Below are 144,179 nucleotides of genomic sequence, written 5' to 3' on the forward strand. Positions count from 1 at the left end.
CAGTTGGATCTCATGGAGGCATTTCCTCAACTGAAGCTCCTTTCTCTGTGATAACTCCAGCTGTGTCAAGTTGACACAAAACCAGCCAGTACAGTATTCTACCTATTTCTTGATTTTGATTCCAAGATCAAAAGCATGTTGTTATAAATAGGTTTGGTTCTGATGTGAGTCAACTTCTCAGAATCTAAAAATATTCTTGAACATCGACTTTGAGTGGAAATAAAAGGTAAACACAAAGAATGGAAATGGTTTATCTTCTTGGTTCTTATGAAGGGACTGAAGAACTTGCCCACGCGTGTGTGCTTTTGTGTGTGTGTTATACATTTGCATGTGGATGCATATGTGTACATGTATGTGGATGTGTCCACCAGGAGATGACATGTGCATTTGCCTCAGTTACTCTCCATCTTTTTTTTGAGACTCTGTCTCTCCATGGAGTTTACCAACGCAGCTGAGGTTGGCTAGGGAGTAGGCTCTCGGGAGCTGCTCTCCTCTCTTCCTCCCGGTGCCCAGAGCACAGGCATTCGGGTCTTACAGGTTCTAGGATCTGAATTCAAGTCCTTATGCTTGATCAGTACTTCCCCAACTAAACCATCTCCTTGAGAGCTTAATATATACATATATTTCACAAGATCTCTCTGTAGTCCAAGCTTGCTTCAAACTCATGGCAGTCCTCCTGTCTCAGCCTCTGGAGAGCTGAGGTTGAAAAGAACTATTTCTTCATTTGGAAATTTGATTGCTGTTTAGATAAAATGTCAGTGACTTGTTATAACTTCCTTCATTTCTCCCAAAATTATGTCAGGGTACAAAAACTCAAGTTAAAGATCTCTTAAATTTTATTTTTTAAACAAACTTTATTATTATTAAAAAAAAAAGTCTTGCAAGTAAATACATCACACACCGAAATAAACCAGACCCAAAGTCTGGACAACTAAATGGACTTAGACAGTTTGAGTTGGCAGTCAGAAGGGACGCTGTGAAGCTTCGAATTGAACTTTATGCTTTTGGTATTAAGTGTATTGTATACACTCACCTACCACCTAAACCAAAAAAATCCATGACAAATTAGAACTGGAAAGACGTGTCCGTCGCCTGCATTCAGTCCTTCCTCTTCTGTGTTCTTCTTTTTCTCTTTTCTTCCCTGAAAAAAAAAGTTTATCTTCATTTTTCTAAGCACTTCTAAGAGCTAAGAAGTGTAAAACAAAACAAAACAACCAAGGTAGACAGACTGTGTCTCAGCTGAGACTGCTTTGCTGGAACAAAGCAGTTGAGAGGCCCTAGCCTTTCTATAGGATGAAAGCTGAGCACATTTAGAGAGGCTGGGGCACGCACACACACACACACATCGACATCGACATACACTCATATACAAACACACAGATGTGCACGCACATGCACACACAGCAGGAAGTTACACCTAATTTGGGGGTGGTTTGACTAGGAGCAGGGTGGGTTCTATTTAATACCCAGGCATATTGCTTCTGCAGATGGAGTGGAATGGTCAAGACTGCAGCCATTCTCTCTGGCTAGGGGCTATTGCCCAGTACAGCCTGGCTCAGTCCCTCATGACCTGAGACCGTCATCCAACAAGTTAGTAGTCCACTTCTTATGTATACCAAAGTTTCATTACTTATTCATCTGTCAATAGACAACTGGATTGATTCCAATTCTTTGCTACAATGATTAAAGCATAAATAAGTATGGGATGCAAACGTGTCTATGGTAAGATATAGCATGCCCTGGGTATATGCTCAGGAGGGAAATTGGTGGGTCATACAGTAATTCTATTTTTAATTTTTTTGAGAAATCTCCAAGCTGACTTCTATAATGGCTGCCTTAATATGCATCTCCACCAACAGTGAACAAAGGTTCCTTTCTCTCTTCATCTTCTCCAACATTCGTTGTCAGATTGGTTGATGGTGGCCATTCTGACTGGGATGAGGCACCATCTCAAAGTAGTTTTAATTTGCATTTCCCTGATGGCTAGGTCAATGGAACACTCTTAAAAATAGCTACTGGCCGAGTGTGTTTCTTTTTATTTTTAACTTGCCTATTTGTTGACTAGCAGTTTTATTTCCTTGGTATTTAATTTCTGCTGTTCTCCGTTACTTCTGGATGAGGCGTAGCTGGTACAGATGATGTCCCGGGCCGTGGGCCACCTGTGCTCTGCTGACCGTTTCCTTTGCTAAGCAGAAACTTGACTTTCCTGTAGACCATGTGCTGGTGCTTGGGGCTAGTTCCTGTGCAGTTGGTCCTCCATTTAAAAGGTTCTCTATTCCCTGGTATCTTGAAGGGTATCCTCTGTGTTTTCTTCTAGAAGTTTCAGTGTTCCCTGTTTTAAACTAGGCCTTTGATCCATTTTGGATTGGTTTGTGTGCAGGTGAAAGATAACATGTAGGGAGAAGCCCAGCTTTGGCAGCCCCATTTGTTGAACAGGCTATCTTCTAGTCAGTGCACATTGCCTCCTTTGTCAAAATGTAAGTGAACTCGGCTTTTCAGTTTTATTTCTGGGTCCTCTATTCTTTCCCATTGTTCTGTCTGTCTGATCTCACATCAGTACCAGTCTCTCTCTCTCTCTGTCACTATAGTTCTACAGTATAATTTGAGGCTGGGTATTGTGACACCTCTAGTATTGTTCTTAAGCCTCAGTATTGCTTTGGATATTTGTGATTCCATATGAACTCTTGTATTAACCTTTCTAAACCTGTAAAAAAAATGATATGGCCATTAAAGAGCTTTTACAATCTAGTCTATTTTTCCTATTATTCCTTTTACTGCTCTCGAAACCTGTAATCCACAAACACTTTAACTAAACTTTAAAAACATTTTAAAATCATTTTATCCATATAGCTATTTGTCTGAATGTATGTCTGTACACCAAATGAACGCTTGGTGCCCCTGGAGTTAGCAGAGGGTAGTGGTCCATGTAGGACTGGTGCTACAGCTAGTTGTGAGCTGCCGTGTAGGTGCTGGGAATTGAACTAGAGTCCTCTGGAAGAGCAGCCAGTGCTCTTAACCTCTGAGCCATCTCCCCAGCCCGTTACTTAACATCACTTTTTGTTTTGTAGTCAGCTTTACAGAAGACAACTTGTTCGAAAGGGTGTCAGGGATGTAGCAATTTCCCACACAGATGGAGGAATGAGTTGCATGTTCAAGGCCCTCCTTGTCAATGGGTAAAACAGGAGTGGTGGCACACACTTGGAATCCTAACACTTGTGAGGTAGAGGCAGGGAGTAAAACAGGAGTGGTGGCACACACCTGAATCCTAACACTTGTGAAGTAGAGGCAGGGAGTAAAACAGGAGTGGTGGCACACACCTGGCATCCTAACACTTGTGAGGTAGAGGCAGGGAGTAAAACAGGAGTGGTGGCACACACCTGGATCCTAACACTTGTGAGGTAGAGGCAGGGAGATCAGAGGTTCAACTTCACCTTCAGCTACATTGGTTTGAAGCCAGCCTGGACTTATTTTCCTTTAAGTCTTTTTGTTTTTTTTCAAATCACATGTGCCAGTTTGTGCTAGCTCTGTGTCTAACTTTCCTCTGCCCCACCCACTCCTATCTGAAAGTGGAGGCACCCTGGGGCTGTTCTGGCTGGGACAGACAAGGTTACAGAGCATAGAGGATACAGTCTATCTTCCCGACCAGCTTTTACTCTCCTGAGATGAGGTTTGCATTCTTTGTACACAGGCCCTCCTCGAGCTTGCTGGCCAGCAGCTGTCCACCCCCTCCACTGACCACACTGTACACACACCAGCTCCTTACCTGCACAGGTTGAGCCCTTCATCTCCACTCTTCTGCCTGGACTGCAGCAGAAAGTCTCACTAGCTACAGTCTTGTGCTGGAGTTCCAGGCTCTCTCTCTCTCTCTCTCTCTCTCTCTCTCTCTCTCTATATATATATATATATATATATATATATATATATATTCTCTAAAGTGGAAATGGCTTGTAACAGCATCTTTTCTTGGCCAGAAGATGCAATTGTTATCTCTGAGGCATCCTTATCACTTGGGTCTGCTAACCTAAACTTAGTCCTGGAATCTTCTAGCCTCCCTACAATCTAATCTAGGCCTAGAATGTTTTCAGCCTCTGAGACTTACTGCTGAATTAAACTCACCTTCTCTAGTTCTTTCTGAGTTCTGGTTGGTTCAACTCAGCTGTTCTGATTCAAAACTCCTCTCCAAGCTGACTGATTCAATCTCAGTTCTTTTTTTAAAAATTTTTATGTATTTATGTATTTGTATATTTATTTATGTATTTATTCATTTATTTATTATATGTAAGTACACTGTAGCTGTCCTCAGATACTCCAGAAGAGGGCATCGGATTTCATTAAGGATGGTTGTGAGCCACCATGTGGTTGCTGGGATTTGAACTCAGGACCTTCAGAAAGCAGTTGGCACTCTTAACGACCGAGCCATCTCGCCAGCCCTCAATCTCATTTCTCTTGGCTTCTCCTGATTGCTCTGCTTGGCCTCATAACTAACTTTGGCGACATGTTCTAATCTTCTGCTCCTTCTCATTCTCTGGCTTTCTGTCTTCACCTGTGGCTAGCATGTTCTCTCTCTGCAACTTGTCTCTGTACCCTCTCCAAGTAAAGCTGCCTCTTCTCTCTCTCTGCACTGGCCCTTGAGGAGTTCCCCTTTCCTCTCCTTGTGAGCGTTGGGTACATCCTGTTCTATCAAATCTTTCTCTGATCTGCCACTATGTCTGCTATTCAACTAAACATCACTTTCAAACATGGGTGCTTCCTTCTACAAACTAACTTTACCTTCATCATTTGAGATTAAAGTGTGTGCTAAGGGTGTGTCTGTATTCCAATCAGAGTAGCCATGTTGCTGGATAAAAATCCTTCTACAATGGCCCAGGACTATTTGTAACTATTGATAGTCTCATGGAGTGACAGAAGTCTAGTCTCTTGAGGACAAGGGACAGCAGTGGCTCTGTGGTGTAGATTACCTTCATCTGGCTTCTGTGGCAAGATTCTCTGGGATGCTAACTGTTCTTGTTAACTGAAGTGTATCCGTCCAGAACATGGGTTTTGTGCTTAAAAGCTCACTCTGAGAAAGGCTCGTTGCTACACTGGGATCCCAAACTAATAAAGACTTTCTATTGCCTTAAGTTCATGTCTGAGCTGTCCTCTCTAGTGGCTATCCCCACAACACCATCAAATTTTTCTTGCAAACAATAATCACGAGGCAGTAAAATGTGTCCAAGTGCAGCTCATCTGGAATAAGGCTGATCTGTGGAGGAATATCCACTTGCATGCTCCTGACCCCTAGGGCAAGGTGATTTCCACTGTTGGACGATCAGTTGCTCACCACAAACCTCAGCTTAGTGCAAATTGGTCATTCACATTACAGCAGATTTGCAGTGTGAGAGGTTGTGGCCAACAGTGAGAGATGTCTTCTACCCGCCAAACATGAAACTGATGCTAGATTTTCTTCTCCAGTGTCATCCAGCACGAAGTGGCTGGTGGAAACGCTGCCAATCTCTTTTTGACAGTATACACCCTGGGCAGCAGCAGGAAGGCCATTTCTCTCTCTGACTGTCTCTTGCAATGGCAGTGAGGAAGGCCCCCCTCAGCACAGCACCAAGGGCACTGGACATCTCTTGCATGGCAAAATTGCCCCAGGGAGACCTGGATGAATCTGGTCAAGAAACAGAATCTGCCTGGTGGAGCACACCTTTTATCCCAGCGCTTTAATCTCAAACCCCAGACCCTTAACTCTTGTGTTTCAGCAAGTACATCTCCAGCAACTGGTGAGAGTTTCAAAGAGAAAAGCTTTTTTTGGTCGTTTTTGTTAAGTGTGTATTTTGCTCAGTATATATTTAGCAGTCCCAAAACGAAGAGAGGGAGAAAGAAAAAAAAAAAAGACAAGATGAGCAGCACGGAGAGCCACCATTTAAATGAGGAGCCTGAAGTGTTTTCCAGACCAGCCTTATTTTATGGGCGAGGAATTGGGTTTAAATAATTCGTAATTTTCATTTGGCCTCTTAGAAGCCCAGATTGTGAGTCTGGGATTCGCATTCTTTCCCCAAGGGTGGGTTGTTATGGTTTAGGAACTATCCAGGCCAGAGCACCCTGAGGCGGGAGGACGGATGTTGGGAGGACTCAGATGCCCAAGGGCCCGACTGGGAGGACTACACAGCAGTAGGACAGCACTGCGGTGGGACCGGACGACGGGAGGCTCAGCAGCGCAGGGGGCGAGAGCGCTTCCGGAGCGTGGGGACAGTGTCCGCTGCGGACGACTTCCGGCGGCGGCATAAACAAGGCCCCGGCGGCCGGAGGCGGGGCGGGCTGCGAGTGCGAGCCCCGTCGGCCGCTCTCCCGCTCTGAGCCAGGACCCGGCCGCGGCGCGGTCCCCGCGAGACCCGCAGCCGCTGTCGGCGCGCGCCCCAGCGCTCGTCCCGGAGGCGGAGGCGTAGCGCAGGACAGGCGGGTCGTCAGCGCTGGCTGCGCGCCGCGGTCCACCGCTCCGCTTTCCTTTGTCTCCCGTCTGCGGGGCCGGAGCGGTCTCGGTGGCCAGCGGTGCAGCCTCAAGATGGCTGATGGCAACGAGGATGCTCGAGCGGAGGATCTGCCGGGCCCGGCCTTCGAGAACTACGAGGCCATGGAGCTGGCCTGCCCGGCTGAACGCAGCGGCCACGTCGCTGTCAGCGATGGGCGCCACATGTTCGTCTGGGGCGGCTACAAGGTCAGTAGGGCGGAGTGGGCACGATCGCCGCCGCGGCTCTTGCTCATTCAGGAGAGCATCTTCCCGCCCTGCCCTGGTGGATTCGGGGATCCTGGGCTATTGTCACCGCTCTCTTGAACTTATGAGTCAGCCTATCCCACGCACCCCCTACGCATTGTCTTTGGAGTGAGCGGAGCGAGGTTCTGTTATTGTGGGTCGCGTAGCGGGTGACTGTGGCCCGAGGTACGGAAAAGGGTGGGGGCGAGGGTGTGTGAGAATCACTCATATACCTTTGGGCCCGGTCGCCCGGAGCTGGGGCCATTTAGCCGACAGACACTATATTCAACAATATTGTCACTGTGTGAACCAAGGCCACAGGAATCGCTTGCTCAACCTCCCCGAAGGTGTAACGGTGTCATCAACACCTGTGCAGATGCCCCCACCTATCTATTGTTTGAACGCAGGGCCATTTTTCTTAACTGGTCTCAGCTGAGAAAGGATTGCTCCTCAGTAGGCCTTACTGCGGATTTTAAAGGAAAAAATAGCCAGTGAATCCCCAGCAGCGTATGTAATTGGAGTGCAGGCCTTTGGACTTTGTGACCAAGTATCTTTTTAGTCATTTGCATTGTTTTATACCGCGAGCTGGGGAATACTGCTCAGTTACCTCCTTAAACCGCTGCTCACTGGTTCTTCTGTACTGGTTTTAGAATTCCATGATACACTCACTCTAGTTCTTGGATTTCATGTGGTGCACACTCATTTGAGCCATTTGACCTAAAACTATTTTAGTGTTAAAATGACGCCCCCCCACCCCCCTTGGGAAGTCCAGTTCTCTGCGCCTGTGGTTTGCTTAAGGACTCTAATAGCTTATAGTACTGACGACCTGATCATAGGTGGCCATTTTGAGACAACTGTCCCATACCTTGTCGGTTTAACCATTAGTTATTTTGCCAGCGTGAATTAATGCATTCTGTTGTCCCTGGCTTCCAGGAATCAGGTATTTAGAGGTCGATGTCGAGAATTCTAGAGATTAGAGAGCAGGTGTGTAGTGACTATAGTAGAGAGCAGGTGTGTAGTGACTATTATTTATTTATTTATTTATTTATTTATTTATTTTTGGTTTTTTGAGACAGGGTTTCTCTGTGTAGCCCTGGCTGTCCTGGAACTCACTCTGTAGACCAGGCTGGCCTTGAACTCAGAAATCTGCCTGCCTCTGCCTCCCCAGTGCTGGGACTAAAGGCGTGCGCCCCCATGCCAGCTGTGTAGTGACTATTATTAAAACATAAATTCCAGGGGTGGAGAGGTGACTCAGTGGTTACCAGCATTGGCCACATTTCTGGGTTGGACTCTTAACACCCCCATGGCCACTCACAACTGTAATTCCAGTCCCAGGGGATCTCATGTCCCTCCTTTGGCCTTTCTGGGCACTGCACCCCAGGGATGCACAGACAGGCATGCCGGCAAAACTAATCAACTTCAATAAACCTTTTCAAAATATAAATGTCCTTTGAGGAAGGTAGACCTGTTGGTCAATCACACTTTGGTCTAACGTATGTTACTCATAATTCTGTTTGTGAACACTAGCATTGAGCCACTGTCATGGAGTTTGGCCTTGGACTCTTTCCAGATCTGGCTGTTCCCACCACCCAAGTGTTGACATGGGCATGAGACCCTTCTGAAGGGCATGGAGAAATGGTCAGAGTGGAAAGTTCCTCTCTTTCTTTCTTAAGATTTATTTATGTATATGAGCACACTGTAGCTGTCTTCAGACACAGAAGAGGGGGCACCAGATCTCATTACAGATGGTTGTGAGCCACCATGTGGTTGCTGGGATTTGAACTCAGGACCTCTGGAAGAGCAGTCAGTGCTCATAACCACTGAGCCATCTCTGCAGCCTGTGGGCATTTTCTGATGGTTAGTTTATAAGGTCCTTCCAGCAGGGAGAGGAGGAGAGCTTCATGGCTAGCTGCTCCATTACCGAACCATTAGTAGTCACTCATTTTCAGTGAAGGCCAGTTTTTATCCCTGTGAGATAGTGGCCAGGGAGGAGGCAGGGATGAAATAAGGCAGTGTGCACAGGAAAGGGGGACTCCTGGGCTCGCCACTGCTTGCTGAGTAGCCTGAGGCAAATCTTGTAATAACTCGTTGTTAGGATTAAATAAGGGAATTTGAGGCCCTATGGTAAACCTGGTCTTTGTTAGAGTTAACATCTGAAGGGTTGAAGACCGGAACAAGGACACAGCTGACCGAAGACTCAGGATTTGCACAAGCAGTTTTGCCCTCAGAATGAGTGGATGAACCGGAAGCTTGGCTCGAGCAGCCTGTTAGCGTGGGTGGGGCTGCGAGTCCTCCAAAGTCAGGTGACTGAGAGCAGGGCCACGGTCTGTTCAGGAGCCGGCTGGACAGCAGCTCGCAACAGTGCGGGTGACTCCTGTGGGGGAGGAGTGGGGTTAAATGACCCTTGCTCGGGGCTGCCTAAGACCATTGGAAAACAGTTATTTACATTACACAACAGTAATAAACATACTGTTCTCATAACAGTAGCAAAATACAGTTACAAAGTAGCAACAAAAATAATTTTATGGTTGAGGGTCACCACAACTTGCGGAACTGTATTAAAAGGCGTGGCATTAGGAAGGCTGAGTGCCACTAACTCCCCAGGGGGCCCTTGTACTATTTGCAAGGATTGTAACAAAAGTTGGACTGCAGATGTGTCTGCATTAAGATTTTTTTGTATGTGCCTGAGTCCTGGAGACTGCATTTAATATTTATCTGTATACAAAAATTACTTTTATATGATCAGTATCATGAATAGTATCTCAATAAGGTAGGAAAGGATCCCAGAAAATGCCTCTTTAGCAACATCAGTTACTGGGCCAGGGAGCTGTTCAGTGCGTAGCCCACTCGATGCACAGCCCTGGTGAGCTGAGTGTGACCCCCAGACCCCTGTAAAGATGGGAGGTTAGAAGTGACTCCAGAACACCGTGGCACATGTGTGTTCCATGTTACATACATACTCCAACACATTAGTGCAAATTAAAAAGAAAATGTCAGTTGTTTATCTTTGTAATCTTTCTTATTCTTCATAGAGTAATCAAGTGAGAGGATTATATGACTTTTATCTGCCCAGAGAAGAACTGTGGATCTACAACATGGAGACTGGAAGATGGTAACTGGAGATTAACCCTCCAATAAGCTTGCAAAGGAAGTGGCGGGGGTGGGGTGTGTGGAGAGGTGGGGGTGTCTTTCTTTTCCGCATAGGTTTGACTGTCCTAAAACTTACTATGTAGTCCAGACTGGCCTCAAACTCACAGAGATCTCCCATGTCTCTGTGTCTTCCTCCAGAGCACGGAGACTAAAGGCATGTGTCACAATGCCTGTTGTAATTAAGGATACTAAGCTTTCTTTTCTGGAAACAGTGGTCTGGCTTAGATTAGCTGCTGAGGTCAGTACACACCAGAGTCTGTCATGATCTTAGAGGCCTCTAGTCAAGACCTGGTCAAAGCACCACAAGGAAGGCGATACAGAGCCTGGGTTGGGGAGGTGCTACAAGTCTGCTTGGTGTTTTGAAGAAAGAGGTTTTTAGTTTCCTTCTTAGGTTTTGCATGGTTTATTTTATCTGCTTAAAAGAAGTTTTGAGAAAGTCTCTAATTTTAAAGTAGTATTTTCTGGATTGCATTAATAGGTGAGTGGCAACAAGCTTGCCTGCCTGATAGGAGGCCCTGGGTTTGATTTTTCAACTGGGAAAAAAAAAGAAAAAAGATCTGTTTAAAAATAAAAATGAGGGAATGAAGAGATGGCTTAGTTGTTAAGAGCACTGATTGCTCTTCTAGAGGACCTAGGTTCAGTCCCCAGCACATACATGGTGGCTCACAACCATCTGTAACTCCAGTCACAGAGATCTGATGCCCTCTTCTAGTCTCCGAGAGCAGCAAGTATGCACCTGCAGCAGTGCACAGACATATATATCTGGACAAAATACTCATAAAGTAAATAATTAAAAAAATGAGCCTGGTGTGGTGCCTTTAATCCCAGCACTCGGGAGGCAGAGACAGGGACTCTGTGATTTCCAAGCCAGCCTGGACTACATAGTAAGTTCCAGGACAGTCAGGGCTACACAGAGTGACCCTGTCTTGAAAAATAACAAAACAAAACAAAAATGAACTGGTAGTATCTAAGAGGGTCTTCTGCCTGTCTAGCAGTACAAGTCGAGCATATGTTAGGAGACTCTGGGTTTCTCAAAATGTGAGTTAGCCATTTGGGGGTGTATAAATGTGTTTCCCCGTTCATGAAAACTTTCCACTGTAAAAGACTATTGTCTTTACTGTCTTACTGTTGATATTAAAGCCAGGATGGTTTATGGAAGGTCACAACAATTTTTATAATTATTAAATCAGTTAATATGGACTATTTGCTAATCTTTTTTTTTTTTAAAGAAAAATTCACCAAAGAATTTAACACATTTCTTAAGATTAAGAATTTACAAATCAGCCTACCTCAAGCTAAACAAAGATGAAAGTGGTATTAGCTGATGATGTAGTCAGGACACCTTAGTGAACTCTCAGTCCTGTAACTCTCTAAAGCTGAGCACGATGGCGTATTTGTTTAATTCTGGCACTTAAGGGAGGAAGAATTGGACAGATTTCTGTGAGTTCTGGGTGACTTAATAGGAAATGTCTGTTGAATTAATGAGCACTAGGCATGGGAAGGTTTCCATTTGAGTCCGTGGCCTACTTAAAAACAGACAGGGTCACGAGCCGGCTCAGCAGGTAGAGGTGCGGTCCACCAAGGCCAGGTTTGCCTTCCCTGAGTCCACGTGGTAGAGGAAGAGACTTTTGCACCTGCACATGCATGCACCTGCACGTGCTGTGACATACCTGTGCCCAAGCACACAGAAATACGTAAAACAAAGACCTTCCAGTCAGATAAGATCATATAAATAAAAAGCAAATAGTTTGAGAAATGGCTCATGGAACCTGAGGGGCTTGCAGAGCTTTTCATTCTGCCTGGGGCAAGGCCATCTTCCACTGTCTAGACAGGTTACTAAGGAAGAAACTGATTCCTCGGGCTATCTTAAAGCTAGGAGAGTCCCTGGATAGCACCGGCCGCCTTTCCTCTCATTGCGGGGATATAAGTTAATAAGTCTTGTATTTCTTACCCTCTGGGAAACGTTATCATCTAACCCTCCTCCTCGTAGGAAGAAAATCAACACTGAAGGTGACGTTCCCCCGTCTATGTCTGGGAGCTGCGCTGTGTGCGTGGACCGGGTGCTGTACTTGTTTGGTGGGCACCATTCCAGAGGCAATACAAACAAGGTCAGTGCTGCTGAGGTTAGGGTTCCAGGCAGTTTCTTCCTCACGTTCAATGTCAGATTTATAAAGCTGGCTGCTGCTGTGTCCTCTAGTGAAGAATGTACTTGATGGTGGTATAAATGTGTGTTGTAGTAGTTTCTCTACTACTCTGTTTACTAGGCCTTTGTAGAAGTCAATGCCAGCCGCCTTTGTGTAGTAACTTCCTAGGTGTATTTACTTGGTGCTCTCAATTACTTGATCTCCTAACCACCCTGGGTGGTAGGTGAGTGTTAACTAGAAAGCAGTTTCAAGGATGATTACAGACAAAGGATTTGGAGTGAAGGGTAAAGGCAAACTCAAAGCTGTAGGGTTACATTACCATTGAAAAAGGAAGGTAAGTAGTAGTTCTTGGGCTGGTGAGATGGCTCAGTGGGTAAGAGCACCCGACTGCTCTTCCGAAGGTCCGGAGTTCAAATCCCAGCAACCACATGGTGGCTCACAACCATCCGTAACGAGGTCTGACTCCCTCTTCTGGAGTGTCTGAAGATAGCTACAGTGTACCTACATATAAATAAATAAATCTTTAAAAAAAAAAAAAAAAAAAGTAGTAGTTCTCCTCTAGGGCTGCCCTGCGGCACATGCTTTGGTTTGTCCTCGTGGTTTTTTCCAAATAGGAAAAAAGATGTCAGATCTTTTCCGGCCAGTAAAAGACAGCTGAAGCTTCCGAAGGTCCATAGTCTATAGGTAGACTTCTATCTAACTCACTGATTTTGCAACTTAGTGAGCACTGTGTGTGCAGAGGACAGAGTTGGAAAGGGACAGTCAGGATGCGCACTGTGTGTGCAGAGGACAGAGTTGGAAAGGGACAGTCAGGATGCGTGGTGCAGGGCTCACATTCGGGTAGCAGAGTGATTAATAGTTCGTAACTCGGCTTGTAACTGAAATGAGGCATTCTGTTGTAAATTCATAATCCTACCCAGACCAGTGTGGCAGCCGGTCTGCAGGCAGCCTCAGCACTGAATCAGATGGCACCTTTATGACAAAATACAGTCAAATCAAAGGCTAATACTGATCTTTCTGTGTAACAAAACTATCTGAAATCCTTGCTTCTGACAGTTCTACATGCTGGATTCGAGGTCTGCAGACAGAGGGTTACAGTGGGAAAGGATCGACTGCCAAGGAATCCCTCCATCATCAAAGGACAAACTTGGCGTCTGGGTGTATAAAAACAAGTACGTTAGAAGCTATCGGTTTGGGCTTTTGTGCAGAATGTAGCTGCCCCATAAGTGCCCCCCCCCGTCAGCATTATAAGAGCATGGAATATGTCACATAGTAAAGTTCATTAACTTAGTAACTGAAGGCGAATTGTCATGTTAACTCATTCCATAGGTCAAGACTCAAAGCAATCCTGGGTCTAGTTTATGGATACTTAAATCTTTCATGTTTGGCTTTATATAAAACAGGTTAATATTTTTTGGAGGCTATGGATATTTACCTGAAGATAAAGTATTGGGAACTTTTGAATTTGATGAAACATCTTTTTGGGTAAGTGAAGTTTCAGAATTCCACATGGTGAATTGATATGGTGAGAAATGTGTTCTATTTTGTTTTTATTTGCTTTCTGAAATTTTTATTACATTTTGAAATTTTAAGTTTGTATGTGTGAGTGCATTCCTACCTTTGTGCAGGTGAAACAGTGTGCATGTCACAGTCAGAGGACCACTTGGGGGAATTAGTTCTCTCTTTCCATGATGTGGGGACTGGGGATTCAACTTAGGCCATGAGGCTTGGCAGCCAGTCCCTTACCCGGGATGAGTCATCTTACCAGCCCAGAGATAAGTTTACAGTCACTGGTAGTTGTGTTCATTTTCTTTGTTGATAAACTAGGCAAGTAAGAGTTGCATAATTTAGCCAGGCAGTGGTGGTGCACGCCTTTGATCCCAGCACTTGGGAGGCAGAGGCAGGCAGATTTCTGAGTTCAAGGCCAGCTTGGTCTACAAAGTGAGTTCCAGGACAGCCAGGGCTACACAGAGAAACCCTGTCTCAAAAAAACAAAACAAAACAAAAGAGTTGCATAATTTGTAAAATACAGTATTTGTACAATAACATAGATTCTTTTTTTGTAGAATTCAAGTCATCCAAGAGGATGGAATGATCATGTCCATATTTTAGACACTGAAACATTTGCCTGGAGCCAGCCCATCACCACTGTGAGTCACTGAAGAGTGAAGTGTGCTTACACAAGGGGGTTCACCAGAGTAGGGAGGGGTCTGAAGCTGACAGTTCATTCTTGTTTTCTGAAATGAGGCTGCCTGTAGCGGTATTGCTTTCCAAGGAGTACAAACCTTAGAAATTTAACGAATACACAGTTAGTTGTGGTACTTTCATTTGCTAGTAATTAAACTGAGCTTTAAATGAAAAGTTAAAGATTAGATTTTTTTTCTTTTAAAGATACTATACAATGTGCCAGTCATTTTAAAACAACTTTTCTTACATACTAATTAGCTTATTCAGTAACAGTCTCAGAAATACTAAAATAATCCGCTGTAGTATCTATAAAGTAATTGAATTATTTCTATTCCAATTAGCTTCCAAATGAATGAGACTCAAACCATGATGTATTTCTTTAGCTTTGGCACAGTTACTGGGGGAGTAGCCCAGTCTCTTTTCTCGCACTAGGCTGTTAGCTGCCCAGCTCAGCTCGCCAGGTTCTTGCAGTTTGAGTCCCTGGGTTAGTTCTGTCCACAGCGCAGCCCCAGGGTTCATCTCGCATCAGCCATGCGCTCCTGGCCCATCACATGTGTTGGAGACCGTCTCTGTCTTCCTTTCTTCTCCTCCTCTCTCCTTCCCTTTCTTTCTTCATGGTCCCTACCTACGAGACCCCCAGCCCAGTGACTGAAACTGCCTCTCTGCTCTTCTCCCAGTAATTGGCTACACTCACTCTATTTTAACCACTAGTTTTAAATCAGGAGCTAGGGTTACAGAGCAGCACTCAGTGCATGTAAGGATCCGCTGATCAGGGGCAACCAGAACTTCAGGGCCAGTCTTGAGCATTCGAATACATAGCAGCATCAGACCAAGTCCCAACAGGACACTGTTGCTATCTAGTGCCCAAGTTTCTGACACATTCTTATTCTATGATATTCAGAAAACACTGCTATTTCTCTCTGTATAAAGTTCACATTTATGAAGCTGTTTCTCTTTTTACAGGGTAAGGCACCTTCACCTCGGGCTGCCCATGCCTGTGCAACTGTTGGAAACAAGGGCTTTGTGTTTGGTGGCAGATACCGGGTGAGTATAGAGACAGGGTTTAATGGCTTGCTTTGAGGCAGGTCACATGGTAACTCTTACTTACTCTCTTTTAGGATGCTAGAATGAATGATCTTCACTATCTTAATCTGGATACGTGGGAGTGGAATGAACTGTAGGTATTACCTTAGATATCTTTTTTGTTTTGTTTTGTTTTAAAGATTTATTTACTATTACAAGTACACTGTAGCTGTCTTCAGACACAACAGAAGAGGGAGTCAGATCTCCTTACTGGTTGTGAGCCACCATGTGGTTGCTGGGATTTGAACTCAGGACCTTCAGAAGAGCAGTCAGTGCTCTTAACCGCTGCGTCATCTCTCCAGCCCCTACCTTAGATATCTTAAGATACATTTCAGATCCCAACCCCATTCCTTATTAGTATGTAATGAATGTGCTTCAAGTTTCTGTAACTTTGGACTTAAGTAAACATGAATACTGGGGTCCTTAAGGAATTTTATTTTTATTTCTAGTTTCCCTAACTATGTGCCTGATACAGCATGTGTTCAATGTTTGCTGAAAGAAAATGTCTAAAGTTGATTCTGCCCTCAAAGAACATAGTTGAGTAGAAAGTATAGTTAATACTGAGAGAGGCTTCTCTTTTTAACATGTGTCTGGCTGTAAGATGTGTGGGGGGCATGTTGTGTGTGTAGGTGTGTGTAGGTCCAAAGCTAACATTAGGAGGGTCTTCAGACCCATCTACTGTATCATTGAGGAAGGGATCTCTCAACTGAACCCAGGGCTCCCCAATATGGCTGCCAGCCAGCTTGCTTGGAGAGCTCATCGTGGCCTTCTGAGAGCCGGTGAGAGCCGCTGTATGCAGTGACAGGCGTGCGCCCTCCCGGTTCCTCTTGGTACTTAAGTAGGCGCTGAGGAGCTGAATGGCTGCTGCTTTATGGCAGGCACTTTCCCTGCTGAGCCACCTTGGAGACCCCAGGAATCCTTGTCAAGCCAGGTTTCTTTGTCTGATAATATATATTTTATGTATGTATGTATGTATGTATGTATGTATGTATGTATGTATGTATGTATTTAAAGAAGTCCTCAGCATTTCTCTCTGGTATCCACTTTAACATAGATCTCCTGTATAAGGTTGATTATGTGTGCATGTGGAGGCTAAGTATAGTCTCAGTGCTGTCCACCTTTTTTATTTTAGCTGTTTTTGTTCTTGTTACAGGATCTTACAACACAGTACAAGTTAGCACGGAACTTAGTATCTAGTGCTCTCCTCAGACTTATGAAAATCTACCTCAGGAACCTCCCAAGTGCTGGGATGCTGAGTGTAGATCTCTTTCTCCTTTTCCTTTTGAGTCATGGTCTCCTGAACTGGCATTTGCCTAGTGGGAGAGGGCAGCAGACTCTAGGGACTCACTTCCTAGCAGTGAGATTGCAAGCATGCATTTGTTGACTAAGTTATCCCCCAGACTCTAAACAGATATTATAACTCAGCTATCTGTTATTTTTAGAATTCCACAAGGTGTGTGCCCTGTTGGCAGATCCTGGCACTCACTGACACCAGTCTCTTCAGACCATCTTTTTCTCTTTGGAGGATTTACCACTGAAAAACAGCCACTAAGTGAGTCCTTTAGTCACACATCATAAGCATTAGCAGTATACTGTGTATGCTACTCACTCAAAGTCAATCCTAGCTGGAGCCTTTCAGGCTAATTTATTAATTTTGATCTGTAACACCTTATAATTGCACATATTATGACCTAAATACATTTTACCCGAAAAATGGAGCACTTAAAATCCCTGCTGAAACCTTGCATGTGCAGTGGCCTAACTTCCTTAACCACAGGAACTGGGAATAGGATTTGACTTACTGCTCTGCTTGCTGAAGCTGTGTCCTTAAGATGAACATACTTCATGGCCTTTGCTTTGGTTTAATCAGGTGATGCCTGGACTTACTGCATCAGTAAAAATGAATGGATTCAGTTTAATCATCCTTATGTTGAAAAACCAAGGTAGGAGCTCCATGAAAGGTAACTTCTTGGGCTGGTAGGAACTGAGGATGCTCTGGCTGGATTTTATCCAGCATTCTTAGGAAAGTCTTGGTATTTATTCAGGTTTAACGTCATACTTCCAAGCATTAACCAAGTGTCCGGAGCTTGCTTTCCCATTATTTATATGCTTTAAAATTTTAAGAATGTACATGGGGGGAGGGGTGTCAAACCAAGAATCTCTCTTTATATTGTATTAGCATTATTCAGGGAAGAGTAAGTAAACTTCTCCAAGGCATGTGGGAGGAGCGGGACGGGTAAGGAGGCGCCTACCTGTGATCCCAGCCCTTAGAAGCCAGCAGCAGGAGGATCAGATCTAGGCCAGCTCTGGGCTACACAAGACACAAAAAATTGATTTTTTTTTCCCCTCTTTTTTAAGCAGATAAGAGTCACCTTAATCTCAAAAGAAATTGCTACAGGCAGGTACATACTTGGCATTGGTATTTAAGGTGAATTTAAATGTTCCAACCTCACTTTTTCATCCAAGCCTCTAGCCCAAGCACAGTCTTGCTGCTAAGACGTTGGCAGAGATGACTTTGCACACAGCCATCTAGCTTAGAGAGCTGTTGTCAGACACTGTGAGGCCAGCTCACCTTGCCATTCTTTAGCCCCCATAAGATTTTTTTTTCTTTTTAAAGATTTATTTATTATATGAAAGTACACTGTAGCTATCTTCAGACACCCTGGAAGAGGGCATCAGATCCCATTACAGATGGTTGTGAGCCACCATGTGGTTGCTGGGATTTGAACTCAGGACCTTCAAAAGAACAGTCTGTGCTCTTAACCAATGAGCCATCTTGCCAGCCCAAGAATTTAAAAAAATTTTTAACAACGACCTAAATTGTTTGGTTAAAAGTACCTAATTATAGGTGCTTACAACTATCTGTAATGGAATCCAATTCCTTCTTCTGGTGTGTCTGAAGACAGAGCACTCATATACATAAAATAAATAAATCTTTAAAAGAGGGAGAAAGAAAAAAAAAAAAACCAGAAAAACCCTCATTATGTAGCCCTGAGTGACCTGGAACATATGCAGACCAGATTGGCCTGGGATTCCCGAGAGCCACCTGCCTCCTCCTCCATAGTACTGGGATTGAAGGTGTACACCACACCAAGGCCGGCCTCAAAAGCTGCTTTTCCATGGAAGATTTGGTTTGAACTGCCTCGGAATCTCTAAGTGTGGTTTAAAGCGATCAGTCACACTGAACTCAAGCGTTTGTTTTACATGCAGATTATGGCACACAGCTTGTGCGAGTGATGAAGGAGAAGTCATTGTTTTTGGTGGTTGTGCTAACAATCTGCTGGTTCATCACAGAGCTGTAAGTACACCGTCACTGCTACTCAACATCTATTTTGAAAATAACATTCTGTGTATGTAGGCGTACATACATGTGTGCCTTGGGATGAAGACAATAGTTAGTTAATTCTGTCCATCATGTGGGTCTTGGGGGAATCTAATCCTTGGTGACAAGACTTTTATACATAGAGGTCAAAGTTGCTGACGTATTTTTGCTTTTCTTTTTCGGCCTTTTGAGAGAGGGAGTTTTCTGTATAACCCTTGCTGTCCTGGAACTCACTCTGTAGACCAGGCTGGCCTTGAACTCAGAGATCTGCCTGCCTCTGCCTCCTTTAGGCATGCATTACCACCACATTTAAAAAAAAAAAAACTTTATTAACTTAATGTATATGAGTATACTGTGGTTTTCTTCAGACACACTAAAAGAGGGCATCAGATCCCATTATAGATGGTTGTGGGCTACCACGGGGTTATTGAGAATTGGAACTCAGGACCTCTGGGAGAGCAGTCAGTGCTCTTTAACCTCTGAGCCATCTCTCCAGCGCTGCCTGTTTTAAAATTAAAAACAAAGAAAAAACCAAACCCCTTCATGTGATAGGTCTTTGGCTTTCATGTATGTCTGTGTACCATATGCATGCAGCTGTCATGGAGACCAAAACAAAGGGTATCAAATCACCCAAGAGTGAGGTTTGAGGTGATTGGAAACAGCCCCAACTGTCCTTTGGAAGAGCAGCGCTCTTAACAGCTGAATCAATCCTCTCTCCAGACCCTCTTTCTGCATAGCTCCGTCCTCAGGCCCGTGCATGCTAGGTAGCACTTCACTACTGACTGTAGGCCCAGCTCTGGTCCAGCTCTTGCCCAGTGCTCCTGCCTTTGCTACCTAGAGCTGAGGATACAGGAGTGAGTGTAGCACACCAGCCTGCTTTCAGCACTTGCATTTTACCTGTTCCTTCTTTTTTTCAGGCACACAGTAATGAAGTACTTATATTTTCAGTTCAACCAAAATCTCTTGTACGGTAAGTATTTGGCACCAGGTATATGACTATTTAAAGGCATTAGTCTTCATTCAAGTTATCTAGTAAAATTATCTATCTAGTAAAATTATTTTCACTTTCCTTGTCTACTTTAGGCTAAGCTTAGAAGCAGTCATCTGCTTTAAAGAGATGCTAGCCAACTCGTGGAGCTGCCTTCCAAAACACTTACTTCACAGCGTTAATCAGAGGTTTGGTAGTAACAACACTTCTGGATCATAAAGCTTTGTAGATAATACTTCTTCTGGTCCACTTGCATGGAGAACAGCCCCGTACTTGTCACACAGTGTCATCCTTTGTATAATTATATGCATCGTTGTAGTTTGCAGCTTCCTGGGTTTTATGTGCATGTGAATGGCCTAGAGAACCTATTTTTGTGTCTAAAGTTTACAATAAATGTATTTAACACCAGTACCTGTCTATTGTTAAAGTTAAAAAAAATTACTGTGTTGGCTTTTTTTTTTTTTAACGATTTATTTATGTATACTGAATGGTGTTTTCCTGCATGCCTGAGGGTGTTGGATTCCCTGGAACAGGAGTTACAAGCTGCAATGTGGGTGCTGGCAACTGTACGTGGGCCCTGTGGAAGAACAGCCAGTGCTCTTAACCCCTGAGCCATCTCTCCAACCCCTGCATTGACTTTTTATCCCACGTCTGGGTATAACAATTTTAACATTTATCTTTTGATAATGTGGATGTAATGTAACTGTAGAAATGTGAAGATGCTCCATCTGTATGTAGCCTTTAACCTTATGTAGCTAAGGCTGGTCTTGAATCAGTAACCCTCTATCTTCCGCCCCCTCAAGCACTGCAACTCAAAGTGTGCTGCCACCCTGGGTGTGTATGCTGGGGCGGCAGTGAGCCTTAGACAGCCCAAGCTGCAATTAATGCACTGCTCCAACCTTCAAGTGTTGGTGTAGTCCTGGGACATGTGATGGTCATGGCTACTACCCAGTTAACTAAAAAGTGGCAGCTTATACCTCATGAACAGAGAAATCATGTATGGCTTCATTCTCTATTCTGATAGGAGCCAGAAGAATACTGGTCCAGGAATCTTTAGTGATAAGCCTAAAAGCCAAAAAGCATCTTTGACCTTTCCCAGACTCCAGACAGTTTCTCTCTGTAGCTTTGGCTGTCCTGAGCTCAAACTCACAGAGATCTACCTGCCTCTGCCTCCCCAATGCTGCCAGCACCACCCAGCAAGAAAATGCACTTCTGTTATTACAGGTCAAGATACTTGAGCCCAGTGGTGGTGATGCACGCCTTTAATTCCAACACTCGGGAGGCAGAGGCAGGCGGATCTCTTGAGTTCAAGGCCAGTCTGGTCTACAGAGAAACCCTGACTTGGAAAAACCAAAATCACTTAAGACAGTTTTAACTCTTTGACAGCTGCTGGGGGTTGGGAGAGAAAATGGCAAACAACTGAGAGATATTACAAGGAAGAAGTTAGGGAGGAAAGTGATAGATATGAATACACGGAAACAACTGTCATTTTCTTGTGTTATTTTTTTTTGCATTTGATGTAAAATTTGGCAAAGTGTTCAAGACACAAATCTTAAATGTTTAATTGTTCCATTAACCAAACGAAACCTCTCGTGACTGGCTGTACTATGTATTAGATGTTATATACAGTAGACCACTACGTCAGTAGTTTATGCACTTGAGCTATTTCAGGGTCGTTACATCATGAAATGAAACCTCAAGAAGTTCAATAAAATGTAGAACAATACAATTACAGATGTGTATCATTAAGTTTTCACAAATATTTTAGGAAATACTATCATAGTTTATATAGATATATATAAAACTTGGGAAAAAATCTTAAGTCCTTTTGGTGATAGCAAGGCAGTATGTTCATTTGTAAAGTGGAAGTCCTGTTAACACGTCTGCATCGTTGACCTTCCAAAGGCTACAAACTGGCTGTTCAGTGCTGAGGCTCTCATCCCAGCTATTTCCTCTTCACATGCAGAAGATTAGGTGCGGACACTTTTACTTTTCCAGGAATGTTTCTTGATAAATCTGTGTCCTAAAACAAACAAACAAAAAGTACGTAATATTGTCATATCCTATTTAGGGTAATTACGTGTACTCTACTGTCAGGAGAAAGGCACTTACAGCTTTTGCCAAGTAAACCTACTTAGGGTCCTGGGGAGACAGCATTGTGTCAAGACAACAGACAAGAGCTGAAGGGAAACCTTACCTTCACACTTCGGAATAAGTCTTTTTCTCTTGCTGTGGCTTCTTTGGAGTGCATGAAACTGTTCAAGGCTGTCTTCGCAGCTGTAAGGAGAGCACACAAGAATGTACTTCTGGTTTAGTCACTAAACTATTTAAAAATCACACACACACAAAAAAAAACACCTAAATTACCTTTCCCCTTTTTCTGAACTCCAGGTGTAAGTTTCACTTTGTATCTTAAAAAAAAAAAAAAATTGTACCAGTTACTACATGGAGATCAAAGATTCCTAAAGCTACTTGGCAATGAGTATGAGCGAGACAACAGTGACTTACTTATAGTTTGTCATGATGGTGTAAGGGGCACATATTGGAATAGCAAACATCAGTACATCCTCAGGATGTGGCTGCCCTGTCAAAGAGTCAAATAGATTTTCCTAAAGGAGAAAGAAAATTATAAAAGGAATTTATGCCAAACTTGAAAAGAACAGTAGATGCTGGGGAGGGGTGCTGTTGAGTAGTAGAACCCTTGCCTAACATGCAATCTGTTCAGATCACACCATCATAAAGCCAAGATCTAAAACAACAAATCAGTTTCTGAATACTCTTAGCCTTTTCTGACATACAATCTGACAACAGTACCCAAATTCTGCTTACAGTTCCAAAGAACTAAAGAGTTATGTTTCAATATATATTCTTCACAACGTATAACAATGGGAATAGTTCTCAACATACCATTTAATGTGTTTTAGAGTGGGAGGAAGTCAAGTTGGACTAGCAGCTAAGCTGCACAGGGAGCTCCTGTGGATTAAAATGATACACAGTGCTAATAACTACGAGGAGTTTAAGTCTGTTACAAGGAAACAACTTACACTTGGACCAGACCATGAGTTTTCCTTTTGGTGTGTGGAAGCCTCTACTAACCTCTAACTATCTAACAGTCTTTCACTAAGCCTAGAGCTCCAGAGCGCCTCTCTCCCACTTCCTTCCTGCCAGGACTCCAGGTATATGCTGCCTTGCTCGGTTTTTCATGTGGGTGCCGGGGATTGAGTTCAGGTCCTTATGTGTCCATGGAAAGCACTTTATAGACTGAGCTATCTCGTAAGACAAAACAATCTCATTGTGTAGCCCTTGATGTCCTGGAATGAACTTTGTATACCAGGCAGGCATTAACTCGCAGAGATCCATCTGCCTCTGCCTCCCATGTATGGCAATTAAAAGCATGTACTACTAAACTTGGCTAGACCAGGGACCGATCTATCTATCTATCTATCTATCTATCTATAAAATAAAGTTTTGGCTTTCAGAAAGAAAGGAGTGACATCTAGTGGGTTAGGCAACAGGTATCATTAGTCAGTTCATAATATGTTAAGACAGGCCTTGCAACAAAAGATCATACTTTCTAAAATGTTAACAGTGCCAAAGTTGAGAAAGACTCCTTTTACTTGTGGGGATGTTGTGTGTACACAAGCACATGCATACCAGAAGAGGATATCAAGTCTAAATCTACAGCTACTACTGGTTTTGAGTGGCCTGACAGAGGGCAGGAGGTACTCTGTTCTTTTTTTTTTTTTCTTAGATTTATTTATTATATGTAATATGCTGCCGCTGTCTTCAGATACCCCAGAAGAGGGCATCAGATCTCATTTATGGATGGTTGTGAGCCACCATGTGGTTGCTGGGATTTGAACTCAGGACCTTTGGAAGAGCAGTCAGTGCTCTTAACCACTGAGCCATCCTCCAGCCCGGTGCTGCGTTCTTAAGGAAAAATTTCAGAACTCCTTAGACTAGTTCGCAATTGTAGGCTATCTACAGGGGCAAAATGCTTTGATGTTGGGCTTTTAAGTAAATTATCCCCATAATAAGAAGAATATTGAAGCACAAAGGAGGGGGAGGAATAGAGAGTTATTTTCAGGCAAGGTATGGTGGGCACACCTTTAAACCCAGCTCTCAGGAGACAAATGGAGGCAAGTTCCAGGTTGGCCAAGGCTACATACTGAGACCCTATCAACCAAAACAACAAAACCCCAAGAACAGTTTGAGACTTGCAGAGTTACATACAGCACATATGATACCTCAACCCAGACAGTGCTGCAGAGCTGCAGTTGCCTCCAGTTTTGAGTAGCATTAGATATTCTGGGGAAAGATTGCAGTGAAACAGAATAGAAACCTTACTCAGATCCTACCTCATTCCCCTGCTGATCCAGATCGTGTTCCTCCTAGTGTCAAACACAAAACTTAAAGTCAGCTATAAAATTCTGCACCGATAAGCCACAAGCAGGAAAAAAATATATATATGATAAGGCTGTTGTATAACATAAAAATTGAAGACTACAACTTAGGTCCCCTAAGACTCATATTTAATATTTTAAAAAGCATTGCTACTGAAAGAGGAAAATATAGTGTTTTTAACCAGTGACAAAACCTTTTACTTAGGGTATATGCTGAAAGAGTGTAAGTTGTAGAGACAACCGGAAATGACAACTAAGCTAAATGTTTGCAAATTAAAAAGTAATTCTTACAAAAAGGACTTCAAAAAGAGTTTGGCCAACAACTTTAAGATACCCTTCAAATATTGAGATAGACTTAATTCTGTGGATTTGTTACACACAATACCTACTTGGAGACAGACTAGTCTCAGTTTAGTCTTTGGGCTGTTTAGGACTTTAGAGTTCACAATTTTTAAAATAATAAATTTATATCTAATAGTTACTTAGGATAAAAAGTCCAAGATCGGGACAGCAGTAGGTTTTATGAAGATGTGCCTCCAAATGGTATCATAGTAGAATGTGGGAGTCACTGTAATCCTGAGAGGTAGAGGCAAAAGCAAGTTGTAATCCAAGTCTGTGCTGCACGAAACTCAAAAAACAAAAGCTAAACTGTAATAGTAGAAACTAGCATTTGATGCCAGGTCTTCACCTGAGAGACTCCTTTAATCTCTTATAAGAGCATTACTTCCCTTCTGAAAGCTCCAGTTCTCAACATCATCACACTGGGCTAGACCATTATCTATACCCACAAAAGATGAATAATTCCTCTTAGGAATCTTTCCTTCTGCTCCTTCTGCTTTGGCCTTCCAAGTGCTGGAATTCTGGCTATAAACAACCATATCTGGTATGGACATTTTTGAGCCTAAGGTTTATAGATAAAACCACAGATATGGCAATAGTATATATAAAAACTTGAGAACCAAAACGAAGTTTAGAACCATAAACAACACTGTTGAGTAGAGGGGGAAATAGTGACAAGAAATCCCTGTAAACATCTCACTAAACTGAAGTAAACTAAACTAAAAGCGAAGTAACATAGCTGATTGTGCTGGGACTCCAGTGATCACCACACCTGCCAGCCGCATACACATCTCTTTGTAAAAGCTCAGCACTTCAAGAATACATTATCTGTTTATGAACGAAGATATACTTAACTGGCTTTTAAATGATTTGATAAAGCAATCAAATAAAACTACCTAGCTGGAGAAAGTTAACTTCTATAACTGAGACCTAACCCCTAATAAGTTATTTTTTTAATACTATGTAACACAATAAAGTTTATAATCCTATAGAAAAGATTACAGAAGTAAAATTTATTTCTACTCAAAATAAACCCAATTCTTTCTCTTCTTAAACTGAGTTCCACGGGAATAATGTAAAATCTCTTCCATAAAACTTTTGTGAGTACATACACTCCTGCCTGTGTCCCTGTGGATGTCATCTTCAGGAACACCGTCCACTTTAAGATAAGATCTTTCATTGGCCTGGAGCTTGCTGAGTGGGGTCTACTCCACGTGCTCCCCAGGTGCTGGATCATAAGCATATAAAGTCCACCAGTTCTAGGGCAAGGACTCAGGCTCTCTGGAGCACTTTACAGAAAGCCCTCTCTTTAGAAGTTTCTCACTCCCCATTTTTATGAAATGGATTTTAGTCTTTGAGACTGTTTCTATGATAAGGACAGTGGCATGCCGTGGGCTAGCCTTGTCAGTTCCAGGCCCTGGTCACCTGAGCTGAGGACACTCACCTTGTCATCATGTGGATCATCGACAGCTAAGTCTTGTAAGTCATGAGCTAAAACCTGCAGGGACGGAGGTTCTTTAACAACATCTAAAACCCGCTGTCCACCTCTTGGTTTCTGTGGGGGTTTTTTCACAGGTTCATCTTTTGGTTTTCCTTTCTTTCCTTTCTTCCCCTTTTCTTCTTTGTTCGAACCTGCAGACTTTCAATTCATCAGGGGGAAAAGTCAATGTAATTATGATTAGTACTACTAATAATGGACCTTTATGTTGTGAATCTCAGCCAGCTTTTATTTTCCTTACGTTTGGGTGTATGTTTCTGAGTGTAGGGCCACACGTGGAGTTGACGCGCAGGAGTTAGTTTTCTCCTTTGAACATGTGGGTTAGGAAGTGAGCTGCGGCTTGGCGAAAGCGCCTTTGCTCACAGAGGCGTCTCAGCCCAAACACTGCTAAGGTTTTGAATGTCCCTCACAGCCTAGAAGAGAAATGATTCTAGATGATACTCACTGCCAGCAACTTCATAATAAGTTCACGATCTTCATCATCCTGGTCTTTGTATTTTTCCTTCATTTTTTTCATTTTACTCTGAAATCAGAAGATTTGAAAAAAAAATCAGCAGTAAAGCCTATTTTTAAAATGCCTCTTTCATTCTATCAAATACGCTTTTGAACAAGGTGCCAAGCATTATAAAGAACAATATGGAACACAGGAAGATGGATATGCCATAGCCCTCATCCTTAAGGAATTTGCCACAATGGGACAGAAGGCATACATACAAGTAACGGTAAATCAACACAACGTTTTTTTTTAAGTGTCTTTAAATAAGTCTGGCTCACTGCCCACCCACTGTCTGTGAGCCCTCTCCCTTCTTGGGCCCCTGTGCAAGAATAGTAACAGGTATAGTAAATTCTTGAGAGGGTGGAGGGTTGGGACTGAACAGGCTTGTCTAGGTGGCTTCACTTGGTGACCCAGGTTGTTGATGACACACTGGCAGCCCTCCTGCCAGGACATGGATTTTCTGTTTCCTGCTTCCCACCATCTCAAGCAAATAATGCCCCGCCATCGGTCCTGCCGCAGTGAGAACATGAAATCTACTTCACAATGACTGCCTTGTCTAACCTTCAAATCCCAGTCTAGCAACAATGAAGGAGGCATTCTCTACCATCTCAGTGCTAGTTGGTACTTAGGATCTCAGCTATGTTCAGCATCAGGAAGTCTGTATGTGTAGGTGGAAGCCCTTCCCAGATGAACACCTTCATCTGGAACACTCTTACTTTTCCAGCTAATTTTCAGTCACAGAATTGGAAAAAAAAATCCTTGTACATACTCTATTTTACTTAAAAATGATTTTGCCAGGCAGTGGTGGCACATGCCTTTAACCCGAGCACTTGGGAGGCAGAGACGGGCAGATTTCTTAGTTCGAGGTCAGCCTGGTCTACAAAGTGAGTTCCAGGACAGCCAGGGCTATACAGAGAAACCCTGTCTCGAAAAACAAACAAACAAACACACAAACAAATTATTTTATGTCTATGGGTGTTTTGTCTGCACGTGTATCTATGTACCACTTACATGCCTGGTACCACACGGAGACCAGAAAGCATGCTGGATCTCCTGAACTAAAGGTAAGAGTTGCCGGCTGTGGTGTAAGTGCTGGGACTGAAGCCGCGTCCTCTGGAAGAGCAGCCAGCCCGTTCTATTGCACTTTTACACTTTACAAAACCAAGAGGAGCCCCTCAGCTTCGCTTGTGAGCCATACTGAACTAAAAGATCATTTACAAGTTGATTTCTTACCTTCTGTCCTCTTTTCATTGGCTGTCCAGCTGCCACATTTTTGCTTGTGTTTTGGTAAGCTTCAGTGTGCACAGCACTTTCTCTCTCTTTGTCCTTTTCTTCTATCACTTCTAAATCCCCTGACTCACATGGGAGCTTTTTCTTTTTCATTTCTCTACATACAAATCAAGCAGAAATATCAAATTTTAAGAATGTCAAATGTGTCCTAAAAACTGTAAAAGGAAAAGGGAAGATGTAAAGTGTGTGGTAGCCTCTCCTTAGCTTGATAATCACACCAAAGCACTATATATAACGAGGCTTAAATAACCCCAGACTTAAAAATATTATTGGCTTATCCTTCCTCAACTCCACATTCACTTATTCAGCTAACCACCCTGATGTGCAGACACTGGGGTTTGCAGTGTTCTATGAGCAAGGCTCTGCCACATCCTAGGCACTGGTGAATGGGATAAACAAGTGTTTCCAAATACAAACCTGTTAAAGAAGAAGGGTGTACTCTGCTGCCTTGGCATCTGATCTCAGTGCTGCTGTCTCAGCCCAGGCCCTCACTGCCTGCCAGATTTCCTCTGTATCCTTATAACCTCCCTTCCCAGACTTCCCTTAACCTTCTGTTTCCTTATCTAGGTTGAGTTATGCAGCCTGGCAGACAGCTCTGTACAAGGTCACTCTGAGACAAGGCCACTGACCTGAGTCTCTGGACAAAGAGGCAGAGATGGGAAGCCCCACTGAGAAAGGGAGCCCCTCACTGTGTGCAGAGCTCAGACAACCAACCTGCCATGGAGGACTATGACCTAAATTGCAAGGTTCTCCAACACTTAGTCATTCCATGTTCTCTTATTTTTAATTTCCTTCTAACCTAAACAGCTATGATTTTTATAACATATACATAAACTTTCCTTTTCTTTCATCTCAAGTCTATTTATTATTTCACCAAAGCATTTTTTTTAAGATTTATTTATTATATGTAAGTACACTGTAGCTGTCTTCAGACACTCCAGATCTCGTTACGGATGGTTGAGAGCCACCATGTGGTTGCTGGGATTTGAACTCCGGACCTTCAGAAGAGCAGTCGGGTGCTCTTACCCACTGAGCCATCTCACCAGCCCCAAAGCATTTTTTTTTACATCCAAACTTTTTTGTCCTCGTTGTAATGCTAATTCTCCTTGGAGTCTTTTACCCTCATGTACCTAACTGCTAAAATATCTAAGGTATATTTCTTATGTGTGTACATGAAGAGCCCAGAGGAAGATGTTGTGTGTTTTGTTCTATTAAACTCTATCTTATCCTGAGATAGGATCACCCACTGAACAAAGTTTGCCAAGTCTTTTTGGTTTCTGACTGGGCTGGCTGGCCAGCAAAAACAAAGAATCCTGTTTTTCCTCCCAGTGCTGAGACAACAGCTAGCTCACTGCGTGCTCAGCTTTGTGTGGGTACCGGGGCTCTGCACTCAGGGTCCCGTGCTCACATAACAAATACTGTACCTAGCCGTTGGTCCCCAGGCTTAGGTTTTATACAAAAATGTCCTGATTAATTTCAATTTATTTATTCTTATTAATATCTTAGAATTAAAGGGGGAGAAAAGAAAACGGCAAGAGCATGTAAAAGGGAAAGGGGAAATAAGACCAAGGAGGCTGGAGAGATGGCTCAGCAGTTAAGAGCATCAACTGCTCTTCCAGAAGACGCAGGTTCAATTCCCAGCACCCATCTGATGTTTCCCAACTGTCTGTCTATAACTCCAACCCAGGGGATGTGACACCTCACACAGACAAATGTGCAGGTGACACACCAATGCACAGAAAATAAAATTCATTCATTTTCACAACCACTATAAATGAATAATTGAATTTTTTTTTTTTTACAAAATCAGTGTTATGGCCAGGCGGTGGTGGCACATGCCTTTGATCCCAGCACTTGGGAGGCAGAGACAGGTGGATTTCTGAGTTCTAGGCCAGCCTGGTCTACAGAGTGAGTTCCAGGACAGCCAAGGCTATACAGAGAAACCCTGTCTCGAAAAACCAAAAAAAAAAAAAAAAAAAAAAAAAAAAAAAGATTAAGTTATTTTATATATATGAGTACACTGTAGATGTCTTCAAACATACCAGAAGAGGGCATCAGATATCATTACATTTATTATTTATTATTCTGTGTTTATGATGTGTGAACACATGCTATTTGGTACACACGTGGAGGTCAGAGGACAACCTTCAGGAGTCCGTTCTCTAATGCTATAGGAGCTGGGAGTGAACCTGGGCTAGCGGGCTGGTACAGCAAGCATTTTTACCACGGAGTCATCCCACCACCCAGCTGTGGGTTTTAAGCCAGGACTAGGTGATGTAACACATTTACCTTCTCTCCTTGGCTGACAAATGTCTTCGGCCCTGTGATTTACTGTCATTCTATTAAAACAAAAGCAAGGAACCATGAGAATACTATTACATTTCAAAAGAAAATATTCAGAAGAACATTAAAAAAAAAAAGCATAACTTCAAGTATAGCTTACTGAGTTCAAAGACTCTTCTCTTGGAGCCAGTTTCTGTAGAGGCCTATGAAAACAAAAGATTTACTAACCTATTAAAGCCATTCAGTTGCAAAGTCATAATGTAATCCTCTATCTTACTTATAATCCTACAAATCTTCAAATTTGGCAAAATACAACCGAAGCACCTTCCCGTACTTGTATATACACTCTTCAGAAGAGTGCTAAGTCTTTTCTTTTGGAGACCAGCTGTCCTTAAACCCCCTATATAACTGGGATGACCCTGAACGCCTGCTCTTCATATCAGCACCACACACACTTGCAGAGCTGAAATCTCTGTGCCAGATACTGCTAGATGCTATGCACTGATATCTCCACCAAATTCCTGTGAAGGGAAATCCATTTTCTAAGATAGAAATCAATGCTTAAACACAGAGGAGCTTGGCTAAGGAGATACCCTCAGACTTTCTACATATCCAGTTCCAGGCTAGCCAGAGCTAGACAGTGAAATCTTGTCTCAAATAACAACAAAAACCAAACAAGAACAACGTTCTATTCACTTGGTGGTAAGACAATGAAGACTAAAACATCAACTTTTTTTGTTGTTTAAAATGAGACTGTTGTTAAAACTATTTTCTTTTTGTTGAATTCTGATTTTTTGGGTTTTTTTTTGTTTTGTTTTGTTTTGTTTTGTTTTTTCCTCTTGTTTGACTGTCCTGGAACTCTGTAGACTAGACTGGCCTCAAGCTCAGAGATCCACCTTCCTCTACTGGAATTGAAGGTATGAGCCACTACACCCAGCTTTGAAACTGGTATTTATGTATATATGTGTCATGTGGGTATGTGCACTTGAGTGAAGGTAGGCCAGAAGACAGCACTGATTTCCTGGGGATGCACTTACATGTGGTTGTACATGGCACAATATGGGTGCTGGGAACCAAACTCAGGTTCCCTATGAAAGCAATATGCTTTCTTTTGAGCCTCTTCCCTAGCCCCATTGCAGTATTTTCAAATAAGTATATTTCAGTGGGTTCTTCTTTCCCATTATCTCCTGAGTTCCCCTGGTAACCTCACTGTAGTCTCCTTCCCTCTTTCATGCTGTGTGTCCATCTGCACCATCTATTTTACCCTATCTTGGTCGGTCTTCCTTTCTAGAGTTTTAGGCTTTTTGCTACACACCCATTTCTATACACATTAGAAGTTAGGTTTTTGTTTTTCTGAGTTTGGATCACTTTCCTTAATTTTTTATTTTCCTGAAAACTTTATTAATTTGTTTCTGCAAGGCTGAGGTTTAAACACGGCTTTTAAGCACGCAAAGCAAACTCTCTACCACCGAGCCACATGCGCAGAGCCTGCTGTTTCCAGTCTGACCTAGTTGGGCTAGTACGTAATTCTCTCCTTTGGTCCTAGGAAGTTCTAGCAGGATACCAATCAAATGCTGAAAAAGCAAGACCTCAAAGGAGGGTGCAAGTCCCAGACTAGCCCCGAGGAACACAGGAAGTGTGAGTGAATGTCAATCTCGGTGCACTGTTTTATATGGATTGCCTCAATGTCATCTTCAGTCTACAAGTAAAACTAAAAATTCTTTTGAAGTTTACCGTTGGGACTGAAGATGGGACAAGTCAATGGTAGTATCAGGATATTCAAAGGTGTCTTCCTCTTCTTCCTTCATTTCACCAATGGGCTCCTGATCTTTTGTAACTGCTTTGGCTTCTCCATCTTCAGAGCTTAGTTCATCTCTCCCACTGTGCACAGCAATGTCCTCTTGATCAACCTGAGTCATGAGTTCTACGTCTCCAGGCATTCCATGTAATTCCTCAGTCTCTTCTTCACTGCTATCACCCCCTTCTGTAGAATTCCCATAAGGAAAGTCAGTGTGCCACTCCCAATGGGGCTGCGTGATTCCAGTCATTCCCAGGTTCCCCAAAGGGGCATCAAAAGATCCTGAGCATCTCCACAATGCACTGAATCCATTCTGAAAAAGACTTACCCTTACATGGCCTCCAAGATCAATTTACCACAAGATTTTTGGACATGGCTACTATTTCTGTAACAAACCTAAGCTGTCTGTCACTGCTACTTCCAAAAGGCAAGACAATAAAAGTAGTTGTATAAACTCTGCAACTTTATTAATTTGTAAATGTAAACCAATATATATTATACAACTAGCTTTACACTTAGGCAAAAGAAATGCTAATATTAATAACTAGGTCCAATTGCCATTTTTAAGAACTGTCATGAAATTAAAAAATATATATAACTTTATGACAGGGACATGGCATGCATCAATCAATAGAATCTAATACCACAGCAGTTTTCAATTACAAAACACAACATAACCACAAAAGGCTACAGAAGTCTAGGTTCCTTAGTTAGGTAGGCAATCATAGCACCTCTGTAGCACTTCCTATCACTGCTAACCCTAAATTCAAATGGAAATGTTAACTTATAAGTACCCAAATTTACTTGTTATATATATTTATAAGCTATCCAGTAAATGCTCAAGTTTTACCAAAAGTACTTTGATTATAAATTTAACCATTTTTAACTCGTTAAAATATTTTTTTCAGGGCTAGTGAGATGGCTCAGCAGGTAAGAGCACTGACTGCTCTTATGAAGGTCCTGAGTTCAATTCCCAGCAACCACATGGTGGTTCACAACTACCCGTAATGAGATCTGACGCCCTCTTCTGGTGTATCTGAAGACAGCTATAGTGTACTTATGTATAATTATAAATAAATCTTTGGGCCGGAGCAAGCAGGGAGTGAGTGAGCAGAGTTGACCAGAGCAAGTGGGCAGTCTGGAGCAAGCAGAGATCCTAAAATTCAATTTCCAACAACCACATGAAGGCTCCGTACAGCTATAGTGTACTCACATACATAAAATAAATGAATTAAAAAAAATTTTTTTTTCAATCCTTAGTATAAAACAAGAGCGTATTTCATCTATCCAGAAATTGGTAGTACTTTGGACTATTTTTAAAATTCTGGATATCATAGAAGAGACTTAAGATTTAGAAATAAAATTAGAGAGTAAAAATCATGAGCCATGAGCTGGAGAGATGGCTCAGTGGTTGAGAGCACTGACTGATCTTCCAGTGGTCCTGAGTTCAATTCCGAACACCCACATGGTGGTTCATAACCCTCTGTAATGGGATCCAGTGCCCTCTTCAGTTACTCACATATATAAAATAAATAAACTTTAAAAAAAACCACAAGCCATGGCTAGATATGATGGTGAATTTCTATGACACTAGCTAGCCCTTGGGAGACAAACACAGAAGAACTGATGCAAGTTCAATGGCAGCCTGATCCATATGACAAGTCCCAGGCAGGCCGGAGTTATACAGTGGTATCTTGCTTGCCTCAAGAGAAGACCAAAGTCTCAAGCCTGGCTGAGAAGATAAATATTTAGTTGGTCAAGTGCTTGCCTTTCAGGCACAGGATGTAAGCTGAATCCACAGAAAGCCTGTGGCCAGACAGTATGTGAGCGCCTGTAATCCTAATACAGGTGGGGAGGAGACAGGCTCCTGTGCCCACTCAGCCTGGCCTAATCAGCAAACTCCAGACCAGGAATATAAAACCCAGTCTCCAGAGAGAAGCTGACAGTGCCCGAGAAACACCTGTTATTACCCTCTGGCTTCCATACACAAGAGCACAGGAACACACACACACACACACACACACACACACACACACACACACACACACAAACACACACACACACTACCTAGTTGTTCCATTTCTTCTGCCATGAGTTCACTTGTGCAGCTTGTCAGTGTTTCCATGTCTTCATCCTGCACTCTGACTTTTCGTTCACCTCGATGTCTCCAGACACAAGACTCATCTACCTAGAGAAAAAGTCCTTCCTCACTGCGGGAACTTTAGGAAGAGTGTAAAAGTGTAAAAGCCTAGAGAAAGTAAAGAGTACCTTAAAAAGGAAGCTAAACCCCATCATTAGGTATGAAGGAGGAAGGAAATTCTTTTTTCCTAAAAAGATAATACACATTAATGGTTATAAAAATCTGTTTTCTCCAGTTTTTGGTCTGAAATATGCTATACCTATAATTATATACATTTGACCTTGTACTATAACATGAACACTTACACAATTTAATATTATATATAGGAATAATTATTAAGAAAAAGTGTGAATGCTTGCTACCATCTTTGGATTTGTCAGAACCATAATAATCTTATTTTTTACTTTAAAAAGGTCAGGCTATAATTATTATTATAACTAAACTATATGAAATAGATTCTCATTAATAAATGCTGAATTCGCCATGGCAAATTTATTTCATAACAAAATTTATATGTGCAATTACAACAAACCACTTCTACTTTATGAATATCTTTAAAATGGCTCTTGCCCCCATAATCCAACTTAGGGATATTTATTATGTTAAGCTGTTACCTCTTATCATGAAGCTTCCTGTTGTTAAATATTCTCCTGTTGGTGCTGTTTTAGACACCTGAGGAACACAATAATGCATTATATTCTTATCTAAAGAAAAAGAAACTAAAATAAGACAGGCTCTCGGGTGTTACAGGTTGGCTTTGAACTTGCTATAGAACGGAGGGTGACCTTGAACTGCTAACCTGACCATCTCTTGAGTACCAGGATTACAACAGTGCCCTACCATGCATGTCAGGAATATACTCTATCCAAATTAGCTACAACTTCAGTCTCGAAGACACTTTCAAAAAGATTTTTTTCTACCCCAGAGAAGGAAATAATAACATTCAAGCAAGCAACTCTAAGCCCTGAAAACTTTATAACTTAGTAAATATTCTCAATACTGAAGACACAGATATATACTTCCAATGACAGATATACTTGACAACAATAAATGAAGAAATAATAAAAGATCTACTATTCCAATAAAATGCCACAGGCTGCATTGGAACTAGCTTTTTCTTCTAGCATAGTAATATTTTTTTTTAGAAAAATAAGTTTAATAAGCTTACTACAAAATCTTGCTGGAAGATAAAATTATAGTCATTAAAATCCCTTTCTGGGATTCTTTTTGACAGTAAAACAGCTTTTCTTTTCCTTAAAAATATTTTGAAAGATTTTTCTCTTCCAAGATAGGTTTCTCTGTGTAGCCCTAGCTGTCCTTCAATTTAGAGATCAGTTTGCCTCTGCCTCCCAAGTATAGGGACTGAAGGTTCTCTGCTACCACCTCCCAGCTTTGAAGATTGTAAATCATGTCTATCTCTGTGTGGCTGGGTGTGATTATGTGCATGTGAGTGTAGGTGCCTGCTGAGTTTAGAAGAGGGTGCTGGAGCCCCTGGAGCTGGAGTTACAGGTAGTTGTAATCAAGGTGCTAGGAATAAAACTGGGTTCTCTAAAAAAGCAGTACACATGCTTCAACAGCTAAGCCATCTCTCCAGCCTCCAAAGTTTAATAATTTAATGTGTGTGTGTGTGTGTGTGTGTGTGTGTGTGTGTGTGTGTGTGTGTGTGTGTGTGTGTGTGTACTATGTACGCTGTGAAGCTCAGAGGACAGCTCGCAAGGAGTTGATTCCTCTCCCACCATCTGGATCTCAGGGACTGGGTTCGGGTCATTAGGCTTGATGAAAGGGCTTTTATGAGCCACCTCCCAGCCACTAAAACACTTTTTCCTAGGAAATAAGGATAACAGAACTTTAAAAAATATAGTTGTTAAAACAAAATAAAGAGCCTATTCCAAAGATTTTACACATTTGTGATTACTCTAAATTTGAGAGTATCTTTTTAGTTCTAAACAGAAAACCACTTTAATAGTGGAGTTATAAACATTATTAATTTCCTAAAACCACATCACAGAACAGCAAATAACATAAAATGAAACAAATCTCAAGGATGATAATGAAATTGATTTTTTCTTGTAGAATTAATACATCATTATCAGCTATAATTCTTGAAAATGTGGATCTCCTTTAAGTGGGAAGTCAAATCCAAAATGGATTAATATCAAAGAGCACTAACAGCTGGACTTGGTGGCACAAGCCTGTGGTCCAGGGACCTGGATGACTGAGGTAACAGGACTGAGAATTCAAGTCCTGTGTGGGATATAAAGTGAGTTCAGGGCTGGTGAGATGGCTCAGTGGTTAAGAGCGCCGACTGCTCTCCCGAAGGTCCTGAGTTCAAATCCCAGCAACTACATACATGGTGGCTCACAACCATCCGTAATGAAATCTGATGCCCTCTTCTGGAGTATCTGAGGACAGCTACAGTGTACTTACATATAATAAATAAATAAATCTTAAAAAAAAAAAAAAGTGAGTTCAATACCAGCTAGAAAAACTTAGATCTCACAACAACGGGCCAAGGACACTTGCTCAGAACGCAGGTCTCTAAGTGCAATCTCCAGTACGGCAAAACAGAACAGCATTAAACAGAAAGAAGGGCAATTACTAAAACCAAGTGAAAACATAAAACACAAGTTATGCTTGCTTTCTGGAAAGGCAAAAGAGAATTCAGAAACTTCTAACCAAGATGAATAGGAAAAGGTATTTTTAGTTCAACATTTCAGTCACTAGTAGATCATTCTCTACCCAGCAGAACTCCATAGGTTACCCTCGTCATTTGGCTCTTTATTCAAATCTTACCAATACCTGTTATTTTATTCAACATGGTAGCTTTAAAATTTTTGGTGTTGGTGCATACCTTTAATCCCAGCCCTCAGGAAGCAGAGGCAGGCGGATCTGAGTTTGAGGCCAACCTGGTCTACAAAGTGAATTCAAAAACAGCCAAGGATACAAAGAAAAACTTTGTCTTGAAAAACCAAATAAATAAATAAACAAGCCTCTCCCCCCCCCCCCCCCCCAGCAGCAGGAATGTGGCACACACACCTTTAATCTAAGCACTCATAAAAGAGAGACAAGCAAATCTCTGTGACCAGCCTGGTCTACACAGCAAGTTCCAAGCCAGTCAAAGTTACATAGTGAGACCTTGCTAAAAACAACAACAAAAATTGTTTCGTTTTCTTCTTCACAGCACTTCCTACTAGTATGCATACATTTTTCTCTACTGCTTAAACATAAGCTTTAACAAGGTAGGTACTTTGCCTACCTTCTATAGCTTAGCATTTATAATGAGGTTTAGCTCTTAAGAGATCAGGAAAGTGGACCACAGCCCTTATTACCTGATGATGGTACACCCACCAAGCACTAGTGATAACACGTGCATCCCAAGCAGCACTGTAGCAAAGTGCCATTGTGCCTGCTTCAGTCAAAGTCCGTGGAGGGATGGGTTCGCCTACAATAGCAATGCCACGTTTCAATACCAAAGTATAGGGTTTCTACAGAGCAAGATGTCAAAATTATACTTAGTATAACATTGAATAACAAAGACAGGGTAACAAAGATACCACATTCATTTCAAGAGTCTATTTAGCTATCTACCTACCTGTTGTTGTAGTGTTAGGGACCAAAACCAAATATTTTAAATGTTATTTATTTATTTATTTATTTATTTAGGGTTTTTTTTGAGGCAGGGTTTCTCTGTGTTAGGGACCAAAACCAAATATTTTAAATGTTACTTATTTATTTATTTAGGGTTTTTTTTTTTTTTTTTTTTTTTTGAGACAGGGTTTCTCTGTGTAGCCCTGGCTGTCCAATCCTAGCACTTGGGAGGCAGAGGCAGGTGGATTTCTGAGTTCAAGGCCAGCCTGGTCTACAGAGTGAGTTCCAGGACAGCCAGGACTATACAGAGAAACCCTGTCTCAAACCTCCCCCCCCCAAAAAAAACCCCACTCCACCCCCCCAAAAAAAAGAAAAAAAAAAGGGGGGTACTGTACCAACGAGTCCTAACTCCTGTTTCTCTTTCTTTGTGAAGAGAAGATCTTCAGCCCAGGCAGCTATATGAACTGCTGTATAGCTGACGACCAAGTTGAACTTCTGATCCTTTTGTCTCTACTTCTTGAATGCTAGAATTACAGGCTTGTTCCATCATGTCTGGTCCATTTGGCACTGGAGATCAATGCACCCTTCTGAGCTATATCCCACACCCCTTATTTTTATTCTTTTAATGTTGCTATGTCTGCTTATCAATTTATTCATTGCTAGTTATGGTAGTTTCGATGAGAAGCTGCCTATAAATTTCAGGCAGTTGAATACTTGGTTCCCATGGGTGACTATTAGGAGGAATTTGGGGATAGTGTAACCTTGCTGTAGGAGGTGTGTTACTGGGAGTGGCATAAGGTTTCAAAGCCTCCTGCCATCCCCAGTATAATCTCTTTGACCTGTTTGTACACCTGGATGTAAGCTCTCAGCTCCTGCTCCAGCAACCTGCCACCACTGTTGGCAGCCTGTCTCTTCATCAGAAACTCTTAGTTCTCTGAAACATAGACCTAGCTAAACTCTCTAATAAATTACTTTGGCTACAGTGTTTTATCACAATAATAGAGAGGTAACTAAGATACAAGCATATAACCTGGAACATGAGTCTACTGCCTCTACTTCACAACTGTGCCATCACACTTAGTTACAACCTGGTTTGTATCCATCTTAGGCTGTGTGGATATTGTTACTTGTTTATTGTGATTATAAAAGTTTGGTAATTTCCTTAGGTTTTTTTTTTTTAAAAATGTAAGAACAAGGGTGGGCCTGGTGGCAAACACCTTTAATATCAGCACTCAGGAGGCAGAGGCAAGTGGATCTCTGAGAATTGGAGGCTAGCCTAGTCTACATATTGAGTTCCAGGCCAGCTAAAGCTATACAGAGACCCTGTCTCCAAAAACAAAACACACACACACACACACACACACACACACACACACACACTCATATTCCCACACCAAACAACACCCGCACACACCCCCCCCCCGTGTGTGTCTGTGTCTGTGTGTGTGTGTCTACGATCATATTCTTTAGCTGTCAATTCAAGCATCTTGAATTTCATTTTATTACCATCTTAGTTTGGGTTTCTATTTCTATTACTGTGATGAAATGCTACAACACAAAAAAGCAACTTTGAGGAGGATCTGTGTGTTGCGAGAAGCCAAGAAAGAAACTCAAACCAGGCAGAAACCTGAAGGCAAAGCTAATGCAGAGGCAATGGAGTGTTGCTTACTGGCTTGCTCATCCTGGTTTACTCAGCCTGCTTTCTTATAGCATCAAGGGCCACCAGTCCAGGGCTATCCTGTCCCTACCCGAAACAGGTGGGACCCTCCCACATCGAACAACTTATTTTAAGACCAAAGATCTCATTACATAGTGTAAACTGGCCTGAAATGTGGTTATCCTCTGCCTCAGGCTCCAGAGTGCTAAGATAATAGATGTGCAGTTTCTGAGTCTAGGATTTTCTTTTCTTTCCTTTCTTTTTTGTTTTGTTTTTTTTTGTTGTTGTTGTTTGTTTTCCATACAGGGTCTCTCTGTGTAGCCTTAGCTCTCCTGAAACTTCCTCTGTAGACCAGGCTAGGCTTGAACTCACAGATACACAACTGTCTCCCGAGTACTGGATTAAACTTGTGTACCATTACTACCCAGCTGGGGTTTTCTTTATGAAGTATTTTTGAATATTTACTACCTAACTCAGTCTCTTTACTTGTTATGGATTTATTTCAATTTTCTATTTCTTCTATCATATAATCTATACTGAGAATGTTCTCTGTATACTTGTTAGGTGGTGTTCTAAAGATATTGCTAGGTTTAGATATCAATGTGTTCAAGTCTTCTATTTCCTTGTTAATTTACTGTTTTAATTATTCTATTCATGTTCAGTGTTAACATCTCAAAATATTATTGCATATACTTGTATCTACCCAACCCCCAACCCCATTACTGTCTGGTTTCCCCTCATATATTATAAATGCTGGACAAGTATGTTATGACTCTTACATTCATGCAATGTTCTTGTACCATTACATCTTTTTTCATCTTTTTTTGTTGTTTGCAGTACTGGAGACTGACTACTAATTCTTGATTATTGGTTACATTATATTTTCAGGGCCAAAAAAGAAAGCCCTGGGCGTGGTGGCGTATGCCTTTAATCCCAGCACTCAGGAGGCAGAGGCAGGCGGATTTCTGAGTTCGAGGCCAGCCTGGTCTACAAAGTGAGTTCCAGGACAGCCAGGGCTATACAGAGAAACCTTGTCTCAAAAAACAAAACAAAACAAAACAAAACAAAACAAAACAAAACAGCATATTTTCAGGGGCTAGAGAGATGGCTCAGCAGTTAAGAACTGACTGCTTATCCAGAGGTCCTGAGTTCAATTCCCAGCAACCACATAGTGGCTCACAACCATCTGTAATGGGATTCAATGCCCTCTTATGGTGTGTCTGAAAACAGCTGTAGTGTATTCATGTACATAAAATAAATAATTCTTAAAAAAAAAAAAAAAAAGAATGCTATAAAGAGGCCAGAGAAATGGCTCAGCAGTGAAGAATGCACACTGCTCTGGCAGAGGACCTAAGCTCAGTCCCAGAGCCCAACCCCTCCCTGACTCTGCTTCCGGGGAATCAACACTTTCTTCTTTTCTTCAGGATTCAACGGGCACTGCATGGATTACTTGTGTACATCCCCATAGACACACACATGCAAAAATAAAATATATTAAAAAAAAAAAAAGAAAATTCCAGACAATAGAAATATATTACCTGTCGGATTCTTAATTACACAGCTGGTAGCTCCATGAAGATCAGCATGCACATAAATGTCTCCTTAAATAAAAACAAAGTGAAATAATGATACTTTAAGTCCTTTTTCTTTTGTTTTGCTTTCTTACAAATGTTTTACTTTATTTTAAAATTTTATGTGCATAAATGTTCTGGCTGCAAATATGTGAGTGAAGCACCCGTATGCAATGCCTACAGAAGGAAGAAAAAGGAACTCGATCCTCTAGAACTGTGGTTACAGGGGGTTGTGAACCATTGTGCAAGTGCTAGGAACTAAACTCAGATCTGTTGCAAGAGACGTAAGTACTCTTCACTGCTGAGAAATCTCTCCAGCTTGCTTCCTTTCTTTTTTGAAATGGTCTCTTTATGCTACTTAAAGTGGTCCTCTAGACTTAGCCTCTTTAATGGCTCCAACTATAGGTATGCACTACACACCCAGCTTGAAGTCCTATTTGTAAACTGGAAAAATAGTCACAAATTATAGCACCAAAACATTAACCTTTAAAAAATGTGATCCACCATGACTGGAAACTATTTTGTAAATATAGCAGAAGATCAAAAGTCCAAAAAAACAGATTAGCATGGCAATACTACTTTTGATATACCCACTTAACAAAAAGTGGCAAAGACTTCAACAAAATGTAAGCCAAAAAGTGTTAAATCTCTAGTTAATTGTCAAGCAAGAGTAAAGGATAAAAACCAGTGCCTACTAGCAAAGCAACTGATACGCCGTTCAAGAGAAAATCTCATACGATTTTAATCTCACCTGGTGTCAAGTATCTTTTCACAATAATCTCATTCTGCTGCTGATCCCGACCACCTATGATTAAATAGTTCTCTGAACTAATGAACCACAGAAATTTCTCAAACCTATAGAAAGAAAACAAAGTTAACAATTTTTTTATATATATATAAAAAAAGGCCTGAATTCATACCATTTTCAAAACAAAATATAACAAAACAGGAAGTTGCCATGCCTGTATAGAACAAGATATCAGCAATTCTATGGCACAGCTACCATTCAAGCACAGGCAAATCTTACTAAAAACATGTAATACAGTTTTTACAATAGTCTTCCAAGAAATTAGATTCTGTCAGGACATAGTGGCACTTGCCAGTACTGGGGAGGCAGAGGTAAGAGAATCTCTGTGAGTTCTAGGTCACCCAGTGATACAATGAGACTCTGTCTCTGTCAGGGGGAGGGGCAGAAGAGGCAAAGATGGGGAAGAAGAGAAGCAGGAACTAAATTCTATAAAAAAAAAAGTTATCTCACTAGGAATTGTGGGTAAGACATACCGATGTTCCCAGCACTCAGAAGCTGAGGTTCAAGGGCAGCCAGCACAGCTATATATGAACTTAAGGCTAATCTAGGATATCAAACCAAGTCTCTCTCTCTGTCTCTGTCTCTGTCTCTCTCTCTCTCTGACACAGGGTTTCTCTGTGGTGTCACAGCTGTCCTGGAACTCATCCTGTAGACCCAGCTGTCCTCAAATTCAGAGATCTACCTTGCCTCTGCCTTCTAAGCGCCATGTACCACAAACTGCCCAGATATCCGTCTCTGTCTGTCTGTCTGTCTGTCTGTCTGTCTGTCTTTTGGGGGGGGGGACAGGGTTCCTCTGTGTAGTTTTGGCTGTCCTAGAACTCACTCTGTAGACAAGGCTAGCCTTGAACTCAGAAATCCCCCGGCCTTTGCCTCCCAAGTGTTGGTATCAAAGGCATGTGCCACCACTGCCTGGCCTATTTATTTCTTTAAAAAAATTTTTTAATTAGATGTGTATGTGACTATTTGCATATGAATATGTACACATAAAAGCAGGTGGAGCTGGAGTTAGAGAAGATTGTAAACTGCCTACTGTAAGGGCTTGAGAACTTCACTTCACTCTGGAAGAGTAGTACATAGTTCTGAACCACTAAGGCATGTATCTCTCCAGCCCCAAAATTATTTTACTTTATATAGGTAGCATTCTTAAACATAAGGATGGCAAAGCAATGAATTAACTATACAAATCAAAGGTACAAAATATCAAATGCCCAAAGATTCCGCTTTCTTTCATCAGGATACCAAATAGGTTCTGGACCACTGGTAAAGCAAGAAATTATTCCAGGTGGGATGGTACATACCTATAATCCCAGCACCTGGGAGGATGAGCCAAGAGAATCAGAGTTCAAGGCCTGCTTGAGCTATCTAGGGAGATACTGTCTCCCTATGACAACCCTCTCCCCTCCAAAAGAGTACTATTATGGCTTTTCTCAAAAGACAAAGTAACTGGGGTTTTCATTAATTAGTTTATTATCCAGATAGAACGAATAACAGGATGGAGGAATTGCTCAGTGGTTAAGAGTATTTGCTGCTCTTCCAGAGGACCTGGGTTTGATTCTCAGAATCAACATGGCAGCTCACTAGCCGGGCAGTGGTGTGCGCGCCTTTAATCCCAGCACTTGGGAAGCAGAGGTAGGCAGATTTCTGAGTTCGAGGCCAGCCTGGTCTACAAAGTGAGTTCCAGGACAGCCAGGGCTACACAGAGAAACCCTGTCTGGAAAAAACCAAAACCAAAACCAAGACCAAAAAACAACAAAAACAAAAAAACATGTCAGCTCACAATGAGTGAGCTGTAACAACTCCAGTCCCAGGGAATCTGACACCCTCTACTGGCCACAAGTAGATCGCAGCCATTCATAGACATTAAACAACCATACTTATAAAATTCAAATGAAATAAAAGAGCTATAACAGTGTGTGCTTATTTGACATTTAGAAAATGACAGACAATATAGATAAAAAATAAAGATCTGGTATATTATATGTAACAGAAATATCTTTGTATGGTTACATCTATACCATTTAAAACTTTAAAATATGACATATAGGCATTAAGGAATACTCTATCGTATCCCTCAAAATATAATAGGAAAGGATTTTATTTTCTGATTATTTATTTACTTATTTGGTGCTGGAGCCAGAACTCAAGTTAATTTTGACTTATTTGTTAAAAAATTTCTAGGAACTTGGATGTGTTAGTCAAATACTCTTATCACTGAACAACATCACTTTTTTGTTTTGGAGACAATTAAGTAGCTCAAGCTAGCCTTGAATTTATGATCATCCTGCCTGAACTTCATGAATGTCAGGATTATAGAAATATGACACCATGCCTGGTTTCTAATATTTTTTTGTTTGTACGTTTTTAACACTGCCAAAGATACAACCCACAGACTCAACTGTATTTACCTAATGAGTTACATCTATGCCCCAATGTGATTTTGTTGTTGTTGTTGGCGGTGGTGTTTTGAGACTGAGTTTCCTATGTATCTTTGGCTGTCCTAGAACTCACTATGTTAAACAGGCAGGCTTCAAACTCACAATTCCAGGACAGCCAGAGCTACACAGAGAAACCCTGTCTGGAAAAAAAACCAAAAAACAAAAAACAAACAAACAAATAAGGAAGGCACACAGGACAGATGGGGCAAATAAAAGCAGATGTCCAGATGGGTCTGTGTAAGCTCCAAATAACAAGAGGTTACATGTGGTATGAATGCACTAACTGCCTCTGTATACAGAAAATTATCAGACCAGAAAGCAAAAGCAGTAAGTGTGTGTGTGTGTGTGTGTGTGTGTGTGTGTGTGTGTGTGTGTGTAAAACACAGGTTACGGAAAGACTGAAATAAGGAGTGGAAAAGATGTAGCATGCACACTAATGAAAAGAAGCCCAATTAGATGACAGCTCCACGTTTCTATTGATTGTAGCCTCAAAGAAAGCAAAAGTGGCAGAAAAAAGAAAATGGACAAATCAACAATTTATAAACTTTCTGAGAATAAAGCCACTGCTAGAGAATCTAAATAATCAAACTCTACAAAGAAAACTAGGCATAGTGGGTGATGCAGGTCTGCAATCTGAGTATTTGGGAGGCTATGTCAGAAAACTGCAACTAGGCACATCCTGGCCTACACAGTGAATTCAAGATCAGCCAAAAATAGATAGATAGATAGATAGATAGATAGATAGATGGATGGATGGATAGATAGATAGATAGATAGATAGATAGACAGATAGACAGACAGACTAGCAGACTGACTTTGTGTTCAAACAAACAAACAAACAAAATCATAAAAACAAAATAACAAAATTCAAATTTGTAATAAACACTTAACTCCCCACCCCTCACCCCAATACACAGGGTTTCTCTGTGTGTCCCAGAATTCACTCTGTAGATCAGGCTGACTTCAAACTCATAGATTTTCACTTGCCTCTCCCTAAGTGCTGGAATTAAAAATGTGTGCCACCATGGCCAGCTTTTGAAACACTTTCCCATAAGGAACTATTTGGGGCCATCCTACTTTATAAATAAATTCTATCCACATTTAATGACAACTAAAAAAAAAAAAAAAACCCACATTTCTAGCTTGTTTCATGAAGCAATGGGACCTTGATATGTGTACCTGATAAGAACGCTACAAGAAATAAAAATTATAGATCAATCTGACCAAGAGATGTCAAATATAATCAAACTAAATACAAAGAGAAGGAAAGCGAAAAACACGTAAGAACCCTGAAAAATGAAAAGCAGACAAGTGATCATATCCAACTTAGGAAGCTGAGTCCTAAGATGACACTTGAGCCCAGAAAAACAAATCCTTTTACAATCCAAAACTCAAAAATGGGACATAAATGAGATGTGATAGTACAGACTTTTGAAAACTGAGTCAAAAGGCTCCAAAGTTCAAGGCTAGTGTGGCTACACAGGGAACCCTGCCTCAAAACAAACAAACAAACAAACAAACAAACAAACGGCAAAAGATGGCTAGTTAAAGAAACAGAGTTTTAAGATGGGGTTTAAGACAGGAGGACTGGCTAAGAGTCTGCTCACACAGTTCTCCATCTTCTTTCCAGCTCTAAACTATGTTTGCGGTTTCACCCTCCCAGAAGGCGGGGTACCATATAGCATACATGAGCCATCAATGAAACAGGAACAATAAAGGCCTAATACCATGTATTGCTCCCACTAGGTCCTTTAGATTGTGACAGCCTAATAAAACATAAACTATAGAAAGAAAAGAGTCCATCAATTTGAAAGGGAGTGAAGGGGAGAATGGGAGAGGTTGGGAGGAGGAAAGGCAAAGTGGGAAGTGATATAATTACATTTTAATAACAAAATGAAATTTTGGAAAAAAGAAAAAGAAGATGAACAAACAGATGCTTAAATGGCAACAAATATATATAAGCCAGTCATGGTGGCACAAGTCTTTAATCCCAGCATTTAGGAAGCAAAGGCAGGATAGGATGATCTCTGAGTTCAAGGACACCCTGGTTTACATTACAAGTTCTAGGACCACCAGGGATATACAGAGAAATCCAGTCTCAAAAACAAAAAACAAAACAAAAACCAAATATATTCTAGTTAGAAAATCTCCAAGAGTAAGCATGTGGCCTAATCTGTGAAGGCTCGGGATTAAGTCTAGCACCAAAATATAAATAAAACTAAATAAAAAGAGATCTCTGACATACCCAAAAAGGTAATACCAATGGCATTCTAATGTATTTATATATACTTGAAAGTTTGACACTGAGTATGTGATTTTTAAAAAAAGGCAAGTTTAACATTTTTAAAGGTATGTTTATAAGATAGAGCCTTGTGTAGCAAGACTACTGTTAAAGTCAACTCCTTTGCCTCAGCCTCTCAAGTGCTGGGACTGCAGGGGTGTGTTTGAGTGCTGGGGACTGATGCAGGACACTGCACATGCTAGGCAAGCACTCTCTCATGTAGGGTACACTACCCCCTGTGGACTGGGTTTGTCGTTTTAAGGTAAGATCTCACATTGCCCAGGTTGATCCCAAACACCTAGGCTCAAGCAGTCTTCCAGCCTCAGCCTCCCAAGTAGTTAGCATGCAGTTGTATGCCTCTGCACTAGCAAGCACCCAACTACCCCCCACCCCATAGCTGAGTTACATGGCTGGAGTTACAGTGCTGTAAACTGCCCAACACAGGTGCTGGAAACTGAATTCAAGTCCTTTGCCAGAGTAATACATGCTCTTCTCCTAACCACTGAGCCATTTCTCCAGCCCTAGATAATTTTTTTTAACTCAAAGGAAGACAGAACAACAACAGAAAAGCAGCAAGAAAGAAAGACAGAACACTACATGGCTCAGCTGTAACTACAACAGAGAATCAGTCTATAAAAATATTAAAGTTGATCATCAACCTTGACAAAATTATATCTGTATGTAACGCAACACAAGTGGAAAGAAACTGAAATTCTCATCTCCTATAATAAGAGGTCAATGAAAGATTCTAGAATAATAAAATCCACCAAGTACAGTATGAGCTAGTACAGAGAGAACCAGGAGAATCTAAGTATCAGGCCTCCAAGAGGTAAAAGCAGACGCTAGAGAGATAGCTCAGTGGTAAAGGCACTTGCCACATACTTAGTTCAATGCCTAGAACCCAGTGATGGAGAGAGAGAAACAACTACTGAATGCTGTCCTATAAGCTCCACGGCTGAGTCCCCATTCACACACCCACACACCACACAATAAATGACTAAGTAACAAGTAGAAAGACCTAGAGCTAAAGAGTAGTTTCATTGGGATAAGGATGATGAATTACAGGACTACAGGTTTCACAGCTTACTCTGTATGTGTGCTTGACATTCTAAATGATATACATAATTCCAATAAAAAGAAAAACTAAACATAAAAAAAAGAGCAGAACACTTACCAATACACTTTTCTTGCTTTTTGGATAGAAGTAACTGTTTGTACTTCTTTTAAGGTTTGCTTTGTTTTCTTTTCTGCTGATTTGAATGCCTATTTATATAAAAAAATTTAAATAATTTTAAGATACATTTACATAACACCAAAGTACACAATAGCATAACAAATTGCTTCAGACAGCTTTCACTATCTCCATTGATCAGGCTGGCTCTATCTAACTCACAGAGATCATTCTGTCTTAGCCTCATAGATTGTACACACCACCACTGCCCAGCCTAATAAATACTACTAAGGGCACATGAAATGGTTCAGTGAATAAAGGCACTTGCTGCCAAACCTGATGACCTGAGTTTGGTCCCCAGCACCCACAAGTTGCCCTCTAATCTCCATATATGTCCTATGTGGAGAAATCTTAATGGAAGAAATATTTTATGCCATAAAGTGATTTGGTTTATTCACACAAATATATGCATAATGAAAAATAAAAGGTATCTGCCTTAAGAAGTAAAATAAATTAAATATTGTATTTTTTATTTATTGTATGCAAAATTTTAAGACCTACAAATTAAGAACTTCCTTAATGCTGGAAATGGTAATGTACCCCTATAATCTCAGCACCTGAGAGGCAGAGGCAAGAAGATTTTGAGTTTGAGGCTAACTATAAATCAATTATGAGGCCAGCCTGGATCCTAGAGCCTAGATCAAAGAGGTTACTTAGTTAATAGATATACAGTATCTACTTTGTTCCAGATAATACTCTAGAGCATTGGTTCTCAACTTGTGGGTCGCAACCCCTTTAAGAACTGAACACTTTCACAGGGGTTGCATATCAAATATCCTGCACAGCACATATTTATAATACGATCATATTATAATAGCAAAATTATAGTTATGAAGTGGCATGGGGGGGTGGTGTCACCACAACATGGTATTAAAGGGTTGCAGCATTAGGAAGGTTGAGAACCACTGCTCTAGAGACTAGAACACAACAATGAACAGACCAACATGACACATTTTGTTATTGTTATACTATATATAGCCTGGCTGGCCTGGAACTCACCATATAGACCAGTCTGACCTCAAACACAGATATCCACCTGCCTCTGTCTCTGCCTCCCTAGTGCTGGGATTGAAGACATGCGCGTGTGCACATGCTTTTGTCTCTTGTGTCAAAGGTTGGTCTTAAACCCACTGTACAGCTTAGGATGACCTTGAACTCATGATCATTCTGCCTCCACTTCCCAAATCCTAGAACTATGGTCAAGTGACACAGTCAGTACTCAGTAGGTTTTGCTTAGGCATTAAGTTGAGAACCAGAAGTAAATGGGGCTGGCAAGATGGCCAAAGGGGTAAAAAGCCCTTGCTGCAAAGCCTGACACCATGAGTTTAAACCCTGGAGCCTCGGAAAGGAAGGAGAGAAGTAACTTTACAAGATTGCCCTCTGAGCCGGGCGGTGGTGGCGCACGCCTTTGATCCTAGCACTTGGGAGGCAGAGGCAGGTGGATTTCTGAGTTCGAGGCCAGCCTGGTCTACAGAGTGAGTTCCAGGACAACCAGGGCTACACAGAGAAACCCTGTCTTGGAAAAACAAACAAACAAACAAAAAAAGACTGCCCTCTGGCTGACATGTTCCCTCTGGTACAATGAGCATACGCATGCACACACATATGGGTTAAGAGGAAAGAGCTCTGGATATTCCTAACATTTGAGTGGTAAGAATGAAAGTGCTATTTGCTGAGATGGGGAAAGAAGGAAGTGCAGGACAGTGGAAGAAAGTAAATACAAGAAATATGCACATTTAAAGCAAAATTAAAACTAAGACATTTCTAAATTAGGAAACCCCACTTAAAAAGAAAAAGCCATTAATGCTGCCCAAAACAATGATCGTTACTCTTATCACCTTACCTTCTCAGCAGCTTCAACAGTCCTCTGGGTTTTTTTAGCAGCATACCTCTTATGATCATAATATCTAGAAAAATAAATCTATCTTAAATATTCAGTGAAATCTATTTTTAGTTTTTAATTTACAGTCTTAAATCATATAGAACCAAGTTGTATAGAGCACAAAATTACTTTTTAACAAAAGAAGTATACACCTAAGTTCCGAAGCAGTTTCCCCCACATTGAACCCCCACCTTTGAGGGTATTGCTAAGAGACCCAGGAAGTGAACATACTTCACATGTCTGAGAAAGCTGTAGCCTGCAAGATTCAGGGTCTCCCTCCTCTTAGAGAACCAGTAAACAGCTGCTTAAGAAGGAGACTGCCAGGGCTGGTGAGATGGCTCAGTGGGTAAGAGCACCTGACTGCTCTTCCAAAGGTCCAGAGTTCAAATCCCAGCAACCACATGGTGGCTCACAACCATCCATAACAAGATCTGACTCCCTCTTCTGGTGTGTCTGAAGACAGCTACAGTGTACTTACATAAAATAATAAATAAATCTTTAAAAATAAATAAATAAATAAAAAGAAGGAGACTGCCAACTGAATTGCAAGAGATCTCTTGGACTTGTTGATGTGCCTCCAACAGCACAGGCCTCCAGATAGATAGACAGCTTTCCTGAAGCCCCCATGCTGAGGTAGGCTTTCAGAGATGTGGTTGCTTCTGCATTATCCCTGCTGCAGTAAGTCAGCCCTTGCTCATACACCAGTTAGTAACACCAATAAAAATCCACTGGTTCATCAGGTTAGACTTTAGTGCAATCCTTCCTTTAGTTTGTTATGGATTTCTTTCTAGGGGTGCGTGCATGCGTGTGTTTCATTTCCCCAGAAAAAGTCACTCATACAACAGGCACAATGACTATTGTTACTATCCTACTGACTTACTAAAATACTCTAGCAAGAGTTTACAATAGGGCTGGAGCTATGACACAAACATTAAGAGCACGGGGTGCTCTTCCAGAGGACCCAAGCTTTGTTCCTGTCATGACATGACACTGATGCTCACAACCACCTGTAACTCCAGTTCCAAGGGATCTGATGCACTTCTCTGACTTCCTCAGGCACCAGGCACATACTGGTGTACATAATACATGCAGACAAAAATATTCATAAATAGACTCACTGGGTAAATGCTTACTTTTTGGCATTGGCATAGGCTGACAGGCTGAGATCCACATCTACAAGCAGCGGCTTGTTCTTCTGCGGCTTCTGCAGCTGCTTGTTCTTTTGCTTTTTTTTTTTCCCTTTTGGTGCTTCAGCATCACTGTTCTCAATGCTGGCATCACCATCACCATCTTCCTCCTCTGATAACAAGTATGGATTTCTATTAAAAATATTCAATAGTATTTCACTAATGTCGATGATATCACTTTTCATTTCAAAATTTCCTCATAAAATTAGAAATGATTTCATTGTGTTTTCTATTTCTGAGAATTCCCAAAGAAAAAATTAAGAAGAACACAATGAACAGTTAGTTAACAAGATAAACACAAGCACTAACTGGCAAGCCCCACACTTACCGTAGCAGCATCGTAACGTGGTTGGTTTGCAGTTTTAGCTCTTTGATTGCACATGCAACCGGGTCTCCTTGAGCTTGAGCTTCTTTCACAATCACTCCGATTTCTGTCCAGTCTATCTGGTTGGCCAACGCACTTCGGACTACCTGAATGGCTCTGTCCACTATCTGCAGGTTCATCTCTATGAGCTCCCCTTTCAGTTTATCAATTTCCTTAAGAAACAAAACAAAAAAATGAACGCAGTGTAATGCCAGCTGAGATTGTCATATTCTGGAAAGCATTGTAAAAGCTAAACATTAATACCTGAGCCTGCTGAAGAGCTTCTAATCTGTTTTCATGATCCTTTCGGACATTATCTAATTTCTTCAGTGCTTGTTTTTCCTTAGGGTACAAAACAGATTTTTCAAAAGTTAGATTTCTTTCAATGCACAGCACGTCCACACCTCAATTCCTAAAGCTTACTGTGTTAGTGGTTCTACTCTGTCAATGTTGTCACATAGGCAACTTAAAAAGTTTCCCCAAAGTTCGCTCCCTCAAGTCTTACCCTCTTAGAAATGTCATGCTGATATATTACCTCTGCCTACCTTCCATTCTCTATATAGAATGTGTGCTTTAGTTACAAGTAAATTATATATAAGTATGACCCCAATTCACTTGGCATTATTCAAACAGGCAGAATTCAAGATTTCCTATGACATACTAGATATATTTTTCTTTTTAAAGTGGTATTAGGGATCAAATCCAGGGCCTCATGCACACAAAGAAAGCATTCTACCCGAGGTATATCAGTAGCCACAAATAAAAAATTTTAATTTGCCGGGCATGGCGGCGCACTCGGGAGGCAGAGGCAGGTGGATTTCTGAGTTCGAGGCCAGCCTGGTCTACAAAGTGAGTTCCAGGGCATCCAGGGCTATACAGAGAAACCCTGTCTCGAAAAACCAAAACCAAAACAAAACAAAAAAAATTTTAATTTGATTCCATGTGTGTGAATGTGTAATGGACTGAAGATGCCCATGGAGGCCAGAGAGGACACTGGATCCCTTGGAGGCGATTCTGACCAGCTCATTGCTGGTACAAAAAACTAAACTTTGATTCTCTGCAAAAGCAGTATGTGCTCTTAACACCTTAGCTCTCTCCACACTGCCATACATTCTTTTGTAAAATAAGTATTTAGAAATTTTACTCTTGGGCTGGAGAGTTGGCTCAGTGGTTAAGAGCACTTGTTCTTGCAAAGGTTCCGGGTTCAACTCCCAGCACCCACATGGAGGTGCACCACTTCCTTAGATACATAGACATACATGCAGGCAAAAGCACTAATACACACAAAATAAAATAAATCTGGTATTTTATTCTCATTCATGTGTGCATGTGTGTGGATTTCTGTATGTGAGTGCAATGCCTGCAAAGTCCAGAGGGAGTTAAAATTCCCTAAAACTGGAGTCACAGGCAGTTGCGAGCCTCCAAGTGTGGGTGCCATGAACCAAACTGGGGTCCTCTGGAAGAGCACTATGCATTCTTACCCACTGAGCTATCTCTCTAGCATCCCAATAAATTCTTTATAAGTACAAACAAGGGGCTGGAAAGATGACTCCGTGATTAAGAGCACCCGCTGTTCTTACAGAGGACCCAGTGACTCAGTCATCTTTAACTTCAGTTCCAGGGAATCTGACATCCTCTTCTGACCCCATGGGCGCCAGGCACACATACAGTATACATACATACATACAGGCAAAATACATAAATACAGCTAAAAACAATGTTTTTGAAAGCACAGATAGTTGTTTTATTGACATTCTGTTCTCTCAGCATGATATTCCACAGTTCTTTCACTCACACAATCTTTGTCTAGGGTTGAAGGCCCCTGATTAGTATTTTTTAAAAATCCAATCTCTTCCAAAAGTGACTTTGATCAGTTTATAAAACGGATCTACAGCACATGCTCTAAAAACATGGTCAAATGTGCTCCAAAAATAGTGAATGTGAAATCCTCATTGGGGGATCATGAAACAGATTAGACAAGGACCAATTTTTAAAGCAGCATAACAAAAACAATATAAAGTTTATAATAACGAAACTGGCTCATGTGACTACCTTATTTCTCAAAGCTCACAATGGCCAAATTTGAGGAGCTCTGGGATGCTTTAATACACTGAGTCATGCTAGGGTGTAACACTGACTAATGTGCCCACTAGAGTTCATTGCCTTTAAAGGATCTGAAGTTAGACGAATAGGGCTGAGAGTGGGGATGGAATGAGGGCATACTTTTCAATGTGACTCCCGAGCTTTTATCATAAACTAAGAGAAGGGCTAGTTGTGGTAGCATGCCTTTAATTCCAGATCTCCAAGTTTGAGGCTAACTTGGCCTAAATATTTAGTGTCAGACTAGCCAAAACTGCAGTGAGTCCTTGTCTCAAAAACAAAATGGAGAGATGCTAGTGGTTAAAAGTATTTACTGTTCTTTCAGGGGACTAGAGTCCAGTTCTCAGCATCCACATGATGGTTCACAACACTCTGTAACTCCAGTTCCAGAAGATCTGATCTGAAAGCTTGCACACAACATCCCATACTTCTGGAAGGCAACTGAATCTTTTTTTTTTTTTTAAAAAAAGATTTATTTATTATATGTAAGTACATTCTAGTTGTCTTCAGACTCTCAGAAGAGGGCGTTACAGATGGTTGTGGGCCACCATGTGGTTGCTGGAATTTGAACTCAGGACCTTCGGAAGAGCAGTTGGGGCTCTTAACTACGGAGCCATCTCTCCAGCCCCAAGGCAACTGATTCTTAAATAAAAACAATATCTACCTTCCAAACCACTCTGACTAGCTAGTTTAATATAAAAGTTTTAAGTGATACTATACCTGTTGTAAAGCTTTTAAGTCAATTTTCTGCCCTTCTATCTTGGAATAAAATTCATCCACGGCCTTATTTTAAAAAAGAGAGAGAGAGAGACAAACAATTGGCTGTAAGGAAAAAAACAGTCTGGTCTCTACTTTCCTTGCGCACACAGCGTTAGTCTGTTTTCTACCACAGTGCCCTTACTACCTGACCACCTTTCCAGTGACCTATTCTACAACTAACAATCTCAAGAATAAAACTAAGATGGAGTATTGGTCTTATCTTTTAATAAAAATGGCAGTAATTGTTTCTAATAGTTGTACCTATGAGTATGTTGACTTTTAATCAATCCCCAAATTCACAGTGACTGCAAGGCAAGAATATTTTCTGAGTTTCTTTCCTTTCTTCCTTTTCTTTCCTTTGCAGTGTTAAGGATTAAATCCAGGACTTTATGTATACACTCACACTGGGCTACATCCCCAACCCCAAGACAGCATAAACAATTCTTACAACTTATGTCATGCTAACTAGTAAAAACAAACAAACAAACAAAAAATAAAACTAGAAAACTCACCTTGTCAAATGATTCAAATTCTATATATGGACATTGTAAATGCTGAGAAAACAAGAAAGGATGAAACTCCTCATACCTGTAAAGCATTCAAAATATCACAATTAAGAATATTAATCATCCTATAGAGAAACCCTGTCTCAAAAAAACCAACCAACCAACCAACCAACAAACAAACAAATAGAATATTAGTTTTCCTATGAAGCAAACTGGCTCGTGGCCCCACACTTACGTGAGTATGTCTTCAGCTGGTTTATCTGCATCCAGGCTTGGTTTTGCCTCTCTTTTCTGAATTATATAGCCCTAAAAAACAAAAACACTAGGATTACACTCAACTATATTCACAATTAACAAAAGGCTGACTATCTGAATGATATTTTTTCTAGCTAAACTTTTTTTTTTTTTTTTTTGGTTTTCGAGACAGGTTTTCTCTGTGTAGCCCTGGCTGTCCTAGAACTCACTCTGTAGACCAGGCTGGCCTTGAACTCAGAAATCCACCTGCGTCTGCATCCCGAGTGCTGGGATTAAAGGCGTGCGCCACCACGCCCAGCTTCTAGCTAAACATTTGGAATACAGAAGACTAATATTAAAGTACGAGGTAATGTTATGATTGTTTAGCTATGAGGCAATTATAACCCACACATTTTGTTTTCAAGTAATACCAAATTAAAGAATGCTTCTCTAAAATCAATTCAAGACAGACTGTTCTCCTCAGGTCAGTACAGTCTTGCCTATAAATCCAGTACTAGGGAGGCTGCTGTGGAAAATATTGAGTCCTGAGGCCATCCTGGGCTCCACAGCAAGACCTTGAGTCAAAGAAAAACCAAGTGGCTAAGACTGCTTATTGCTCTTCCAGAAGACCCAGGTTCAGGTCCCAGTACCCACAGAACGAGGCTTGCAACCATCTGTTGCAAGGGCTCAACACCCTCTTTTGTCCTCCAAGGGCAACCACACATTGTGCACACACTCATATAAACACATATACATACACATAATTAAAAAGACAAACTTTTTTTTTAACACGAATTCCTCAACTATTGCTTCTTGCTTTTGTAAAAGGTGGGGTTGTGTGTATCCCTGGCTGGCTTTGAACTTGTTCTTCAGATCAAGGCTTCTGACCCTACTTCCTCCCTCCCCTCTCAATGCTAAGATTACAGATATGCACTCAAATGCCTGATTTAGACAGTACTAGGGATCAAACCCAGGGCCTAGTGCACTAAATGCAGGCTAGTTTTATATTGAGCACCAATGTAGTATTTTCTATATAAAATAAAGAATAGAAAAATTTTTACAAGAAGCAATACAAAATGAAAGAGACTATCCTGGAATTAGGTGTACAGTCCAACTGTACAGTATGAGTGCATATGTGGAAGACCTTGGATTCAAGCTCATACAAGAAAACAAAACTCTTAAATTATAAATATTTTATTTCTGAAAATCCAAAATAATACATGAAAGCTGTGAGATGGATCAATGAGTAAAAGTATTTGTCACTAAGTCTGACAAGCCTGAGTTTGATCACTAGGACCTACACAGTAAATGGAACTGGCCAAATACTGCAGGCTGTCTAACCTCTCGAATGTTATCACTCCCCTCTACCCATGCGAAACAACACACAGTATTTACACAGTGCTGCTACCTTTCCATTGAAGTTGGATGTTTTCCTCAAATAGTCTTCTGCCCTCTGTACACAAACCAGTATCTTTTCAATATCTAATGGAAGAAATAAAAATAAGGGGAAAAAGAATGCCAATTAAGTTGAATAATACAATTAAACTATCATTTTAATATATAATACTTTATATCATTTATTAACAATATCAACATATCAATATACCAAGATATTAATGTTTATATATAATGTCAATGCTGATACTATACTAACTAATTATAAATATTAATGCAATAAATATATTAACGTTGTAATATAATTAATTATGTTAATTATAATTATTACAATTTTTCCCTCTGGCCCATGTAACTAACATGTTTCTCAGAGAAGTTGTCTCATAATGGCCAAGTCTGAGAGGCTCTGATTTGCTTCTCTAAACACATAATTATAATTAATTAAAAGTATATTATAGAGCCAGGCATGGTGGCACACGCCTTTAATCCCAGCACTTGGGAGGCAGAGGCAGGCGGATTTCTGAATTCGAGGCCAGCCTGGTCTACAGAGTGAGTTCCAGGACAGCCAGGGCTATACAGAGAAACCCTGTCTCAAAAAAACAAACAAAAAAAAAAACCCCAAAAAACTAAAAAAAGTATATTATAATTCATTATATTTTTACAATATAAAAATAAGTATGTTAGAAATAATCAACATAATCAACATAACATGGTCAACGTAAGAGTATGAATTTATTTCTATGTTATTAATATATTAATAATTAAACATATTGATATGATATTTATTTATTGTTGAGGCAGGGTCAAACTATGCAGTCTTGGCTGGCTTGGAACTCACTATGTAAAACAAGGCTAGCCTTGAATTCATAGAGAACAACTTTCCTCTGCCTCCCAAGTGCCATAATAAAGGCATGTGCCACCATGCCTGGCTCAATATATTTATTTAAAATCAACAATAGAAAGGTAGCTGAATATGATGGTATAGGCCTGTAATCCCAGCACTAAGGAGACTCAGGCAGGACAATCATGAGTTCAAAACTAGCTTGGGCTATACAATAAGACCCCATCTAAACAAAAAGAAAAAAAAAACAAACACAAACAACCATAAAACTGGGAATGTTCTCAGGTCTCCAGGAAGTAGAAGACGACTCAACTCATTACAAGCTGTCCTCTGAACACACACACACAAGCACACTAAATAAAATGTAATAATAATAAAAACAAAAAACAGATCAGTGAGATGGCTCAGTATGTAAAGGTGCTTGCTACACATGAATTCAACCCCCAGAATACATCATAAAAGTGGAAAAAATAAGACTCCACACACATACTATGCATGGGTCCTGCTTCCCCAGCATATATCAGGCAGGTGTGTGTCCACACACACATATTAATTTTTAAAAGTTAAAACAACCAGGAAAGCATTTATGAAATAATATAAGTGCTTAAGAAAATGAGATACTGGGCTGGGGAGATGGCTCAGTGGTTAAGAGCACTGACTGCTCTTCCAGAGGTCCTGAGTTCAATTCCCAGGAACCACATGGCGGCTCACAACCATCTGTAATGAGATCTGATGCTCTCAGCTGAAGACAACTACAATGTACTTATAAATAAATCTTTAAAAAAAAAAAAGAAAGAAAATGATTTTATTACTTTAGCCTCATGATAGATTGTAATCTATGAAAAGATTATATGGTTATATAGCTAATATTAAGCAACCAGTTTTATAATATAATTTTATAATAACAAAAACACCACCACCATCTGTTGTCACTGGAGATAAAGAGGATACATGGCACCTTGCCAATCCCAGATCAAAGTTTGTTTGTTTGGTTTTTTTTTTTTTTCTTTTTTTCAAGACAGGGTTTCTCTGTATAGCCCTGGCTGTCCTGAAACTCACTTTGTAGACCAGGCTGGCCTTGAACTCAGAAATCCGCCTGCCTCTGCCTCCCAGGTGGTGGGATTAAAGGAGTGCGCCCCCACCGTTCGGGGCTCAGATCAAAGTTTTGTTCCCTTAACTTCTACCTTTAAAAAACTAAAATTATTTCTAGAAAAGAAACGACGTGCAAGAGGCTAGAGAGATGGCTTAGCAGTATGGGCTGCTCTTTCAGAGGATACAAATTCAGTTCCCAGCATCCACATGGTGGCTCACATGGGTTGGACTCCAGTCCCAGGGAATGTCTGACCTCTCAGGGCACCAGGCAAGCATTTACTGAACAGACAGACGAACAAGGAAGCAAACCATTGATGCATTTAGAAAAGAAGAGAAGGAAGAGCTAGGCATGCCAGTACACATTTATAAGATTCAGGGAAGTTGAGACGGGAAAATTCAGAGCTCAATGACACTGCACTACAATGTAGGGAAAATCTTTTTTAAAAAAATTCAAAACAAAACAATAAATGAAGTGTTTGTCAGTAGAACATTGTTTAGCACCTGTAGGGCCTTAGGTCTAATCAATTTCCAGTACCGTAAAACTTCAAAGAAAGAAAAAAGGATCAAAGGAAAGGGAAACATGAAAATGTACAAATACCGACCATGCAGACCTACCTTTGCTCTCAAGTTTTTCATCCACTTTAGCATTGCCAGAGAATCCACTTTCTATAAGACAGTGCTCAATAAGAGCTGGTCCATAGGCTGTATAAAAGTAAGCAGGATTGTTGTTATTATTTTCCTATAAAGCTTCACATTTAAAACACTGTATACATTTTTTTAAAGATGTATTTATTTATTATATGTAAGCACACTGTAGCTGTCTTCAGACACACCAGAAGAGGGCATCAGATCTCATTACAGATGGTTGTGAGCCACCATGTGGTTTCTGGGATTTGAACTCAGGACCTTCGGAAGAGCAGTTAGTGCTCTTAACCGCTGAGCCAGCTCTCCAGCCCCAACACAGTATAAATTTATAGCTCAATATGAACAATCTACTTAACACAAGTACCCACTGAAAGTAATTTTACTTCTTTTCAAATGGTATTAGAATTAAGACCTGATGTAACGAGAGGAGTTTGAAATCACAATAAGCAGAGAACTGGTACATGTTACAGGCATTTAACAACACATACATAAGGTTAACTAGAAATGCAGAGGTCATGAGTTCAATTCCCAGAACCTACATGGTAGTTCATAACCATCTATAATGGAATCTGATCCCCTCTTTTGGTGTGTAGACATAGCACCTGTATACATAAACTATATAAATAAATCCTAGCAAACAAATGTAGATAAAACAGCTATACACACAAAATTGTATAAAAAAAAAAGTAAAAAAAAAAATTACTGAAAAGTATTCAGACTGAAACAGAAAAAGCAGCTTTATTCTCAAAGAAGGTATGACCCTGTATGCTAAAAATTCTTAAAGAACACACACAGTCTTCTAGACTAAATATCTTTATCAGCTCTGAAAGATTAATATATATATATATCAAGTTTATATAAACAGCAAAATATATAAATATCAATTGGGGGAATGGAGAGATGGTTCAGTAATTAAGAGAACTTGCTAATCTTAGACAGGATATTGGTTTGATTTCAGCAACCACACAGCAGCTCACAACCAGTGTGACACCAGTTCCAGGGGACCTGACTCCCTCTTTTGACCTCTGTGGACACCAGACACACATGTGGTATACATATATACATGCAGGTGCTCACATATATACACAAAATAAATCTTTTTCAAGTAAAACAATTATATTCTTACCAAAAAAAATAAAATAAAATTAAGAAAACAATTCTATGGGCTAGTGAGATGGTTCAACAAGCACAGGTCGTCACTGCCCAGCCTAATGACCTGAGTTTAATCCTGAGGGCCCACACTGACTCCTGCTACTTGGCCTTTTGATTGATATCCACTTGTGGCAAAAATGTGTTCACGCCCTATAAAACAAATTAAAATGTAACTTTTGTTTTATTTTTGGAAACAGGGTAGTCATGGTTGACATGGAACCAAGTTAGCCTTCAACTCTGAGACCTGCCTGCCTGTCCTCCCAAGTGCTGGTATTAAAAGCATGAGTCTAGTAATGCTTAAGACCTAACGACAGCACAAGAAGAAAATATGGGCATTTAAGAATAAAATTTATCTATAAAAACTATAAAATTTTAAAATAAAAATCATTTAAATAAATAGTGAGACGGTCTATATTCACAGAAGACTCAGTATAATTAAGACTGCTATTCTTGGGGCTGGAGAGATGGCACAGCAGTTAAGAGCACTGACTGCTCTTCCAAAGGTCCTGAGTTCAATTCCCAGCAACCACATGGTGGCTCACAACCATCCATAATGAGTGAGATCTGACACCCTCTTCTGGAGTGTCTAAAGACAGCTATAGTATACTCACATATAATAAATAAATAAATCTTAAAAAAAAAAAAAAGAAAGAAAAAAGAAAAGTAAGACTGCTGTTCTCCCTACAGAATCACTGAAATCCTCATCAAGACCCTGGCAAGTTTTTATTATAGAAAGCAATACCCCAACCCTAAACTGTACAACGAAATACAAAAGAATAGTCAGAGGCTTGGGAGACAGTAAGAAAGAGCTAAGAGTAAACTACCTGATTTCAAAAGCCATAGAAATCTGCCAAGGTAAAATGCAGCAGGGGGATCACCAAGGGTTTAAGGTTGCCTGGGCTACAGGACAAGTTCAAGGCTAGCTGAGCCATGCCTAGGTCAAAACAAAACAAAACAAAACACCATCAAACAGACAAAGGGACTTGGCAAAGCTGACAGGGAGAGGAAGAAGGAGAGAAAAATTACTATTTGGCAGATGCTGTCAGCCGTGAGGCTGGCAAATTTTGCAATAAAATAAATACAAACAACTAAGCCAAGCAATTATTAAACAAAATAGTTATTTGGAAAAAAAAGCAACTGCTCTGAAGTTTACACCACTTTTATTTTTAAAAACCTATTTTATATATGTGTGATCATTAGTTTATTTGCATCATATGCATATAAGAGTCCATGGAGGCCAAAACAGTATCAGATACTCTAGAGCTGGAGTTAGAGCATATTTGAGAGCCACCATGTGGGTGCTGAGACGGAACTAGATCCTTTGTGTGAGCAGTTAGCACTCTTCATCCCTAAGCCATCTCTCCAGCCACTGCTTTTATTTTGTGAGAAAAGGTTTTCTCTATCCCAAGCTGGCCTCGAGCTTACTTGGAAGCCAAGGGAAGACCTTAAACTTCTGACCCCTACCTCCCAGGAGTAATGGGATTGTAGGTGTGTGTCACCAGGCCTACTTTTATATAATGGTGGGGTTAAAGCTGGGGCTTTGTGAATGCTGCGCAAGCACTCTACTAAGCTATACCTCCAGTCCCATTTGCACTGTTTTTAAATAAAATCTAACCAACATAAAAATGTTCAGCTTTTGGGACAATGAGGCTTTGTGACAGATCCTGCTCATGATCACAAAACCCTGGATTCAATCGCCAGCACTACAAAACAAACAAAACTTATCTCTTTTAGGATAAAACCTGGGGGTTGGAGAGGTGGCTCAGAGGTTAAGAGCTCTGGCTACTCTTCCAGAGGTACTGAGTTCAATTTCTAGCAACCACATGGTGGCTCTTAAACATCTATGAGATCTAGTGCCCTCTTCTGGCCTATGACATACACATAGGCAGAATGTTGTATACACAATAAATAAATAAGTCTAAAAAAAACCCTATTTACTCAAAAGATTAAACTTGTTTTTTTCTTTTCTTTTTTTTTTAAATAATGCTTTATTTTTATTCCCATGTATTTGTTTGTGTAAATGTATGCCTCATTTGTGTGGATACTCATGAAGCCAGAAAAGGAGGTCAGACCCCCTGGAGCTGAACTTATAGGTGGTTATGAACCACTGGCCATTATGCTGTGAACTGAGTAGCTATGCAGTTCCTTGTTCAATTTTTTTGAAAAGAAAGAGAGAGAGAGAGAGAGAGAGAGAGAGAGAGAGAGAGCAATTTAAATCTATTCATGGAAGTGCTGTCTCACAAACATCTCAGTGCACTGTGCAAGAGTACTCACGAAGTAATGGGTTAAGAACTCTCTTCAGCACTTCACCTTTAGGAGCAGCAGCTATTACTTCAGTCAACCTGTGAACAAGATTGGCATATTTTTTATATTTAATAAGCCTTATATCAACCATTTATCTCAGCTTTACAAGAGTCTGAAACATAGCAGAAATTATTCTCGTAGTATGAAAAACAAGTCTTAAAAGCAATTTATCCATGGAGCTAGAGATAGCCCTGAGGTTAAGAGCACTTGTTCTTACAGAGAACCAGAGTTCAGTTCCCAGCAGCCGCAACAGGTAGATCACAGCCATCTCATCTGTCACTCCAGTTTCAGGGACCTGAAGCCCTCTTATAGCCTCTGTGGCACTTACACAGATACAGGATAAATTTTCTTATCTAGAGCTGAGTGTGTTAAAATATGTGTATACTAGTGAGGCTGAGGGACATTGAGCACTTGAATTCAAGGCCAGCCTGGGCTACACAGCAAGATTCTATCTCAACACACATATGCACAAACCCATCATTTATCCATAATCAAAAGGTTCTTGAAACCCAAGTCTTAAATCCAAGTTTTCTAAAAGAAAGCAGTATTTTTCAACAAAGTCATGAATTATCATCAATGTGACATGAAAGATAAATTTCTATATACATGTACATTTCTAAGTTACATGTTGTTTGTAAATTTACATGCCATATCTGAACACCTGCAACAGTTGTACCTAATTAAATATCTACTAAAAACTCAATGTGGCTCAGTGCCACCATAGGATCAACAATATCTGAGAACCTGTAAAAAAATGTACCCCCTGGATCTCCAGAATTAGCAAAGATACAACAGTTCACAGTTCAAACCGTCTCACTGATTGAGGACTACCAAGTGGACCACTAGGTAGCAAAGCCTTCCAGGCCGAAGCTATAATTAATCTTCACCTTCTTCTTTCCCTTCTTCCTAAAGTAGACTATCTACCCCCGCTACATTCTATCTGTCTGTCTATCTTCTCACAGAACAGCCAAGTCAGGACCTTACTTTGCTAAGGAATCCAAAGTATTTTATGTAACCCAAATCATAGCATAAAAAGACATATACTTGAAGGCTGGGTGAGGCAGTGTATACCTTTAAGCCTAGCAACCTAGAGGCAAAAGCAGATGTATCTTTTTTTAGTTCAAGGGTAGCCTAGTCTACATATAGAATTCTAGGCCAGTCAGAGCTGCATAGTGAGACATTGCTAGAGAGAGAGAGAGAGAGAGAGAGAGAGAGAGAGAGAGAGAGAGAGAGGAAGAAGAAGAAGAGGAGGAGGAGGAGGAGGAGAAGGAGAGGGACAGAGAGAGGGAGAGAGAGAAGGAGAGGGGAGAGATTTGCTGACCACAAATAAAATTGCTATTTTCACATTTATATACTTCAGTTTATTATACAAGTAACCACTTTAATTGAGTGTTTTCTAATGTGAAACATAACCTAGTTTATCTTAAGTGTGACATTAATTGTACAAATACTGTTACCTTTCCAAAGTCAGCAAAGGTTCAGCAGCTCTGGCATGATCTATGGGATAGCGTTCACGAACAGCAAACTTAACATCATCTGCTTCATCAGTTCGAAACCTTAGGATATTTAAAATTAGGTACTCATAATCTGTAAGAACAATGTTCCCCTGCAATAGAGTAAATAATTTAATTTAAATTAGATTAGTAATCCTTTCCAAATAAGCCTTGAAACATCTTAAAAACTGAAAAAGAATTCTCATAAGACCTAAGCAAGGCATGGTGGCGCACACCTTTAATCCCACCACTTGGGAGGCAGAGACAGGCAGATTTCTGAGTTTGAAGCCAGCCTGGTCTACAAAGTGAGTTGCAGGACAGCCAGGGCTACACAGAGAAACCCTGTCTCGAAAAAGCACACACACACACACACACACACAAAAAGACATAAAGTAAATTTTACTGAAAAAAATAAAAAGGCTTTTTAAAAACTTTATTAAGAGAGGGAGAGGAAGGGGAGGGGGAGGGGGGAGGGGGGAGGGAGCGAGCAGGTGGATGGTAGCAACGCCTTTGATCCCAGCACTAGGGAGGCAGAGGCAGAGGTAGGTGAATCTCTGAGTTTGAGGCTAGCCTGGTCTACAAAGTGAGTTCTAGGGCAGCCAGGGCTACAGAGACAAACAAGCAAACAGCAGCAGCAGCAGCAAAACGATAGACAAGGAATAGGGAAGAAGCATGATGATTCTAAGGCCTCTCAACATCATAGCTAAAATGACACTGTGTTACAGAACACGATGAACTAAAGTCAACACTCAATGAAGGGAGTGAAACACAAACAGGGCCACAATCCTCTTCTTTTACATCGCTCGATGTCACTCACCCTGTCATAGAGCTCAATGATTAAGTGATAAGCAGCTTCGTCACTTCCAAACTGGAAATCCACAATTCTGTCCACACCAAGCTGTTTTGCACTGACTAATCTCCGACTCTTCAAATGTTTTCGACACTAGCAAGAAACAGAAAAGGCATTTGTACAATAAAAGTAAATTCCTAAGCAACTGGTATTAATTTATGAAATTATCTTTACAACATCAAGAATATTTAAATGGTAAACAAAACACTATGATCACAAAACAAAAGCTTATGATAATCAGAGACAATCTTTTATTCCTTGTTTACATTTTTGTTTATTTGGTGTGTGTGTGGTAATGCATGCATGCCACAGCATAGAGGTAGAGGTCAGTAAATAGTTTCATGAATTGGTTCTCTCCATTCACCATGTGAACTCCAGGGATCACACTCAGGTAACTTTTGTCCACTGAGTCATCGTGCCAGGTCCCAGTGGGTCCTTAAGCCTTTATTCTAATAACTTATAACTGAAATAGTTATTTTTGTATTCTATTTTTTAGATAATAGCAAATACAAGAACCAGAGCAGCTATTGACTTATCATACTGCAAAAAAACCTTACCATTTAAGTAAACAAATACACTTAACTCATAAAAGTGCCAAGAGTTTGCTGTTATTGGTTACTATTTTTTAAGGCAAAATGTCACTCAGTAGCCCAGGCTAACTAACCTTACCTCAGTCCCCTGAATGCTGGTGTCATAGGTGTGAACTACCATACCCAGCTCAACATTCTTTGAGAAGAGATGATGGCAAAGTACTACAAGTCTAGCACAAGAAGAAAGATCATCCTAAATATGAGATCAGTCTGCTCTGTATCAAGTTCCAAGCCACACTCCTTTAGTTCTGGTACTTGGGAGGCAGAGGTAGGCCCATCTCTTGAGTTTGAGGCCAACATGGTCTACAGAGAGATTTCTAGGACAGCCAAGGCTACACAGGCAAACTCTGTTTCAAACAACAACAACAATGAAACAACAACAACAACAACGAAACAACAACAACAACAACAAACAACAACAACAACAACAACAACAATGAAGCAAGTTCCAGGTCAGCAGATTAAGGCACATGGATCAACAACAACAACAACAACAACAATGAAGCAAGTTCCAGGTCAGCAGATTAAGGCACATGGATCAAGTCTGGGGATTTAAGTTGGATCTTACCCCTGACCCCTCATCTCACAGCAAAACTGACTCCCCCCCAGGTTGTCTTCTGACATTCACTTGAGAGCCCCAAGTTGTACCTGTTTGTTGTTTCCACCTACACAGACACACACACACACACACATACATACATACATGATAAATAGATAGATAAATGGAGTTTTAAAAATTAGCTCCAAACTTAAAATTTACCTTCATGGCAAAACTCGACGGCATCATGTTCTTAGGCCACTCAAATTCTGTTGTATGAATACGTATACCAGACTCAAGTAACAGTGTAGCTTTAAAATCAGGTCTGTTCAAGAGAAAGCCAAATTTTTCTTTAGGGAATTTGCCAAAACTTATTCTCTGAATTTAAAAAAACAAAACCTAAAATGCAGGATATATATATATATATATATATCATAATTTACCAAAAACAATCTTATAAAATATTCTTACTTTTGAAGCCGAATAAGATATGTCTTGTTATCCACATCATAAACGTTGTTTACTCTCATTCCTAGCAAGCTGAAAAAAAAAGAAACATATAACAAATCATTGTTCTTGGTTGAAGCAAAACTTTCCATCATTTATTGGTGTTGTGGAAAAGGAACTCTTCCGCTAAGATACCTCCACCGCCTATAAAGGTATCCTCAAATTAAATGTAGACTTTTAAGCACAAAAGTGGCCTGTTGATCTCAGTAACACCAGACTACTAGTGCTGGGGTGGGGTGGGGGGTGTAAATACAGTAAAATTAAGTCTAAATGACTTATTCGGAGCGGAGGAAGTAGCCGAGTCCCCGAAAATGCGACAAAGCTCACACAGCTGAATAGGCGACAAGTCCAGGACACAGGTCCAAATCTGCCCATTTCAGCTGGAAGGCCCTGCTACTTCTCTTTGGGAAGAAGGACGGGAATTCTGAAGAAGCCAGGCCGCCAGTCTGGAGCAAAGACGATCACTCCCGTTCTACCAAACGCTCGCTGCGGGACTCAGGCCACCCCGGCAAGACCTCTCGGAATCAGCGCCAGGGAGATGCAGCATCAGGCACGGTCCCCGGGGGGGGGGGGGGGGGGGGTGTCTCCCGGGGGCACCGGCCCCGGGCTCGGCCCCCAGGCCTAGAGAATCCCCGAGGCACCGGGACGACCGTGAGGCTCTCCGTCTCGCGACCACCCGGTGCCCGGCCTCCGCTCCCTCTGCTGTGAACGAGCCTGTCCACTCCCACCACCATACCTCGCATTCAGTTCCGCGAGCACTGCGCGGAGGTCAACCGTGCTGAACCGGCTCTTCATGGCTAGGCTGCGTGTCGCTACCGCAGTCCTTTCAGGGACTGAGCCGACGCAGGACCACTATGCTTCTGCGCATGAGCGCTTGGCTTGTGTCTACGGCAACCCAAATGACCCAATATTACTTATAGTGAAAGTGCGCTATTTAACCGAAGTTTGTTGTCAAATCATGATCAATTATTTTTTTCACTGTGTAAAAAAAACTCGACATAGAACTAACTACCTTCTCGAAACTGCGTCCTTTCCTTGAACAATGACCGGGTTAATCCCGTCCCCTTGTTTGGGGATTAAAATGGGTCTCCATTAGGATCCTGTAGGTCATTAACCATTAATCAGTTGCCCCAGGAAGGCGCTATCGCTCAGGATGGAAGAGCAAGGGGTCTTTCTAAACGCGAATTTGAGACTAGACAAAAACCAACGGTTGGTTTTCCCTGACTCTGACAAGCCGTAGAGATGGGTTCCTATTTTGCTGGGTACTACTCTCCGAAATAGGATTCTGCGGCATACTGTAGAATTCTCATTCAAGTTGAATGGGGTGGGGTTCTATATAGCCCGAGTTTCATAAATTCTTGGCACCTCAAATACTCAAAAATTCACTAAGTAAAGATGTCAGATAAAAATAAAGTAAGAGTTCCCATGGGAGAAGGAGAAAAAGTTCTCCTCCCACACCCCAGCGTTCTCTAAACTGCTTCAAGTTCTGCATGCTACCAATTCATACATAAATTATTCAGGGTTCAAATATACGATAGTTAATTCGTCTAAATTTTTCTTTTTAAAAGTTCTAATGTTAGTAATAAACAAATCTAAAACTAAGAACAAAAATCTACTAGTTTTGGACAGTGGAAGGTGTGTGTGTGTGGGGGGGTGGTTGTCATGGTCATTTTTGATACAGGGTCTTTCTATGTAGCCCAGGACACCTTAGAACTCTGAATTTTCTTGTCTCTGCCTTTTTGAGTGCTGAAATTACCAACACATTTAGAAACTGGAGGAATTTTAAAATCAGTGAAACATGTATTTAAAAGTTTAAAGTCATTAGCATTCACATCGCTATAAGTTCTTAGAATGGGTGACCAAAAAAGCAAAAGAAAGCAGGGAAAGTGTCAAATTTGTATATCTAAAAACATAAGGATTTTTGTAATTACTCTGCTTTTGAGACAGGGCATGCTATATAGTCAAGGTTAGTCTAAACTCACCCTATAAGCCAGGCTGTCCTCAGTCTCCCTCTGATTCCAGCCTCATTGGTATTGGAATTGCAGGTACATACTATCATGCCCAGATAGATCATAAACCTTTAATGTTGGCAAATGTGTTAATCTAGTTTCTATTGTTGTAACAAAATACCAACAGTTAAACAATGTACAAAGTTCACAGTTTTAGCAGCTGGAACTCTGAAACTGAGTAGCCACATCTATTTCAATCTAACAAGGGCAGCCCCCCTGCTACATTCCAGCATCTTGAGGGAAGCACATGGAAAGAGAGGGGGCAGTTCCGAGGTGAGACGGAAGCAGCAGGGGTGCACGCGCCAGGCTTCTTCTTATGATAGCTTCTTCATGAGTGAAACTGGTTTCTCTCAAGAACAATAGCATTTCTGATTTTTAAAGGCTTTCACCGCTACACCTGGCACCAAGCTTCCAGCACTCGAAAGGGATCTAAAACACAGCATTTTGTAGTAAGCATCAGTTTTTTATTCTATCCTAAATACAAGTAGAAGGCTAAATGTACAGCCAAAACATATACAGAGTCTTGGACATGGGGAAATTGATAGAAAATTGTAGGATATTTAAAATCAAAGTACAACCATGTTTCAGAAGAGAGCAACAGATCTGAATCTTTTTCAGCTCTTATCAGTCTTCCTCTGAGTCAAGTGTGGAGCTCTGGGGCTCATGGAGCTTCAGTGCTTCTGTAAATGGTTTCTATTACTGTTACACCAGCCATACGTGTAGAGATATAAACAATACAACGCAGTGTCTGTGCATAGCATCCAGGGATGGACCTGACTAGGGCAGTAAGAACACGAAGAAAAAGACAGACATACAGATAAAAAAGCTGGGATCAGATGGGCTGGGCCAGTAGTTCTCAACTTTCCTAATGTTGTAACCCTTTAATAGTTTCTCATGCTGTGGTGACCCCCCCCCAACTATAAAGTTATTTTGGTTGCTACTTTATGACTGTAATTTTGCTACTCTTACGAATTACAAATATCTGTTTTCTGATGGTCTTAGGTGACTGCTGTGAAAGAGTAGTTCCAACCCTCAAAGAGGTCCAGATCCACTAGTCTGGGCTCTCCACTAAAGAAACTACAGGCACTAGGCCAAGCTCAGCATATTTAGTATTTAGAGTTGAACAGAAAGGTGGGGTCATTGCATATAGTTGAACAAGCAGGCAGGTTTACAGTATACAGCTGGATAAGGAGACAGGTTTAGCTCATTTTAGTAGTAGTCTCTGTAGGTCTTCAGGTAGTAACGTTCAGAGGGAGAAAGATACAGTGGACACTTTCTGCCACACTGTCAACATCCAGGACTGAATTAGAGGAAGACTTTGCCTTGCTTCTGAACCTCACCCTAGGTGGAAGATTTTTGCCATTCTTTCATGGATCTTAATGGGGTCTTTGGAGCCCTTGCCATGGCTTTGTCAATGTCAACAATAAATATTCACTCAGGGATTTCTCCACTCCCTATAATACAAATTTATTTTCTTAGTGTTCTGAAGGTTAGATGTCCCAAAGGGGTCTGCAGAGCTGCATCTATGTGGAGGCATGGGTGGGAATAGGGCAGGGGCGGGGCGAGGTGATGTCAGTGGTGTCTTGGGAAAATTCCTTGCATTGTCTCTCATAGCTTCCAAAGTTGCTATATTCTTTGACTGGTGATCCCAAATGGCTTCAACATGTGCTTCCAGGCCATATCTCTTTCCATAACCCCAATTCTTGTCTTTTTATAAGAACCCTTAGATTGTATTTAACCTCTCTAACTCACAACCCCAAAGTTAGAGGAATCTGTGAAGTCCTTTTGTCCCCTATGATGTCCCTTTGACTGTTTCCAGACTTTTGTTTTGTTTTGTTTTTGTTTTTGAGGAGGGAGAAATTATGCCACCACTCATGCTTGGGTTCCACAAGCTGAGAAGTTCTTCTAAAGTCTTAGAGAGGACTAAGGGGGTAGGAACGCCACGGCTAAGAAGCAAGCCAGATACTCTGATGTAGGAATTGCAGGTACAGCTAAGCCATTGTGAACCAAATTCAGGGATCTGTTTAGAAGAGAGGAAAACAAAACAATAAAATGAGATATATCAAAAATTGTTTGGTCTCTCTCTTTTTTTTTTAGTAGGGAGAGAGTAAACTTCTTGTTATTATTGTTTTGTTTTTAAAATACTCAGCATTCTTGTTGTGTCCACTTGATAAATATGTATGACTTTTAAAGTCCTTCTGTTCTTTTGCAGTCATGTGAACAGAGTCCACACATTTTGAATTTTAGTTAAAATTACTACGGTTCCTTTAGGTTTCCAGGGTTTTAAAGGTTGTTATATATTCATTTCAATAGTACTTAACATAAGTGTATATAAAAATGCTAAAAAGACATTAAAGAAAAATTTCCATAACTCAGGAACATAGACATAGGTAAATTTATAATTTACCACTAAGCGTACACTGTTAGTACTCTGTTAGAGAAAATGCTTTTTTGTCAGGCGGCTGTTCTTTACCAACCACTTTTAAATGAACTAGCAGCCCCTGCTGGTTCTTTTGACAATAACATCTTTTTATAAACACATTCTGACTATACTCCGATAGGAGTCAGTAGTGAGGCGGCCACCAGTCCATGAATATCTTGAACAAATTTGTTGTTTTAACAACGAAGGAAAGATAAAACTGGGGGGGGGGGGGGGTTTGGGGTGTGTGTGAGAGAGAAAGAGGGAATGAAAAAGATTTAAATAAAAATACGGAGATTAAGATAATTAGATAGGTATATTTTTATTGTATGACTAAATCTTTTAAACCCTAAAAATATACTTTACCTTTTTTAATGTTTAAGAGGAAAAAACACTATAATAATGGTAGTAATTTAAAGAGTGAGGGATAGAGAGCCAAAAGAGACGGGGTCTCGCTATGTTGCCCAGGCTGGAGTGCAGTGGCTATTCACAGGCGCGATCCCACTACTGATCAGCACGGGAGTTTTGACCTGCTCCGTTTCCGACCTGGGCCGGTTCACCCCTCCTTAGGCAACCTGGTGGTCCCCCGCTCCCGGGAGGTCACCATATTGATGCCGAACTTAGTGCGGACACCCGATCGGCATAGCGCACTACAGCCCAGAACTCCTGGACTCAAGCGATCCTCCTGTCTCAGCCTCCCGAGTAGCTGGGACTACAGGCGTGCGCCACCGCGCCCGGCGATCGCTGAGAGCTGCGGGGAGATACTAGAGCTTCGGCGGGCCGTGACGTCACCGGAGGCAGGGCAAAGCCTTCGCTGACACGCCCTGACACGCCCAGCTCGGGCGGTCCAGAGACTGTGATGTCACCTGGGTCCGCCTTCTTCCGCTGGAGCCTGGAGCCTTGTGTTTTATTACAAATCGTTCGTATTCTCTCAAAAACTGGTCGCGAAGGGGAAAGGAGAGGGCCTCAAACGGTTCCTCTGCATCGCGTTGCTTTCTAGGCCTGCAGTCTCCGCTATATCTCTGCATTGGAAAAATATGAGCGAACCATCTGTTCTAAATACTGTATACCATACAGTGTATAGCATGACCCCTCGTGGCAGAGGTTAGGGGTCCGAAAAGGTGTTGAAGCTAGCTGGAAGGAACGAAACTTAGAATATCTGTCTGTTCCTGGTGTTGGTCTCCTATTGTGGAGGAAAGCTAGTCCGTGGGTAGGTAGGGGTGGGCGGGGGTTCCTTACAGTTGTGTTGTCTTGCTTTTAGAACAAGCTTCCGTGAAGAAGGCATTTCCAACCATAATCAGCAGACCTTCTTTGAGTTTTCCTATTTCCCCCTCCTCTAAGGGTAATCCCTAGATTTCCGAGAAGGAAAACCAGTGGCCTCTTCTTAGCTCCGTCAAAAACAGTTGTTCCCTTGACGACTCTTTCCAACATAAAACAAAAACGGGCACCTGAAGGGGTCGACGGTGATTTTGATATAGAGCAACAAAAGACTCAGTGTAAACTAAAGAACTTATCTTAAGGAATAAAAACGAAGATGTGGCAGAAGTTTAGTTGTACCCAAAGTCTTTACCCTTATTATTATACATTTCTGTTTGATATTTTGTCCCAATGGACCACATTTCATGCTCTCTTATCATTTTGAGTTTTCACCAGTGGCACCTGAATGAAAGTGGTGTGACTTGCAGTTCTAGTTTAAAAGTAAAATAACTTCTGTCCAGGGCGGCACACCACTCCTGGAATCCCACCATGCAACAGGCGACTTGGACAGTTAAGAGTTCAAAAGCCATCTTCTACCAGAGAGAGAGAGAGAGAGAGAGAGAGAGAGAGAGCCAATGAATAGGCTGCAGCCTTCCACACCCCCACCCCTACCACTCTCCTAGTCTAGCCTAGCATGCAAACTAGGAGGAGACTTGGTGATCAGATCCAGCCCTAGGAAGAAAGAAACCAGAGTCTAAGGATGAGCCATGTTAAGCCGCTCTGTCAGCTCAGGGTTCCTACCTCTGGACAGTCAGTAATACACTTCTGCCTCGTTTAAATGACTATATTTGGGAGCCTCTGCATTGTCATAGTACGCTCTAACTCTGTGGTTCTCAATCTTCCTAATGGTGCCACTCTTTAATACAGTTCCTTGAGTTATGGTCACCCACCAATCATTAAATTATTTTGTTGCTACTTCATAAATGTAATTTTGCTACTGTTATGAATTGTGAATATCTGATTGGCAGAACATCTAATATGCAACCCACAGGTTTCGAACTACCGCACTGATTAGAGGGACATTCACAGGAGAAAAACACCCAGACAACTAGAACTCAGAAAAGTGAAGACCCAAAGGAACTCCGGCATCTACAGGGCACTTGATGTCGTGTCCCTTAAAATGTAAGAAGCGGCTAGGCATGGTGGCGCACGCCTTTAATCCCAGCACTCAGGAGGCAGAGGCAGGCAGATTTCTGAGTTCGAGGCCAGCCTGGTCTACAAAGTGAGTTCCAGGACAGCCAGGGCTATACAGAGAAACCCTGTCTGTCTCAAAAAAAAAAAAAAAAAAAAAAAAAGTAAGTACGTGATTTTCTAGTTTTTCCTACAATTTCTATTTATATACAGTCTCTATATCCATACCAACTTTTTTATTCTTGTGAACGAAACTTATTTTCTGCCTTTCTCATTTGTCACTATCCTTTAGTATCAGTAAATATTTTATTCATCATATGGTTGTGTAAGTTGAATCACTATTGGTCACTCTACCATCGACATTTAGCTTGTATTAAGAATTAGTGATCAACACAATAGTTAGAGCTGTTTAGTGGATTTTGTATAAACCAAGTAGTTTTTTTGAGTTTAAGAAAGTTTTTGAAGTGTTGCCCAAGTTGGTCTAGAATCCCAAATTAGAGCATTCCTGCCTCAGACTCCTCAATAGCTAAGACAGGACGATGCCATCAGAGATATCTGTTTGCTTCTTATTGCAAAACAAACAAGTATCTGGCTGTGTGGGGTTTTCCTTTTGAGTGTGTGAGATGGGGTGTCACTATGCCTCAGGCACTTCCCATGAAGATTAAGCAGGCCTTGAACTCCCAGGTTATCTCTTGAAATGTAACCTGTATTATGTAGAATCTGGGCCCTGAACATTGTTGTAGATTAACACCCTCGTTGCAAATGGAACGTAAACCTGTCTACAAAGTACACCTTAGAACTCATTAAGTTTCTTAATTTGTCTATTAAGACATTAAACCAGGAAGAGCAAGTGGTCAGACAGAAAAACTCTTCAGGGTCTTGGTCTTGAGACACAAGCAGCCACCCGGGGAAGCAACAGAGGACCAGAGGAAGCTGGAAGCGGAGAGGATGCTGGAAGAGGGCCGCTAGGCGGCTGGAGGGGGCGCAGAGTTTATAAATGAGGTTGCCTCAAAGAAGTTCGGGGGAACTGTTCCCAACACCAACTCAAGGGGTTCAAGGAAGAAACTTGCGGGACGGGAGGACTCGCCACGAAGAGAAAGTCCCGCGCTCTCCATGAGGGAGGGCGGAGCGGACAACCGGAGGAAGGGCGGGGCTCGTAACGGAAGGGCGGGCCCGGGAGGGGTGGATAGGGCCCCTGCAGAGTGAAAAGAAAACCGGTTTCGGAGAGTGAGCTCCGTGGGCTTTGGAAGCAGTGGTCCCGGAGCTGTGTCTTCCATACCAAGCCCTCGCTTCCCCATCGTGAACAGACTTTTCTGCGATTCACCATAGTGGGGTCACCTGATACTGCATACAGAATATTTATTAGGATAGCTTTTATGTTCATTTTAGGGACGTGTTCGTTGCAGTCTGACCTTGCTTCTATTACATTTAATAGTTGAGCCATGACGTAACTAGGATTACACTTTGCTATATTACAGGTTTTCTTAATGGCAGCACCTTGATTGAAGGAGGAACCTTTAATGGGATTAATGTTTTCTCAAAACAAAAAATTAGGCTGCTAGCTGGCATAGTGCTTGCCCACCTGTATGGAATCTTCCCCGGCTTCATGGATTAGCTCCCCCACACCTCAGAATCTGATCATTGTGGAGCTTACCTGTAAACCTAGCTAGCACCTGACAGCTGGAGGTAGTAAGATCAAAAGTTCAAGGCCAGCCTGGAGAAAATAAAGAGTTCTGTGTACACTTGAGATGAGAAACCATCTCAAAAACAAACAAACAAAAAATCAAAACGAATTTCTTGTGTCAGGTTAATTCAGAATACATCCAAAGGCTAAAAATTACTAAACAAGTGTCGCATTTGGTAGGCCGATTTTCTTCTGTTTGTATATATTTGACTTGCATCTAACAACCATGTATATAGAATGTAGCAGAATTCCATTACAGCATCGTTATTTATTTCGATTCTGATTGGATTTCCCCACTATCTAACAGAACGTATTGGGAATACCCATGCTGTTTCTTTACAGTGGTGTGACGGAGACACTTTGCTACTTATCTTGAGAATCACTCCAACACTTCTTTTAAGTCAACTAATGTTGGAAGGATTCTTTTGAAGAATCCTTAGGAATGTTCCTAAGCCTGACATTCAGTCACATTCAGTCAAAATACTTAGAATATCAATGTGCCTGAATTTCTATTCTCAAGTCTAATTATTTGCTACAGTTAATGTATTTGAACTGGCTAATTAAAAAAACACACACACACACACACAATCATTTCTAAATCCAAAGGCTAAGTATAGCAGAGTTGCAAACATGGTGTGCCATTTACTCTAATTCACATGAATGCTAACATTTCATCCTTGAAGAGCCTAGGTTTGATAGGAAATCAAACTCTTCAAATTGTATAAGCTTTCACGTACTATGGTGAGAGACTAAGGTAACACTCTTTATTCTAAAACATTCTGTTTACTCATCTAACAAGTGCATACTGAGCCTCTGTAGTCTTCTAAGTGTCCTGAAGTGTTAGTTTGGGGGATAAATGTTAAGTACTGAAATTAAAACTGTAAGCAAGGAGTAATTTACTCAACATGTTACGGGCAGCCTAACCATGTACAAATTAATGCCTGTTCACTTTGAATCCCAGGGAGCGGGCATCATCTCTAGGTAAAGACTGAAAATATGTATAATCTTGTATGATGCTTGGCCTTGACCCCGAGTAACACAAAAATCCAAGGACGTTCCTTCTGTGGAGGTTTTAGGGGAGTTGCACCTTCCTGGAGACTTCCTCCTCTCGAGAACCATTATGGGAAACTGAAATTGTAAATAGCTGTCCAAGGCTCAAATAGCGACCAACTTTCACTTCTTTCATTGTGGAGGGGGAATTTCAAGCTTTTGTGTGTGGGGTTGGTTAGTCAACTTGCCAATTTTCTTGTTTCGATTTTATGATGTGACTACTGAGCACATAGAGTCAAGGCTGATGCTAAGGAGTGCGTCCTAAATATTGTATATTATCACCATTCACATCATCAGTAATCAAGAATGTTGCATTACCCTGTGGCTTTTGTCCCACTTTTTATGACCACAAGGATTCACTCTTTTTTTGAGGTGCATTTAGGGCCACTCCACTCTGCAAGCAACTCTATTTGTTTGTAGAATGCACAGAAGGTGCAGGCTGCAACTGCCCTTCACCCCACTCCACTAAACAATGACAAAGCTCTGATTCATTTTGTGTCACAGTTTACTCTCAAAGATGAGCATATATATATATATATATACATACAGAAGGGTACATATATATAATATATACTTACACTTTTGTGACTTATAGTTGATTATTGAGTACTACTATCAGTGCTTTGTATGTTAATATAAAATAAGTAATTTACCTATTTTGATTAAGAGGCTTATTAATAAGCTAGAAGTGACACATGATTGTAATTCCACTCCCTGGCCAGTGGAGGCAGACTAGCTATCAAGAGTTCAAGGTCAATTGAAAAGTAAATAAAGAAAATAGCCAAAAAGAAAAAAAAAAGAAAAAGAAAAAGGAGAAGAAAAGGAATTCAAGGCCATCCTTAGCTACACATGGAGTTCCAGACTGCCTAAGCTACATGCATCCACAGGTCAAAACACAGACATGCAGATGTTTCATAGAGCAGACATCTGCCACCAGCTGGACAAGCTACCTCTACATAAAAAAAAGTTTTTTCTGAAAACACTAGAAAAACAGTTCTGATTTTTAAAAACCCAAAACACGATAAGGTACAACTCCAGGGCCCTCTGTGATAGCAGTAATAGAAACCTAGGCTTTGGTGAGTGCACGCCATCATGAATGTAGTTGATACTCAAGAATTGCATAATGGCAGGGCGTGGTGGCACACGCCTTTAATCCCAGCACTCGGGAGGCAGAGGCAGGCGGATTTCTGAGTTCGAGGCCAGTCTGGTCTAGAGAGTGAGTTCCAGGACAGCCAGAGCTATACAGAGAAATCCTGTCTTGAAAAAAACCAAAAAAAAAAAAATGTATACTTAAATATTGTATACTTGAATATAATTAAAATGGCCACACTTACATTTTGTGTTGGGAATATTTGTGTGGGTCTTTTTTCCATTGTGTTTCATGGGACTGTTTGTCCAACCCCCAATAACACTATGCAGCCTCAACTATAATAGTTATATAATAATATTGCCATTGGGCATTTTGCCCTTTGTGCTTTAAAAAAAAAAAAAAAGCTGCTAGGTTTAGGATGTGTGCCAATACACCCAGTCATATTTTTTTTTTTTTGAGACAGGGTTTTATGTGTTCAGCTGGCCTTGAAATCACTTTGTAACTAATGGTGACCTTGAAATCCTCATCTTCCTGCCTTCACTTCTCAAATGCCTGGGTCTACAAATATGTACCAGGATGCCCCACCTAGGCAGTATTAGGGGTTGAACTCATGGTTTCATGAATATATCTTCCATATTTTTGCTGAGTTTTTTCTTTTCTTTTGGCCAAAATAGAAACAGACCCATATTGTGCTTAGCTAAGCTGTTGTTTAGTTACAGTGTAACATTTTACAGCCATTTCCACACTCGTAAATCTTGGCCTCTGTGTTCAAAACTGACCTCAGAGTAGAAGCTACAGCAGGTAAACACATACTGATGGTTCAAAGGTTCTGAGAAGCATCAAAGCTGCTCCTGTGTTTGTTCTTGGTACATACACTGTGTGTGCTTACAAAGCAAACCTCAAAAGGATATGGAACAGAGAGTCTCAGGCGTTTGTTTGGGTGGCATTTCCCCTTCTGTCCTGAAGCTGTTTGCACAGTGCCTGCCCTGTGTTTCCAAGCTTGCCAGGTGGTCTTCATTCCCCTTCTTCATCCTTCTTCCTTCTTGCTCACGTTTACTATCTTATTCTCACTTTACTTTAGTCTAAGTTTTAAATTAGAAAATTTGCTATTTTACTGATTCTTTGTTGAGATTTGGAGAGTTAGTGGTTTTTTGTTGTTGTTGGTTTTTTTTTTTTTCCTAGATTGTATAAATGTAATGCTCTTCTAACTTAGGGTTACCACCAAGTTAGGACTCCTTTGAAAAGATGACTTTTAACCTACAAGTTAGGCAGATAAAGTGCAAAATTCTATGCTAGAGGCAAAAGAGCAACAGACAGAGCTAATCTTGTGAGATACTTTAAATTACTGACTGTTAAGTACCATTGTGACATCACTAACTAGAAGTTAGTTTGTGTGTGTATATATATATATATATATATATACACACACACACACACACACATATATATATATATGAAAGTAAGAGCAGAATGAAAGCAGAAAACCTGGATGCTGGGAAATTTGAAGTTGAAACCTCCAGACCATGTCCAACCCGCATTTCTCCCCGGATAGCTATGAAGGTGGACCAACATACTGGAAAATGAAAATATTAGATAGCAGAGTTCTTTGAAGGACAAGAAACCCAGTCCCCAGAGCCTTGGTTTCTCTTGGGTGTCTCCTGAATGCTAGACGCTCTGCACCAAGATGCAGCCACTGGGTCACTGTATCAGATACACAACCAAGGAGCTAATAATACAGACCCCATGAGTGTTGTCACAAATGCTGCATGCAGTATTGCCTTAGTAAACTACTAAATTGGGAATATTCAGTAATTAACTGAATTAAAAGCAATCTGAATGACTGAGCCTTTCTGTTTTCTTTTTTAAATAAATAATAGATGAGTTTTAGTTTAAAATTATTCTTCTGATATTAAAAAGTCAAATTTATTTTTTTCCCCTGAGACAAGGTTTCTCTATGTATCCCTGGCTGACCTAGAACTTACTCCGTAGACCAGGCTGGCCTAGAACTCAGAGATCTGCCTGCCTCTGCCTCCTGAGTACTGGGATTAAAGGCATGCACCACCATTGCTGGACTCAAAAACCAAAACAAACAAAAAAGTCGAATTTCTGGTTAAGACAGGATTTCACTATGTAGCTCTGACTGGTCTGGAACTCACAATGTAGGTAAAGTCAGAGTTTCGTCTGCCTTTGGAGTGCTGAGAGCAAAGGCATACACATCCAGCTAAAACTTTGGAACTTTTTTTTTTTTTCCAAGACAGGGTTTCTCTGTGTAGCCCTGGCTGTCCTGGAACTCACTCTGTAGACCAGGCTGGCCTCGAACTCAGAAATCCGCCCACCTCTGCCCCCCAAGTGCTGAGATTAAAGGCGTGCGCCACCACACCCAGCTAACTTTGGAAGTTTGAATGTCTCATATTTCAAATCCTGGAACACCACACCAATCAGCTTACTCACAGGAATCCTATGGAACACCGAGGTAGGAGAGTGATTTATTTGCTCATTTTCCTCTTTCCTTACTCTTCATTTGGGAATAAGTCCAAATATGAGAGGTTAAAACGGTTGCTGTATATCAACATGAGTTTCAGTCATGGTCTGCCACTTTTTGACCATGGAATACATTTTGTCTCAAGATCCATGTCATGAAAATTAGTCAGTTTTTGCCCTGAACGTCTTCAGTAACTAGCTTAAATTTTCTTTTCTTTTTTTTTTAAAGATTTATTTATTTTTATTTATATGAGTACACTGCAGCTGTCTTCAGACACACATTAGAAGAGTGCACTGGATCCCATTACAGATGGTTGTGAGCCACCATGTGGTTGCTGATTTGAACTCAGGACCTCTAGAAGAGCAGTCAGTGCTCTTAACCGCTGAGCCATCTCTCCAGCCCTAGCTTAAAATTTCTAAATGAAACTTCATCATTCTGTAGATCTTCAAGGCTCACTTCAAACGTAGGACTCTTGAGCAGATACAGTTTTGGATCCTTGAGTCCCTTGTGACCGTCGTTTTCCCAATGTTTTTAATACTAGCTGGAACTTTCATATCACACCAGTCTTTCTTAGAAAATCGGTCAACCTTTCACCACACGCTTGCTCTTGCCTGCCAAGGTACTCCTTAGAGAGCCATTTTATATGCAGCTAACAGTTGAAAGGGGAGGGAGAGGCAGGTTGTAAGTGGTGGAGCCACTGGTCAGGTGCCATGTTCCCATAAACAACACTAAGGAAATCACTGTGTCTCAAAAATGTAAAAGAAAAAAAAAAAGGCATGAAAGTAGAAGGGGCTACTAAAAAGGAAGTCAGTGAAAGGGAGCAAGGGAAGGTGACAGAGGGGGAGAATAACTGAAAAACATTATATACACATTTGAGGGCAAAATGATTATGTACAATTAATATAATAGAAACATCAAATAAAAATTATTCTCTAGAAGGGGTCAAGAAAATAAGATGTTTCATCTGTGGTATGGTTTAATAGTTGCCTAAATTATTACTATTTGGAAGTGTTTGGAATATTTTAAAATTTACCTTTTTTTTTTTTTGAGCTAGGACCTCACTTTGTAACCTTGACTTGGCCTGGAGCTCAATATGTACACCAGGTTGGCCTCAATCTCAGAGATATTCATCAATCTCTGTCTCTCCAGTGCGGGGGTTAAAGGCATACACCACCTTGAATGTCTTTAAATTACATTTTGCTTGGTGTCCTCCAAGTCAGGGTGGGTGACAAGTGCTTTAATCACTGAGCAGTATCAACCAGCCCCAAACTGACCTATTTTTTTTAAAGCATGGCATAGAGAGTTTAATTCTTACTATTGGCGACTAGTTTCTGACTATTGCTATTTGTTTTGTACTATAATTATTCTTTAATCATTTATTATTGGGGCTGGGAAGATGGCTTGGTGCATTAAAAAGCACTTGCTTTGTAAGCAGTAAGTTCCAGAGTTCGAATCTTCAGTCAAGTAAAAAGCCTGCTGTGGTTTCAAATACCTGTTGCTCCATTGGGTCACCCCTGTCCTGGGAGGTGGAGGCTGGAGAATAATTTCAGATAACCCTGAGCGACTGTGAGGCCAGTACTTGTTAAATAGAGTGGCACACTCTCTAGCCTAGACTGACCTAGAATTACAGCGACCCTCTCTGCCTCAGTCTCATCACTTCTGGTACAGGTGTGAGCTGTACCAGATGACTTCCTTTTTTTTTTTTTTTAATTATAAAATAAAAACAGTATATTATCATATGCTGTTGTAGCAACTTCCTTGAACTTAAGTTTTCTCCCCGTGTTTATTTTTATTAAAAATTTCACCTTACTTTAACCTTAACACTATCCGTTTAATACAAAAAGGTTTCCTGGTCCAGCAAGATGGCTTAGTAGGTAAAAGCGTCGGGCGCCAAGCTTGACTTGATACCTGGGACCCACATGAAGAAAGGGGAGAACTGACTTTGGTTGTCCTCTGACCTCTCTCCGTGCGTACGCACACTAAATGAAAAAAAGTATTTGAAAATAAGAACAAAACCCAAAGAGTTTCCTTATAGTACGTGGAGAGCAGAAGTCAATTCAAGGGAGTTGGTTCTCTCCTTCCTGGGGAACGAAGGCGGGTCCGCCCTCTCGGTGGCAGGCTTTACCCACAGTCATCTCGTCGGCCCTGATAGTCTGTTTCTTAAGAAATGCGGGCGGTTCAGACCAGACTTATAAAGAACGAGTTTAAACTTTCAAAGGCAGGGCTTAGGGGCAGACCCAACTCGAGTACAAAAAGTGCGGGCTACTTTGGCGGATTCTATGGAACACTGGCCTCCCACGTGTCTTCCAGGAAACTGAAGGAAGGCTGGGGAGAGCGGGAGGGGCTTCGCGCAGGGGGTCCGGGAGCGAGCCTGGGAAGCGTGGCTGGGGCGCCGGTCCTAAGGGCCGACGAAGCCCGCCCTCGGTGGATCCGTGCCCCGCCTTCGAGTGGCGGAGAAGGAGACCCGCGGAGACCCCGGGTAGAGCGACAGGTGGGCACACGGCCAGCCCCACGCCAGCAGGTTCCGCGAGGCGCCGGCGTTGAGCCCCGGGAGCCGCCGTAGCCCCGCCCCCCGGCGCGTGGCGCTCGTGACGTCGAGAGCGCGGGCCACTCTCCTTTCAGAGGTCGCGCTCTTCCGAACGGTCGGGCCGAGGCGCGCGTGCGCAGTTGGGAGGGGAAGTGAGGCGGTTTCCTCGGCGCCTTTTCCGGCAGCGGCGGCGGCGGCAGCAGAGCTAGGAGGAGGAGGTGGAGGCCGGAGGGAACCCGCGCTCGGGGCGGCGGCTGGAGGTAACCTCAAGGGCCGAGCCCGAAAGGCGGGCCGCGTCGGTCTGGGCGCCCCCTCGGAGGCCCGGCGGTAACTCCCTTCTCCCTCTCTGTGTCCCTGCAGGCGAGCACCCGCGAGTTCCCGCGAGGATCCATGACCTGACCGGGCGCCGAGCCGCGCTCGTCGTCGGGGTGGTGACCGGGGTCGGTGCCGAGTCCGGTGCTCGCAGGCCGGCAGGCCGGCCGCAGTTGGAGCCGGCGCGTGCCGAGGCGGCGGAGGAGCTGTCGGCGGCGCTTGCTCGCTCGCTCGTTCGCGCGGCGCCTGCGGGGGGGAAGGGCAGTTCCGGGCCGGCCGCGCCTCGCCTCGCCTCGCTTGAGCAGGGCGGCGGCTCTCCCGGCGCAGACGCAGGGCCCCGGCGGCGGGCGATGCCCGAGTGAGCGCAGGCCGGGCCCCTGCTCCCCTAGCCGGCAGCTTCGCGCAGGCCGCAGGGCGTCCTCGCAGCGGGGCGGCGACGTTTCGGGCTCGCGGCGGCGTTGTAGGCTTGAGGGGACCCGGGACACCTGAATGCCCCCGGCCCCGGCTCTTCCGACGCGATGGGGAAGGTGCTATCCAAGATCTTCGGGAACAAGGAAATGCGGATCCTCATGCTGGGCCTGGACGCAGCCGGCAAGACAACGATCCTGTACAAGTTGAAGCTGGGCCAATCGGTGACCACCATCCCCACGGTGGGCTTCAACGTGGAGACGGTGACTTACAAAAACGTCAAGTTCAACGTGTGGGATGTGGGCGGCCAGGACAAGATCCGGCCGCTCTGGCGGCATTACTACACCGGGACCCAGGGTCTGATCTTCGTGGTAGACTGCGCCGACCGCGACCGCATCGACGAGGCCCGCCAGGAGCTGCACCGCATTATCAATGACCGGGAGATGAGGGACGCCATCATCCTCATCTTCGCCAACAAGCAGGACCTGCCCGATGCCATGAAACCCCATGAGATCCAGGAGAAACTGGGCCTGACCCGGATTCGGGACAGGAACTGGTATGTGCAGCCCTCCTGTGCCACCTCCGGGGACGGACTCTATGAGGGGCTCACATGGTTAACCTCTAACTACAAATCCTAATGAGCGTCCTCCACCCAGCCCCCGGAAGGAGAGAAATCCAAAACCCATTCCTAGGATTATCGCCACCTCCATCACCTCTTTGAATTGCCACTCTCTTTTTGAATCTGAACTCTGGAGTTACTGTTCTACAGTTTAGTGGGGTTGGGGGTTTTCTTTGTTTCCTTTTTTTTTTTTTTTTCCCTCTTGGCTTTGCGTTAGGATGCTCTGATCTGACATTTGACACGAATACAGTGCTAGATGCCTTGTGACTTCCAGCAAACGGGGTGGGGTAATAGCAACTCTTGGTAAAGTCCTTTATAATAATGGTTTGATTTTTTTATTTCGAGAGAATCTTCCCCCCCATGTATGCTTTTTTTCCTTTTTGCCCAGGTTCTTATCACTTGCTGTAGATGGCTTATTTTGCATTCATGCAGACTATGTTCCAAGTCTGTTTCATCTAGTAAACTGAAAATTATTGCTTAATCAAACTGCCGTTTGTCTTTTATATTTAAGGCCTCCCCCCCCTTCCTCCTTAGCGCTAACTTTAGCAGTTTCAAATGTGACCTTTTATAGCCAAGACCAGTATGGTGAACTAAGCCCACAGTGGCAAGATAATGAGTAATAGCAGTGTAATGTTCCAGTTGCACATGAGTGTGTCAGACAGGTAATGTCAGGAGCCCCTGGCAGTGTCAGCCATTAACGTGCATGAGGAGGAGTACAGCTCGAGCTCCCTTCACCCTAGCTAACTGCCGCCTAGAACAAGCAGCGCAGCCTGTAAAGCCTACAGGTCTCTTCCACTGCAAAGTTAGCAACTTCGCTGTTTCCCTCTTCTTACCTTTAAAAATACTCTTTCCAGAAAATGGAGCAATAATGGTGTATGCCTCACACAGATGAAATATTTGTAGATATTTTAAAGTGACTTTTGGACAAAACTGGAATGTTACCTTGTTTCAAATGTCTTAAGACCAGTAGTTTTAAAATTACTAAACATTTGCTCACTAATAAAACATTTAAAAAGTCAAATTATATGCCCCTTTAACGTAGCTGGAAAGAAAATACACATTCCTGTTTTCACGTTACAGCAGCTGACTAGACCGAAGATAATGACATTTTTTAAATAGATGAGTGATCTACATCTCCATTAAGACACTGGAAAAGATGTTTTATTTTAAAAAGGTATTTAGTTTTGCTTGATTGTAGGGTTTACTCCTGCAGATATCCTGTTGGTTCGGTAGTATATCTATCTCCTGTAAGGAAGGAAATGTGCTGAATGAATGGCTTAGATGTGGATGACAAAGGGGAAGTAGGCTGGACGGGAAGAACCTACAGATGACAATGAATGTAAATTAACTTTAAGGGTAAGCATTGTGCTGGTTGTATCCGGATCTTAAGATGATCTGGCTAGGACCTGTAACTAGATGGAGACCACTATAGTAACTTTTTGAACCAAATGTTAATGTCATTCCGAATTGTGAAGCAGCTTCTGGTTTCTCTGTAGCCTTAAGGATTAATTTAGCGATCCTCAAGGAATTAAACTTAGGGAATTTGGGAAATGTAGACTGCACAGGCAGTGTACTGGAAAAGGTGGAATTTTTTTTTTTTTTTAATGAGGGTGTCTGAAAATTAAAATCAAGCCGGATATCATGGTAAAGTTGGACAGTATTGGTCCTTCATGTTTTGGCCATATTGTATAATGGAGCTTTTACCAAAGATGTAGGAGAAGCAGGAGGCTATACAAAAATGAGCTGTAAGTAAAACATTTAACCTAAAGCAGATGAGAAAAGGTGCTATGTTGTAGGCTCCTATTGGTGCAGAGGGATTTTTGATTCAAGACGCAACTAAAGCCTAACGGCCTCAGTTTCACATTAATAGAAGCATCTCTAGGAATGAGGCGGACTCACTTAAGAACATTTTAGTTGCTTTTACAGTTCCCAAAGCTCCACCGTAAATGTAATTCTTAGTGTTTTAAATGATTACATTCTAAGGTACATAAATATGGTTATACAAATATCAATGCTATAGTAACATCCTGAAACAAAATAAGCACAAAGGTATAAATGCCTAAACTGGAGGAAACTTGAAACCCTCATGTTGATTCTTAAATGTAGTGTTCTACTTGTGACAGACAGATTGGTAGACAGCCATTTTTTTGTGTCTTAAAATAATTGGGGGCATAGTTAAAATTTTATACAAGTGATTGCTGTTACTGAATGTTGCAGGTGAGATGGGTTATTTTTAGCTTATTTGAGATATCTGAAGAGGTGGGAGGGGGGGAGACATATTTGAAATTTGAAAACCCTAAACCTTTTGGAAAGAAATTGTAATTTTCACTTACATTTCTTTAAGACTTTAAGAGATTTATAATTGATGTAGTTAAGTCAAACCATAACCATTGGTGATTATGAAGCAAAAATTAGAGCCTGCAGAAAAAGTTATAATGGAAGGATTAAAAAAAATCTAAAGATTTTGTTTTAATTGCATCAATTTCTGTATTTGTGTGAATTTATAAACATGCAGTAAGTTTTGAATGAGGTAAATCTTGTCTAATATAAGTAAATGAGTCTGTAGACTGTGATCCCCTCCCCCAGCTAAAAAAAGTGCAGTACTTGGAAATTGTTCTTTATGGTTGTAGTGTTGCTGAAGCACTAACATGCAGAAAATAAAGGAATTACACAGTGCAGTTTCTTGGTTATGTTACTTGGAGTAGATAAGTGGGATGTATTGGTATCTTGGGCCATGTTATTCTCCAGGGATATATGGTATAAAAGTGAATTTCAGTCTGGCTCTTACGATAAAAGATAAAAAGATTTTTTTCTCCCCTAAATAGTGACTGTTTAAGGTGTTCCCTGTTTTAGTTTCACCGGGCTTTTGACAACTGAGGGTACAGTAGCAGTTGAAGATATTTAGGTCCCCCGCCCTCCATCACACAGTGAATCCCTGACCCCTTTTGCTTTGCTTTTTGAGATAGGGACTTGATAAGTTGTTCCAGTGCACTTTGCACTTGTGCTCCTTGCTTGCTTCATCCTGCAAGCCTGTGCTACCAACTCCACCTCAGGCCTCAGGAATCTTTTTTTGTTGTTGCCCTCCCCCAACCCCCACCCAAATTACAGTTTTAGCATTTTGAAAGTACAGAAGTGAGTTTAGAAGGAATTGGCTTTCAGAGTTGTCCTTTTCTTCTTTAGTTATCTTAATCTTTCATTGTAGAGTTGGGTTTTAAAATTTGCTTTAGAGATCATAGTTGCTTGTTTGACAATAAGGGCAGAATTATAGTCATGTAAAAGGTAAAACTGTAGATGAATAGTTTAAAATGAATTTTAAAATATTGTAAGCATTCCCTATACTAATCCATCAAGTTTTCTTTTGTTGTTGTTGATTATATAGTGTCTTGATGTGATATATATATATATATATATATATATATATATATGTATGTATGTATATATATATATATATATATATATATATATAGTATGATTTAGATTGCACATCAAGGCTGAGTTTGTTAGTGCCTACCTGTAATCCCAGCACTTGGGAGAGGGAGGGATCACAAGTCTGAGGTCAGCCTGGTTTATTAGAGACATTGGTTTTAACTAACCAAGGAGGCTCATATTGATACTTACCTAGTATATCTAGTACTAGGACTTACTGAAATATCCAAGATCAATTTTTCAGTGATAAGAGTAGAAAGTATTTACAATGGTATGTAATGCTTTAAATAGAAATTGAGCCACTACAATCGGAAGTGATACTTTTTCATATTCTGTTACTTATTATCTTACTCTGTATGTACATACACACACACACATGCACACACGACTTGTGAGATAAGTCTTGTCTCTTACAGCTAATAATTTTTATAAAACAACATAGAGCAAAGTATTTTTCAAATCAGACTAATCACTGATTTGGAGCCTAGCTGTCAATAGAATCTAAAGTTTTGTTTGTTTAATCAAATGGTGGACAGTAGGAGAAATGATAGTATTCAGAAGTTTGTAGGATTGAAATATTGTGAGTTGTTTTAAAAGAAAAAAAAAAAAGCAAAGTAACTTCTTGCTTTGCCAAACTTTAAAGTTGCCAAACTAGTTGAACTGGCAGGGAACACTTGCGGATAAGATCAAAGAAAGTAGAACTGGTCTGTAGAGGGACTTAGGAATTATAATTGAAATTTGCTTATTAGCTTAGCTAACTAAAATAATGGTATGTTTCAAGAGAGTTAGACTAAGAACTAAACTTGCTTTGTGGAATGGTGAAAAGTACTTAACTTTTGTTACTTTGAGATAGAGGCTTAATATGTAGTCTAGATTAGAATTTGTAATCCCATCTCAGACCTTCCTGGCAAAAGTGCTTTAACAATTATTTTCTTATTTATTAATTTAGGTTTTTTGAGACCTTTGGTTATTTTGAATTTATTTTTTATTTTTTTGTAACCTTGGCTGTCCAGGAACTCAGTCTGTAGACCAGGCTGGCCTTGAACTCACAGAGATTCCCTGCCTCAGCCTCAGAGTGCTGCGATTAAACGATTAAACCGATTAAACGTGTGGCTCACCACTTCAGGACAAGTGCTTCAACTTTTTGTTTGTTTGTTTGTTTTGTTTTTTGAGACAGGGTTTCTCTGTGTATCCCTGGCTGTCCTGGAACTCACTTTGTAGACCAGGCTGGCCTCGAACTCAGAAATCCACCTGCCTCTGCCTCCCGAGTGCTGAGCTAAAGCTGTGAGCCACCACTGCCCAGCATGCTTTAACTTTTAACACCTCCCTTTATTTAAAATATCAAAACAACTTTAAATTACTTGTTTGTCTTTGAGCATTTTTCTTTAAACCTGTTGGATTATTTCTTATAAAGTACACACTTCCTTTGTGGTATCTGTTGTGTAATTTTGAGGGTAGATTTATTTATTGAGAGCCTAATTTTCCTGGAACTGTTTTCCTGTAGTGCAAAACAACAAATGTCTGCTTTCATGGACTTACATGGGTGGGTGGAGAACAAAGATGATATGGTAAGTATAAATATTGGTGATACACTGTTGCACAGTATGTTATATAGAGAGGAAGAGGTAAGGAAAAGTCCAAAATGCTTCCAGGTTATGTTGGAACAAGTATTTGAAGGAAGAAAATAGTGTAATTGGTACTGTAACAAGAAGATGCAGTGTAAAAGCTGGACTAGGAAACTCAGAATCAAGGGCGAATCTGGTTGTGACCTGTTTTTACAAGAGGTTGTGCTAAGAATAGTTCTTAGGTTTTCAAAGGAGTTTTGATAAAGAAAAATGTTCTGGGAGTGTAACTTAGAGGCAGAGCGTTTGCCTAGCATTTGCAAGGAGGCCCTGGGTTTGATCCCTATCAGTGGAGGAAAAAATTTGTAAGAAACAGTGTGACACAGGGACAGTGTACCGCCTCAAAACCCATGATACTTTCCATCTGTCCCTTTATGGGAAATGCCAACTGCGGCCAAAGCCAGCGTGTTCGAACACCATTAGCATGTAGGGAAATCCAACACTTCAAAGAGGCCTACTGGTAGGCAAATGAGTTGAATCAAAATTTTGTGAAACGGTGGCTTATATAAGTTACCCTGTTTATGTACTTAATAAACCCTGAGAGTTGTCTGTGACTTCTGGGATTACAGGCTAACGTGGAGTTTTTCTATGGTTTTGTTTGTTGATAGACTCTCGCTATGTAGCCCAGGTTGACCTCAGATTCATAGTGACCCTCTTAGCCTCCCAAGTGTTGAGAACACCAGTGTACACCACCACAGCCTGCTTTTTTTTTTTTTTTTACATGTAAATGTGTGAAACCAGTGGGTTTCAGTTCTGTTTCTTGAGAAATTTGTGAATTATTTTATTTAAAATATTTATTTTTATGGTGCTTAATCTTTGAACACGGGAACAGAGGGAGAGCTGTGATGTCAGGCCATCCTTTATACGCAGGTCAGCATACCTGGTGCTCCTGGTGTACCTGGTGGTGGCAGATGCTGTTGCTAAGCTGTTGCTAGATTCCTGAGAAGAGCCTAATGGAATCATCTGTAACCTAACATTCCTCTTGTTTGTTAGTTTGTTTGTTAAATTAAAAATTAGGAACTAGGAAGTGGTGATGGTGGGGCAGGAATGAGGGTGTTGTGTTCTTTAGACTACTTCCTGATGATTGGGGGTGACGTCATTTTGGGGGACCCTAAGAAAACTGGGATGCTGGTCAAGTCGTGAGAGACCTGGTTGTTTCACTGCAGTCTGCGCTGTGGAACCATCTCTGGGTAGGAGTGTGCAGGCTCAGTTAAAGCAGCCTGTGAGGCTGGGCCAGAGCCCCTGTGGGAACCTGCTTTGAAATGTTGGATTTCCTATATGCTTATAGTATTTGAATACATATATTACCAGCAGAAAATATGTAGCTTAGGAGAAAAATTTTTTTCCTTGGGTGTACTTCCTTCTAGATAGCCTAGATTAGTTTGGAATAGGTTCAGATAACACCATTTAGTTGTGGCCTTTATTTGCTTGGTGTTACTGTAATCAGTTCTGAATCCAGTTTTTTATATTATGAAACTTTTCAAGAGGAAAGGTTTTATTGGCATGGCAACTAATATATTGGGTTTCTCCTGTATTATCCTATTCCATACAAATTAGAAAAAATAGTTGACTCCATATGTGGCTCTCTCGCCTGTAAAGTTGTTCTATACTAATATAACAGGATGTGAGAACTAAAGAATTATACTTAAAGAAATTATGGAAGTAAGATGTTTTTAGTTTACCTTTGTTTTTCAGACAAGGACTCACATAGTTTTGCCTAGGCAGGCCTTGACCACAATAATCCCCCTGCACCAAAGTGCTTGAGTTACAAATTGCTTGCTTTAAATAGTTTCTCTTAATTTTCTAATTGGTCATTTTGAATCAACTAATATTAGAGTCAACTTGAGAGATTTCTGTAAAGATGTTATACATATACATCTATTGTAATCCCATCATTGAGGAGCCCAGGCCAGGATCGTTGAGACTTCCAGTACAACCTGGGCTAAAGACTCGGTTTCATGAAGCAAGTAAGAGTACTGGGGAGCCAGCGTGGTGGCCCACGCCTTTAAGCCCAGCACTCGGTAGGCAGAGGCAGATGGATCTCTGAGTTCCAGGCTACCCTGCTCTACAGATCAAGTTTCAGGTCAGGGCCACACCAAAAAAGCCTGTCTGGAAAACAACAAACAACAAATCTTAAAGGCTGGTAGGACAGTTCAGTGGTTAGATGTGCTTGCCGACAAGCCGAGCCCTGCAGCGTTAGATCCCCAGTACCGGCATGGTGGAAGAGGAGTCTGATTAGGTTCCTGAAGGTTTTGTATAAATGAAACAATGAATCAAGACAGCTCAGTGGAAGAATCCTTACCATTCACGAGGACCTGGGGCTCTATCCCAAGCACCAGGAAATGAATGCAAAAAAATAAAATAAAATAAAATAAAATAAAATAAAAATCACTTATTTTATACAAAAATCTTCATGATCCAGATGTAGTCTTTTTCTTGCCACATTCCTCCAGTACAGAAACTTGAGTAGTTAGTGGCCGACATTAAGGTGATTATCTTTTGGACCTGAGAGATGGGCCAGTGGTTAAAGAGAATGTACTTCTTGAGGACGTGGGTTTGGCTCCTTGCACCCATGTTGTGTGGCTTACACACCCATGATGTATGGCTTACACACACCCATATCGAGTGGTCTGTGACTAACTCCAGCTCCAAGGGATCCCACACTTAAGGACTCTATGGTCTGCACTCACACGCACATACAGAACACACACACACACATATACTAAAACATTTTAAAATAGTTTTTTTTCTTTTTCAAAGTGATTTTTTTCTCTAATTCTGTCCTTAAGCCTTTATAAGGATGAACATGTTCAAGTTGGGAAAATTTAGGTGTGATGAATTTTGAATACCACAGATGATGGCCTGTGAAACAAAATATGTCCACTGCTTGTTTTTGTAAATAAGAATTTATCAAAACATACCCGCAGGCATTCATTTGTATGTTATATGTGGCTCCTTTACATTTTATTTTGTGTATTTGCGTCCAGAGCACATGCAAGGTCAAAGAACAACTTTCGGAAGTAAGTTCTCTTCTTCTACCTAGTGGGTCCCAGAAATCAAACATAGCACATTAGGCTTGGGACAAGCACTTCGTCAGCTGAGCAGTCTCACCAGTCCTAAAGGAACCATTTAGAACTGACACTGGAGTCCTTGCAACTTTCTTCTAACATTGCTTTAATGACATAGTCAGAAACGGGGAAAGAGAAGGCCATGAGCTACTAACAGAGATGTCCCCAAAGCTGAGGATGTTAGGTGTTGAGGTGGTGGCCAGAGGGCATGTGGGTGAAAGTCATAGAGACACTTGAATGTGCCAGAGTTTTTTGATTCTCAGACCATCTCTCCTCATAACTACTGTGGGGATTGGCTGAGTAGGGGGTCGAGTAGGCGAGGATCATGAGTTCCTCAAAAGCTTCTGTGAGGTAAGGAAAGATTGGAGGCACGAACCGTTTGGAAAATGCTGCCTTCCTTCCTTGTCCTTTTCCTTTTTTTAATTTTTTTTTTTTTTTAATTTTTGCTTTTTCATCGTCTAGGTCTCCTGGAGACATTTATGGTGGCTACATCTAAGTGTTTATGAACCCACAACAATTTATGAGCATGCAAACATTGTATCTCTTCTCAAAATATACAAAACAGGCCTGGCGTGGTGGCTGGCACACACCTCTAATCCCAGTGCTCAGGAGGCAGAGGCAGAAGGATCTCTTTGAGTTCAAGACCAGCTTGGTCTTACAAAGCAAGTTCCAGGGCAGACAGGGCTGTTATTCAGAGAAATCCTGTATTCAAAACCCAAACCAAGCCAAACAAACAAACAAAAACATACAAAATAAGTTACAGGCTCGTAGCCTGAGACCAGCACCACAAATCATAGGAGTAAGCAGTTAACACTAGGTTCCTATTTACTAAATAGAATCATTCGTTCAAAGAGTCAGGCAGTGAAAGGGAAAAGTTAATCACGATGATGAGCTTAATCTCTTACCTAATATACAAATTACCAAGTTAAAAATATGTGTGTGTGTGTTGCACATGGAACTCAAAGAACAACTTTAGGAATTTCTTTTCTCTTCCACCATGTGGCTCTAGGCCAGAACTCAAGTCATCTAGCTTGGCAGGAAGAGCCTTTACCCACTGGCTCATTTTTTGAGCCCTGTGCGTGTGCGTGTGCGTTTTGAGACAGGGTCTCACGCTGTAGCCCTGGCTTCTCTAGAAATAGATATGTTTACCAAATTGGCCTGGAGCTCACAAAGACTCTCCCGCCTCTGCCACAGAACCTTGGGATTAAACGTGTGCACCACTACACTTAACCTTTCTCTTTTATATTTTATATGAAGCGTCTTTATTTAGAACAAAATGTTGAGCAGTTATTTTATTTTATGTCTATGAATGTCTTGCCTGTATGTATATATGAGCACCAAATGTGTGTCTGGTGCACAAAAGAAGTCAGAGGAGAGTATCTGAGGATTTAGAACTGCAGTTGCCAGTAGCTGTGAGGCACGCATGGGAGCTGAGAGTTGAATCACTGAGCCATCTCTCCAGCCCCTTTGCGAAGCTTCTCAAGACTTGTAAACTGAGGTTTAATCCTTTGTTAGCTTCAGTTCTGAGCTGTAGAATATTTCAGCTCAGATATGGGATCAGAAAATGGAGCAGATAGTTAAATAATAGAGTAATGACTATGTGCTTGTCAGTATGCTGTGGGCTTAACATATAACCTTCAGGACAGAGCAGCAAGGGAGGAGGTGTTATCTCCCATTTCAGAGATAAGAGACTTACTGCACAAAAATTTAAGCCATTTGTCCCTGATAACAAAGTTTAAGGGACAGAGTCTACTCAGACTTAAGTCTTGTTGACTACAAAGCAGAAGACTTTAGAAGGGGAGACTTCTCACAAACTGTGGGCATGTGTATGATTTTAAATATTAAATCTAGGAAGCTAGCATGGCTGTAATGCATCAGATCTGTCCGCCCACATCATCAGGCGCCTGTGTGAGCTGCTGAAGACATTTTGGAAAGGCAGGGACTTGAAGTATATGAGGGAAGATTTCCCCTCCAACAACAGGGAGTTGTCAATGTCAACTAACTAGCAGACATTGCTGTTCACGTGATGGTGGACCCCAGAGCCTGGCTGAAGAGAAAGGGTTGAGGGTGGGGTCTAGTGAGGGGCAAGAGAGCAAACTTTCTCTCTCCTCTCCAGCATCCTGAGAGCAAGTAGCGTCATACTCGTTCGTGGAGCTTGCTTCTGTATATTATTGATCAAGAGACTTGTTTGCTTACATGGCAAGTTGCTCTTTTGAAAAAAAATGTTTTTCTATTTATTTTATTAATTTCAAACCTGTATGTAATATGTTTTGATCATATCCAACCGAAATCTCCCCCCATCCATCCCACCCAGACTCCTCTAAGACTTCCTTCACTTCATGTCCATCATGTCTATTTCTTCTCTACTTCCTCTTCCTCTTCTTCTCCTCCTCCTCCTCCTTAGTAGTAGTAGTAGTAGTAGTAGTAGTAGTAGTAGTAGTAGTAGCAGCAGCAGCAGCAGTAGCAGTATTTTGTTTTTTCAAGACATGTATTTTCTGTGTAATAGAGGCTGTCCTAGAACTCACTTTGTAGACTGGCCTCAAACTCAACAGAGATCTGCCTGCTTCTGCCTCCTGACTGTTGGGGATAAAAGGCAGGAACCACCGTGCCAGGCTTCTTCTTTTAAATAACATACTGAGTCCAATTAGTGATGTCTGCATGTTCATGGATGCAGGGCCATGAACCAGAGCATGGGGCAATCTACTGATGGCCATACCCCAAAGAAAAATGATTCCTCCTCCCCCAGAAGCCATCAAATGGCAATAGTCCCTCAGGTGAGGGTGATCTCGTGACCCCCTCTCCCGTCCACACTGGAAGGTTGACTATCTAGATCTCGAGTGGATCTAGTACAAGTCACCATAGCCGTTGTGAGTTCACAATTGCAATGGCCACATCACATCCAGAAGACAGCATTTCCTGACACTCCTCTTCATTCTTCTGCTTCTGGCTTTCTTTGCCTTCCAACCTACAGTGCTCTCTGAGCCTAGGAGGGAGTGTGTGATATAAATATCCATATTTCTAGTATTTTGGCCACTTGTAAGTCTGCATTACAGCAAATACACTTCCCTGACCAAGTCTGAGAGCAGCACTAGTCTTTGGGTCTAAACATATATATTTAGAAGACAGTTGATATGCCCATTAGCAAACAGCCATAGTCGTTTCCTCTTCCTGGGCTGGCAATAGGCCTTTGATCTGGTTCACAATACCATTTTAAGGAGTATTTATTTATGTGTATTTGTGTGTCTGGGGCAAGCATGGGTGTGTGTGTTACGTTGCCTGTGTGAAGGTCAGGGCAACTTTGTGACCTTCCACCTTCTGAGGCAGGGTCCTTCTCTTTTCTGCCGCTGTACTGCGTATTCCAGGGTAACTGGCCTTTAGCTCCCAGAAGATTCTCTTTGCTCACTGCACGTGCTTGCCGGTGCATCCAGCTTTTGCAGGAGTTCTTGGGGTTGGAGTCCTTTGGGCTTCCTTGGGCCAGTATTGATTGATTTTATCTACTGAGCCATCTCTCTGGGCTCAAAGTTGCCCTTTTTCAACAGCAGCACTGGAGAACCTGATTTCAGAACCCTTAATGGCTTTGTCTTGTCTTTGCTTGGGGAGGGGCTAGATGCAATCTCTCTCTGTTGTGCACTTGGCCAGAAGTCATGGGCATGCACTGTCATGTTCCATTCTATTTATTTTTCTTCTTTCATCATATTTTGCATTAAGTAGACTCATGAACATATTCATAAGGAACATTTACTGTGCATAGTATTTTTTTAATTTTTTTTTTTTTTTTCGAGACAGGGTTTCTCTGTATAGCCCTGGCTGTCCTGGAACTCACTCTGTAGACCAGGCTGGCCTCGAACTCAGAGATCTGCCTGCCTCTGCCTCCCAAGTGCTGAGATTAAAGGCGTGTGCCGCCACGCCCGGCCTGTGCATAGTATTTAAAGAACACATGAGGGAAAATAAAATGAAGTTCAGATTTAACTTTCATTTATGTAGGGTAGAAAAAAACCACGCTTTTTAATGAAATTATCTTTGGGCCAAGAAAAAAAATTGACTATTTCTAAGAGATAAAAAAAAAATCTCTAAAAATTTAAAATATCTTTTAGAAAAAAAAAATCTGTGTAACATGTTCTGAATTTGACCCACTGTTAGTTGGATTATACTAATGTCAAAAAAGTGTGTAAAGGCTTGTAGAAAGGCTTGGTTAATTTAAGAGCTAATCAGACAGCAACACAGAGAAACTAACCCTAACATATCAGAGTTCACCTCACTTCACCCCCATCCCCCCAACTTCGGAGCTAAAATCTAAAGCAAGGGGGAGGGAAGCCAAGTCCGCCCCAGGAAACGAGTGACTGTGAACCCTAACTTTTGACTTGATTGCTGAGTGGTGAATTATCTGAGAAATCCTGCTTGCTATCAATGGATTAAAAATTCATTTTTGTTTTACAAATCTTCTAATGCCAGGATTCATATATCCTGTCAAGAAATTTTACTAAAAACATAGATATTAAAAGAAGTAAATACCTATGTGCTTCCTGTTGAAAAAAATGTAGTAATTAGAACTATGGGTGACAGTCGCTGTCTCTGTGTATATATTTAGCTGTGGTAACCCATAGTGATTCTTAATCTGCTATTCAAACAAGTTTCTTTGAGGTTGACATCTGATGACTCATTTGGCACTGGTGGCTATTGACACATTGTATTTCTGTTTGTTACACTGCTGGTATTTTTCCCCCCTGATCCATAAATTATTTCTTAGGCACTCTGAGATCACAGCTGAAATGAACACACTCATTATGACTTAACTTTGAAACTTAGTGAGTGGTGTGTGTGTGTGTGTGTGCGTGTGTGCGTGTGTGTGTGTGTGTGTGTGTGTGTGTGTGTGCGTGTGCGCGTGCGCGTGCGCGTGTGCGTGCGTGTGTGTGTGTGTGTGTGTGTGTGTGTGTGTGTGTGCATGATTGTGTGAGAACGCCTCAGCCTTCTGTGGCTGACTGGATGTTTTCCTTTTGACAGTGTCTTGCTGTCTTGCTATGTAGTTTTAGTTGGTAAGGTAAAAGCTATATAGCCCAGGGTAACCCTGAACTCAAAGCAATCCTCCCCTTCCCTCACAAAGAGACTTGTGGTAATGTTATTTTCCTCAAACCACACGAAATACATAAAAAAAAAAAAAAAAAAAAAAAAAGAATTCACCCCACAAGATCTCAGGGAGTTTTAAAAAGCTCTTGCTGGCCATGGTGACACTTGCTGTTTTCTTCTGCATCTAAATGTTGGAAATAGCAGCTTTGAGATGCCTTGCGGTGGGGGGTGGGGGGGGTGGGGGGCATTTTAGTTCTTTGACTAAAAGGAAGAAGTTGACCAAGGTGCGTTTGTTCAGTCATTTGAGTCACTCCAGTGAGCAGTTGCTATGGTAAGGCTCCTGCCAACATCTATGGGACCTAGGAATTAAATAGAGCTCCTCTGCAAGAGCAACAAGTGCTCTTAACCACTGAGCCATCTCTCCAGCCCCTCTCCTCTGTGTGTGTGTGTGTGTGTGTGTGTGTGTGTGTGTGTGTGTGTGTTCCATGCACTCAAATCTCCACGGTGAGTCTGGAGATCAGGACAACTTTCAGAGTCTAACCTCTCCCACCATGACTTCTGGGGACTGAACTCAGGTTCCCAGTCTGCCCAGCAAGCACCCCCCCCCCCCAGGGCATCTCAAAGCTGCTATTTCCAACATTTAGATGCAGAAGAAAACAGCAAGTGTCACCATGGCCAGCAAGAGCTTTTTAAAACTCCCTGAGATCTTGTGGGGTGATTCTTTTTTTTTTTTTTTTTTTTTTTTTGAGACAGGGTTTCTCTGTGTAGCCCTGGCTTTCCTAGAACTCACTTTGTAGACCAGGCTGGCCTCAAACTCAGAAATCCTCCTGCCTCTGCCTCCCAAGTGCTGGGATTAAAGGCGTGTGCCACCACCGTCTGGCTTGTGGAGTGAATACTAATGTATTTGAGAAACTTTGGGAAAAAAAGATTACCATTGTTGCATTTAATAATTGGCAATTGGAATATAAAAATAAGACCAGTAGATATTCTTGATCATTAAACTTATTTATTTATTTGAGACAGAGTCTTGCTATGTATGAGCTGGCCTGGAACTGTTTGTTTGTTTGTTGTTGCTGTTGTTTTGAGAACAGGGTCTTCTTGTCTTGAACTAAGGGAGCTACTTTCTCCTCAGCACCGGGATTATAGGTTTGTACCACCACACCCAGCTTTAAAAATACTTACTGATTTTTTAGAATATTTACTTGTGTGAAGACAAGGTGTCCCTATAGCCCAGGCTGACCTGGAATTCACTAATGTAGCTGAGGATGAGGGCGGTCCCCTGGTTCTCCTGCCTCCGTGTCTGAGTGCTGGACTACAGAGTTTTGCTATACACACCCAACTTAGGCAGTGCTAGACCTGCCTTCTAGGCAAGTACTCTACAAGCTACCTCTCCAGCCCCTAAAAATTTAATTTATTTAAACTTTTTTTTTTTTTTGAGACATGGTTTCACTGTGCAGCCTTTGCTGGCCTGGCACTCACAGATGTCCACCTGCCTTGATATCCTGAGCACTGGGATCAAAGCCGTGCACCAGCAAGCCCAGCCGCAGAGTTATTTTTTAATCATCATCATCATTATCATCACCACATTTAGCCAGGCTTGGTGGCACATGCCTTCACTCTCAGCACTCTTGAGGTAGACACATATTTCTGTGTTTGGAGCCAGCTTGATCTGTATAGTGAGTCTCTATGTCAAAAAACACAAAACAAAAATCAGGTTTATTTAGTTTTATTTTTATGGGTCTGAGTGCTTTGCGTGCGTGCGTGTATGAATGCGCATCTCCTACATGCCTGGTGCCTACGGAGGTAGAGAGGGCATCTGATCCTCCGGAACTGGAGCGTCAGAACCATCAAGAGAGTGCTGGGAACCGAAGCCGCGTCCTCTGCTGGAGCAGCCGGTGGGTGCTCTTAACCACTGACTCATCTCTCCAGCGGCAAGGTCTCTGAGCCGTATGTCCTGGGCAGGGCCTGGTGGTGCAGTTCTTTAATCCCAGCACTTAGGCAGTTGGCAGAGTCAGGCTGATATGTCATCTGATCTACAGAAACTGATATGGTCAGTTTATATCCCAATAGCCTTTCATTCGCACCTCAGCTCACAAAGAGTCTTTCAGTAAAGCTCCAATTCAAGAATTATGGTCACTCAACACCCTAATCCTTTTGGAGCGTGACAGAATATTATGAAGATGTGTCAGTAGAATTCCGTGAGCATCTACAAGGAATGACTCAGCTCTAATGGCATCGGGAGTGAGGAGGGAGGGTCAAGCAAGGGAAGTATGTGACCTGGAAGGGGACAGTCATTTATCATGAATTTATTATTAGTTACTCTTGTAGGGGCTTTGTCTTCTTCCTTCCTTCCTTCCTTCCTTCCTTCCTTCCTTCCTTCCTTCCTTCCGATTTATTTATTTATTATATATAAGTGTACTGTTGCTGTCTTCAGACACACCAGAAGAGGGCATCAGATCTCATTACAGATGGTTGTGAGCCACCATGTGGTTGCTGGGGATTGAACTCAGGACCTCTGGAAGAGCAGTCAATGCTCTTAACCGCTGAGCCAGCTCTCTAGCCCCGGAACTATATTTTCTTAAGTGTTTTGTTTGTTTGTTTTGAGACAGGGTCTATCTACTAGCCTCACTGTGTAGCCCTGGCTAGCCTGGAGCTCACCATGTAGACCAGGCTGGCTTTGAACTCAGAGGAACCCACCTGCCTTTGCCTCCCGAGGGCTGGGATAAAAGCCATTCATTATCAAACCCATTATGTTTTTCTTTATTATTGCTTGGACTTCTCTAAGTACCTGAAATTACCAGCAGTTCTTGATTGGGGGCTCAGTTCTGGACCATAGCAGCATCTAACTCCAAAAGACTTTGGGCAACAGTTGAAAGGGTTGTTACTGTATTGACTTTGAAAAAAAAGAAAACTCTGAAATTGAAATGTAACGGTGTCCTGTTATCTTAGGACTTACTACAGGAAATAAAGTCAGCCAACCATGTAAAGTATCTAGACCAAGGCTGGTGCCTGTAAGTACTCAATAAATGTTAATCTTTGTTCTGGAACTCTCTCATTTGACAAATGAGGGGAAACTCGGGTTAAAGAATTTGCATGATCATTCCACACATAAAAACTAGTTATTCTAGACTGGAAAACGCTGCAGCCAGTTTAGGGATAAGTTTGGCACTTCTTTGGAATGCTATCACAGAGTTCCCATATGATCTGGTAATTAAGTCCGCCCACTGGCTGGCATGGGACTTAGCAGCAGTGGAGCTATTGGGAGGTGGGAATCGCTAGCATTCAGTGGATGCTTATTTAGGATGAGATGGTTATCTGCCCAAATCAGGACAGAAGGTAGCACTGTGTGCTCCGCTCTGATAAGTTGCTCTTCTGTTTTTAGAGGGAAAGTACTCGGTAAATTTATTAAAGCTGTAGAACTGCCCATTTTCTAGTTTTAGCAAAGGAGAATAAAATGCCTATAACAATGTAAACATATTGCAGTTTAGGAACTGACATCTTTTGGAAGTTTTTTTTTGGGGGGGAGGGGTTTTACGTTTTTCTGTGTTGTTTTGTTTTGTTTTTAATTTTATTGTTTTGTTTTTGTTTTGCTAAGTATCCGGCTTGCCTGCTACTATGTAGCCTAGGCTGGCCTTGGATTCTTGGCAATTTTCCTGGATTAGTCAGCTTCCCACACGCTGAGACTACAGGTGGGTGGTGCCACAACCACCTAGAAACTTTGTTTAATAGCAGCTGTGTAACTGTGGGCTGTGTAACTGTGGGCTGGTCTCCATAGAACAGGTAGCAGAGGATAGCTGCTAGGAGGAGCCCAGCCCTTTTAGGTGGAGGACAGTGTTAAGGAGCATTGGAAAGTGAGGGTGGGGCTTAGGCTGGTTGTAATACCTGGGCAGTGCAGAAGGGCTTGGGATAGGGAAATGAGATGTGAAGGAGCGTGTGAGAACTCTAGCTGGCGATCTGGGTTATAAGTAAATGCACAGGGAGGCGAGAAGACCATGAGCAGCTGTGACTGTGCACCTGTGAAATGCCACTCAATGTGGCATAGCTAATTCCAACAGCAACCAGCTTGACCTACAATAGAATAAATTCGTTCACAGTTGAGATGGCAGTCTGATGTCCAGTGGAACATTCTGGTATGTGTAGATGATGCTAGAAGACAGTGTGTCTGGGGGTTGAATTTTGGAGGAAAATGTGAATTTCTAGGCAATATTACACCTTTCATTTTACCTTCCCCGGGCAATCTTATTTCCTTACAACACTAAAGCTGTCTTTGGTGATGGTGTAGGTCGCCATATTTATTTCTAAGCTCTATACTTTATATTCTGGTACTCAACAGCCATCCACTTTTTGGATATCTCAGTGGACTTTTTTTTTTTTCTTGAGAAGGAAGTCTGGCTTGTAGCCTAGAAAGGCCTTGAATTTTCAGTTCTTGTGCCTTGGCTTGGGGTTCCAGGTTCTACTCAGTGGATGCGTCTAAGCAGTGTATCTAAGAGATAGTTCTTATCCTTTTCTTTGCCTTATTCTACTCAGTCCTGGGGGCAGGGGGGAGACAAGGTTTTTCTTTATAGCCCTAGAACTTGCAGCAATCCTACTGCCTCAGCCTTCTTATACCAACACACCCCATTTTATTTCATAGCTTCATCTTGTTTAGTGACAGCGACATCCAAGCTGATAGGGTAGATCCTGTGATTTGCCCACAGTCTCTTCTTGACTCCTAAATCCTTGTGTTCATCAATCTGATAGAGTTTGGTACATTCAGCGCCACTCTGTTGTTTAGGCTTCTACCACTGCTCATCTGAGTTTTTTTGGTTTCTGTAATTATTTTACTTATTACTGAAACAAGAAAAAAAATTCAGCATTGGGTTCTTCATGTTGGCTTCATAAGACTGAAGAGTTGATCATTAACATAGCTACTACACTCTACAGCCAAAGTTAATGTGGGGCAATGGGCTATGCACAGACAGTCTGGTCTCCAGTGAAGCTGAGGTGTGGAACCTGGGTAAGACCTGGTGGTGATAATTCACCTACATGGGTGGAAGGCGTTCCCTCGTGTTTCCTGGACACCTGGCTCCTGTCGAAGTTACTGCTCCCACAGCCCCCACAGAAGCATGTGGCTAGTAGTCACATAGACAATGTCTCAAGCTTCTGACCTTCAGGCTAGACTCCTCCCAGTTACCTAGCAACAGCAAGATAACAGCCCACACCATAAGAGGGGCTGCTTGGCCCCATCTCTCTCTTCTCACTCTCTCTTACTCTCTCTCTTACTCTCTTAAGCTTTTACTTTCCTTACTCTCCCTCTTACTCTCTCTCTCTTACTTTCTAGCCTTTCCTCTTTCTCTCTCTTTCCCCCTTCCCTCCTCTTGGCCATGGCCTGTTTCTCTCTCTCTTTCTACCTTTGTTTTTCTCCCTGCCTTTCTATGATAAAGCTCTAAAACCATAGACTTTCTCTGTTCATCAAGGCCCACTGTGCTTGGATGATGGGATAGGCTTTCTTCTAATAAGCTGTTTCTAATCTCTCGATGGAAGGCCTTCTTGTGCTCCAGCCACAGATGGGGACTAAGGACTCTTGCCTGCGTGGGAACCTCTCTCTCTCTCTCTACCCTCTCTCCTGTATATCCAGGGCCAAGGGTGTCACCCCAGGGCCCCTGGTATCGGGGGCTGCCCCTTGTCCACTCCCCACCCCACCCCCTCATCGAGTGGGGTCAGTGGCTTAGATGCCCACCTGGGGCCGAGTAAAAGGCGTCTGGCAGCCTTCCATGTCCTCCTGCCCAAAGCACAGTAGTCTGGCCGGACTCAGGCTATCTCTCCCTCCCCTCTTCCCCTACACACCTCCATAGCCCCACAAGTTAACACAAATTTACTGAAATCATCTATTCTGAAAAACATAAGACTAAGCTGGGTTTGACAGTGCAGGCCTGTGATTACAACTACTCACAAGGCTAAGACAGGAGGATGGCAAGTTCAAGGCTGCCTGGGTCCCAGAGGCAGTTCAGGGCCAGCCTTGACAATTAAGAGACCACATCTAAAAACTGTGCTGGAGATACAGTTCCACGATAAAGGGCTTGCCTAAATGCCTCATGTTCAATAAAACTTTTAAAAAAGAATTTAAATAACTCTTCAAGCATACTGATAACTACTGTCATATTAAAATACTTAGAGTTTCTTTAGTGAAGTCCAAATTGATTTTGATTTGGTGAGAAGACACAGGGAAATGCCTGAAAGTCTGCGAGGACTTTCGTTCCTAGATTTTTACCAAATTTGCAGTTTGGGGATCGGGTGTACTTCTTGGGGATGTCATTAAGCATGCTCACCACTGGTCTGTTCATCTTCAGCTCTGAGAGAGTGAAAGCTGACCCTGGGTGTGGTGCTCAGCCCCTTCGCAATGTTCACTAAAGAAATGAAAAACTCTAGCCAGAAGCAGGGACCTGGGGAGCGCTGCTATAGTGAACAGTCCCTCTACTTCTCAGCGAAACCCTGCTCGCCCTTGAAAACAGGAGAGCAAGAGCCTCCCAATAAATATACCCCGAATATTCATTTCCAATTGTGTATACTCTGGTGTTCATACTCCATTCTGTGTAATAGGAAAAGGAAATTCTTGACATTTCGTACGTGGCTTTGACCCAGATTAACTCGAAAACACTATACAACACTTAACAAGGGGATTTCTGCTGCTCTGGTCACCCCTCCTACTCCCTGCGGGGCGAGCAACTTTCTCACATTCTGTTGAGTGTTTCCGTTTTTATTTCCCATTGGCCTTGCCTCTCAGGATGCTATAACCTCCATTCCACGTGGATCTGTGCCACCTGTTTGGTTATTTCCTAATCCAATTTTCCAACCAGCAGCCGCTTCAACCGTCTCTCTGTGTACTAACTTGTCTTACTGTAGTCGTCTCCCTTTGATCAACCCATGAAACCCAATGGTTCCTGGGCTTAATTTACCCTACCTAACATTACCCTCCTGATTAAGTTTTCTTCTTTTAAATATTTTTGAGTCTTGATTTTTCTTCTTTGAATGTACTTTTCCTAATCTTAAAATGTGGAAATTGTAAAAATGAGTCATGGTTCTTATGTGCAAATGCAAGAGGAAAATATTTCTATCATTACATTTTTTTTCTTGGCATGAAGATAAATTTCATTGCATTACAAAATCTATAGATACAAAATCTATACATAATTTTAAATGATACTGTCTGTTCGATATTTACATTTACAATGTTATTATTTTCTGTCACAAGCCACCCCTCCAAATGTTGACACAGTACCAAATTGCTTTCTAAGACCATCTAATCAATTTTTGTCCCGAGTGATCAAGCAGCAGTGTCAATTTCCTTGTATTTTTTCTGGAACTGAGTCTTTCCCCTCTAAGCTTCTAGTCAAGGTCTCTCCCTGTAGCCCAAACTGGCCTTGAACTTGACTGCATGTAGGCTGATTTTATACTACTGCAATGCTCCCCTTGTTAATAGACTTCTTGAAAGACATTCCTGGTGAACTCTTCTACCACAGAGTATCAGACCTTAAGCACTAAAGAGCATCGTAGCATTTGTCTACTCTAGCCCTCTCTTCCTTCAAATGAGAGAAATAAGGTTTGTGAGTTGTCTTTGAAGTGTTACAACAGTGACAGGGTGGGGCTAGGGTTTAGATTTGTTTCCCGACATTATTCCTTAATGAGTTCTGAAATTGGATATAATTATGGGTGCTGTATCTATGGTGCTGGAGACTTGATTTGGGACCTTGCAAGTAAGCACACATTCTATCATTTAGCATAAATGCAGCTTTTAGGATAAATTGCCAGACTCAGAAATTTTATAGTTGCCCGCCCCCTTTTTTTTCTCTTTAATTTCCATGCATACTTTATCAGTTAGAATATCTATCTAACTGCAAACTTGATAAAAATTACTCAACTGACTGTAAACTCAACTTACATAAGAATTTTAGTATATTTATTTTATAATTTTACATAATAAATAATCCCCCAAAAGTAATGATTGGAACAATGATAATTTATCATCTCACGTTCTTTGGAGTTCAAGAATTCAAGGCAACTTGGCTAGGTGATTCTGTCTCGGGATGTCTGTTGAGGTTGCTGGCAGCTGCCAGTGCTATGATCATCCGAGGGCTTGCAGGGCTGGCGGACATGCTGCCATGGTGGCTCAGAGTCATGTTTGGCAAATAGACACTCGCCTTTGGCAGGCAGCCTCAGTTTCTCTCCACAGGGGCTGCCTTGCAGTCCTCCCAGGATGGCAGCTCACTTTCCCCAAGCAGAGCAAACCAAGCAGCAGCTGACGTCTTTCTGTAAGGCAGCATGAGGGAGTGGTGGCTCTGGCTTGTAATCCTACCACTTGGGAGGTTGAGGCAGGATTGCTGTAAATTCAAGGGCAGTGTGGGTTATACGAGAACCTGTTTCATAAAACAAAACAAAACAAAACAAAACAAAACAAAAACAAAAACAAGAGAAAAAGAAAAAAAGAAGGACCCACCTTCACCTCTGTGCCATTCCATTATCACACAGGTGAGGTCTGATTCATTGCTGGAGATGTCTACCCAAAGATGTGAATAACAGCAGTTTGTGTCCCTGGGGGCCCTCTTACATGCTGGCTACAATGACAGAAAACAGCAACTGGCTAGAGACTCTTATCTAAGTCATTCTGGACTTTGACTCTGTCTTAGCCATAGCCATCCCTCACTGTCTTAGTCGGTGTTCTACTGCTGATAAAAGACAGCATGGCCATGGAAAACTCTTTAAAGGAAATCATTTAATTGAGGCTTGTTTGTCTTCAGAGGTTTAGTCCATTATGGCAGGAGGCTTGGCAGCATGCAGGCAGACATGGTGCTGGAGAAGTAGCTTTAGAGTTCTACATCCTGAACCATAGGCAGCAGGAAGAGAAAGAAAGAGCCACTGGGCCTGGCTTGAGCCTCTGAAACTCCAAAGCCCAGCCCCAATGACACACTTCCTCCAACAAGGCCATACATACCTCCAAATCCCTGTCAAGGAGTGCCACTCCCTAAAGACCAAGCATTCAAATATATGAGCCTCTGGGGGCTATTCCTAGTCAAACCACCTCACACATGGAAAACCTTTGTCCATTGTGTGCAGTATAGCCCTAGGATATAGCTGTTGCCTTTAGAGATGAGGCTGGAAGGTGGGGAAAGGCAATAAGAGGTACTAGTATACATCCATTATGCCCTATCAGCCAAAAAGGTAGGTACCATGACTTCTGGAAGCTGTCAAAGCATCCAGAAAATGGAGACACTAATTTTGATACCTTATTCGGCAGAGGGAAAGTAGGAGAAGGTCTTGGCCTCATAGGCTAGTCTGTTGGTATTCTTCTGTTCTAGGAAGGTCTTGTCATCATCTTACTGAGCAGGTCATTTTACAATGTTTGATATTGAATGGATGCCTGTTGCATATCATACATTCTTATAAGCAATTGAGGGCAGCTGAGATGTTTGTAAAAGGCAAATAATAGAGGGTCCAGTTTGAAGGACCCAAACACCACACCTGGATATGCAACATAGTGATGTTTGCGAAAGGTGTTATGTTTAGGCATTTGGTATAATAAACATATGCTGTTCTATATTTGTTTGAGCAGTTTTCTAGTTTTAAAGAAAGCCATAAATTCTATCCTAGTTTTTGAGACAGAATCTTGTTATGTAGCTTCAGCTGACCTTGACTTCATGATTCTCTTGACTCATTTCTCAAGTGTGAGGAGCATAGGCTTGTACTATCACGCCCTGCTGTGAATTCTGCTTTCTATATAAACGGATACCTCAGACTTCGGACATGCTCAGCAACTGCTCTGCCCCTGAGCTGTATTCCCAGCCTCTACCGACAACTGCCTAGACCCTATTTGCTGCTGACTGACATATAGACATTGTCATTGTCATTGATTGCCATTGAGGAATTCATAATCTAATCATGGAGGGAGTAATTACATTCACAAAAGGTTTAAGGTCACCTGTGTGTGTGTGGGACACTTAAGAAAAAGAAATGTTGCACACATTTTATTTTGGAAAAAAAGTGGAGGATGATATATTTCAAAACAGTAATGAATTTGATAACTTAACATCAATTCTTAGGATTGTAAAGATCAACTCTGGGGCTAGGGAGATGGATCAGAGGATAAAGTGCTTGTCAGGCAAGGATGAAGACCTGAGTTCAAATTCCCAAACCCACAGAAAGCTGGAACAGCAGCATGCATCTGTAATCCCATTGCTCCCAAGGCAACAGAACCTACAAATTTAGAGGTGGAAATGGAAAATACCCTGACTTTTTAGGGGAAAGTCTGATAGTTTCTTATAAAATGAAGAATACACTTTTGTAAGTCTAGAAAACGATTAACGGTAGAAATATTCTTGACTCTGATTTAATGAGTATATTAGCATATAGTAAAAGAACAGTGAGAAGCCAATCAGGGCTCAGAGCATCTGCCAGACAACTGGAGTGGTCCAACGGAAAAAGCAAGCACATGTGAACCTCATCAAATTGATGACATACAATGATGGAGCTGGCACTGACTGGGAAACTTGAGGCACTCTGCTAAGGATCTTTTTAAATAAAAATTTTAAAATATTATTTTTATTTTGTGTATATGGTGTTTGGCAAGCATGTGTATGTCTGTGCTCTATATGCATGCCTGGTGTTTGCTGAAGCCAGAAGAAGGTGTCAGGTCTTTTAGAACTGGAGTTACAGATGGTTTGACCCGCCATGTGGATGCTGGCAATCGAACCCGGGTCCTCTGAAAGAGCAGCCAATGCTCTTATCCAGTGAACCATCTCTCCAGCCCTCAGCTAAAGTTCTTGATTGAGAGTCCTAGGCAGAGGGTTTCTTTTCTTCATCCTCTCTATAGATGGGTTTCTAGGCTTCTCCATCCCACCACAGGCGTTTTTATATTACAGCATAAACAGTAGTAACGTCTGTGAGACATGGTTTATTTAATAGCTGTTCTCAAGGGCACAATGTTTTCACTCTTAGGCTGTGTTGCTGTTCTCTTTGCTTCCTGTCACAGTTAGGGGGACCGGATCCAGGTAAAGGTTTTGGAGAAGGTTTTGGATAGAACACTTGAAATAAACAAGTTGGAACACGGGACAGAAGGGCCCTCCTCACTCCTATAGTCTGCTCTCAACAAGCTTCTATAGCACATGACAACTTACCAGTGCAATCATATACATTACAGCTTGCAAAGTGCTTATAGAGCTTTAATTAGAAGGCCCAATATGAAGCTAACCCATGTATCCATCAGTAGAGGACAGATAAACACCCTGTGGTCAGAGACACTGAAACTTATAGAGGAGAAAGTGGGGAAAAGCCTTGAAGATATGGGTACAGGGGAAAAATTCCTGAACAGAACAGCAATGGCTTGCTCTGTAAGATCGAGAATTGACAAATGGGACCTAATGAAACTCCAAAGTTTCTGCAAGGCAAAAGACACCGTCAATAAGACAAAAAGACCACCAACAGATTGGGAAAGGATCTTTACCTATCCTAAATCAGATAGGGGACTAATATCCAACATATATAAAGAACTCAAGAAGGTGGACTTCAGAAAATCAAATAACCCCATTAAAAAATGGGGCTCAGAACTGAACAAAGAACTCTCACCTGAGGAATACCGAATGGCAGAGAAGCACCTGAAAAAATGCTCAACATCCTTAATCATCAGGGAAATGCAAATCAAAACAACCCTGAGATTCCACCTCACACCAGTCAGAATGGCTAAGATCAAAAATTCAGGTGACAGCAGATGCTGGCGTGGATGTGGAGAAAGAGGAACACTCCTCCATTGTTGGTGGGATTGCAGGCTTGTACAACCACTATGGAAATCAGTCTGGCGGTTCCTCAGAAAACTGGATATAGTACTACCGGAGGATCCAGCAATACCTCTCCTGGGCATATATCCAGAAGATGCCCCAACTGGTAAGAAGGACACATGCTCCACTATGTTCATAGCAGCCTTATTTATAATAGCCAGAAGCTGGAAGGAACCCAGATGCCCCTCAACAGAGGAATGGATACAGAAAATGTGGTACATCTACACAATGGAGTACTACTCAGCTATTAAAAAGAATGAATTTATGAAATTCCTAGCCAAATGGATGGACCTGGAGGGCATCATTCTGAGTGAGGTAACACATTCACAAAGGAACTCACACAATATGTACTCACTGATAAGTGGATATTAGCCCAAAACCTAAGATACCCAAGATATAAGATACAATTTCCTAAACACATGAAACTCAAGAAAAATGAAGACTGAAGTGTGAACACTATGCCCCTCCTTAGAAGTGGGAACAAAACACCCTTGGAAGGAGTTACAGAGACAAAGTTTGGAGCTGAGATAAAAGGATGGACCATGTAGACACTAGCATATCCGGGGATCCATCCCATAATCAGCTTCCAAATGCTGACACCATTGCATACACTAGCAAGATTATGCTGAAAGGACCCTGATATAGCTGTCTCTTGTCAGAGTATGCCTGGGCCTAGCAAACATAGAAGTGGATGCTCACAGTCGGCTATTGGATGGATCACATGGCCCCCAATGAAGGAGCTAGAGAAAGTAACCAAGAAGCTAAAGGGATCTGCAACCCTATAGGTGGAACAACATTATGAACTAACCAGTACCCCAGAGCTCTTGACTCTAGCTGCATATGCATCAAAAGATGGCCTAGTCGGCCATCACTGGAAAGAGAGGCCCATTGGACACGCAAACTTTATATGCCCCAGTACAGGGGAACGCCAGGGCCATAAAAGGGGAGTGGGTGGGTAGGGGAGAGGGGGTGGGTGGCTATGGGGGACTTTTGGTATAGCATTGCAAATGTAAATGAGTGAAATACCTAATAAAAAATGGAAAAAAAAAAAAACACCCTGTGGTCTGTGTATCCATCAATAGAGAACGGATAAATACCCTGTGGACTGTGTATCTATTAATGGAGGATGGATAAATACCCCATGGTCTGTTTTTTTTTGTTGTTGTTTTGTTTTTGTTTTTTTTACAGCAGACCACATAATTAATAACAAAAGAAGTCTTACACAAGAGTACATATGCCATGTTTACATTTATATGTAATCCCGGAATAGGGAAAACTAATTTATGGTGAATTATCAGGGGGTAAGAGCATGTACTGAATGCATGAAAGTGTGGATTAACTAGGAATGTGCAGAGGAACTTTTGGAAGGAGTGATAATGTTCCATATTTTGACAGGGGCTTGCCTTACATGGGTGCATTTGTTTAAACCCAGCCAACACATGCTTAAATTATGTTTATCATGGTATGTGAAATTCATATAAGGATATAAGCGAATATTACATTCTTGTTCATACACTGCTTGCATAGTAATGAGGAACGAGGAATGGTTAGTGTTATAGGACAACCATAAGGAAAAGATAATGGTTGGATGCAGGCAGGAGCCACAGAGGCATCCACTATAAACATGTTCCCCCAGCCCCCAAGAATAAAATCTGGAGTCTCACACAAGCTGCACAAACACTTCACAACAGAGCTACACCCCAGTGATACACTTCCTCCAGCAAGGCCTCATCTCTTTTCCAAACAGCCACCAACTAGAGACTAAATATTCAAATTCAAAATATTCAAAATACGTAGGGGATGCCTCATTCAAAGCATCACAGATGCTGAGACTAGCTCCTGGATGGTTCTTAACATTGAAGATTTTAGGGAAGGGTGGTTTAACACTGGTATGTTTTGATATATTTTGCCTTGGTAGCATGTCCATTATGGGACAAGACACCGGGTTTATACATGATCTCAGGTGAGACCACGTCTTAGCAATCTCTCAGAAAGATGGAGACTAGTTACAGTTATGCCACAGAACACCAGAATCTGTATTTACACTGCCCATCTTGCCATCATATCTACCCACTTTTTATTTAACTGGTTTGAGATTCACCAGACACTAGAGCAAGAGTACGGAGAAATACCTTCACCCTCCCAGAAATGCCGTGCTCCACCAGGCCCATGCTAGCTATTTCTGTAGCCAAGGCTTTGTGTTGATTTGATACACAAACCTGCTCATACCAAGACTGGCAAGCAGGTGCCTCCGACAGTGAGATTGCTGAGGTGCCTATAGCCTCGGCCTGGAAGGAAGTGGAGGTGGGGCAGGGGGAACTGATGATGTGGTAAGGCAGACCCCTCCCTCAAGCTTAAGCTACCTTAGGGCTACTTCCAAGAAGAAAAGGCACTACAAAAATCACATATTGCAAAGTAAGGCAGATTAGGTAAAGTGAAGCAAGCAGCAAAGGCCCTGGCTGAGACCTGATGCATAGGAAAGCAACGGGGATGATGCTTTGTTTGATCTGAAGTAAGAAATAAAAGCAACTAATATATGTGTATTTATTTATTTACAAATAAACATTTGCGCTGCTCATTACTAGCCCATGCTGAGGTCCTCTCTCTGCCTCTCAGTGCCCTTCCTCCTTTCTTGCCTCCCTCCCATCTCTTCCTTCCCTTTCTCCCGTCCTCTCTCTGTTCTATTACCCTTTTTTTATAAGCTGGGCACTGATCCAGGAATTGGGAAAGTGGTGGTTGCCAGAGTTTACAGTCTAAATGGATGGTAAGATGAAGTCAATGAATTTGGGAGAGTGATGTACTTCCATGGTCTGTCAGAGGAGGGGACACACACACTGAGCCCAGAACATGGGTCAATTAGGCTTGGAGAGAGCTGACAGGAAATGTTTAATGAGGTCATGAGGCTTGTAAACACTTTGAGGTAGTGCAGAGATAGCACGTCCTCTTTTTTCAGGATTCTACATGCAGGGTGGGGGAAGAGATCATTTTCATCATATTAAGGAAGCATCAATCTATCAATGTTTTAGTGAGAGATTTTATTCAAGAAGTGATCCTGGGGCCAGTGAGATGCCTCAGCAGGAAGAGATTTTCACGGCCAACTCTGACGACCTAAGTTCCATCTCAGAGGTCTCCATGGTGGAAGGAGAAAGCTGATTCCTGAAAACTGTCCTCTGATTTCCACACATGTGCTGCGGTACTTGCATGCACAGACACACACAAAAATTGTAACAATGTAATTGACAAGTGATCCTGAGAATCCTGTAGAAGACTTTCCTCTATAGACCTAGTAATATAGTGAACTGTGTGAGTAATTCTTTCTTTCTCTCTCTCTTTCTTTCTTTCTTTCTTTCTTTCTTTCTTTCTTTCTTTCTTTCTTTCTTTCTTTCTTTCTTTCTTTCTTCCTTCCTTCCTTCCTTCCTTCCTTCCTTCCTTCCTTCCTTCCTTTCTTTCTTTCTTTCTTTCTTTCTTTCTTTCTTTCTTTCTTTTTTAAAATACTGATGTTTTGGGAGCTGGAGAGATGGCTCAGCAGTTAAGATCACTGACTGCTATTCCGGAGGTCCTGAGTTCAAATCTCAGCAATCACTTGGTGGCTCACAACCATCTGTAATGAGATCAGATGCCCTCTTCTGGTGTGTCTGAAAACAGTGACAGTGTGCTCATATACAGAATACATATAAAGTATACATACAAAATACAAATAAAATAAATAAATATTTTTTTAAAAATACTGATGTTTTATTTGAGGCTTTTAAAGCCAAGGCATAGGAATGAGAAAATGTAAGATGAGCTTGGGAGGATGAGAATGAGTTCCAGGCCACACATTTCCACGATGCGCACTGCTTCATAACCAGTCTGGAAGAGGCAGGCATCTCCCAGGGAGGTCTCCCCTCAGGCCACGCTGTGGGGAAGAAACAGCGTCAGGCAACAGTTAATGGAAGGGAGAGAAAGCAGGATGTCTCCCGACTTCCACTGCTCACTAGTCAGTATTTACTCCACGATGTTTAGCTCCCTCAAGCTTGGTTGCTGTGGCTTTGTGGAATGCCAGATGCCACGTCTGTGGTGTGACATTCCATCCAAGCTTAGCAGGAGGAGACAGTCATGTGGATGCTCCGGGATGGAGAGAATCTAGTGAGGTCCACGTGACAGAAAAAACAAAAAACAAAACAAAACAAAAAAACAAAACAAAACAAAACAAAAAAAAAGCCAGTACTAACTGAAGTTGTTTTCTTATTTTCCGGAAGGTGAAATTACAATTCACGATCAAGGTCGCTTGTTAGTGAGTGGTGATTTCAGGATTTGAATACAGTCTAGCTCTGGAAACTGGAAGACACAAGTAGAGAACCTGGGTTCTATGGTGCAGGGAAACCAGAGTCATTGAAGGGTTTCTAGCCAGGGAGTGACATAGTGTAAGACCCCCCGACCCTTGGTCAGTGGTACTTCGAGGTGCCCCCAAGTGAGACACGGAGACACCGATTGATGCAAAAGCAAGAGGCTTATTTTCCGGGCACGTGGGCGTCAACCCTCAATCAGTCCCTTGAGACGAGTGATGAGAAGGTGACCCCGAATGGCTATAACAAGCAGTTTTTATACTTTTTAGGGGCACAGGTTACAGCAGCAAGGATACATTCAAACTTACTGGCTAAGCATATTGACCTTTAAATCTATTGGCTAGCAAGCATGGCATGCATTTGAACTCTACCTGGGACTTTCCAGAGGGTCAGGTGACCATCAGTCAGTACGTACGAGAAATTTTTACTCAAGAATGTTCCTGTGGGTGGAGAATGGAACTTGGCCTAGCCTTGATCCCAGGCGAAAGGGGGAAGCTGTAAGAAGGGCCTGGGACGGGAAAAAGCCCCCAGGGTCCCTGGATGGGATGATAGAGTTTTAAAAGTCCTTGAGCTCCATAGTCCAGTTTCTGCTAATTAGCAGACATTGGTGATCCCTGAGAGAGGGGACTAGAACTGTTTTTTAGGGTCAGGAATCTTCGTGGCTTTATCATCACTTCCTATTTTCCTGTCCCTATTTAAACCTTTACTTATTCTACTGATGCCCTGGTCACAGGGAGCAGGGTTGGAGAATCCAATGGGGGGGAAGAAGCCCTGAAATGGGAGCGGCCAAGAGCAAGAAGACCACCTGCCTTTTCACTGTTGGCCCGAAGGTGTGGGGACCCTAGCATCTGCTGAGGAGTCCTTTGGTGTCATCTGAAATGGATCTCATGGATTAGTGGCCACACTCTGTCTGTGTGGTTGATACTTCACCTCAGTCCTCTACGTCCCCCAAGCCTGTTGGGACAGGGAACAGACACTGCCCAGCCTTCTGTGTTGCCCTTGTGGGACTTCTCTTCTCAGTTTGAGTGTCTGTCTTGTTGACCCAGGGGAGGAGCCCTTAGTGTAAGCTTCTCTAGAGTTGTTTTATGGGCAGAAGGCCTGAAAACTGGACGTCCTCTCCTCCGTGCCTTTCTTGGAGCCCTGGAACTCATTGTGCACTGCATAGCAGCTACGGGTTGCTCACATATGAAAAGGCCTTCCTGGCAATCTGGCTGGATCACAAGTGAGCGTTGGGATGCTAAAGTTAGCCATGCCCGAGGCCCAGCCTGCGGCATCCCAAGGTCATAGTGATTTCTGGGGTGCAACATTTGATCCAGAGAAGGAAGCGTAGCCTGGTTTACAGGAGAGGATAGGCATGGTGCCAGTAACATTTCATGTTTTAATGTAAGTATGGTGGAAGGCATGGTGAGGTATTGACAGAATAGGTACTCTGGGGACACTGGTGTGGGACACCACTGAGATTCCAACTGGAAGCTGATGTGGCAGGATAGGGAGGGGCATCTAATTCTGATCAAAGACCATAGCTACTGCTGGGAATATATGGCCTTTCTAAAGGCATTGTGTGGGATCCCTTCCCAGTCATCTTCCCTGGCTAGGAGGGAGACACAGTCCATCTGGGAGGGTGTGGGACTTGCTTAGAGCTAGTGGCTCACTCCCTCCTCAGTGGCCTAATGAACTATAACTCCCCTTTATACACATTCTACTTGGATGTCTCAGCACATACCACACGGGACCTACTTGGACAATGTTGGCTGCCCAGGGACTTATGTGCGCCACTGTTTCTGGATGACAGAGGCATACCCAAGGTTGGCTTTAACCTCTCTTATTCCAGTCAAAAGGCAGGTTGAATTTGAGCAGAGTTAAACAGAAAATGAGAAAAACCAGTGAGCAGCCACTGGCTCGGGTTCTCACCCTCTTGCTCCCCGTGGGCAGAGGAGTGGGGAGCTACCCTTTGAAACTGTAGGGAGTCCAAACACCATTCAGGTAAGAGGGGAGGCTGTTCTTACCATTGCCATCATAGGCGAGCATTATACTACCCCTAACACCCGTTCTAAAAAGACTGTGGAGAACTCCAGAGATGCTCCTTTTATGGTTCTGAGATTTTAAAAGAACTTTCCGGGTGATTGTTATGTGAAGCCCGAACAGAGATCCTTCGGTTTAGACTTTCCTAACGCTGAAACCCTTTAGTACAGCTCCTTATGTTGTGGTGACTCCCAACCGTAAAAGTGTTTCCATTGCTACTTCATAACTGTAATTTTGCTACTGTTGTGAGTCTCAACGTAAATATCTAATATGCAGATAGTCTTAGGCGGCCCCTGTAAAAGGGTCAGGGCGACCCACAGCTTGAGAACGGCCGGCTTATTGAGCATATCTGGAAGAAGCTCACTCCATTATATTTTTGAGAGGTGGGGTGTTTGACCACTGTCTCAATTTCTTCTCTATGATGGCTCTGGTTAGAGTTTCTGTAATTAAGTAGTTTAATTAAATCATTTTATTGATTAAATATTTAAATAACAGATTTCTCAAATTTATTTGAAAGATTAGGCAAAGTCAACTTTTGAGTGTTTAATTTCTGGCTGTTGACTATTTTGCTTAGTAATTGTGTGTGTGTGTCTGTGTGTGTATCTGTATGTGTGTGTGTGTCTGTGTGTGTGTCTATGTGTATGTGTATGTGTGTCTGTGTGTGTGTGTCTGTGTGTGTGTCTCTGTGTGTGTCTGTGTGTGTCTGTGTGTCTGTATGTGTGTGTGTGTGTCTGTGTGTGCCTGTGTGTGTGTGTATGTGTGTGTATTCGTGTGTGTGTGTATGTGTGTGCATGTCTGTGTGTGTATATGTGTGTGTATGTGTGTATATGCATGTGCCTTCAAAATAGCACACCCCCTTCCCCCTTTTTGATTCGTTGAACTCTTGTTTATTTCCACTCTTGAGTTTATATTACTCTTTAGGGCGGGTGGCAGGGTACGGCAGTTCTAGGGATAGAATCAGGACCCTACTCAGGCTAGGCTTGGACTCTACCCCAAATTACATCCTCATCCCTTTTTTTTTCTTTCACAAAAGCAGTTTTTATTTGAGGCAAGAAGTCTGACCCAAAGGATTACAGTTCTAAGCACTCCAATTTAAGTGTCAGTGGCATGACTTGGGCTATAAATCTTGCTTCTCTTTGGTTGGAAAGGGTACTCGTGCTAAAGTCCTCCGGGTGGGTAAGAAGAAAGACCAAGAAAGGCTGGAAGAAACGCCTCAGCTACTGTTACTGCCCTCCAGATTCTACGTCAAGCTAACTCTCACCATCTGGTTTGCAAGATGCCACTCAGTGCAGAGGAACACAGGACACTTGCGAAGGCAGACGAGGCAGAAAGAACAGGTGCAAGCTGTTTGAGGAGGAGCGGGGATAACACTTGGACTGGCAAATGTGCCCATCCTCATCCTTTTAATCGCAACTTTTGTCTAGCATTTTTAACATTTCATTTAGGAAATAAAAAACAAGCAAAAACAAATGTAGTATTTTCTCATTTGGACTTAGCTTTTATTTGTCCCTTCCTTTTAAATTATAAATGTTAGCTAGGTATGACGCTTCATAACTGTAATCCAACTACTTGGGAAGTTGGGGCAGGAGGATCGTCATGAGTTTGAGCCCAGCCTGTGCTGTATGGTGAGACTCTGTCTCATCCAACCTCAAACAAAACAAAACATATTGTAAGTGCTGTCTAACTAAGGCCACAAGAGATTCCCCGTTGTTTTAGCTGTAACCCCAAGGACGGGTTTATAGTAATTTCATTATATTGTTATTTCAGGTATGCTGACTATAAGTTTCTATTTTTCCTTTGACTTAATAATTGTCCCAAAGAGACTTAACATGTGCGGGTGGTGCATTCTTTTTGCTCTCTGCTCTTTAAAAGTTGAACACAGGAGGATCAAGATGGCTCAGTAAGGAAAGGTGCTTGCTGCCAAGCCGGACATGTGAGTTTGATCCTCCCCACCCACATGATGGAAGAAGAGAGACCGACTCTTCCCTGTCCGTTGCGTAATCTTCACACATGCAAAGTGTTGCTCATGGACAACCATGCTCATGCAAACACACACACACACACACACACACACACACGGAATACAATTTTGTAAATAAAATAAATAAAATCGAATATAGAGAATAATATCTGGAGCTTTTCTATGTACTGTACTGAATTTTTTCTTTTTGCATTTTTAATACGGTCAGTTTTGGAGACGGATCCACTGGCACTAGAAGGCTTTATTTTCAGGCTGGTGTTTGGTATATCTATTAAACCCACCTTATTATTTATGTTACTTTGTTACATCTTTCTTATTTTTCCATCCCCTTGCTCAGCCATGGAAATGGGCTATCCTAAAGCTCCCTTGAGCCCCAGCTCACTGTCTTCCTCCGTTACTCAGGTTGCCCTCTCTAGGTTATCTGACTTTGCAGATGTTAAATGCAGATGTCCCTGCTTTTATAATTGCTCATTTCTCTTTGAGCGTGTTTGTTGTATTTACATTTCCTTCTGTAAACCTCTGCTTTCTCTCTTCCCCATCCACACTGTGCGTCTTCATACTTGTCTTGCTCCCAGTTTTGCGTATATTTCCATCACTGCTTTTTTTTCCCCTTTAAAATATTTTAAGTTGATTTGTTTTTATGTATATGAGTGCTTTGTCCCCATGTCTATCTGTGTATAACATTTGTGCCTGATGCCTGTAGGGGTCTGAAGACGGTGATAGAAGTCCTGAAACTGGAAGTACAGATGGTTGTGAGCTGCTGTGTGGGAGCTGGGAACCGAACCTGGATCCTCTGCAAGAGCAGCTAGTACCCTTCGCCAATGAGCCATCTTTCCAGTCCTTGGTCTTCTTTGTAAATTAATTTTGTGTGTGTGTTGTGCTAGGAATTGAATGAAGAGAATCTTGCATGCCGAGGAAGTGTTTTACCCCAGGTCTATGTCCGTAGTCCCCTGAAGTCTAAGATATTTTTTTTTCCATTTTTTATTAGGTATTTAGCTCATTTACATTTGCAATGCTATACCAAAAGTCCCCCATAGCCACCCACCCCCTCTCCCCTACCCACCCACTCCCCTTTTATGGCCCTGGCGTTCCCCTGTACTGGGGCATATAAAGTTTGCGTGTCCAATGGGCCTCTCTTTCCAGTGATGGCCGACTAGGCCATCTTTTGATGCATATGCAGCTAGAGTCAAGAGCTCCGGGGTACTGGTTAGTTCATAATGTTGTTCCACCTATAGGGTTGCAGATCCCTTTAGCTTCTTGGTTACTTTCTCTAGCTCCTTCATTGGGGGCCATGTGATCCATCCAATAGCCGACTGTGAGCATCCACTTCTATGTTTGCTAGGCCCAGGCATACTCTGACAAGAGACAGCTATATCAGGGTCCTTTCAGCATAATCTTGCTAGTGTGAAGTCTAAGATATTTAATTGCCTGTATGTACTCTAACGAGAGGTGAGGTCCGATACGGGGTCAGTGTGGCCTGCTTTGCACTTCTCTTCTCTCCTCTTAGCGAATCCTGCGCGCTTGTTTCTTCACCTTTGACCCTCTCACCCTCCCTCCACTTAACTACTTAATTATTTTTCAGATGAGATGACTCACCAGGTCACTGCTTCCAACCCTGGTGACCTGAGTTCCATCCCCAGGATCCCCAGGAAGGAGAGAATTAACTTCTGCAAATTGTCCTCTGACCTCCACTTGCATACCATAACATATGTGTGAGCGCACACACATACACACACACACACACACACACACACACACACACACACACACACCAAAGTGAACAAAATGTAACTAATTTTTTTCCAGCAAAACGTTTGCATTCTCATCTGCTCTGTGGTGGTATTTCATCGTGACAGTTATTTGACATTTGATTTTCTATTTTTTTTTTATTCTTCCCTTTTGAGGAGGAGGGAGACACGTAAGTTTTTTTGGTGCATAAAATGTGGAAAAGCACACCTGGGGGATTACCACTGCAGGGAAGTTGCCTCACAGCAGCATTCCGAGTCGTATAAGTCATATGTCCCTTTTTAAACAAAAGAGAGGAACATTTCTCTGTGTCTGTCTGTCTGTCTATACATACACATATATACACCTGACATGCTTGCCTTTGCCTCCCAAAGTCATGCCCCACCACACCTGACTGTGTTTGGTTTTGAGACAGTCTTGTGTAGCCCAGGCTTGTCTGGAACTCAATTTCCCAAGTCTTGAAATTATAAGCATGCACACAGGCCAGGGTTACTTTCCCTCCTTTTTAAAGGTTAAATAATATTCCAGTATGTGCACAGGACACATGCTGTTAATCCACACACGTGCTGATGCATGTGAGTTGTTCCTACCTCACGGGCTATTGTGCTCATTGACTCATGAGCAAAAGGTGTGCTTGCTCTTCATAGAAATGGAGCCAATAGCATAATGTTTATAGAAATGGAGCCAATAGCTTAATGTATATAGAAACGGACTTACTAAGAGGTATGGGCTCCTGCAATTAGAAAGCTAAGCAGTCATATCACCCATCATCTGCAAGCTAGAAGTGCGGGAAAGCTGTTGGTGCAACATCTAAACCCAAAGGCCTGGGAACCAGAAGAGCCTCAGCGGAAATCATCTCCTGGGTCCTCAGTGAGAACCACGAGCCGCATTGCGTAAGGATGGAGCAGTGTCCAACTCAAGCCAGGAGCAAATGCACCACTTTTCTACCTTTTTGTCCTACCCAGGCCCTCAGCACATGGATGCTGCCTGCTGCACACTGAAGGTAATCTGTTTCGTTCAGGTTGCAGATGCAGATGCCTAACCTCTGGGGCTGGTCATGAGGCAGCGGTAGAGCACGCGTCTAACTTATGCTAAGGCTCTAGGTCCCATCTCCAATACAAAGTGACAAGAAAGAAAGGAAAGAAACCTAAATGCCGATTTCTTTATGAAAAAAAAAAAAAACTCACAAATACTCCAGAAACAAGCTGGGCATAATATAATGGTTTCTGCCTATACTCCTACAACCCATGAGGTTGAGGCAGGAGAATTGCTGTGAGTTCCAGGCCAGCCTAGGTTATATTGTGAGTTTTAATAACTATGGTGATGTGTACAAATAATGCCTTGGAGATTTTAAATTTTTATTTATTTATTTATTTATTTATTTATTTGTTTATTTATTTATTGAGAGAGAGAGAGAGAGAGAGAGAGAGAGAGAGAGAGAGAGAGAGAGAGAGGATGTAGCCCTGGCTGGCCTGGGACTTACTATATAGACTAGACCAGACTTGGCTCAACTCACAGACACCCACTTGTCTCTCTCTCCTGATTGTTGGAATTGAAGGTATGCTGCAGATACCATGCCTCTATGGAATTGTCCTTTTTGATATGCACATAGAATTGGAATTCTTTTTTTTTTTTTTTTTTTGGTTTTTCGAGACAGGGTTTCTCTGTGTAGCCCTGGCTGTCCTGGAACTCACTCTGTAAACCAGGCTGGCCTCGAACTCAAAAATCCGCCTGCCTCTGCCTCCCGAGTGCTGGGATTAAAGGCGTGCACCACCACTGCCCAGCAGAATTGGAATTCTTGAATCGTGTGGCAATTCTGTTTTAATTTTGGGAGGAACTTCCATACTGTTTGTTTGCTTGTTTTTTAAATAACAGATGAATCATTCTATTAAATAATAGTCATCCCAATGCACATGGAGTCTATTGTTTACTTACTTATTTTTGGAGATGGGGCCTTACATTGTAGCCCAAGGCTGGCCTGTAACTCACTGTAACCAAAGCTAAGGTTGAACTTGTGAGAACCCTCCTGGATTGGAATTGAGATTACAGTCACCATAAACAGCTATGCTGTTTACCTTAATCTAATAATTATTATCATATAATTTTAATAATAAATTTTCATGTGGTATGGGGATCACATACTCCTAGACCAACACATTTTTGAATTTCTTAGAGTTTGTCTTTTACTTCTCTCAGTCTATAATAGGTGTGTACTGTATCTCTATAACTATATAGTGTGGAAAGGTTGTTGATAACACTAACAATTTTTGCTCAGATCACTTGTTCCTCCCACTCAAGTAGGACATTTCTGAAAATAGACACTTAAAGAAAATAATAACCTAAATCTATTCTGTCAACTTAAGGGACTCATTTCCAAGAATAGCCATTCTGTTCTTCAGTAAGACTGCAAAAATTCTTAGCTCTAAAATGTTCCTGGAATCTGCTGATCCATTGAAATTTATTCCTGTAATACTTTCCACTATGTTCTATTAAATACTTGATTCCATTAAGGGCTAATAGCAGGTCTGACTGTTGCAGTCTCTCCAAGCCTGTCCGTTTTGAAGTTGTGCCCCTCTGGCCTCAGCGCGATGTTACAGTGCTGAATCAGCACTTGCATTCACCAAGTGATGCATGCTGAGTAATGGATATGGTTGCTCGCGCAGAAGGCAAAACCACTTGAACACTTCAGGCATCTCCTTTAACTGCTTATTTGCTCAGGATTGTGAGAAGCAAGGGAAACTACAGAAATAGTTTTGGTCAGGGTTGGTATTTGGGATTCTTTTGACTTTTGAGCACCCCTAGGCATCATTAAGGTGAGCATGTGAAACCTAATGGAACAACGTTCATCTCTGGACACTTCTGTGCCTGACTGCCAGGGTTTACATCAGGTTCTGCTTCTAATACCCATGTCAGCTTGGGCAAGATTCTTCTTTAAAATCTAAGTGTTGGCTGGTTATGGTTAATTACAGCACTTTGGAAGCAGAGGCAGGCAGTTCAAGGCCAGTCTGGTCTGCATAGTGAGACCCTATACTAAAAAGAAAACAACAAAGTGGGGGAGTGGAGAAATGGCTGAGTGGTTAAGAGCACTGGCTGCTCTTGCAGAGGTCTTGGGTTCAATACCAGCAGCCACATAATGCCTCATAAACTCCTGTAACTCCTGTTCCAGAGACTCTGATGTCGTTTTCTGACTTTCACAGGGACCAGACACACAGACATACATGCAGGCAATGCATTTATATAATAAGAATAAATAATGACATAATTTAAAATAAATAAATATGTAATAAAATAAAACTTTAAATCATATTTATGTGCATGCATGCATGCATGCGTGTGTGTGTGTGTGTGTGTGTGTGTGTGTGTGTGGTTGAGGTCAGAAGACAATTTGCAATAGTCAGTTCTCTTCTTCCATTATGTTGGTTCTGGGATCAAATTAATGAGATTTGGCTGCTGTGGGCTTTTACCCATTGTGCCATCTTGCTGCCTCCCAGGAAAAGTTCTGTAAGTTCCCCGTTGCCTCAATTTCTCTGCCTGTAGAGTATGGGTTGTTTGTTTGTTTGTTTGTTTGTTTGTGACAGGGTCTTACTCTGTAGCCCTGGTTGATCTGAACTTGCTATGTAGACTAGGCTAGCCTTGAACTTACAGAGATCTGAGTGTTTCTGCCTCCAGAGTGCTGGGATTATAGGTGCACCCCCACACCTGACTATAAAATATATTACTGTTTGTAAGACACTTTGAAGTGGCCAGACCCACTGCCTGAGCATCGGCTGTGGTGACAAGCGCTACTTACTCACTTCCTTTACTGCCTGGATTCAGAGCAAAACCAGCAGGGTGGCTCTCCATCCACTAGAATTACCGACCTTAGCTGATTTGAGAAACCACTGTTAGACTCAGTCACTGACCAGAAAACTTTTGTGTGGAGGAGGGACTCCAAAGTTGAGCGTCAGTATCTACCAGACAGGAAATTCCATTCAAGAGAAAAAAAAAAACCACCTGAAATCTCCAAGCAGCACATCCCAGACATGGGCCCTCCGTGGGTGTCGGCTGAGTCGGGAGAACCGATGGTCATTTCAGAGTGAGAATGTTCAGACACGAATTCCAACTAAGAAGGAGGAGCAAGGGCCTCAGGATGGTTTCCAACTGGAAAAAATTGTGTCTCCTGTAAAACAAACAAACAAACAAACAAACAAATAAATAAGGGCCAGGGGCTCAGCTTTCAGGGACAAGATGTGTGTGCTTTGTGAACAGTTTAACTTGGAGTAAAACATCAGCCTCAGGAGGCTCATTTTGTTTTGAGACAGCGTAGACAGGTCTTGCTGTGTAGCCCAGTCTGGCTTTGAACCTGTGCTCTCTCTATTCCCACATCCCAAGTGTTGGCCTTACAGGTCTGTGTCATCATACCTAGAAGAAACTAACGCATCTTTAACAAAAGCCTGGGGCAAGGTGTTTGGGGCAAGGTGTTTGACTCCCACAAACTCTGTAGAAGTATGGTGGCCAAGCTGGGCTGTTTCCTCTGTATTTCCTACCCATTGGCACACACCCTGCCTTGACACTCCTGAGACACTGCAGTTTTCTTCTGGAGTAGAGAACTCTGTAAAGATAGCTTCGTGAAGGTAACAGGAGACCTGGGGTGGTGGTGGTGGTGATGGTGGTGGTCAGGTGCAACATGTGTCATGTGTCATGGGTGGGATAGGGTGAGTTAGAGCACACCAGTCCTCAGCTGAGGAGAGGAACTGGGTGATCTAAGCAAGAGATTTGGCTTCTTTGAATCTTGTTCTGATCCATAAATATTGCCTTCTAATGCTGCTGTGAGGATCAGATATGGTCTACATAGACTACGAGTACATAACCAGTAACGGCTCGGTGACCGAGGCACTGACTTGACTCTGGCTTGTTTTGTTTTGAGCTGGGAATCTCGCCTCACTGTGGTGTTTCTGTTCTTCAGTGGAGAAGTGTGATTAGAAACATGAAGACATATCATATGTATGTGCATACACATCATATTTGGGGCTTTAATGGGTCCTAGGAGAATACAGGATGCTGATGTTTAGAAAGCCATCAGTTTTATAAAGCAATTAAGAGAAATGACAAGACACATGTGTTTTGACACTAACTGAGCAGCAGCATAAGATGTGATTTCGACTTTAAGTTCCACTTTAAGGGTGGAACTGTCTTCTTTAGAATAGCCGGAAACAGCTGTTTTAATGTGGCATATACAGGAAGTGTTGAAGAATCGCTTGTTTAAAATTTTACCAAAGCTCACTTAATGTACATTTATGCAAACATGTTTATTTATATATGTACATACACATTTCTATAACTGCAATTTCTGTATCTTTGGAAATGAATTATAAAAAGAAAAAAGATGAAGGGTCAAGCAGAGCTTTTACTTGGGTCACCAGGGCTGGGTTTGAACGCTGCCATATTCACTGCCAAGGGCCGGCATTAATGTGCCTGGGTAGACGTGAAGATGAGATTAACAATGTGAGCTGCAATTCTATTAGTTTTTTTCAACTCATGCTTTCTTTTGCATGTGTTTATTTTTTCTTGCTTATGCTTTAATTTTCCTTAACAAGCATGCTACCTTGGAGGGCAGGTGCTAGGTTTCTCTGGGTAGCCCTGGCTAGCCTAGAACTTGGTCTGTAAACCAGGATGACCTCAAACTCAGAGATTCACCTGCCTCTGCCTCCTGAGTGCTGAGATTAAAGGTGTGCACCACCACTGTCTGGCTGCTTTTATCACTTTTAAATCCTAACCTTGTGGGGGAGGAGGTGAAGAAATGGCTCAGCGGTTAAGACTGCATACAACTCTTGCTAAGAACCCAAGTTTGATTTCAAACACTCATGCTGGGAAATTCACACTTGTCCATAACTGCAGTTCCAGAGGGCAGTCCAATAACTCTGACTTTTAAAGGCACCTGCACTCATATGCTCACACTTATGTGCATGGACACACACACACACACACACACAGAGAATTAAAAAAAAAAACAACACTAACTTCGTGTCTGTAAGGCATATGCACACAGCACATATGTGTGCCACACACATGCACATACATGCAAACACGCTCATGGGTGTGTATAGACATACCAACATATACACAAACTCTCAGCTGCCTACCAGACTGGGCTGAGCCTAAGCATTAAATATAAGGCCAATAGAATGAATGAGAAGGTCTTCCTTTAATAATCTTGGCCAGTTATATGCCAGAACAAGGTCTGAAGAGGTTTGTTGCTTGGATCTGGTGCATCTACTGGTATACCTTCACACTAGTGGTCTTTGCTTGTTTGTTTGTTTGCTTGCTTGCTTGTTGAGACAAAACCTCAGTATGTGGCTGGTCTGGAATGCTCTCATTAGACCAGGATGCCTAGAACTCCCAGAGATCCACCTGCCTCTGCCTCCTTCGTGCTGGGACTCAGGCCTGTGCCACAACAACTGGCTTCTTAATGGCTATACAAATTGATCATGCAACCCCTTCTGTCTCCATAGCCTCCATATTTTGATATTGGTTAAAGCCTCTAGAAACTCTGTGAAAATAAAAACTTTGAACATATTTGAAACTTTATGATTTTTTAAAAATTGCATTTGTTTAGTGTGGGAGTGGGTAGGAGAGCACTGGAGTGCCACGCCTCATGTGCTGAGGTCAGAGAACAGCTTAGACTCAGCTCTGTGATTCAGTAGTGCTGCTCCCAGGGGACTGGACTTAGATCATCATGGTTATCAGTGCCTTAAGCTGCTGAGCCATCTCACCGAGCCCCTTTCTTATTATATCCTCCTCCTCCTCTTCTCTCTCTCTGTTAAAAAAAAAAGAAAGGAAGGAAGGAAGGAAGAAAAAGGAAAAGGAGATGATTGCTCCTGGGTATGGTGGAGGAGAAGGTTTATTGGAGATAAGAGGAGGAACAGAGGCAGAGGCAGGGACATCTGGGAGAGTCCAGACATCACCAGACTGAGCTAGGCCTGGAGGGGTCGGGGAGGGCAAGACAGAGGGAAACCAGCTGCAGCAGCCAGGAGGCCAAAGGTACAAAAGGGGCAGGTAAACAAGATGGCTAGGTTATATAGGGAAGGGAGCTCCTGGGCTGCAGAGTTCAGAGTAGGGAACAGGGTAAGTCAGCCAGGAGGGCCCTGTAACAGGTAGGAACTGAGGGATGCTGGGAGAACCTGGAGGCTTTGATACGTTAAATAGGCACCTCAGCCCCCTTAACACATTTGAAACTTAACAGTGGGCTGGTGTGTGCGTTTCTGTGTGCTTAGACTCATGCCTGTGTGGAGGCCAGAGTAGGGCATCAGGTGTCCTGCTCTGTCACTTTCTTTCTTACTTCCTTGGGCCAGTCCCCCCACTGACCCTATAGCTAGCTAGACCCAGCAAGCCCCAGGAATCTTCTGTCACTGCCCCATTCCCACAGTGCTGGAGTTACACACGTGTTACACATGTGTGCAACCATGCCCATCCTTTTATGTGTGTGTGTTGGGGATCTGAATTCAAGACTTCATGCTTGTACGGTGAGTGCCTCCCCCAGCTCCATGTGTCACACTCCATAATTTCTCCAGGGGCAGGTCAGTCACATAGGTCAGGTCTGTTTCTTGTGGAAGGAGACTACCGGAGTCTGTGAGTGACACCAGACCAGAGTCATTTCGGCTGGGAAATGTAACCTTAACACTTGGCAGGGGCAGGCGGTCGGATCAGGAGTTCAAGGTTATGCCAGCTCCATAGCGAGTGAGGGGCCAGCCTGGACTACGTGAGACACTGTCTCAAATAGTGAAGATAAATAAATAAATAAATAAATAAATAAATAAGGAAATGGAATTACTTCAGGACTGGAGAAATAGCTCAGGGTAGAGCAATGACCTAGTATGTGAGGGTCCAGGCTCAGTCCCTAGTACCACCAGTCACACACACACACACACACACACACACACACACACACACACACACAGAGTCATCTTAGAGACCATCCTGATTGGCTATTCTATTTCTACAAGTTTGATACCAAACACCAAGTATACTGGAGGTATAGGGTGTTTGGTGCTGACAGAACTATTTCAGCTTTTAGTTGCTTGCTTTTGGCATGCTGATTGGTCTTTCTCGATTCTCTCTCTCAGCTCCTGCCCCATCCCTATGCCTCTCTAAAGGAGCTCTTCCTGTCCTTATTCACCCTGAGGATTTATTGATGCAAGCAGACTTGTTTCCTGCCATGATGACAATGGACTAAACCTTTGAACTATAAGCTAGGCCCCTTTAAATACTTTCCTTTATAAGGGTAGTTATGATCATGGTGTCTCTTCACAGCAATAGAAACACTAACTAAGACAGGAGCCAAACACCACTGAGCTACATCCCCAGTCTCCATTTCTTAGTTTTCATTTGTGTAAGATAGCCATGGACGAGGATTCAAAAACATCAAGCATATTTATTCTTGAAGGTCCAAAACAGACATCGATACTATTGACAAATGCCTAATTTAATGCTTCCATAGCAACATTCAATGAACACAGTTGGTGGGGCTGTTCACGGTCTGGTTTCAGACTGGAGGATGTCTCTGCCTGGATCAATGAGGGTGGAGGAGCTGTGAGTCACCCTGGTTAACACTGTGAAGCTTAGCACTGCGACCTGCCTGTTCTGAATCATGAGGGCAGGGCACCTCCAAAGGAAGCAATGTGGGCTTTCCAGGAAGTCATTCACCAGGTCCCCGGAGTGTGGGTGGGAGCAGGGGATGCTAAGAGTGGCCTTTGGACTCAGAACGCATAGCTTCTGCATGCACTCGCTAACCGTGTGGCCTCAGAGCCTGATATGTCCTTAAATAGGAGATGACAGTACCTAACTCATAGCATCCCTGTAAGGACTTGTGAGAAAACAAAATGTATGCAAGGTGCTCAGTATATTGTCAGGCTCACAGTAAGCACTCAAGCATTTGTCTAAACACACACACATACACACAAACACACACACATGCACACGCGCGCGCGCGCGCGCGCGCGCACACACACACACACACACTCGCGCACCACACAGTGTCTCATACCCATTACCTCCCTCTTTTATTTTTTTAAATCAGCAAGACATTTTAAATAAGAATCAATCTCTACTCCCCCCCCCGCCCCCCTCCCTTTTCAGCAAGAAATTTAAGACTTCATGGTTAAAGAACAGGCCAGAGTGAGCGTTATGGGATAGAGCTCGAAATATGATTATGGGATGGAGCGTAGTTATGTGCACAATTTTCAATGTTCTGAGAGTTTTCAAGGTAGGAGTTAACGAGGGGGAATCCCTCTCCAGGCTTTAGATGTCAGCCTGAGCTTAAAATGTAGAAAGGGCCAAGAATGATTGGAGGGTGTGCCACAAAGACTCGAGAGGGACAGAGGTTATAGCTTAGGCAGTCCCTGGGGAGGGCACGAGGTTAGATGTTAATGAACAAGGGAACTTTCAGGAAATAGCCACGTGGTGGGAAGTGGCTTAAGCAAAACGGAGACAGAAGCAAAATCTACCCTAAACTTGGCTCGAGGTTGGGTTTGCCCAGATGGCAGGGCCAGGGAAGGAAGGTCCCTGCCCAATCTCACATGCAGGCTGTCTTCAAGTTCTAAGCAAGACGTTCATCACTACCTCAGTGACTGGGAAAAGCCCTTGCTGGACCCCTAGACAGTTTCAGAGTGATCTCTGCTGTGGCCTGAGTCGCAGGTGTCTCCTCCCAGTCACCGTGGCCTGGGTTGAGCTGGCACAAGGACTTGGCTCATCCCCACCAAGAAAGAGTTCTGCTCACAGTCAGGGATTCTGCCAGACAAGGGAACAGACCTGCCCAATATCCCCACACCATCTGCCAACACCCCATGGGCAACAGGCCTTCTGCTCCAGCCTCACACCAGCCTCCTGAGCCAACAGGGTCCCTGAAGTGATTGCCTTGTCGTGGGCTTATATCAGTTCCTAGAAAGCTCATCTTCTAGCAGACAGGTGTTCTGAGCATTTATACGCCTGCGTTTGGTGCTGAGGTAGAATTTACTGAACACGGGGTCAGCAGGGTGGAGTGGCTGGGTACAGGAACAGTAACACAGCACAGCGGCTGGAGCCGCCTCTGTCCCGCTGACTAGGGAGAGTAAGTGAGGAAAGATGAGTTAGGAGTTAACCTAGCTAAAGAGCTAGCTTGCTAACACAGATCTGTGTGTGTCACCGGATTTCTGCTCTTTTACCGCGTCATGTGTAGGCTTCAGTTCAGACGACTCTCAGGACAATTTTAGCCTTTTATTTTTGAGACAGAATCCCATGTAGCCAGGGCTGCCTTCGAACTAACTCGTAGTCAAGCGTAACTCAGAAACCCCTGGTCCTCCTATATCCACCTCCCTAGAACTGGATCACAGTGTGTCCCACCAGTTCCGCTTTGATGCCGTGCTAGGGATCTGACCCAGGGCTCCACGCACGCTAAGCTAAGCACTCTATTAACTAGGCTACATTCCCAGCGCTCCCGGCAGTTTCTAGAGAATGGGCTTGTCTGCAGTAAACCACGCACATTCTTTGCCTCAACATCTCCCTCAAACACTTCTGCGTCAAGATGGTGGGGTTGGGGTTTGGATATTATTCTGTACAGAGAGCCAGTGAGGAGCAGTAGAATGCTTCAGAGATCTTGGTCCGTTGGTCGGTAGGCTTCAGGTAAGTGGATAATTAAATTTGGGGGATGTTCCTGGGAGAGTTCCCACAATGGAGCTGAGCATCTGGGGCTCACATGGCTTCGGATACGGATGCTTGCTCGCTTGCTCGGCTGTTTACTTCTTATTACAGTCGCATTAAAGCGCTTGACAAGGATGGCTGAGTTCCGAGTGCTGCACAGGCAAGCGTGGTGTGGGGAGTGACTCATCATATTTACTCTCAGGCTCTCCTCTAGTAAAAAGATTAATTCAGTAGAACCCAAATTCCAGGGAAAAATGGTTTGTTTGCTTTTCTAAATTGTGGGGCTTCTGGCGAGCCCGTGGCTTTTTCAGATTGCTTCATCTGACATTTCCTAGAAATGCTAGCTAACCTTATCCATCGTTTGCAAGTGGAAAGTTATGTTTGAGCCGTCCAGAAGTCAGCTGGTAAGACTAGAAGTTTCCAACATTTTGGTTGAGTTTGGGTCTGATATTGTTGCACGGTTGGTTGGTTTGTTCATTTGTTTAGCAACAGCCATCTTGCTAGATAGCTCAGGGCTCAGCCACGCCTCAAACTTGTAGTCCTCCTGCCTCAGCCTCCCAAGTACCTTTATTACAGGCATATCATCAGATCTGGTGAAGTAAAGTTTTTAACTGGACCCTTTCTATTTTTTTGGTGGTAAGTGGGGACTGAGAATTGAACCCATGGCCTTATTGATGCTACACAGCTTCCCAGCATTGCTCTTCTCTTTCAGCACTTCCCCTTGGTCCTCCGGCACTGGCTTGCCATGGTGTGTGCCCTAGGCAAAACCCTGCTGTAGAGAGAGCTTCTGTAGAGAGCGCGTGGAAGGCTGTGAGTCACACAGTTCCTCTCTTGGAAGAATGCTTTCCTGCCCTGTTGGGCAGTTCCATCAGGCAAAGCCATTCAGCCAACAGTAAATGCTATAGTTAGGTAGTGGTGCCCTTTGATCTTTTCGATTAGAAAAATAAGCCCAAGTAACTTAAATCTAAGCAAGCCACACCAGTTAATTACTTCTTAACTCTTAGGCATGTCTGGTCTTTACCAGCTCTCTCTAACACACCACTTAAACTCCCATTTTAACATCTTTATCCCTCTGGAACCTCTTTATTCAGTAATCTCTCAGGTCATTTCCCAGGGCTTTTACTGGTTTGTTTTAGTCACGGTGTCACAGATGTCCCTGTACTACCCTGTATCTTTGGAATCATTGACTGTAACTTAAAACTTATGGCCCTTTCTTGGTAATAAAATTTCACACAATTCCATTATTTGAAGATACCATTTAGGTTGTTAAAAATCTAGGCATTTTCCAGGGGTCGAGGGTAGATAAGAAATGAAACAATGGCCGAGTGTGGATGTAGACTTGTTCATTCAGTGGCCTCCAGGCTACAAAGGTGGAGACAAAATACACTTGGAAATGGTCTGGAAAATGGCCTCATAAGAGAGTTCAAAGGTAGACACAGATCTTTGGATTTATCAGCTTGTAAGCAATAGGCAAAGCCACAAGGATAGCAGACATCCAGAGAGGGCATAGGTTTTAAATGGCATTCGGGATGGACAGAGGAAGAAGATGCAGCAGTCAAAGAGGCAGGAGATTTGGGAGAGAACCCAGTCCTCCCAAAGTCCAGGCTGCCGCTGCAGGGAAGTGAGTGAGTTTGAGGCCAGCCTGGTCACAGAAGGTGAGTAAAGGGGAGGTTTTTTCAGACCGTGTATCTGGGGGAGAACTGTTCAATGGGAAAGAGCAAGGAAGGCAGAAAAGGGGTTGTCAGAGGTCACGGTGGTCCAGGGACAGGAAAGGTCCTTCAGCTGGAAGGAAGGGGCCATTGGGAAGTTAGAAAGCAGAGAAGAGGGGGCAGTCAGTCTTGCTGCCCTGCCCCTTCTCAACACAGCAGGAAGCTGTGTCATGTGCTGAACAGGAAAGAATTCGAGTGTGTGTGTGTGTGTGTGTGTGTGTGTGTGTGTGTGTGTGTGTGTTATAAGAGCATACGTGCACATGTGTGTTCAGCTGCACTTGTTTATGTGTGCATGTGTGGTTGCCAGAGGCAGACATTGGGAGTCATCCTCTATCACTCTCCACCTTGTTCTTAAATTGAGAAAATAGGGACTGGAGAGATGGCTCAGCTGGTAAGAGCACTGGCTGCTCCTCTAGAGGTTGTGGGTTCAATTCCTAGCACCCACATAGCAGCTCACAAATATCTGTAGCTCCAGATCCAGGGATCTGACACCCTTACACAGACATGCATGCAGGCAAAACACCCCAATGCACATAGAATAAAAATAAATAAATCTTTAAATTGAAATAAATGATGTCTTTATTAATTCTTTGAGACTTTCATGCAATGTATTTTGACCATTTGACCACCCCTCCAGAGCTCCCCCACTGTTCTTCTCAACCTCCCTACCCACCCATTTTCTTTTAAAAATTAAAAAGTTAAACAAACAAACAAACAAAACCCCAGTTTGTCAACTACTCCTAGTCATGGAGCCTGCCCTTGGAGTGTGATCTGTATACCAATTGTCATTCCACTAAGGACAACTAACTTTCTTTTTTCTAGTAGCAATCAAGTGCCAACAGCCCCTCTGTTAGGCCTGGAACCTCGCGTCTACCTCTCTTTCTACATGCTGTGATCTTTATCAGGCGTGTGCTGTCACAATTGCTGTAAATTCCTACAAGCATCTGCCTGATGGCGTTGAAGTCATCGGCACCTCCGGCTCTTATAATCTTTGCATCTGCTCTTCTGCGCAGATCCTGGAGCCTTGCGGGGAGGGGTGTGATAGGGATATCTCACTTAGGGCCGAGCGCTTGTGAGATTGAGCTTATTCTCTGTACGCATGCGCGCACTCCCGCTCCAGTTTCCGTAAAGACCAGTTCTCTCACTGGAGCTTCTCAGGCCAAACCAGCTAGCTGTGAGCTCCAGCGACCTGCCTGTCTCCACCCCATCAGCAGTGGTTACGGATGTGTCATGTATGTTTGGCTTTTACATGGATGCTGAAGATCTGAACTCAGGCTCTCATGCTAGTGCAGCAAGCACTTTATCCGCTGACCCGCCTTTCCTGAAACCCAGGCTTTATTTATTTTCTCAAACTTGTATTCTCTGGACTCAGCCACCATCCCTAGCTTGGAAATGGTTGCCTTTGTTTTTCTGTTGAGACAGCATCTCACACTGTTGGCCAGGCTGGCCTGGAACTACACAGCCCAATTTGCCTTTGAAATGGCAGGGACCCTCTTGCCTCGGCCTTTTGAGCGCCAGGACGTCAGGATGAAGCCCCCAAGCTTGGCAGTCTCTAGAAACAAAAAGGAGGCATTGGTGGATTCTATGGCTCGGTGGGTAAAGACTCTTGTCACTAAGACTGAAAAGCTAAACTCAATCACTGTGACCCACTTTGGGGAAGGAAAGAATGCTCAGGGCTGTCCCAGGATGTCCACGTACACACTGATAGATTTACCCACCCCATAAATAAACAAACAAACAAACAAATGAATGAAAAAAAAATATGGTCTTCTCTTTTCTATGCCTCATATATTACATTTCTACTTTGGACACTCTGACTTGCTTTCTTTTGAACCCCAGTGGTCATGCTTAAGAAATAAAAGCTTATGTCTAAGGTCGGGCAGTGGAGCCCAATGCGGGAACTTCTGACCAGCTGAAAGCCTGGTTCTAGTGTGCAACCTGGCTTACTGTGGTGAATCTACCCAGCTCCGTGCAAGTCCTATTGACATAAAGATGGATGGCTGAGCAAACGCGATGAATCAACGAACACCGAGAATGTTAAGCTCTTCCTTAGGAAAGTGGAAAACTCCTTAGGGTAGGGAGGTCCCCCTGAGAAACTGTACTGTTCTTGATGTAATAATAGACTAGAAAGCCTTTTATAGCCGGGGTAGGTGTGGCAGCTGAGAAACGGAAAGAAAGAAATATGAGTCAATCAAAATCCGCATTCTGTATCCTTCGGCCACTGTCAATCAGATTCGGGAAAGGGCTGGTGTACTCGTGTAGTAGCTCTTACCACCGTGGACTGCAGCTTCCGGTCTGGAGGAGGCTCAGCCGTGCAGCTGTACTTCCTGCTCTGTTTAACACTTACTGCTTCACGTGGTGGAAACTTCCTCACCGGAAGAGCGGTCGGCCATGAGGAAAATGATAGGTGCGGGGCACTCAGGCCTCTCTGAATTTTAAACCTCACTCTGCTTTGCTTTGGGGCTTTGAATCTCGGCCCCAGATTCCTGCCTCAGAATTTGGGGTACTCCTGTGGGCAGGCACACCTACTCTGCTACGGAGTTTAGCAGAAGCCTGCCTGTGCCTGCTCAGGCTACTCACCACACCTCAGGGCCGGGCCCCGAGCAGCTCTCCAAACCTGATGGACAACCAGCCAGAACCTGCTTGCTGTTGGCTAGTGGCCAACCTGGAGGCCCCTAGAGCCGTGGCTCTCAAAATCTTGTTAATTGGTGTGTTCAGAGACCCAGAGCTGGAGAATACAGAGGCACATCTCAGAGGGACAGTGTTCTTACTTTAGCTAAACGAACAAGACCTTTAAGTATACAGTAGAAAATTAAGGAGAATAATCTTTAAAAATATCTTGGTTCTACTTAAAATTTTCCAACCCAATTCCACCCCTTCATCTTGATCTGCAGTCCAGGCTGGATTTGAATTTACAATCCTCCTGCCTCTGAGTGCTGGGATTACAGACAAGTGCCACCATGCCTGGCTCAACTTTTTCGCTTTTATTTCTTTTATTACATTTAGTATGTGCCCATACTGCCACAGCACACATACAGAAGTCAAAGGATAAATTGTCCTTTCAGGAATCAGTTCTCTCTTTCCACCAAGAAGGTCCTAGGTACAGACTCCAGTTTTCAAGCAGAGTAGCAAGGTGCCTTTATCCACTGAGCTATCTGGCTAGACGTTTTTCTCTTTTTCTTTTCTTTTCTTTTTCTTTTCCTTTCCTTCTCTTCTCTTCTCTTTCTTCTCTTCTTCTTCTTCTTCTTCTTCTTCTTCTTCTTCTTCTTCTTCTTCTTCTTCTTCTTCTTCTTCTTCTTCTTCTCCTTCTCCTCCTCCTCCTCCTCCTCCTCCTCCTCCTCCTCCTCCTCCTCCTCCTCCTCCTCCTCCTCCTTCTCTTTTTCTTTTTCTTTAGTATAGAATAGAGTTTATTCAGGGCATGGGGTGGGGAGTTACGAGGGTAGTAGAGGCAGAGAAAGGCAGAGGGAGTGAGAGAGTAGGGAAGTAGAGGCTGGCCATGGCCATGAGCATGTGGAGAGAGGAGGAAGGCAAGGGAATGGGGAAGGGGAGAGCAAGAGCAGGAGAGAAGCAAGAGATCAAAAGCACCATTTTTTTTTCTTTAAAAATAAAATTAGGCAGTAAAGATTTATAATGTGTGGATTGGTTGCGTATGCCTTCTGGGTACTCTTTAGAAAGTAAAAAGTGCTCACTGTCTCAGTCTAGGTTGGAATGGGCTCTTAGGTCCCATCGATCTCATTCCCACCAGAACCTTTGTCCCCTGTCCTGAGTCCTGGATTCCAACCAACCTCTCTAAGATGATTCTCTTGCTAGACACATTCTGAGGCTGTTCCTCCCGTTGCTTCCAGGTCCGAGATGGGACACCTTTCCGCCTGGATTTAGGCTGTAGTCTACACCTGTTCTCTGTGTCCAACCTCAATGCTGAACAGGCATCGAGGGGTGACAGCCATGGGGAATGGGCACTGCTGGCCACTGTCACCTTTCCTCTATGCACTTCGATTTGGAGATGTCTGTGAACACCGCTTTTGTCCCTCACACTGCTAACTCTTCTAAAACAGCGTTTTCTTTATTTACTGCTGTATAGATCACAGTATTTTCTTGCTTCTTGGAGAGATTAACCATGGACCTCTTTCTATTTTTTCTGAGATATTCTGTGTATAAGCAGGGGAATGAAACAGCTCTCCCATCTGTGGTCCTTGAGTTTACCCTCTTTCCTAACAGCCAGGAAGCAGCAGGACCCACGCTCAGGGCAGAGTAAGAGCTGGGAAGTGCAGAATGTGAGTCTAAACTTAGGCGCCTGACAAGTCGCTCAGTCCCGAGCTGGGGAGTCGCTACAATAATATTCACTGAACAGGAAGTGATGCAGGAGTCAAGGAGCGGGGAGGGCCAAGTGCATGGCAGGAGTCTGGGTCAGGGGTCAGAAATCTGCAAAGTTCTGAGCCTGAGTAGAGCTTTTGCAGAAGCAACATTCCAGGGAACAAAGGGCCATCCCTCAAGGGAATTAAAGGAAAGCTAAAGCTGGTAAGGCGTTAATACCCTTTGTTCTCTCTAGGGATGTGGCTGTGCCTGTCTGTATGGGTGGTGTGTGTGTGTGTGTGTGTGTGTGTGTGTGTGTGTGTGCGCACGCGCTCGCGCGCTTGCGTGCGCTTGCGTGCATACTTCTGTATGTGTATATATGCCTATGTGAGTATGTATATGTGTATATGAGTGTGTATATGTGTGTATGTGTATATGCCTATATGTGTACATGTGTGCATATTCATGTGTATATATGTGTCTATGAGTGTGTATACGTGTCTGTATGTGTATATGCTATGTGTGTATGTGTGTGCATATGCATGTGTATATGTGTGCCTATGAGTGTATACACATGTGTGTGCATGTGTGGGTGTGTATGTGTATATGTCTATGTGTGTGCATATGCATGTGTATATGTGTGTCTATGAGTGTGTGTATACATGTGTGTGTCTGTAGATTGAACCCAGGACCTTGAGTGTGCTAGAAAAGCACTCATCACTCAGCTACACTCTCAGCCTTGGAGTTATTGTCGCCTTAGCATTCTGTGTCCCATTCAGGAATGAATTCCTCATTCCATAGTTTTGAGTAGTTGTTACAGTGTTTTAATTCTCAAGGGTCATTTGGAAGCTCAGAGTGTGGCAGTGTTGACATCCAGAGAGTTTCTAGTTCCCAAATTGTATTAATGATGGCTGAGACCACCACTGTCCTGGCCAGTGTACGACATGTCAAACCAGATGGCTTTTCCCTCTTCGTTTTTGTGGTAGTCTTTGAATCATGAGGATTTTTGACAAGTCCACTGCCTAGATTTATGTGTCCCTGGGTCTCCCACAAAGTTAAGATTTGAAGATTTGACAACCTCCCAAGGAAATGGCTCTAGTTGCTGACGATGGAGGAATCCTGACCTTCCTTCCTATTTCCAGGACTCTCTTAATCTGATAAACATTCCACTTTCTTTATATATTTACATTTCCTTTATAGGGCCCTCTACACTACTTAATAAAATCAATAGCTTAAACTTTAAAATTAGAAATTCTAAAGGAGCCTTTAATCTCAGCACTTGGGAGGCAGAGGCAGGTGGATTTCTGAGTTCAAGGCCAGCCTGGTCTACAGAGTGAGTTCCAGGACAGCCAGGGCTACACAGAGAAACCCTGTCTCAAAAACCAAAAAAAAAAAAAAAAAAAATCCTAAAGGAGAATGTCAGCCAGGTTTGTTGGTACACATCTATAATCCCAGTGCTACAGAGACTGATGCAGGAGGATCCCTGTGAGTTTGCAGCCTGGGTTACATAGCAAGACCTGTCAAAGTGGGGGTGGGGAAATTCACATGAGAACGTATTCTTTCTGCCGTACGGAAAACCTCCATCAGGGCCAGACGCACAAAGCCTTTTCTGTTCTTTTTCACAGAGAAGAAGAGGATAGGTCCCTACAGGGCTGGGGGGCTGGGGGGGTAGGAGGATAATTTTTTAAAAAATTAATAGATTAAAAAAAAGTTTTGTCAACACTATCTAAAATTAATGAGAGGAAAAACAGAAATTCTAAATGCTATCGGCTGCTAAGTAGAAGGGTTAATTGGATTTGTATTTAATGTCACCATCTCCTGGGAGTCTTTGGGGTTTTCTGAGAAAGGCTGAGTGATCCCTAAGCTCCATCCCATGGATGTCACTCCCTCCTCAATCACCAGTGACCTTTAGATGAGGAGAGCTACTTATTCACACTTGGTAAATCAAGCCAGGAACTTTATCTCTAATTAGAATGGAGTCCCCACTTCAACAGAAAACAAATATTTGTGTTATGAATGAACTAGCACATTATATAATCCATAGTCTAGCTCCTTATGGCTCTCACAGTGCAGCTGCTTCTCTGAATGGAAATGTCTGCTGCAGACATGGGCAGCAAAGCCACTTGGGTGAGGAATATCTATTGGCAGGTGAGCCCAATAATTCATTGTACCACTGAAAACAAGCTTATACTATTTCTCAAACAGTCATTATAAATATTGATTCTGAGAAGCCACGGATCCACATTTTGGGAATTTACATCCCCAGGTCATACATATATATTATCTGTCACTATTTCTGGGGAGACACGAGCAAACGTCTACTCACACCAGATAGAGAACCGATGAAAGACCAAAGTGCAGGTACCACTAAAATCCAACTTGATGAACCAATGAGTTTTATTTGGGTTACTTATAAGAATTAGTTAGGGGTTACTAACAAGAGCAGAAATGACCCAAAGCCCACCCCAGCATGGGTGACAGCTCATGAGAGCTGGGGACCAGAAGCACGGGGCCCAGCCTGCAGGTGGCTCAGCAGGTTGGAAAGTGTCTCTTTTAAGGCAGTCTGACAGTCTTCCTGATGGCTTGGCTGATCTCTGTTTCTTCTAGGCAGCTTAGCTTGTCTGAGAGAGTCTCTCAGCAATCCTTACAGCTTACATACGATTTGGGAAAGGAGGTGCCTAGTGTGTCTGGTCACTTTCTGGGACTTCCTGAAGACTTTGAGTTGTTTACTTCCTGAGCTAAGGAAAGCCCTGTTTTCCATCCCTCACAGGATGGAAAGCCTCACCTCTCCTTAGAATATCCTGTTGTCTCACCTCCTTTCTAACATCCTGGTCTGAATATGTTCCCTCCAAGATGGAAGGTTTTAATCTGGGAGGAAACTGCTATGCACCAATATGAAGGGTAGATCCTGGCACAATCGATCCATCACTATACTATCAGTTGAAAGAGAAGGAGGCAGGCAGGTCTTTAGGAGTCCACTTCCAGTGTAGATGTGAGTCACAGGGACCCCGACTCAAATGGGCCCACAGCAGACAAGGGTTCATTGTTCCATTTAATAGGGACAGTGGTAGGTTGGTTCTAGGATTGGCTTGTTCCGGGGTAGGGGTTGGGGGAGGGTTAGTGATATCCGGAAAGAGCCGGATCCTGCCCATTTTTACCTCTCTGTCATCCTCTGTGTGGCTTCCCAAGCCTGTGACAATCAGATTTTTTGTCCCTACTGAACAGGTTAAAAATTTCCCCCAGTGTCACGCCCCATTCACTGACTCAAAATGAATGGAGATTTTCCCCCAGGGCTTGACCTGGCGATGACCTTTCCAGCATTGGGGCTCAGGGACAATTTCTTTACAAGGAAGGAAGAAAGTTAGCAGCCAGGCATTCAGGGCTGTGTGTCAGGCCAGCTTACCCCAGTTCTTAAGCTGTACCACACTCCTTGAGCGTCAGAGATCACTTACCAGCCATGTGTTCTCCAACTCACACTCACCAGGTGCCCCATTTTGTGTCCCCAGAAACCTTCTACTTAAAACTTGAAAGGATCCCCTCTTTGGGGACAAGACTAGAAGATCAGAACACCATCTATTTCTTTTTTCCCCGAGACAGGGTTTCTCTGCATAGCCCTGGCTGTCCTGGAACTCACTTTTGTAGACCAGGTTGGCTTCAAACTCAGAAATCCGCCTGCCTCTGCCTCCCGAGTGCTGGGATTAAAGGCATGTGCCACTACTGCCCGGCCTTTTGCCATTATTCTTAAATTTTATTTGGAGGAGGGTTAAAAATGAAATACTTATTTGTTTGTTATGTATGTGTGCACACTTGAGTTTATAAACACCATGTGTGTGCAGAAGCCCTTGGAGGCCAGAAGATGGGATAGGATCCCAGGGAACTGGAGTTACAAGTGGTTATGAGCCACCATATGGATGCTGAGAACAGAACCTGTGCCCTATGCAAGAGCTGTAAGTGCTCTTAACTGCTAAGCCATCTCTCCAGTGCCCCTGTCCCTGCCCATTAATAGAATTTCATGTAGCCCAAGCTGGACTCTCTATTAGTTAACACTATCCTTGAACCCCTGATTTTCCTACCTTTATGTCTCACATGTTGGGATGATAGGACCTTGCCACCATGCCCAGATTAATATATACTAATATTAGATATACTATATCTACAATACATCATCCTGGAAGGGTGTTGAGGATAGGAAGAAATTAAAGCACAGCTTCTGTCTTCAGTGAGATTATTCAGGAAAGAAGCAGACCGGGCTACACCAGGGCTGAGGTTTCTACCACCAAGCAGGGAGAAAAGAGAGAGATCTTGATTCAGTTCAGGGCATTGTGGGGTTGCTGCATGGACAACGTAGACTGCAGACCAAGCCACATTTCTGATGTTTTCAAATTACTGACTTAAAAAAATAAATTTTGAGCCAGGCATGGTGACACATGCCTTTAGTCTCAAGATTAAGGAGGCAGAGCATCAGAACAGCCAGGGCTGCACACAGAGAAACCTTGTCTTGAAAAAAACCTGATTTTTTTCCCTTTGGAATAATAATCAATTTATACGTAGGGGTCAATATGAAGCAGTCCTGAATAAAAAGAAATAGCACTGAGTGGAGTTTGTGCTCTCCAGATTCTGAAAGCATCTCTTGATAGTGTCACTTAGCTCATTTATAAGAAGCATCTCCTTGGGGGACTTAATTACAACAACAGATGTCAAGTCATGATGCTAAATATTCTACTTTCTTGGAATCTTTCATGAGCTTTCTTATTCTTTCTCTGTTTTTTTTCCCACTCAGGATCTTGTTACAGAGCCCATGCTGGCCTCCGACTTGGGGCTGTTCTGCCTCCTGAACACTGGGCTTGCAGATATAAACCCCCATGACGGTTCTGCAGATATCACTCTTGCCTGTTTCAGGGCTGACGTAGGAATCAGGGAGCTGTGGTGGGATGCATGGGGAGATGCCGTATTACGATGCGGAGATTCTTGGTTGTTGAGATTCACCCCGAGGCTCAGGTGTCTTTCCTTCTACCCCAAGCACCCATCCACTCACTGCTGACACATATTGACCTTGCCTACTGTGGTGGTTTGAATATGCTTGGCCCAGGGACTGGCACTATTCTGGAGGTGTGGCCTTGTTGAAGGAAGTATGTCACTGTGGGGGTGGACTTTGAGAGCTTCCTCCTCCACCTGAGGATGCCAGTCTTCCCCTGTTTGCCTTTGGAACAAGAAGTCGAACTCTCAGCTCCTCCTGTGCCATGCCTGTCGGGATGATGCCATGCTCCCGCCTTGATGATACTGGACTGAACCTGTAAGCCAGCCCCAATGAAATGTTGACCTTTTTAAGAATTTCCTTGGTCATGGTATCAGTTCACAGCAGTAAAACCCTAATTGAGACACCACCTTATTGTTTAGAGAACATCTCCTGTCCCTCAGGGAGGCCCCTGGTCACATGATGTTCCTATCACAACCATGCAAATGATGCCTGTATTTGCAAGTTGATTGGTCTCTCTTCCAAGTGTTGAGCTCAAATTTCCATACCATGTGGGCCATTTCCAGCTGGGCATATTGCTAGAAACCCTTAACCTTTGCATCTTTCCCTCACCTCCCCACTTCTCTCTTACTTTTATCCTTAATATTTATTCAAGTCAAATATGAGTCTCATCTCAACAAAGCACTTTCTGATATACTTTTCAGGCAAAAAAAAAAAAAAAAATTCCTGAATGTTTGTTATAAGACTGGGCCTTGGTCAGACTGCACAGAGGAGAGCAAGCTGCGAAGTCCTCTGTCCACCGAGCATCAATTCAGGGCTGAGGGTTGGGTGCTAGGAAGGCGCTCATCTCTTCAACCTCTGATACCCAGAATCCTAATTGTCTGGATAATGACAGAACGACAGGAACTTGCCTTGAAGATTATTTGCTGGGGGTAGCTGCTGTCCCGGGAGCTTATGACAAAACACCTTCATCTTTCTGTCCAGTGTGGGAGAGTGTCTGTGCCTTAAACTCCTTCCTTGTTTTTTCTCCTGTCTCCCCACTTTTGAGACAAGATCTCATTTATAGCCTAGGTTGGCCTCAAACTCATGGTGATCCTCCTGCGCCTTGACTGGCCTTCTTTTTCTTTCTTTTCCTCCTCCTCCTCCTCCTCTTCTTCCTCCTCCTTCTCCTTCTCCTTCTCCTTCTCCTTCTCCTTCTCCTTCTCCTTCTCCTTCTCCTTCTCCTCCTCCTCCTCCTCCTCCTCCTCCTCCTCCTCCTCCTCCTCCTCCTCCTCCTTCTTCTTCTTCTTCCTCCTCCTCCTCCTCCTCTTTTCTCCTCTCTCCTCCTCCTTCTCCCCATCCCCAGTTCTGTCTTTCTCTTCATGTTCTCTATTTTGAGACAGACCTGTCTTTAGAGTGTTCCTCCATCCCCAGTTTATGTGGTGTCAGGGATTTAATCCAGGGTCTTGTGCACGCTAGGTGACCACTCTAGTCACTAAGCTATCCCCTCTCCTTTTTTTATGCAAAAGAAAATTGAGGCACAGGTGGTTGTTGTTGGTTTTTTATTATTTTATTTTATTTTATTTTGTGTGTCTGTGTGTCTGTGTATGTGTGTGTGTGTGGTGTTTTTGTTTTTGTTTAAAAAAAAAACCCACCTAGGACTACAAAGTTTATAATATATTTACTTCCATTAAAACCAGGAATATAATTTTGTTTCTAATTCTGTGTGTCATTAAAATATTTAACTTTAAATAGAACCAGAAGCATCTGTATACATACTTTTCAGCAATATTAACGTTCTGGGGAAATATTAATGATGAAAAAATACTGTAACAGTATAAAGTAGTGTATGTTTTTTCTCTTGCCTCTGGCTCACACATGGCTTGGCACAGATATCTTTAACGTAAATCACTGCTAATTTTGCACACTATAGCTTTAGTGTATTAATCTTGGTTATTAAAAATATGGTGTTATAACATTATTTTTCTTGGATCACGAACCTCTTGAAACCTCCAGTCCTTGCCTTGCTGGGAGTAAGGTTCCGAGCCAGGCCCTGTACCCACATCCAGCACTAACCAGCCAGGCCCTGTACCCACGTCCAGCACTAACCAGCCAGGCCCTGTACCCACGTCCAGCACTAACCAGCCAGGCCCTGTATCTACATCCAGCACTAACCAGCCAGGCCCTGTACCCACATCCAGCACTAACCAGCCAGGCCCTGTACCCACGTCCAGCACTGCTAGAGTTGGATATTTACGTCGTGTCCTCAGCACTGCCTTTTCTGATTCAACCTTAAGTGCCTCAAAGACAAACACCATTCATCACTGGGCCTCCTGAGTGCTCAGAAGCAGCTGGCGTCGTGATTGGCTGGCACACAAAGGGTGTTTCATAAAGGCCAGAATCACATAAAATTTTGCTAGCTCACTGGACTTTACCACAGTTTACAGTTTATAGCAAGTTCCCTAATAGATTCCTATTTCATATAAACAGTCAGCCCGACAGCCTGTGTCATTAATGAAGGCACTATGCAAATAAAACACTTTTCTTAAAAAACCCAGTGTTTTCCTTTTAGTGATAATTTTGACTTCTTTTTCTTCAGGAGAATATGGCCTTTTAAGAGGAAAAACTCAAAAGTTTCATTTTTTTTAAGATTTATTTTTATTTTACATATGTTGGATAAGGGACTGAGGTGCATATTTTATATATCAGAGCAGACCTGGCCACCAGGTTCTCCCAATATCCCCTGGCATACCCTACCCTTAACCCTGACCTTTCCAGCCCAGGAGCTGGGTTGTCCTTCTCCCCAGAGGCTCTTCTCTTCCTCTCTCTCTCTCTCTCTCTCTCTCTCTCTCTCTCTCTCTCTCTCTCTGCAAGAGTGCCCTTTCTCTCTTTCTGTACCCTCTTCCCTTCCATGGTGACTTCCCTGACCTTAGGGCTAGTGAACTCGCCTGAGAACATCTTCCCAGAAAATCTGTGTTTATATCTAATGTGGCTTGGATTGGCTCATTTCACCGATGGAGAAATAACTTATCAGTACATGGGTGGTTAGCCTTCATGGATATCTGTGCACCACATGTGTGCCTGAAGAGGCCAGCGGACAGTGTTGGATCTCCTGGAACTGGTCAAGGCTGAGAGCGGCCATGTGCGTAACGTGTGGGGTATCCACCAGAGAAGACTGCTCAAACAAGACTGCTCAGACAGGGTTTAAGCCAATAGAAAGTCTTTGTTAGTCAGGGTTGACTACATTGGTGTTGGGGATCCCAGTGTAGCCCTGAGCATTGCTCTTAAGCACAAAATCCATGTCCTGGATTAACATACTTCAGTTAACAAGAAAAATTAGCCAGAAACAGAACTACAGAAGCCAGAAAGCAAGGTTAGTACATTTAGAGATTTCCCCCGAACTACGGACTTTGATGGCTTAGGCCTTTGTTTTCATTTTGGCAGGTGGTGCTGTCTATACACTGAGTTTTATAGCCTGAATGGCACTTTGATCATGAAGTCAGTTGAAGTAAAGTCTGGGTGCCTGCTAAAGTCTTCATCCCTGTTACCAGTGGTGGGAACCAAACCTGGGTCCTCTGGAAGAACTGCAAAGGCTCTTAACCATGAAGCTATCTCTCCAGCTCCAATCCAGAGTTTTGTAAGTGAATGGGTCAGCAGTAGTAGAGAGGGGTAGAATGCGCATTGGTGACATTGCAGCTCCTGGGGCTCAGTAGGTAGTCCTGAAGGCCAGCTGCGCCCTGGAGCTGCTCACTACCTTGTCCCCGCTGCTGCGAAGCCCTCTTCACCTGCGGGTGTTGCCCTCCATGCAGTGACTTCCCACCCCACTCCTGGTAGCAGTTGCATTTTCTCTAGCGCTCCTTCTGGAAGTGGCAGCGGAGGCTGACTATTTTCTCTGCTGACAATGAGCTACTAGAAACATGTTTTTTTAAAGAGAGGGATTAGTGGTGAACGTGGCAGTTTCTTCAGGGCACATTATGTAAACCCTTTGAGAGTTCTCCTCAGGGTGGGGATCTTGAAGACAAAATAAAGAAAACACATTGCACCAGGAGACATTCAGTCCTGGTAAATGCTTTTCTGTCAGTTTTCTCTTCCTCCTCCTCCTTTTCTTTCTTCCTCCTTTTCTTCTTCCTTTTGCTTCTCCTCTTTCTCTTTCTCTTCTTCCTCCTCTTCCTCCTCTTGTTTTGTTTTATTTTTTAAGATAGGGTTTCTCCATGTAGCCCTGGCTATCCTGGCACTTGCTCTGTAGTCCGGGCCAGCTTTGAACTCAGAGATCTACCTGTCGTTGCCTCCCAAGTGCTGGGATTAAAGGCATGCAGCCACTAACCCCTGGCTACTCCTCCCTTTATTTTTTTCTTTTTCCTCTTCTTCCTTCCCTCTTCAATCTCTTCCCCTTCACTTACTCTTCCTTATCTTCTTCCTACTTTTTCTAGGCAGTTCTCTCTGTGTAACTCTGGCTGGCCTGAAACTTGATATTTTCCTGCCTCCGCATCGGAAACACTGGGATTAGAGGTGGATGCCAGCACTCCCACACACCCGTCCACTAGGAAGTGGACTTAAAACTTCATGTTACTTTGATTTGTTGAGCCGTATGTCAAGGTCTTCCAGGCCAGGCTTAGCTTCTCTTGGATTTCAGTTCTGAGTGTACTATATTTAGTCA

At 42.5% G+C, this 144,179-nt stretch overlaps 3 protein-coding genes, 1 non-coding gene and 1 pseudogene across 6 annotated transcripts; 2 read left to right on the forward strand and 3 right to left on the reverse strand.

The window, feature by feature from the left end:
- Positions 1 to 6,230: 6,230 nt before the first annotated feature.
- Klhdc2 (kelch domain containing 2) lies at positions 6,231 to 20,237 on the forward strand. The gene is made up of 13 exons (NM_027117.3): positions 6,231 to 6,697; positions 9,766 to 9,845; positions 11,874 to 11,991; positions 13,084 to 13,199; positions 13,431 to 13,512; positions 14,094 to 14,177; positions 15,178 to 15,258; positions 15,333 to 15,391; positions 16,740 to 16,849; positions 17,168 to 17,240; positions 18,508 to 18,595; positions 19,537 to 19,589; positions 19,703 to 20,237. The coding sequence occupies exons 1-13, from the start codon at positions 6,545 to 6,547 to the stop codon at positions 19,824 to 19,826; spliced, it is 1,221 nt and encodes a 406-aa protein (NP_081393.2). The 5' UTR covers positions 6,231 to 6,544; the 3' UTR covers positions 19,827 to 20,237.
- Positions 20,238 to 21,090: 853 nt separating this feature from the next.
- Nemf (nuclear export mediator factor) lies at positions 21,091 to 66,751 on the reverse strand. Of its 3 annotated transcripts, XM_030246848.1 has the most exons (34): positions 66,601 to 66,730; positions 65,829 to 65,897; positions 65,580 to 65,682; positions 64,197 to 64,322; positions 63,344 to 63,492; positions 61,857 to 61,924; positions 60,407 to 60,516; positions 58,401 to 58,487; positions 55,866 to 55,939; positions 54,459 to 54,529; positions 54,230 to 54,305; positions 53,679 to 53,741; positions 51,123 to 51,200; positions 50,823 to 51,031; positions 50,441 to 50,626; positions 49,269 to 49,332; positions 47,369 to 47,457; positions 41,422 to 41,525; positions 40,638 to 40,700; positions 37,184 to 37,296; positions 34,469 to 34,526; positions 33,983 to 34,041; positions 33,782 to 33,902; positions 31,651 to 31,900; positions 30,077 to 30,119; positions 29,923 to 29,972; positions 27,577 to 27,730; positions 26,293 to 26,370; positions 25,794 to 25,988; positions 23,966 to 23,998; positions 22,116 to 22,216; positions 21,975 to 22,018; positions 21,805 to 21,884; positions 21,091 to 21,630 (listed from the first exon to the last, which is right to left on the reverse strand). In XM_030246848.1, the coding sequence occupies exons 14-34, from the start codon at positions 50,996 to 50,998 to the stop codon at positions 21,553 to 21,555; spliced, it is 2,139 nt and encodes a 712-aa protein (XP_030102708.1). In that variant the 5' UTR covers positions 50,999 to 51,031; positions 51,123 to 51,200; positions 53,679 to 53,741; positions 54,230 to 54,305; positions 54,459 to 54,529; positions 55,866 to 55,939; positions 58,401 to 58,487; positions 60,407 to 60,516; positions 61,857 to 61,924; positions 63,344 to 63,492; positions 64,197 to 64,322; positions 65,580 to 65,682; positions 65,829 to 65,897; positions 66,601 to 66,730; the 3' UTR covers positions 21,091 to 21,552. The 3 variants fall into 3 exon arrangements, with proteins under 3 accessions (XP_030102708.1, NP_079717.2, XP_011242459.1); NM_025441.3 differs by lacking the exon at positions 60,407 to 60,516 and having other exon boundaries at positions 21,093 to 21,630; positions 66,601 to 66,726; XM_011244157.3 differs by lacking the exons at positions 21,091 to 21,630; positions 21,805 to 21,884; positions 21,975 to 22,018; ... (1 more) ...; positions 23,966 to 23,998; positions 60,407 to 60,516 and having other exon boundaries at positions 25,917 to 25,997; positions 66,601 to 66,751.
- A 3,981-nt stretch (positions 66,752 to 70,732) lies between these two features.
- On the reverse strand, positions 70,733 to 71,031 carry Rn7s2 (7S RNA 2). Its single transcript, NR_052008.1, has one exon.
- Positions 79,064 to 79,573, reverse strand: Gm18113 (predicted gene, 18113; annotated as a pseudogene).
- Positions 81,700 to 85,530, forward strand: Arf6 (ADP-ribosylation factor 6). Its single transcript, NM_007481.3, has 2 exons — positions 81,700 to 81,773; positions 81,874 to 85,530. Exon 2 carries the CDS (start codon positions 82,344 to 82,346, stop codon positions 82,869 to 82,871), a length of 528 nt encoding a protein of 175 aa, NP_031507.1. The 5' UTR covers positions 81,700 to 81,773; positions 81,874 to 82,343; the 3' UTR covers positions 82,872 to 85,530.
- Positions 85,531 to 144,179: the final 58,649 nt, after the last annotated feature.

Source organism: Mus musculus, chromosome 12, assembly GCF_000001635.26.
Source record: "Mus musculus strain C57BL/6J chromosome 12, GRCm38.p6 C57BL/6J".
Classification (NCBI taxonomy): domain Eukaryota; kingdom Metazoa; phylum Chordata; class Mammalia; order Rodentia; family Muridae; genus Mus; species Mus musculus.

Bases quoted from the DNA above. Each gene is read 5' to 3' on its own strand.
- Klhdc2 (NM_027117.3), top strand. From the start codon at position 6,545: ATGGCTGATGGCAACGAGGATGCTCGAGCGGAGGATCTGCCGGGCCCG. The intron at 13,200-13,430 runs GTACGTTAGAAG...TATATAAAACAG, and splicing joins GTCTGGGTGTATAAAAACAA to GTTAATATTTTTTGGAGGCT. The intron at 16,850-17,167 runs GTGAGTCCTTTA...TGGTTTAATCAG, and splicing joins CACTGAAAAACAGCCACTAA to GTGATGCCTGGACTTACTGC.
- Nemf (NM_025441.3), bottom strand. From the start codon at position 66,659: ATGAAGAGCCGGTTCAGCACGGTTGACCTCCGCGCAGTGCTCGCGGAA. The intron at 63,493-64,196 runs GTGAGTGACATC...ACTCTATTGCAG, and splicing joins TCATTGAGCTCTATGACAGG to GGGAACATTGTTCTTACAGA. The intron at 22,019-22,115 runs GTAAGTCACTGT...TTTTTTTTTAAG, and splicing joins ACCATCATGACAAACTATAA to ATACAAAGTGAAACTTACAC.
- Arf6 (NM_007481.3), top strand. From the start codon at position 82,344: ATGGGGAAGGTGCTATCCAAGATCTTCGGGAACAAGGAAATGCGGATC.